The 144179-nt window shown below is 40.9% G+C and overlaps 4 protein-coding genes and 1 pseudogene across 4 annotated transcripts; 3 read left to right on the top strand and 2 right to left on the bottom strand.

Moving 5' to 3' along the window:
- Nucleotides 1-27278: 27278 nt before the first annotated feature.
- Nucleotides 27279-109618, bottom strand: LOC117292605 (caspase recruitment domain-containing protein 9-like). The gene is made up of 9 exons (XM_033774718.1): nucleotides 109605-109618; nucleotides 96947-97145; nucleotides 75958-76113; nucleotides 57682-57872; nucleotides 56744-56848; nucleotides 47051-47233; nucleotides 31539-31718; nucleotides 28810-28935; nucleotides 27279-27788 (listed from the first exon to the last, which is right to left on the bottom strand). Exons 2-9 carry the CDS (start codon nucleotides 97122-97124, stop codon nucleotides 27717-27719), a joined length of 1191 nt encoding a protein of 396 aa, XP_033630609.1. The 5' UTR covers nucleotides 97125-97145; nucleotides 109605-109618; the 3' UTR covers nucleotides 27279-27716.
- On the top strand, nucleotides 68112-72377 carry LOC117292604. Its single transcript, XM_033774717.1, has 4 exons — nucleotides 68112-70871; nucleotides 71152-71475; nucleotides 71620-71723; nucleotides 71928-72377. Exons 1-4 carry the CDS (start codon nucleotides 68534-68536, stop codon nucleotides 72147-72149), a joined length of 2988 nt encoding a protein of 995 aa, XP_033630608.1. The 5' UTR covers nucleotides 68112-68533; the 3' UTR covers nucleotides 72150-72377.
- A 2329-nt stretch (nucleotides 109619-111947) lies between the features above and the next one.
- On the bottom strand, nucleotides 111948-112382 carry LOC117292338. Its single transcript, XM_033774362.1, has one exon. It carries the CDS (start codon nucleotides 112380-112382, stop codon nucleotides 111948-111950), a length of 435 nt encoding a protein of 144 aa, XP_033630253.1.
- A 7004-nt stretch (nucleotides 112383-119386) lies between these two features.
- Nucleotides 119387-120214, top strand: LOC117292337. Its single transcript, XM_033774360.1, has one exon. The coding sequence runs from the start codon at nucleotides 119444-119446 to the stop codon at nucleotides 120212-120214; it is 771 nt and encodes a 256-aa protein (XP_033630251.1). The 5' UTR covers nucleotides 119387-119443.
- Nucleotides 120215-125010: 4796 nt separating this feature from the next.
- LOC117292336 lies at nucleotides 125011-127751 on the top strand (annotated as a pseudogene).
- The last annotated feature ends 16428 nt before the right edge of the window (nucleotides 127752-144179 follow it).

Raw genomic sequence — 144179 nt, 5'->3', positions numbered from 1 at the left:
GAAAAGCTCATTAAAGCTTCAAATAAGCATAAATTAACACGTGATGACGTCACAGTCTTAAAATTGTGTTTTTCGTAAGTCTAATAAATTTCATGATGGTATGTAACTTATCCCAATCCAATGCCTTTTACAAAAAACCTATTGAAGGTACACACCGGCTGAATTGGGCTATAAAATAGACTAACATATAAATTCAGCGGTCTTCCAGGAATGAAGAAGAACAGTCCGACAAAAAACCTAGTTTTACTTCCAGCCGTCAAATAGTAACTTACCAAACCAAATTTAATTTTTTTTAAACAAAATTATTAACGAGTAATTGATGAAACAGATCATGTATTAAAACTATCAGTACAAAATGACAGTTGATCATGACTGCTTGGATTCCTATGTCAGCCAATATGAGAGTACAGTCAGTGACATTTTGGATAAATACGCACCTTGGAAAACGAGATCAGTCAAGGTCCGAACTGAAGTCTCCTGGTTCAATGATGATATTCGTACAGCGAGAAAGATCTGTCGTCAACTGGAGCGGAAGTGGCAGTAAAATTGCAAATTGGCAATACAACGACAAAAATATCGCAACCAATGTAGTAGTTAGGAATTTGATCAACCAGGCAAAGATCATCCATTATTCATGTCAAGTACAAGAATCCTCAGGAGATCAAAAGAAGCTCTTCAAGATAATTGGTAAATTGTTGCTCAAACCCAAAACCCCTGTCCTTCCATCCACCTACAATAACCAGGACTTAGCAAATGAGTTCCAGAAATTCTTTGTCACCAAGATTTCAGACATCCGCTCATCATTTTCATCAGTCCCTTACATCGTGCCGCAGACATTGCCACATCTTCAACCAGAGTGTAGACTATCTGTGTTTGAGCCTGCCACTGTTGCTGAGATTCAAAGGGTTATTATGAAATCTCCTTCAAAATCCTGTGAGCTGGATCCAGTATCAACATCCATGATAAAGCAAAACATTGATATATTTGTACCCTACATCACTGAGCTTGTAAACGAATCTCTCAGTTCCGGTTGTTTCCCCCGATAGCCTCAAAGTTTCCTACATCAGGCCGCTCATCAAGAAACCAAACCTGGACAGGGAGATATTCAAAAACTACAGACCGGTTGCAAACTTAAAATATCTTGGAAAAGTCATCGAACGAGTAGTGTCATCACGTATTTCTGATCACATTCATACTTTCAACCTGTACGACATGTTCCAGTCAGCATACAATCCTTTCCATGGGACCGAGGCTGCACTAGTCCATGTGAGCAACGATATTCTCTCTTCTATGGACAATGGTAACCTTACAGCACTAGTCCTGCTAGACTTGAGTGCTGCTTTTGACACTGTTGATCATAACATCCTTCTCTCTCGGCTCCAGAATCACCTTGGCATAGAGGACACAGCCCTAGCATGGTGCAAATAGTATCTCCACAATAGAACTCAGAATGTATGTATTGGCACTGCGATATCCGATCCTGTTGTTTTGAACTACTCTGTGCCACAGGGGTCGGTACTCGGCCCGCAGTGGTTTACGCTGTACACTTTACCGATTCGTGACATCATCCTCAAATTTAATCTGAATTACCATGTGTACGCAGACGACACTCAGCTATACATCACGTTTAAATCTTCTCAAGAAAACACCAATGCATCTATTGCAAGACTTGAGAAATGCACCCAAGAGATTCGATGTTGGACACAACAAAACTTCCTGAAGTTAAATGATGATAAGACAGAGTTCCTTTTATTTGGGTCACGTCAACAGTTAACTAAGGTTTCAGTGCCATACATCTCCATCGGTGATGCTCGGATAGCTCCCTCGCTGAAAGCTCGGAACTTGGGGGTTATTTTTGATTCATCGATGACACTTCAGCCACACATCAACAATATTGTTCGTTTATCATCATATCACATCAGGAATATAGGTAAGATCCGCAAGTACTTGGACAAAAGTGCCACTGAAAAGGTCATTCACGCATTTGTTACTTCTTGTTTTGACAACGGCAATGCTCTTCTCTACAGTCTTCCTAACAACCAGATTTCCCGACTTCAACGGCTCCAAAATACTGCTGCCCGCATTGTGACACTGTCTAGAAAATCCTGTTCTATCATCACCCCCATTCTGAAACAACTACACTGGCTCCCTATCTCTCAACGAATCATCTTCAAGCTGATGCTAATTGTCCACAAAGCTCTAAATGGCAAGGCTCCCCACTATATTTCTGAACTGCTTCAATTTTACACTCCATCAAGGAATCTTATTATTATTATTATTATTATTAAAATGTAAATAATGGTGAAAACAATTACGTAAGATTAGCATTAAAAAAGTCTGTGTAACGAAAGCTTGGGACATATTACGTACCGCACATGCCGTGTCTCGTGGGGGCTGGAGGTGTGTCGCGCCTGGGTGCTATGAACTCCCAGCTGGCGGGTCTCGTCGTGAGCTTGGGAGGGGTTGGGTGCCAGACATCAAAGTACATATTTGTCATCGTGGGCTTGTCAGTTGGTACAACTCCTGTCGAATCTGTTATTTCTTATGATTACAATGTTCCAATATTATGCTCCGTTTTGTAATTAAAAAAGATTGGTGATGTCAAAATGTAGGAATACCGCATTTTGTTATATACAATACAATACAACACAATAATCTTTATTATTTTCCAAAAAGGGTAATTCAAATGCTCACACACAGTAAAAACATTGACACATTAAAAACATTAAAAAACAGACAATGGCTATATATACAATTACAAGAAAAAACCACTAAAAAGCAATAAGAAAATACTGGAGACTGGGCGATAAATTTATAACAAAATAAAATATTGACAGTGTTATTGTGTGAGTAAAAGGATAACAAAAAACGGAGCCCCCGAACGTAAAAAGAACAGGTGAATAAGAATTTTGTATTAAAGGTTGAAAGAAAAAAAATGATAAAACAAAATTCCTTCAAAGCATAATTTTGTCCAAAAAATATTATTTTTTAATTCTGTGAGTGAGGTGCTATTTTTGAGATTGTTGAGGTATTATTTGGTTACGTTCCAAGCTACGCAGCTACGCTTACATTCCTTCAAGTTACACTATAATATCAAAAAGTACGTTTTCAAGCCTGAGTCAAGCTACGCTTACGTTTACGTTCCAAGATACCCATCTACACTTACCTTCCAAGATATGCTTACGTTCCAAGCTACGCTTACATTCCAAGTTTTGCTAACGTTCCTTCAAGTTATGCTATAATTACAAAAGGTACGCTTTCAATCCTGAGTCAAGTTACACTTACGTTCCATACGCAGCTACATTTTTGTTCCAAGATACCTAGCTATGCTTACGTTCCAAGATATGCTTACGTTCCAGAAGATTTAGGTAACGTTCTAAGCTACACAGCTACGCTTACATTACAAGATACTCTAACGTTTCTTCAAGTTACGCTTTAGCAACAAAAGATACGCTTTCAATCCTGAGTCAAGTTACGCTTACGTTCCATATGCAGCTGTGTTTACGCTCCAAGATACCCAGCTACGCTTACGTTCCAAGATTTGGTTACATTCCAAGCTACGCAGCTACTCAGCTACACTTATACAATCCAAGATAAGTTTAGTTTCCAGTTACGTTATAATCAAACGGTACACTTTCAATCCCGAGTCAAGCTACATCTAGGCTTACGTTTGAAGATTTGCAGCTACATGTACGCTTACGCTTCAAAATACATTCTCACAAGGACGCTTTCGAATCCCTCAAGATTCCCTTCCCCCCCCTCCCCCGAGACTAAAAATCTTTCACTGTGAATAACAGGGCCCATTGATCAGTTTCATGTTTAGCTTAAAAACTGCTTACAAAATTGCTTTACTATTCAAAAATTTAGTCGGGCACCAGCCAAAAGTTCACAACATTTAAAACTTAATTAAAATTTTGCTGGTAATCAGTTTCTGCAATGCTATTGAGTGTAAGCAAATTTGTGGGCCACTACATAGGTACTACGAGTATGAAATTGGGTCCGTGCACATCGGGAGCATGTAACGCCACGATCGCATTCCAAACTGCATCATGGCTATGCAGAAGTATAGGCCTAATTTATTTGTGCCCTGCAGGAATGCTTTATTACTTGTCACTGTCCCATCATATTCTGGGTTATTTGTCTTCTTTGTGACGATCTTTGAATGTACGTTAGCACGAAGGTCTACCTCCATCGTCGAAGGATTTGCCTTATCTGTATATTTATGCTGGTTGTTTATGATACATGGATAGATTGGATCCTTATGCTGCGTCATAGTAAAACGTTGCTATATACAAAGCACCAGTCTACTTACCACATTGTGCAACAATGTCAAGAAGATTTGACAGTTGCAACGGCTGGAAACACGTATACGCTGGCCTTTTACCACTTTGTTTTTATACAAAGTCATTTTCCGCTAATTCTGTGGCATTTTGATGATTTTTGTTTACAGCAACCATCTGTAAAACATTATTTATGAATCTACACCCCTAAATTGTGTAAACAGTGAGCCGGTGTGCCCCTTTAAAACGTACGTTTGTTTAAACGAAAACCCTGAACCATCATAGGAATCTAATGTAGGCCTACTGGTTGTGTAAAAAAACAAATGGAGTACATGTATGTACAAAGTGATAGGTCCAGAACGCGGTTAGAAAACCAATTAAATGTTGCCAGCTTCATGACAACATTATAGACACCCCTCAAGAAGTCCCCAACCCATGAAGATGAACATTGTATTGCATTAACCATTGATGCTATGAAAGTGACTGCATCCACTTTATGAAGTATCACGTTGTACCCATCCATGACTCCAAGATTTTTAATTTATCGTTTATTATAGACGTACTTTGATTGCTTTTAATGGACTGAAACATCTCTTATAAGAATCACTTAATTTTTCAACACAGAATGTGAAATTTTGAAAATGAACAGATAAACTATTTTGAAGTTATTGTCATATATTGCGTTATTGACTTGTAAAACGTTTCCATTTTTAGCGCTATATGTTTTGTACACAGAAAATAAAACGCGCAAGCATATGACATCATGATGACATGACTGAACATTTTAAGCCTGGAACAGCATCTACAATACAAGACAAGTCCATTACCCCCAAAATAATTGGGATCGGATGTTTAATTCTTGAGATATGATTGTTATAATATTGCCTAATTAAATATTCATACGGCTGTCACGTGAATAATTAATCAAGAATGTTAAGCTAAATAAAATTTAAAATTAGGTCAGGCCATCAGCTTCAATATGGAATATGATTTGACTCTTTCTGATAATTCTCATTAGACATTTGGCAATTCGAAAAGTCAAGTGTTGTTCCAATAGGTTTTTAGGGAAAGAAAAAATAATAATAATAAAACAAAACAAAAATCTGGATGATTACAACAGCTGCCGTCAATAACGAAAATAATGTTACTGCACCAATCCTGTTGGACTGCAAGCATTTGAGCAATTCCACAGTCAGTCGCATTACACTTTTCAGTATCATTTCTCGATCTTGGTGCTGGAAGTTTTATGTGAGATATACTTTCCACTAAGTTTATAGACTGATTTGTACTTGACACCCAAGGCTTTAATTTGATAATATTACAAATGTTGTGGGCTTTGTGCTCTGGATGTTATAACGTTGTAAAAAGTGGTCAGTCGCATTACACAAAAAGGACATGGTAAAAAAAACACTTGTCACAACTCAAAAATTTCTTGTATCAAAAAGCTTGCAAAAGTGTTACTATATGTAACACAACTCTTAAAAATGAGTATCCAACAGGATACTTATAAATGGTCAGCAACTTGAACTTTTAGGTATAAATGGCAAAACCATAGTCAGTCGCATTACGGTCAGTTGCATTACAGTTTTCCAGACAATGTAGCCACGCCTACATGGGGCCCAAGCCGAGTTCTTATTTGGCAAAATTAGGTTCATTCCCTGTCAACAACTAAAAGTAACTTGGTTTCATATGTTAGCTATAACTTCTAAGTGGTAAGAAAGATTTTTTTGGTGTCATATCCATGTTCGCTTGGAATTGCTCATTTTCATGTTTTACCATGAATGACAATAATGGGAGAAAGGGCAAAAAGTTTTGGTTGAAGGAAAAAGAACGTCCTTTTTGGCCACACTTAAAAACAGACAATAAGAAAGAGTACACAGAAGGAATAATTAACATTATTAACAACCTACAATAGCATAGCTTACCATCCTAGCTAAAAAAACAGTTTTTGAGGTACACATTAGTAAAGCAACTGGGAGTTGAGAAACCCCTTCTACCTATTACCAACAACAAGCACAAATTTAATACATCTGACCAAACCATTCCAGGAGATTGTCAAGTTAAACTAACCTACATGTACCCACCGCATTTACCCTCACTGACCTTATAGAAAGTTGGGGTTGTTGGAACTGGCTATCAATTGGGGGCTGCCAACACAACCATTATACACACACTTGGTAGGCCTAAAAATAAGGGAATCAATGTGTGGTGAAGAGGTTTTCAACTAGTGGTTTAATCCCAACGAGGCCTGGTTCTTGATAATTTTACCCGAGACAAAGTCGAGGTAAATTTTAAAGAACCAGGCCTCGGCGGGTTTAAACCACTAGTTGAAAACCGATTCAACACACTTTGATTCCCATACCTAAATACCTTTCACAACTTTCAGTCCCAACTTGGTAGGTAATCACGACAACATCCTCCTATCACTCACCAACTGCTTACACGACTTCCAAAGATGGATGCTGGACAACTTCCTAAAGTTCAATCCTTCTAAAACGAAGTTCATAATCATCTCCTCTCCACAACTCCGCAACAAAGTTCCCATCCAACACATTCAGATTGGTGATACCCTGGTCAAACCCAGCACAGCCCTATGGAACGCCAAAGAGGCATTTAATCATCGGTGATGGTCGTTTGCAACCGGTGATCAAATTTGTCATAGGTGGTGGTCCTATGCGATCCGAGATCAACTTTAGCAATCGGTGATAAAACATGATCGGTGGTCCAATTTAGCGATCGGTCATGCATATTCACGAACGGTAGGGATCGGTGATGGCTTTTTGCAATCGGTCAACTTTAGTGAACGGTGGTGGTTTTTTGCAATCGGTCAACTTTAAGGATCGGTGCTGGCTTTTTGCAATCGGTCAACTTTTGCAACCGGTGATGGAATTTTTGGATATCCGAATTTTGCGTCCGGTCGGTGCAGGCCTACTTCAAAACCTATGATTGTGTAGATTGTGGATATTAATTGTTGTTATTTTCTAGTTCACACCACCGTGGAGGAATAAATTACACTCACCAGCGGGTTGACTGACTTGCCAAACATTTTTAGAAGAGTACCATTTTATAACTATGTAAGGGGGAACGCAACAAACATCAAATTAATAAGCTCTTTCTAAAAAAAAAAAAATAATAATAACAAATCGGTAGGAGAGGGTGTGGGTTAGGGTATCTTTAGGCCTTTTCACACGAGAAAATTAAGGGGGGGCTCTTTGATATGCTAGTATGCAGCTCATGAATATGTATATCCTTCGTCAGACATCAGACAACACAGGATGTGAAGTAAATGAATTATTCATTTTGACGTCCAATCACGCACTTCTCTTATCACAACCTTTGGACCCTATCATGCTCACTGAGCGTCCGTGGTGGTGGTGTGATGTAAACATGTCTCGTCTTTCGCGGGCAATATGGTAATGAGTTGACCATGGGAACTCTTCGCTTATTATAGTAATGAGGTCAGTAACACATTTTACGCCAAGTATCACCGATGACGCCAAAGAGGCAAATAATAATCGGTGATGGTATTTTGCGTCCGGTGCAAGCCTATTTCAAAACCTATGTTTGCAGATTACGCCACTCACCAGTCTGTTTGACTGACTTGCCATACATTCATAGAAGAGTCCCATTGTTTAACTATGTCAGGGGGACGCAACAAACATCAAATTAGCTAGCTCTTTCTAAAATGTAAAATAACAACGGGGTAGGAGAGGGTGCGGAAGGGGATCCATGTCCCAATTGGTTGTCGTCCTCCAGAAATGGTGTGGGAATACAAATATTTTAAATGTTTTTTGAACAACTAATACGATTCTGTACCGATAATTTTTCTGAATTTCATGATTGCTCTATGAAATTATGACAAAATACTCTCATTTTGTTTGACAAGTGACCCTACTCAGATTTCTCACATATTCGCTTTTGTTTGGCCATGGTTGGTGTGTCTTTGTGTGCATATAGTTCAGAGAATGAAATTTTGCCCCTTTTTTCAAAGGAGAAGTTAGCTTTGTTTAGAGGAGAAGTTTAAACTTTAGATTTACAGATTGAGTTTGGAAAAGGAAATCACTAGTTCTTTTATGAGTATTTGAACTGGAGATTTCCAAATTCTAGAAGATATAGACATACAGATGATCAATGAAGTGAGACCAGTCACACAAGTTGTCCCCACGCCTTTGGGTATTGTGAATTTATTGTTTCCCATAGCCACTGCACTAAAGCTTAGTTCTTATTAAAACGTGGTACGGTTTAACAATTTTATAATGATATGCAGCCAGGTGGTTAAAGATACCTATACTACAGTACAGTACATGGACACAGGAAGACACCTGCTGGGGACGTCCAGAGATGGGTGTTGATTGGGACATTCCTCCATGATTGGGAGATAAACTATGAGATAAACTGGTCAAGTGAATGATTATTCAGTGAAGTACAGTCCCCCATGAGAGTGTCATACCACGTCAGAGCTTTGGCGATTTTCTCGAGTTGTCAATGCTATTGAAATAGGTTTAACGTAAACTTTTTAAAAAATTTTGTAATGATTATGTTATCAATGGCTCAAACAGTCAGAGACCACACCGATAACATGTTTTCCTTTTCCAAACACCTCCACCCCCCTGACACTGGATTTGGTTGAGAATTTCTCGCTCCTGTATTATTTCCGCTTTAGTACTTATAACACCTGTTTCGCCTTGCGCCCCCCCCCCCCCCCCCTAAATTAAGAACTTTATACAGTACGTTTTTCGCTTTGGATTCAATTAATACATGCCTCTCCGTTCAAAAGGAAATATTTGTATAATACTTTACCTAGCCTTTTATAAAATGTGTTGAGTGCGTCCCGGTTTTACTATATCTGTGCTTGTCCTTAAAAAACAACATTCATATGATGCACATAAAAATTATGTTTTTTTCGATCAAAAATGGTTTTTGTGTGATCATAATGTTCTCACCTCCGGGTCTGTTTACACGGGGCTACTTGTATGATTTCAGATTTCCCCTTACACACAAAACTATCGGTTAAAAGACTCTTGTTCAAAAACATTTCCCTTCACTGAATATAACTATTTGTATTTCCCCGGCATACACCATTTCCGGAAGATGACAACCAATTGTGGGACATACATGTAGATCCACTTGCCCACCCTCTCCTACCCCTTTGTTATTATTATTATTTTTTAGAAAGAGCTAATTAATTTGATGTTTGTTGCGTTCCCCCTTATAGTTATAAAATGGTACTCTTCTAAAAATGTTTGGCAAGTCAGTCAACCCGCTGGTGAGTGTAATTTATTCCTCCATGGTGGTGTGAACTAGAAAATAACAACAATCTACACAATCATAGATTTTGAAGTAGGCCTGCACCGACCGGACGCAAAATTCGGATATCCCAAAATTCCATCACCGGTTGCAAAAGTTTACCGATTGCAAAAAGCCACCACCGATCCCTAAAGTTGACCGATTGCAGAAAGCCAGCACCGATCCCTAAAGTTGACCGATTGCAAAAAGCCAGCACCGATCCCTAAAGTTGACCGATTGCAAAAAGCCAGCACCGATCCTTAAAGTTGACCGATTGCAAAAAGCCATCACCGATCACTAAAGTTGACCACCGATTGCAAAAAGCCATCACCGATCACTTAAGTTGACCACCGATCGCAAAAAGCCATCACCGATCACTAAAGTTGACCACCGATTGCAAAAAGCCATCACCAGTCGTGAATATGCATGACCGATCGCTATATACCATCACCGATCATGAATATGCATGACCGATCGCTAAAATGGACCATCGATCGTGTTTTATCACCGATTGCTAAAGTTGATCACCGATTGCATAGGACCACCACCTATGACAAATTTTATCACCGGTTGCAAAAGACCATCACCGATGATTAAATGCCTCTTTGGCGTTCCATACAGCCCTCATCGAAATTCTTGAAGAAAAACCTGTTTTTATCCTGCTAGAAACAGGTTTTTTTCTGTTTATTAGAAAATGCATCAAAGTTGAGGACTGTTTTACATCTGTTTTTATCATTGAAACCTGTTTTGTCTCTGTTTTGTTCTTGACATACATGTAGAGTAATTTAAGAGTAATTGACTGTTTTTTACTGGTTTTTTTCTGGACATAAAGTATTTTGAAGAACGGTTTCACTGTTTCTTTGCTGTTTTGGGGGACTTCAAATATTTTGACGAGTGTTGACACTGTTTCATTTCTGTTTTGGGGGACTTGGAATATTTTCAGGAGTGGAAACTGTTTCTTTACTGTTTTGGGGGAACATCATACTGTTGTGCAGTCATGGTTACACACTGGTACCAACGCACCCACACTTGCACACAATGGATTATATGTATTAGTTTAACTTGTCATATGTACTTTCTGCATTACGGTTTCATATAATTTTGTAACTAATGGATTTTGTTTTCTTTTTCTTTTCTATCCTTGTGTATTTTGTCTTGTTAAATAAAAAATTGTCTGCCTGCCTCGTGTGTTGGTCCGGCCAATTCCAACTGTAAATACAGCCAATTTTGAACCCACTGTGTGTATTATTATTCAGATTCAGTTATTTTAATAATACCACAACCCTCCCTCGCCACACATATCAAGTTAAATTTAATTAATGGAAGCAAACTTTTCCTATGAAGTATGAAGCCTACCATGGGTAAAGACACAGAGAGCTTTCTGACAGTGATCAGAATTAGATGAACATGACAAATATATTTTATGGTAAGCTGTTATCCATTGTGTGTATGATGAATGGAGGTCTATGATGTTTATCATGTTGGTGTGATCAAACCTACTGTTGTACAGTTATTTTCCTCATGGAGTCTAACTTTTAATGGATGGATTATCCCATATTGTAACACCAGGTGAAAGGTGGTAGATAAATCAACTACAGAAGAAGTTGGTTTAATTGATATTAATGCGTTTTTGTTATATGTGGAGTTATAGTGCTTTATTAATTTCAACATGATTTACAGTTTTGTGAAGGATTATAGTCGAGCCCTGATAAGAAGAGCACAAAGAGGTCCTGCTTATACATGTAACAAGCAAAATGTGAGGTCCAAAGTCTTTGTTTTCCTTTGTTTTCATTACTGTTAATTGAACAAGGTATACTTGTTTGTTTGAATTCGGTGAGGGGATGTACGAAATCTTGGCATGCTCTTTGACCAGTGCATGAACCTAGAAAAACATGTTTCTCGTGTCTGCCAATCTTCCTACATACACCTGAGACGCATTGCTAAGATCAGACGTCTTCTTTCCATGAAGGCAGCAGAGCAACTCATCCATGCGTTAATCACTTCCAGACCGGACTTCTGTAACAGTCTGCTTGCTGGCCTTCCACAGAGCACGTTGCAGCGTCTCCAATCTGTTCAGAACACTGCAGCACGTCTCTTGACTGGAAACAAAATGCATCACCAATCCTCTAATCTACATTGGCTTCCCATCAACAACGCATCAAATTCAAAATAATCATTCTCACTTTCAAGGCACTCCAAGGTTCAGCCCCACTCTATATTCAAAACCTGTTGACTCCCCGTACTACAAGACCGGGTCTTAAAACCGTTGTACACTTTCGGTACAGAGAACAAAAGTTCACAGATTTACAAATAACTTACAGGGTTTACAGAAGGTAATGGTGAAAGACTTCTCTTGAAATATTATTCCATGAAATGCTTTACTTTTGAGAACAATATCAATTCGCGATATCGAGAATTACGGATTTATTTCAAACAACATGTCGACACGGCGAAACGTGCGGAAACAAAGGTGGGTTTTCCCGTTAATTTCTCCCGACTCCGATGACCGATTAAGCCTAAATTTTCATAGGTTTGTTATTTTACATATAAGTTGTGATACACGAAGTGTGGGCCTTGGACAATACTGTTTACTGAAAGTGTCCAATGGCTTTAAGCCCGTTTCTCACGACAAAGTCAAACTAGGGTCCTTGGTCTCCGGTGCCAGTTGTCTTGACCAAGGACGTTGGTCAAACTCAAACAGGACCTTTCACACGGCGTAGAAACCAATGTCCCGTGTCTCAGAACATTCGTCTTTTGTGGTGCTAAAGTTCAACATTGTTTATTGTCCATTTCACTATTATCCTCATCGCCAACGTATGTACCTGTACCAATCATTTTCCTGCACTGTCGTGAATCGGCAGCACCTAAAAAAAGATTTTGTTTTGGACGAAGAATGAACGTGTAGTTGTGTTGCTCGAAACATTCACTCATGCTCCGACCACCAAATTCCAATGACAGAAAAGGTAACAATCGATAATAAACTGGGGAGTGCAGATTTGTACCGATGAATGTTGTCATAAATCCGACACACATTTTGTTGCCCATTCTTAAGTTTTTTTTTAAAATTCGTGTCGTTCTATGCTCGATCATGAAACTTATCGAACAAATGTAGGCCCACTCCTAGAACTATGCTGGAGTTTTATTTTAAAAACATCTAACAATTTTAGGGAAAATCAAATTTTCGAGAGTGAACTTTTTAAAACACATCTCAAAGATCTCATGCTGAACATTGAAAACTTGCTCTCTTGATGGAGTCGTGCACACACATTCTCAAAAACACTGTCAAAGGTTTAATGTTATCATATAACGGGGTTGAACATCTTGATTTCCTTGCACCATGTGTTTCTTCTTACGTGCATGCGCGGTAACAACAATAATAATAAACAACGCTTATAAAGCGCCTTACATCCATGACTGGACCACAAGGCGCTGTACACATTAAAATAGCTGCAAACAAGAGCAAAAATTACCAAAGAGCATAAACGATTTCTAAAAATATAAACCACAAAAATGGACCAGCCAATAATTAAAACCACAAACCGCGAAATTTAATGGAAAAGCACTGCTATAAAAAGGTTAGTTAAACTTACAATACTTTAAAAAGGTGTCCATAGGAAACACACTTACAATTATATCATACATGTAGGTCAATCCCGCAAAGAGTCAGTACCAGTCCCTTTAAGACTAGTCCCAAGAGATATTAAAAGGTATGGCCAGTCTTAAAAATTAAGACGAGTAACTTGTCCTAACTTGAAAAAAAGACTAGCCCGAGCTCTCCAAGAAATCCACCCCCAGGAGAAACAATGTACTTAGTCATTTGAAACAACACACCAAAAAATTATAAAGATATGAAGATAACTCACAAAAGAAAGCATGTAGCTCCAGCCACCAGGGTCCTTCGTTCGCAAGCAATGTTCATTCACACAGCACACACGGACGATCATGGTATAATTTTCACAACGTTGTGTTTTTAAGACGGTGGTCTGGACCTTGGTCTTAAAAAGACCAGGGACCCATGCCATTAAAGCAGAGATACCTTTGTGGATTGAACAATGTTGTGTTCTTAAGACCAAGGACCCCCTGCTTATTTTCCTTGTGTGAAAAGGCCTTAAGATTCACTAGCAACACATGCTCCTTGTTTCCCGGTCTCGTCTTGCCAGCTACAGGGACAGGGGTTCTTCCGTTACAGCACCCAGGCCCTGGAATTCACTCCCTGAAAACCTCAACGAAAATACATACATGTAACATCTCCATCTTTCAGCAGCAACTCAAGACACACCTGTTCACACTTGCTTGCCCTAACACTTGAGAATTCCCTCCTTTCCATCTGGACCGGCGCCTTTGAATGGTTTTATACCAGATTTAGTGCGCCTTACATGTATAAATGCTGTGTTAATATTATTATTATTATTATTATTATTATTATTATTATTATTATTATTATTATTATTATTATTATTATTATTATTATTATTATTATTATTATTATTATTATTATTATTATTATATACATTGATTTGCTACTTTAATTGTAATACAGCATGACCCAGAAACACAGCAATGACTTTGGAACACTGCACTATGCAGCACAGGGAAAACAACAACTGAATGCTTGCAATAATTCCCTGTGTGTAAGCTGGGAACATGCAAGTACAATGAAGGTTGCGCTGAGTATATAGGCTGAGTTTAAGGCCTTTAATCCTTTTTGGTGATAAAAGGAATTGTTTTAACAATAGCGTGTGCTTTGCATTGGGGCATCAGACATGAGGACATAGCATGAAGCTGAATCCAATGCCAAAGCCGCGGTTTTGAAAGGGGTCTTAATTTCCTTTTCGAAAAACAATCTGATTGTTTTTCATTAGTGACACAATCTTTCAATCCATTCAGCGTTAACTTGGATTCCGTTTATAAGCTTCAGCTTCCTGGGTAATGCCTCCATGTATTAGTTTTATTGTATCTATTGTTTTGTTTTCTTATTAAGTGATTACCCGAGGCCCAACTAGTCGAGTAATAAATTTCACTAGTCGCCTGGGAGACTCCCTCGCAAGATGTTTTTGTAAACTGAACAAAACTGATATTTCTGTTTATTTTATTTTAATACACCAAGGTACTTGCCCCAGTAATTTTTAGTTAGTATTTTGAAGTGGTCACTCTAGTTTTACAACTTGTCGTGTGTGCAGAAACGCAGTAAAATTTGTTTGTTATTTTATGTAAGAAGCTGAAAGGGACTTTAAAATAAATGTTTTGTTAAAGTTAACAAAATAAAGAGAAGATTTGTCATCTGATTTATTATTAAGGGAATAACAGTGCGAGGACCCAATTTCACTTCGTGGTAATGACCGGGTTGGTGGCTGGCACTATTAACGGACCGAGCCGGAGGCGAGGTCTGTTGACAGCGCCAGCCAACAACCAAGGTCATTACCACGCCGTGAAGACCGGGTTTGAACACTGTTTTCCCATTAACAAATACCTTTTTCAGTGAATTCAACAGCTAAAATTTTCCAAATTTTGTGACTTTCCTCTGTGTGAAGGGCCCAAGGTTCGCAGTAACGGGTGCAGTACACGGGCAACTGAGCGTTCGCTGCCGTTGCAAATAGGTCTACATGTGGCCGGTCCATCCGGCTGAAGAGTAGTTGGGCAATCGCTAGGAGCAGTGACCATTCTGTTGGGACGATCCTTCCCCGGGACAGCGCATTGGACAAACCTGGCGCCACATTTTCCTCCTGGAGCCACCATCAGAGATGGGGATGAATATGGCAAGGTATCGGGATCATGTGACCCAACTTGTTCCGCTTCGGTCAGTAGAAAGCTAACAAGTGTAGTTGCAGGGGCCGTATGCGGAGTCTGCAAAATCCTACCAGGTCTACATGTACAAGCAAGGGCTGTGGTCGACGTGCTCTGTAGAAAAAGTTGAACACATTGCCGCAAGTTCGCCACTCATTCGTGAGATGGTAGGGTTTAGCGATCCCCTTCTGGAGGTCAATTTCGGCCCCGAGAAAAATTGGACGCTGAGTTGGCATCGGCCGAGATTTTTTCTTGTTGACGACAAACCCGAGGGAGGTCGTTAGATCTAGCGTCATGGACATGGCTGATCGAGCCTCCGCCTTGGATTGGCCCACATTGAGCCAGTCGTCTAGATACATGAATGTGGTAATCTCTTGTCTGTGAAGATGTGCCCCCAGTGCTTTCACAATTCTTGTGAACACTCTGGGGGCTGTTGAAAGACCGAAGGGGAGGACAGTAAACTCGTAAGTGATGTCCTTGTAACGGAATCGAAGGAACTTGTAATGGTCTGGGAGGACGGTACATGGAGGTAAGCGGCCTGTAGGTCCAATGACGCAGCCCATGATGGAATCGGTAGCGAGTCTAGGACTACCCGCAGTGTGTCCATCCTGAAGCGTTTTGGTTTGATGAATCTGTTGAGCGGTTTTAGATTCAGAATCAGTCGCCAGACATCGGTGCCCTTCTTCAGTGTCAGAAAGAAACTGGACATGAACCCTGTGAGTTCTTGTTATCTGGGTACTGTGCGAATAGTGTTCTTTGAGTGCCTCGCGTTTCTCGAGAACGGAGGGCACTAAATCTGGCGAGAAAGGGACCCCGACGGGGGGTTGCTTGTGAACCCCAAAGCGTAACCTACGCTTATTGTTCGAAGCGCCCACTCGTCGGGGATAAAATCCGCCCAGGACCCTTGGAAGAGTTGGAGGTGGCCCACCATGGGTCCGTCTACGGGAGGCCGCCTTAAGACGGCCAAGTCACTTACGCCATCCTCCCGGAAACTGGGAGAATGGTGTCTTGTTTGCTTGTAAGGCCTGCTGTTGTTGTCCTTGTCCAATACTCGGTGTCGAAGCGGGGACACCGTCTGCGGTAGGCCGAGTTGATTTCTGCGTAGCCATCCCTGGTCTGCGCCAGGTTTAGGCCTGGGGCCCCTAGTGCCTCGAAAGACGGGCCCTGGTGGCTAAATCCTGGTGGAGCAATTGAACCGGACCCAGACATCGCCGCCAGCGATGCTGTGATCCACCGGATTGCTTCCATGAAAACGGCCAGGCTGACGGCAGCCTCGGCCGAGTTGAATTTTCCACACATGATATGGGTGAGTCACCGGAGGAAGGATAAAAAGATGGCTGTTTCTTTTGTCCCCCCCCCCCCCCCCTGTGCGGGTCTGGTCAGGGATAAATCCTCTGCCCTTGTGCCCAAAAGCCCGCCTGAAATTACAGGTGGCGGGCTTGCCCGAGCCTGCTTGCCGCAATTTCCTTTTATCGAACCAGCTTTGGACTTCTTACCCCTGGTCAATTTTGCCTTGGCTCTCGCCCCACTGGTCGACGCCGGAACGGAGGACTCGCTTGAGCCCCCCGACATGTCCTGTGGGTCCAAGTCAGTGTTGGCAGTACCACCAACTCGGCCCCCACTAGAGAGGGCAACACGTCTCTCCATATCTCAATCAAAAACCACTGCCAAAAAACAAAAAACGGGCTCTAGGGAACTTAAAAAAACAGAGTAAGCCAGTAAAAAAAAAAAACTCTACTTCTTATAAGCAAAAATATCGTAAAACTCTGAAACTTAACACTTTAAATTTGGAGCAGAAAAAACACGTCTACTCCCGTCGGTGCTCAGAGAAAACCGGCAAGATAACATGGCGGCCACACCACGGGGCAGTATGGGACAAGAGAGGGCGCTATTATGTGTGTATGTAAAACTCTTAGCAAATCAAACCTGTCGGTTAGGGAACATGCAATATAGTGGCTCTACGGGTAAGTGAGTGAAATAGACTTGAGCTTTTGATGGTTCCCATCTCTTTCGTGCGTTAAACACATTCTGATCTTTGAGACCAGTGACTCTTTTAAATTCAATAATGGTCTCATCACCGCCTTCACTGGGGTCAAAGGAGGCAACTGATTGGATGATATCTGTTCTTTGTGCATTAAAACGCGAGCATGAGCTTAGCGTCCATGTAGCATGTCGCTGTAAACTAGACCATATACATATGGATAAATGAGTTTATATATGGGCACCTGTTACACGCGCGCACTCAAAATTGATACATTTTCAGCGCGCCTACGCGCAAGTGCGCGAAGTTGCAATGACACTAACATGGATAAAAATAAGCATGCGATACAGTGCATCGCGCAGGGTTTACACAATGTATGCTGATTTAGAGGCCACTTATTCGCTTTTTTCCAAACACTCCCACACGGGTTTTGACCAATCAGACACTTGAAACCGTCCAAGGTATTTATTAATGTGTATTGTATATTGAATATATTTAATTTGGAGCTGACCAAACTTTCCAGCTTTAGTTGAAATTTCACAGTAAATAAATAGAGAGAAGGCCAGGGTAAGGAATTGAACATTCATTGGAAAAGTAAAGAAAACAATAGAGTTTTGAAAGACTTTTTAATTGTATTTTAATACAAAGAAGGATTTCTTTTTAAAAACACAAACATACTTGGATTCATAGCATTGGATTGGAAGGCCATCATTATTTTCCCTCAAAATAGCAATATACCATTGTGTTTATGCCAGTGTTGGTTTCTGAGACATAAAGACACAGATCAGATAATAACTGGAGCTTAACGGGGCCAAACACCATACTAACGAATAATAGTCGGGCACCGTTTTGTTGTCAACACAAGCCCCCGTGATTGCATGACATGAGCAAGGAATCGTGCCAAACCATGGGTGCTTTGCGTTTTGTTACGTAGAAGCTGGTTAGTCAGTTGGCACGCTTGATGCACATTCTGACCAATCACGTTTGGGCCCACATTAGACCAACGAGTAATGGCAGATTTTTTTTGACGGATACTTAGGGTGCCCCCGTCTGTTTCGAGTGGATTCAGAAACAACGACAGAAGCAGTTGAGTACATGAATAATGTACCTAAAGGTTTGTCTGCATGATTTTGTTAAATGCTACAAAAGGGACTTTTTCAGAGACCGTTATTTTTGTACAAGGGTGATCATTTTTAGTCTGACCAATTTTTAGTCTGAGACCAATTTCAGAACTGACTCCGCGGCAGTACAGTTAATTACGATCCTATAAGCTAAAGTAGTAGTCCAGTCTAATTTCTATACCATCCGCCCTGGTAATAGTTAAAAAGCAGGACAGTTCTTTTAAGAACTGAGAAGTCTCCCGAACCTCCGATTATCTACTCCTTGGTGGAGGAGTATTTATCGTAGCCAAGGACACCCCCAGCTAACATGCATACGTTGGGCCAACGTCGGTGAACGTCGGCAAAGTCGTCATCAAAAAACGAACGTTGAACAGACATTGGGAAGGTCGGAGTCAGTTTTTAACCGTTGTGCGAACGTTTGTAAACAGTATGAAATACAACAGTCAGAATTGCAATGTTGCCACAACTTAGTTATGATAGGGGCAACATAACGTCAGCTAATAAAGATTGTGCCAACGTCGGGAAATGTTATGCAGTGAAACATGTCGTTTTTCAACGTTTGCTCAACGTAGTTATAATACGGGCAACCTAACGTCTGCATCTATAAGTTGTGCCAACGTGGGGAAATGTTGTGCAGTATAACAGGTCAATTTCCAACGTTGGTTCAACGTAGTTATATTACGAGCAACCTAACGTCTGCATCCTTAGGTTATGCCAACGTCGGGAATTGTTGTGCGGTATAACAGGTCAATATCCAACGTTGGCATAACGTAGTTATTATGTGGGCAACCTAACATCTGCTTCCTACGGTTGTGCCAATGTCAGGAAACGTTGTACAGTCTAAAGGGCCACTTTCCCATCAAGATAATATTCATACATTGGCCCAACGTTGAAATAAATGCAACTTTGTGGGCATGATTTAGAAGTGTGTATTAACAATACTTAAAATAAATTTGATGAGTTTAAGAATTTCCAAAGCAAGTTTGTGTACTTTTGTGGATAATTTGTCTGTAAGAAAATATGAACACTAAAAATACTTTAAAAAAAACATTTGAATTTAGAAGTTAACATTTTTAATTAATAAAGGTGTAAAACCATGATTGGAAAATCTGTGAATTCTTAACTATATAAATACAAGACATGCCGTGCACAAGGGTGTATGGGCTAGTATAAGTTGTAGTTACAATGTATGTAGTTATTAGTATCATTTATTTGTAAATAACATAAGTGATTAGTGTTAATTAACATACACTAATTACTTGAATTAATTACACAGGGCATGCCGTTAATTGCATTAAAAGATAATTAATCTCTAAATTATTCCTAAATTGGCCCAACACTGTAAACAAACGTCAATAACGACGTCAGCTGCCGACGTTGGGCCAATTAAAAAATATCATGTTGTCCCAACGTTTAGCTAAAACGTCTAACGGACGTTGGGCGTGCAGACGTCGGCAAACAAGTTGCCGAAGTCGGAATGGGGTTGGGCTAAGTCGGCCCAACGTTGGCCCAACGTCCTCGATGTTGCCCCAACTGAAAAAACAATGTCAACACAACGTCACTTGCCAACGGTTGCCCTACAAAAAATGTGTACGTTTGCCAATGTTGGGCCGACTTATACATGTTAGCTGGGTCTCATCGCCTCACCAGAAAAAAATAACTGTGAATCAATCTGGATTAGCATACATGTAAAAGGACTTAGCCCCGTATTCATCGGTGCATTTTATAGACCCCCATCTTCAGATAATTATTATTATTATTATTAAGGCAACAATATAACGGAAAAAAAAACCATGACAGAAACGAAAACGCTACAAAACATTATGAGTAAACAACAAAGCCAAATAAATGAAAAATACATAAATAAGTTAATTAATTAAACAACAATCAGTCAATCAATAAATAATTCAAAAAATAATTAAATGAATAAATAAACAATTAAACAAGTAAGTAAACAAACAAGCGAGAAATAAAATAAAATGAAACTAGACATTAGGTGTTTGTGAACAAACACAAAGCTGTTCCGTGTTCTTTTGCTTGGATTATGTGCTAAAATGACCAAGGAGTCTATAACTGAAAACAAGTTTGAACATGTTGAATAGTGTCTTGAGTTATGGTGCCACTTCCGGTTGACCTGGAAGTAGAGGTCGACATGGGGTAACGGTAACCTAAGGCTAATCTCCAATGCCAAAGGAGTCTCTAACTGAAAAGAGTTTGAAATTCGATATTGTCCCACTTTGGGTTGACCCGGAAGTAGAGGTCAAGTTGAGGTCGCGTTTTTTGGCAATTTATCTCCAATCCCCAAGGAGTTTATAACTACCAACAGTCTAAAAAACGGCCGTGTACTTCTTGAGATATGGTCCCACTTCCGGTTGACCCGGAAGTAGAGGTCAATTGAGGTCACGGTTTTTCAAAGTTTATTTTTAACGCCTTAGGGGTCTCAAACTGAAAAAAGTTTGAAAATCGGTTGTACAGTACTTGAGATATGGTCCCACTTCCGGTTGACCTGGAAGTAGAGGTCAACTTGAGGTCACGGTTTTTCAAAATTAATCTAATCTCCAATCCCCAAGGAGTCTATAACTACAAACAGTCTGTTAAATGGCCGTGTACTTCTTGAGATATGGTGCTACAAAGATTTCCCAATTAAATATGCAAATATGGGTCACGTGGTTAACTAATTACGTATTTTAACATTTTTTGGGTCGGTGGTTTGATGTTTGATCTAGTACAAGTTGATTTCACAGAACTCTTAACCACCAAACTCTGCGCTTATGATCACCATTTTTCGCTTACTGTGTTTTTAAACATCATCATGTCATGCATGCACACAGGTTATGTTGGGCTAACAATTGAGAAAAAGAAAAGGCAACACTATCGATATAAAGATAAGAATCAAACTTAAATATTACAAAAAGAAATATATGTTTAGTTTTGGGGGATAAAAAAAAAATTCAGACGGAGATTCGAACTCGTAATTCTCAGATGTGTAGTCGCGACTGATGACCACTAGGCTAGAAGGGCACGATGCAAAAATGGTGGGTTTTTACATGTGTGCATCAACTGAGGGGATTATCATCCGGCGAAATAATTCTCGTTTCATGATTTTGCGACCATTGTCACTAAATATGAACTGCTAACGCCTATAACTATTAAGTAGGGTTGAAATGTAGTATTAGATGCCTTTAGGGTTTTTTGACGACGACGTCGATGTCTACAAAAACCCCTATCTAATTATGCACGTTCATTTTAACTAGGACAAATTTAATGCACGTTCTAACGAAAATCCTAAACCTCCGTGCATTGTGCGTGTACACAGTAATGGGTGCAGAACGCGGGTAGGAAACAAAATAGTATAGACTCCTCTCAAGAAGTCAACAACTCATAGAGGTAACATACTGTGTTGTATTACCAAAGAGAATATTTCACAATAACATGAAAGTGACTGCATCAAGTTTACAAATTAAAAATTCAAATGAAGACCATGTGGTTAATTAATTAAGAATGTTAACACTTTTTTATTAGAGTAAAGCTTATGTTCTAAGCTTCAATTTGATATATGATTTAACTCTTTTATCCTCATACTTTAGGAGACGGGGCCTGAACAAAAACGCTATACAAACGCTGTGGGGTTTTAGGCGGAAACAAAGAATTTAATAATAATAATAATAATAAAAATAATAAAAATCTCGACGAAAACAATACCTGTTCCGACGGTAGGTCGGAACAGCTAATAATAATAATAATAATAATAATAAAAATCTCGACGAAAACAATAGCTGTTCTGACTGGATCGGAACAGCTTATAAGTAAAATGATATAAATAAATAAATAACCAGAAAAGGACGTAAAAAAATAAATAGATAAATAAGGAAATCAAAAAAGAGGGGGGGGGGCGGTAAAAAAAAAAATTAAAAAATAAAATAAATTAAAACTGAAAAAACTGGTAACGAGAGGGCAAATAGAAAGAACATTGAAAAATGAGTCTATGAGGGGAGCATGCAAATATAAGAAGTTAATCTGGGAGAGGATACAAGAAATCTACTAAACAAAAGGACCAAACGAGTCAGGGACAACAAAAGTAAACCAAATTACTGATGCTCGGAAGCATGTTGTCCCACACATAGTAAGACAGAAAAACTGGAAACAATAAACTAGATAATAAAACGAGGGAAAGGAAGAAGATCAAGTCCCCATACATGCATGCTCCTGAGAGATTAAATTAAAAAAAATATTAGACAGGATTTAAACAGACGACTTTAAGTTGGCGGAGAAATGTCGGCAGAGGACAAATTACAGCATCCCGGATGTGTTGTGGAATGGTATCCCACAGTCTCGGGAAACGACGGGGCGGAGAGTGAAGTAATGAGTCTGTACGAGCAGGCAGGTGGCAGAAAGTGAGCGTGTTAAGATGGCGAGGATTGATGACAATGTTGTTTTCAAGGGATTCGCAAACTGAAATACTGTATAAAACCTTAAAAGCAAAAGAACATAATAAGTAATTACGCCTATTGGTAAGGGTGTGCCAGTTAAGCCGCTGTAATCTGTTCTCGTACAACATTTCTCCTCGTCTTGGTCCTAGAGCGAGACGAGTAGCTATACGTTGGATCCGCTCGAGCTTTTGTTGCTGAGCTGAGATAATGATTTGTAATTAGTCCAGTCAGCTGAGAGGCGAGATCTACGAGCCAAGTTGATGAGTTAATGTTTCTTGTTAATACGTTTCTTTAAATCCGTGGTGATCCAGGGCCAGCACCGAGATCTGCGTTTTGTGACCGTGGGGATTGAATCTTTGATTGCAGCACCAATCAAGTCCAGGAAATTGTCAGCTGACTGGTTGATGTCACTTGAGTCGATGAAGGCGGACCAGGGAACAAGGTGAATTAATTGCCGGAGATGGGGAAAGTCACCATGTGTTTTTTGCAGGAATGATCGTAATACTGCTGGACATGGGGGTGGATGAGTAGAACGAAATATGTCCTTGACTGCGAAATGATCAGAGTTAACGGGATTGGGAAAGGTTGAAACAGATAAGACATGGTCAGGACGGTTGGTGAAAAGTAGATCAATGATCGAACCTTGGTTTGCACTATTTGAGTTGGGTCTCGGAACTGACATCACAAGCTGGTCCAAGTTGAAATCAGAAGCATTGTCAAGAAGTCGAGTTCGATGAGGAGATGGTGTATGGCAGGTGGAGAGGTCAACATTAAAATCACCAACGATGAAGGCAGCCATCATAGTCGTTATCAACGTTGATGGATTCAATGGCCTCTCTGAACTTGGTCCAGAAGGATGATGGGGAAGATGGTGGCCAGTAGAGGAGTCTGAGGAGCCAAGATTCGGTGCCCAGTTTCAATGATACCCAAAGAAGCTCAAGGTCATTGTGCTCATGGGTTAACAGTCTGGTAGGTGACAACGACATTTTCACAGCTGCTAAGATACCACCACCACGGCGTCCTTGGCAATGGTCTCTACGTATGATGATGTAGTCATTAGGTAAGCAGAGTATTCCGTCAGTATCAGATGGTGTTAGCGTTTCAGTAAAAAACATGATATCAGGCAAAGTAGTACTTAAAAACACTTCAAGCTCAGGGCCTTTGTTCCGAATACTGCGTGTATTGCAAAGAAGGCATGATATGTTTTTAGTACTGTCTTGGGTTGAGCCGGGGCCAGGATTTGGGTTTATGTCCTCGCAAGTGAGTAAGGGTACAGAAAAAAGTTGATGTTGAGTTCTTGTAGTATAATATGCGAGCCTTGGAGAATCCTTTGATGAGAAACCCATGTTTGCTTTTGGTTGCTGGGTTTGCGATGTCGGCAAAGGTGGTCCCAGAAAATGGTAAACATACACTGAATATGGCTATGATCAGCCATGACGACAGCAACAAGTGCATTCTGGGACCAGTTAAAGAACTTCCGCAGACAAGTAGTGAAAATCAGGAAGGCACACAAGTCCTACATCCATGACGCCATAGGTGATAGTCTCAAATCAAACAACACAAAACCCTTCTGGAACTTTATCAAAGCTAAACAAGAATAGTGTGTTGACAACACAAATGGCCGCTGAGATAGGAGTTGCTACACCAAGTCCTTTTTGAGTTATTGTTTTAGCCAAAATTGCCTTAATATTTATCTGAGGGGGTCCAAAAACAATAGGCGTCTAGGGGATCCCATGACCAATCCACAAACCATGTTTGGAGTTAATACGCCAAGTCCTTCTGTAGATATTGCTCGGACAACATTTCTTTTGTTTTAGCCATAATGAGCTGAATATTTATCTGAGGGAGTCCAAAAACAATAGACTTCTGGTAGATCTCGTGACTAATCCACAAACGAAGTTTGGAGTTGATACGCCAAGTCATTCTTGAGATATCGTCGGACAACATTTCTTTTGTTTCAGCCATAATGAGCTTAACATCCCCAAACTAGGCAGAAGTGACGTACCAGACATTCCGGAGTTAGTCAAATCCACAGAAGGAGTAGAGAAATTACTCAAAGACCTTAAGAGCCACAAAGCCACCGACGCCAAAACTATTGAAATTGCATTCTTCATTACGATTCTTTTTGTTTAACTAAAAAAGCATCAGAAATCAGACCATTAAAAAGTACGAGATCGTAACCGTTGATCATTCTGGTCTACTTTACACACACCATGCACACACGTTGTTAACATGGTTAAGCGAAGGGCATTATTCGCGGCACGTTTTTAAAATTTTTTGTTCACCCAAATTGCATTTTCTCCCTCTCTTTTACCAACAATAATACACAAACTAGCTTACCTAATGTATGATCTATAAGAACACATACAATGTTTTTTCATCTCGGACAGGTCTAAAATAAAATCTGTCAACATTCTGTCGGCGAAAACAAAATGGCTGACATTTTGTTTGTGGTGGGAGAACGGTCACGTCCATAGACTTGTTCCCAAGTCTTTGATCATGCTGAAACAGCGCCCTCTTGTGGATACACTCCTGTCATTAGCCTACAATGTGGCTGATGCAGAAAATCAACTGCAGTGGAATCAAGTCTATCACGTCATGTGCATTGATACTGCAGTCACAGTGCAACCTTTTTACTGTAACACTACACTAGCGGGATGCAGCGCGGCAACTGTGACATCACAAAGGACGTCTGCACTCTATCCCAAAGTTATACACGCTCGCGCTTTGACTGTGACGTCACAAACAACACATATCCCCAACCCACGGGTACCCCTAAATTGACCCCAGGACGCATCATTTTAGCAGGGTGCGGGCACCACTTAACGTGAAAACAACAAGGTGGCGCCCATGCGATTAAAGCGCTTTTATAATACAGAAGTTTTTTTTCATCGATCAGCAGTATACAAAATTATCCACAATTTTTTTAAGTATTTTTTTTTTTAAATTGTCAGTTCAAATGAACATTTTAGGAAGTCAGCAGTGCAATTTATCTAAAATTTTGTCCCTGGGTATTAAACAACCTTTTATCTAATTAAAAAAACATGAAACAGAATTTTTTGTGCCTAAAACGGAATTAATGTTTTTGCCAAACGGAATTTGCACTTATCTGAAACGGAAAATCACTGGCCCTACTTAGGTCGGCGACGCATGGCAAACCCTAGGATGCGTCGCTACTTGCGATGAGTTTCGTGAAATCGGGGGCTGGCCTATATCAAAGATACTATAAAAGGAAGATAGGACACTAGCGCTGTTTTACACGCAGCCGTTGTAACGCGATGACTCGGCACAATTGGAACGTGGGGAAGGGCGCCATCACTCGGTGGGCAAGTAAAACGAAGCAGGCGACGTTCAGCGCAGTATAGAAATAAATAGGAGGGTCATGGCAAATGTTGGCAATTTGCGTTAAAACAATAAGATATCTTAGATTTAAAAGGGCGTTTCTTAAAGATTTAAACGGGTGTTTCTTAATGATTTTAAAGTGTGTTTATTAGGGATTTAAAAGGTTTTTTCTTAAGAATGCAAAAGGGTGTTTCTTAGGTTTTTAAAAGGGTGTTTCTTGGATTTAAAAGAGTGTTTCTTGGTTGATAGGGTTTTTCTGCACAATTGTCTACAAGTGGTAATCTTTGATTCAAATTAATCTTATTTTATTGTTGTCCCTGCCTTTATACCACTTTTATTTGAGGTAGTTTTCAAAAAGCTTTTAATTTCATAGTAAATGTGGTGAGATGAGGATACTGAATACTTGGATCTTTTAATTAAACCAACAAAGTGCAAAAGTATGACATTGTATCCTGTGTATCAATCATTTTTAATAATCACTTGCAAGTTGGTTACAGACAATAACAAGGTTCAATTAATGACCAGCTGGGACCAAATCCATGGCTCTGGGCTTATGTAGATTTCTACGCAGTAAGCAGAGCCATGCAATTCGACCCAGATTCACAACTCTGTTTGTAAACAATCAATACATGAATTAGTAGGTATACAAATATCACATTTAATGATGATTAGGGTTAGCATGGGTTGCTACATTAAACAGCCCACTCCAAATTATGTCTTTGTTCCGCTTTTTTACCAATCTTTGTAACATATTATATTATATATTAATTTAATTAATGTTTATATAATTTAATAAACATATATTAATAAATATGTTAAGTCATTATTACTTTCTTTTAATCAACAGAGCCACTCTGCTCAGCACCCTTCTTGATCCCAAATGAGATCGAACAAATGAACAAATGAATGGTTTGATACATAAAAAGCCCCCTCCAAATTATGTATTTTGTCCCGCTTGCCCCCCCCACCCCCATCCCCGCCCACACGCACACACACACTACTAGCCTTGTCAGTCATTATCGATTCCAGATCACAGGAATTACAGATGAGAAATTTTTACCAACTTTCTACTCTTCCTTTTCACTTTCTTTTCACTGTCCACAAGTTTCTTGTTAAACAAGCTCTTGTTATGCATGCAACCTAAGTCTCACAAAAGAAATGAGATGAACGATGTTACCCTTTCACTACTGCACAAATCAAGATGAAGGTTATTATTGGTCAAACCAATATGGATTCTTTCTACAATCCTTTTGCCGATGGCATTGATGTGGAAATAATCATTAAAACATTTCCAGTAAGCAGGTTCAACAAAACAATACCTGTTTTACTCTTAGATCTTTTTATGGAGACATGTCTGCTGGGTAGTTTCCGCTTCAAAGTCACCTTCTTTGGTGGATTTGGTATGTTGAAAATTGTAGGGACCGCATTCCAAACCAGTCTACCAGTACACAGTATCTGGGATGGCTCAAAATGCATTGAGCAGATTCTACAATTATTGTACAAGTATTTGGGTGACTTGTTCCGCCGATGTGATCTTCTTGTAGACTGAACCCATCGGTCTGATCTGTGGTACCACGAATGAAAAAAACAAAAGCATCATAATAAATCCATGTGATCTGTGCAGATTTTAATACTAGAGGCCAAATTAAAAACAAACACCTCCATCTTGATTGATTATTGAGTTGACCTGGTTTATCAAAACATTACAAATAAATTATTCAAGACTACCATCACATTCACAAATTTATAATAATGTTATTAGTCAATTACAAAATAAAAACTTAAATGGCTGGAATAAATACAGAACACTGCTACACAGCTACTCCATTCTACACTCTGGGGTCATGAACGTTTGTTTCCTGATCATTAAAAAACGATGTAATTGTAGAGTAGTAATAATAATAATATAATAATTAATCATGCCTTTCTGTGTAAACAATAACATTTTGCAGAAAACAACTCCAGCCAATCATTGCCAATTTCTGCCTGGACGATGTTGATGTTAATGTCATTATTACATCAAAATGTTCTGCCATAAAGTTCGCCTTACCTTTCTTTGCTTTTTGGAAATCTGCAATAGTGAAGATTACTATTCCGTTGTGAATTGTTCACACAATTTACGGCAGAGCACCATAGTGACATGTTTGCTGTGCTGAGCTAGCGCCTATTGGTTGCAAGTTTTCCATAGCCATAGTGCAGTGTATAGCACAGAGCCGACTTTGGTTTTACTTGCCCGACAATAGCGGGCGCCCTTCCATTTGCGTTTCACGTTTGCGCACTCAGTGTCCTATCTTCCTTTTATAGTATCTTTGCCTATATACAATGCAACAGACAAGTTGCTACTACTTTGTCATGTTCATGTTCTCTCATGTCTTCTCAAACTAGAAGACTAAACTATGTGGAAGTAAAGATAATATCCAAATATTCCCATAAATGATCTTGTAGCCTAAGAGTTAACTGAACTTTATTCCAAACAGTTGTTTGTGATAAAACAGAATGATATATATTTTTTCATAAAGAGCTTATGAAAATCTGTTTTTTCTAAAACTCTACATCAACTGTAAATGTCACAAGTCTTCTCTCACCCTTAGTCGTTCTTGCTTGACTTTGTTAAGCTCATGCCACGTGATGTTGTAGTGTTTCTTGAATGTCTCAGCCAAAGCCTCTGCACTTAACCTTTTCTCCAAGAGCTCCTCATTTTCAGATTTACACTGAATAACAAAACATTTTTAGATAATGTTTACAATAATATGTTATTAACTTACATGAAGGTATTAAAAACTATGCAAATCTTAATATATAATTTAAACAATGTCGTATATGTATCTCATCAAAGGCTCTCTCAGTTTTCATCTAAAGGTTGTGAAAGTTGTATGAAGCTTGAGCATGCACGATGACGTACAGAGAATTGTTCTCACCTATGAATCAACCACACTATAAGAGATGTTAAATTTGCATCTGTGGGATAAAGAATATTAATTTTGGTTTTTACCCATACACCGATGTGTGTTAGCACTGTATACTAAGTACTTTCCCGAGTCCTGTGAAAAAATATCACAGGCATGTTACTCGGGTGGGATTCGAACGCACGACCCTTGCAATTCTAGAGCAGGTCTTACCAAGGATTCGAACCCATGACCCTTGCAATTCTAAAACAGTGTCTTACCAACTAGAAAACCTTGGTAGTCTAGTCCTATTGGTGGAGAGCTCGTCACGTGGGGTGTTTAAACCAGCTGGAGCTGTTAATAAACGGCTGGCTTCCGCGTGTTGGTGCCAATATTATCACGCGGAGCGCCCAATTCATAGCTAGTAGTTACAGCGCATAATCTGGTTTTAAGCGTGCGCAAAGTTTTTGAAAAAAATACTTCAAACCTTGAATTTTCAATTGTCAAAGTGTCTACAACTGTATTTTTTGAACGTTTTTTTAACAAAAGGGCATTTACATGTATTAATGGGAGTAAAAGAGTAGTTACTTGTTCTTAAAAGTCCGCAATGCAGCATCACGTTGGTGGAAACAAAGTAATTGCAGATACTGAGAAAGGCGCATTGACGCTTTTCAGCTGTTCTGACTTATCTATCATTTTGGTAAGAACTATCAGGTGTTTGGGCACTCCACACTGAATATTTGCTTTTGTTAAAGAAGTACTTGAGCAAATTTTGTTGACGGGAATGCTATTTAAACTTATTTATACTGTGCTTTACCATTTAAGTGTAATTTTGATATTGTTTTGTTTCAAGTCAGAACATCTTTGCATAAAGGAGGTAGGACCATTTAAGGTTTCCATTGTTTTATAGCTCATTTAACCAGTAATAAAATCTTTGATATTTATTTATTTTTCATATGATCTACATTTAAGAAGCAATATTTGATTTAAGTTTCAAATCGGTACATCAATGCAATATAGAGTTATGGCCTTTTAAGGTTTTCATTGTTTCAGCTCATTCAACTGGAGCCAGTGTAAGTGACGAGTGTTATCTTTTCATATGCAACTTTATATAAGAAGCAATATTTAATTTTAGTGTGAAGTCGGTACGTCATGGAAATAAGGAGTTATGGCTATTCAAGTTTTCTATTGTTTTCAATGCTACACAGTGTGTAGCCCTATTTAACCTCGACTTCCAGTTCAAACCAGAAGCTAATATTTTTAGTGGAAACAATCATAAACCCCTGAAACAGGTATAATGACGTCAACAATTATTTCCTCACTTACAAACACCTAGTAAAAAAAAAATAATACCTAGTTTCTATTATTGTTGTTATTCTTTGTCTCACCAAACCCTACTGACTTAACACATAACAATTACTATACATTTCAGAATGGTCTGTGAACGTCCTCTTTTGGTTGTAGTGAGTCAACCAGTTGATGTATCATGCCCAGAGGACACTCCTTGTGTCAAGTTAATTAACATTAACAAAATTGTTGCTTTGTAGACATCCATGTAATGTGCGTATGGCGATAGATCATTCTCAGCTGCTGCTCCTAAACTTTGGAATGAGCTCCTGTTGTCCATAAGATCTGCTAAGTCATTAGATGTTTTTAAAACTTTGCAAAAGACCCATCTTTTTATCTGTTATTAAAACCTGTTTCCCTGACTGTGTATAGTTTCTGTGTAATTTTCAGCATTTACATGTAGGTATTTTAACCCTACTTTTAATATTGATAATTTTAACTTTTTAGTGTAAAGAGTAATTTTTCAGATCCTTTAGTTGTTTGTATTATTTTCAATGGTTTCATTTAATTTACATGACAGGTAACAGCTTGTCTGGCCTAATTTTATAATTATTTGTTTTGTGATTTAATTGGGGAATGTAGGCCTATAAGTTTTTGTTTTCTTGTTATGCTTCTATTTGCTGTTAAGCGCTGTGAGGAATGCCAATTCATATTGCGCTATATAAACTAAACTCAGTGTAACAAACTATTTACTTTACAAAAGTGGGCTGTTCGAATCATTTCTAATGCTGGTTATCTTGATCATTCAGCTCCACTTTTTGAACAACTTAAACTTCTAAAATTAAATGATCTTTATCGCCTTAAAGTCACCTGGAAATAGAATTGTTTTTCTTTCAAACATTAGAGTATATGCTTACGAACAATAAAACAATTTTTTTAGTAATTGTTTGTCACGATTTACATGTATATTTTGAAAAAATATATAAAGTTGTTTAGGGGTGACTCCGCCTACCCCTTTTGTGGCGTCAATTGAGGCAGACTTTGCCTGCAATGCGTATAGCATTATTATTATCATTATCATCATCATTATCATTATTATTATTATTATTATTATTATTATAAGATAAGATTTATTGATGTACCTTTTCAAATTCTGTGTCACGACAATGCAGCTCATTCCGTGCTTTAAGAAGGCTACCTTCGGATTCTTCACATTTCTCCTTGTAGTTCTGTAGTTCTTCCCGTAATATGTTTAGTGTAGCTTGGGTATACTGATCAACATGAAAGTCCTCAGCAGTTACATCTATAGCACTTACAACATCCTTATAATGTTAGAAACAAATGTAATAGTTAACACTATTTAAATCACTTTCTAATCACATAAATACAGAACCTGTTTTCATTTATTTTTGTCTTCTTAATCTGTAAAATCTCTACAAAAGATATTGGTGTATTTGGCTGACAAAAAAAAACACTTTTGTAACCTTTCAAGAGTTATAAGTTGTGTTTTAGTCCAGAGTAGCAGACAGGACAGGCCTATTCGATAGTGGGTCCGACATACATAGTATACACAGTTAACAGATCCTTGGTGCAGAGTAGCAGACAGGACAGGCCTATTCGATAGTGGGTCCGACATACATAGTATACACAGTTAACAGATCCTTGGTCCAGAGTAGCAGACAGGACAGGCCTATTCGATAGTGGGTCCGACATACATAGTATACACAGTTAACAGATCCTTGGTGCAGAGTAGCAGACAGGACAGGCCTATTCGATAGTGGGTCCGACATACATAGTATACACAGTTAACAGATCCTTGGTGCAGAGTAGCAGACAGGACAGGCCTATTCGATAGTGGGTCCGACATACATACAGTACCGATTGAAAATAACTAGACGCCGTGCGATAAATTTAGCGCGCAAACGGGCGTGGAGGTTGGCGCAATAACATGTCTTGAAAAAAAGTCAAATAGCCGTCGGTATATTAACGCGTGACTCACGCGTGGAGTGCCACGCGCTAAACTTGCAAAACCCACGCGACATTTTGCGTGATTACTAGAGAATGAATAGTGCTCTGATGTCGCTCAATTCCCATGATTATCCCCATAATGAAGGTTGCTTTGATGGAGTGTAATTCACCGTTATTACTAAGATTGAAGGATGCTTTGATGTTGCGTGATTCACCAGCGCCATACATGTGTAGTTGATTATTTTGGGTGTTTAAATAATGGTCTTTTAAAATGAAGTTGGCGATCTGATTATGAAAAAAATAGGCTCAATGTGTATTTTCATTGTTGTGAAATTAAATGCCAGGCGCTGTCGGCATCTTGTGTCTGTAATTAGGTGTCGGCATCTTGTGTCTGTAATTAGGTGTCGGCATCTTGTGTCTGTGATTAGGTGTCGGCAACTTGTGTCTGTGATTGGAAGTTGGCATTGCTTGAGTTGTGATTGGTTATAAGACAAGACAATGTTCAACTTGGTTCAACCTTTGAGAAGTCTGCGTCGTCGCCATATTTTCTTTGGTCCAATACCATCTGCGCGCCGCCCACGCGTGGAGCGCCATGCGCTAAACTGGCAGTACCCACGCGACATTTTGCGTGATTTCCCGAGAATGTACGTGCTTTGATGATGCCTGATTTACCGGCGCCATACATGTACATGTACATAGTTGATTACTTTGTAACGTCGGCATCTTGTGTCTGTGATTAGGTGTCGGCATCTTGTGTCTGTGATTAGGTGTCGGCATCTTGTGTCTGTGATTAGGTGTCGGCAACTTGTGTCTGTGATTGGAAGTTTGCATTATTTTGCTTGAGTTGTGATTGGTTAAAGTCCAGACAATGTTCTTGAACCTATTAGAAGTCTGGGTCCCCATTTTCTTTGGTCCAAGACCACCAACGACGTGGCCCACACGCGTGGAGCGCCACGCGCTAAACTTGCACTACCCACGCGACATTTTGCGTGATAACCCGAGAATGTATGGTGCTTTGATGATGTGTGATTCACCGGTGCTTTGATGATTCACCGGCGTCAATTTTTTTTGTTTTGTGCTTATATATTATTCTTTTGAAATGGATTGGGATTGTCATTATATAAAAAAAAACATATACTCCAGGCAGGTGTATCCTGGCTGTAGTATTATTTGTTGTAAAATTAAATGCCAGTCGGTGTCGGCAACTAGTTGTGTGTGTGATTGAGGTGTGATTACGCCTGGGCAATTTCAGCCACGGTTCAACCGTTAAGAAGTTTGCGTCCGTATTTTCTGTGAGTATGATTGACACTCTTATCGAGATCCAATCATGTCTTATCTTAACATCCCCCCCCCCCCAGTTTGTTTCCCTCAAAAGACAAGCCGCTGGGTTGCGCGGTGTCTCTGTGGTTTTCTTTGGGTTCGGTGGTCCCCTGGCCAAATGCCAGTTGAAATGACATTGGGAATTTAACAGCCAATAGGAAAGTTGTGTTTTACAATATGACCAGTCTTGATTTGTGTATAGGTATCGCCTCCAGTAATGACTTAGACTACGTTTGTTGACGATAAAACTACTTTAGTGATGGTACCCAACCCTTCCTCTTCGGTACGGTAGATTAGTACGGTAGACTAATACAATATAATATTAATACAATATTATCAATGTTATCAATATTATCAATATTATCAATATTAACAATTTGTTTAAGAGTCGGTTTTAAAAGTACCTATTTTTAATTAACAATCGATGTTTATTTTGAGCATAACAAAATGTACTTTTCACAAAGGAAACTATTTGACGCTTGAAATGTTGTTTGTCTTTTGTTACTGAAATCATAGACTAAAACTATCCAAAGATCGTTGCCAATTTGCTTCTGAAATTACTCTGGCAATCATACTAACTCTCCCTCTTCGGTACCATAGAACACATTAACACTTGACAAATATATTTTGTTTTATTCAAAGTAACGCCTTAAAAGTTACTTGTGTTGTAATAATCACGGGCAGTTATATATTTATAACAGATTTATTCGACATGATTGAGTTTTTCTCCCGAAAATCTGATCTGTGTCCAACTTGTTATTTTTGAGTAATAATATTAATGCCAAAAAAAAGCGGAACGCCATCACAAGTTATTACCCAACTATTAAACTGTTAAAATATTAACATTTAGTTCGGCACAGGCAAGCGTATACATATTTAAATGGGCAACTGTAAGTGACTTTGCGGTGACGTTTTTCAAGCATCAGGACATTTTTATTAGTTGGTTAATTTTATTGCGGATCGCGGCGATGTTTTTTTCTTGGAAAAAAACACAAAAAGTAGTAGTTGTGTTCGCCCGGTGGCGAACATACAACATTTTTAGTTTACAATAATATATAATTTATTTCAATTTTGTTTCATCACACCTGCTCCCCCGCTCCCCCCCCCCCCCCCCAGCAACGTAAACAATTTTAAGGTATGGATATACGTTGACCTCATTTTTATTTAGGTGAAGGCAAACGGATTACTGTGAATCTCCCATAAAGTGTATTGAAGAAATTAAAATACGGCTACGTTTGTGGATGATAAAATTACTCTAGAGTGTCGTACATATACCCAACCCTTCCTCTTCGGTACGCAGATTAGTACACATGACAATAATATTAACAATTTGTTTTTGAGTCGGTTTTAAAGATACTTGTTTTTAATAACCATCGCCGTTTATTGATAAAAATGTACGTATCACAAAGGAATTATTTTGCGCTTATGTCTTTGGTTAATGAAGGACTAGAAAACTATCCAAAGATCGTTGTCAATTTGCTTCTGAAAATACTCTAGCGACCGTATGTCCGTAACTCTCCCTCTTCGGAACCGCGTGGATCAACATCTGACCGTAAATTTATTTTGTTCAAAGTAAGTCTTTAAAGTTAAGTGTATTATAATTAACCTCGGGCGATATTTTTTCATTAAAGATTTATTTGACATATTTTCGTTCTGGTGCCGTCTTTGGTTTTAAAACCACACTAAAATAATATTGAAACAAATCGAAATCCATATTTTTCGTGTCCGCCCGCCCGGCGACGAATATTAATAATTTACACTTTTGGTCAAGTTATCTTAACATCATGAATAATTGAAGTCGATTTTGTTTTCTTATATCCACACCCCCTCTTTACAAAAATACAAATTTTCAGCTATGGATAATATACGAATAAGGATTGAACTTTTGATGATGTTGACCTCATTTTTATTTAAGTGAAGCCAAACGGATTACTGTGAATCTCCCATGTATATTACATTTATAATGATATCCGTTTGTGGATGATAACATTACTGTAGCGATCGTACCCATTACAACCCTTTCAATAGATTAATTATGACAATCAATGTGATATTTTTTTTGTAACCATCGATGTTTATTTTGATCATAAAAATGCACTAATCAAAATGGATATTTGACGCTGGAGTTTAGTCTTTGGTTACTGAAGGACTAAAACTATCCAAAGATCGTTTCAAATTTGGTTTAAAAATTACCCAGGCTAGCGATCGTACAGTGTACGTCCGTAACTCTCCCTCTTCGGTTCCGTGGATTAAAGCTTGACCGTAAATATTAACAAGTAAAAAAAAAAATCAAAGTCGTATTTTTTATTTAGTCTCCGGCAGTTATTTTAATCAAAGGTTCCTGCTACCATTACAACGTAAGTTTAGTATTGCGGTTTTTAAAAGTCATATACCAAACGTATACACTATGCGGATATGCACACTGCTTGTAGAATTAGTTTGCTCTCTACACAAAAAGGAGAGCAAAATAATCGATAATGAAAGCTGACTGTACTGTGTGGATAATATAATACGCGCATGTTTAAAAGACTGTCAAGTTTTAAAACAGAATCTGCCAGGTGAAGTAATACATTGTAACAAACCACAGCCAGCGTATCATACGCAAACGCTCTGTATAAAGTTAAATCCTCAGTGTGCGGGGGGGGGGGGGGGGGGGGGGGGATACAGCTCTATATTTAGCTCTCTCTATATGTGTGGGGTAACACTGTGTGTATTTTAATTTCCATGGCCCGATCTATAAACCTACACAAATTTCGCATTGCAGGCGAATAGGCAAAGCGCTTAAAAAAAACCAAAAAAACAATTGACACGGCTGATGGGCAACAACTTTTAGATTCTTATTACTTACAACACAACGATTTCTCGTGCATTACTCTTAAAATTCAAGTTTTTTTTGCTTTTTACTCGAATCTACAAAAACAAAAATTCAATCAAAATAGCAACATCAAAACATTGTTTTAAATTATTAAACCAACGAGCAGTTACTGTTGAGCAACTCGGGCAAAAGTACTATGAAAATAGGCGAAAACATTTATATATACATTTTTAAAACCCATACAAACAACCAAGCCAGCACCCCATAATGTACCCATCTATCGTTCAAAAGGTATATATATGTATAATTTTAAAAAAACGGACACAATTAAATAAAGCTGTTAGGCGAGAAAACACTGCTTAGCTAAATTCTTTGCTGTATAAAAGCAAAAAATGAGTTGGGCACAAGTTGCAACGATGTCAATTTTATGGAATTTTGGCTGGTACACTGTGTCTGCTAAGCAATTGTTTTTCTGTGCTTAGCATATTTCCGTGATTATGGGCTTTATGAATTTGAACCCTCTTTGAAGAAGAATAACTGACAGACAGGCTTCAACTTCGCGCTTGAAGGGGCACAGCAATTTTCCTTAGGTCTTCTTACGTTCTTATGCACTTCTTTTGGGGAAAATAAGTTTGTATTGGAACCTGGCAGCACTGCAATTTTAAGGCCTGCGACTTTCCTTAACAAGATTGTAATAAGAATGATATGAAAATAGCAATATTCAGAATGATGTGTACAGCTCAACTTGTTCCCTCTTCATTAACGCAGGACTTATTTGGCTTAGAAGTTTTTTTCCAGTACTTTACGTTTCGAGGAAAGCATATCTGCCATTTAATACATGTTTAATAAATACTGTGGCTAAAAAATACTGGGGGTGATTGACAGCTCCAATGTTCAACGATTCCTCTGTGGTGCCGCTCGGCTGGTTGAATTGTTGTGGCCTTTGATTGCGGGACATTCTGTTGATGGTAATTGAATCCGACTGGGGGACAGATTGTGCATTTGCAAAGATTCGAGCGCTTCCTAGAAACAGCGTTGCCATAGGGCACCAAACTGGGTTTCAACATTGTGTCCGGATTAAAATTAATAATCGACATTCAAGTATTTCATGCCCAAAAATACAAATGTACTGGCTTTTAAGAAAAGTTTCTTTGAAGGTGATACAAATTATACAGCAACATTTTTTTTTTGGGGGGGGGGATTTACTTGGTTATTTTTTAGTTTTTTATTAGCCACAAATCGCTGAAATTGAATGCACGTCATGAAAGCGCGAGGGATTGGCAAAAGGAACATGTTTTGAACGTGAAATGGTAGTACAAACATCCTATTATGTATATAAAATGTTGAACATGATTAAGGACGATTCAATTTTCTTCCTCGGATGGGACGTAAAGTGAGGGTCCCTCACCTATACGTCTCAAACAAACCCCTTACCACATACTTTTGACGAGTTTGCTTCCTTTTCCAGAGTGTATTAACAAGTTGAAATTTTTGACAATTCATGCAAACCATTGCTGTTCATTGTTAATAATTTATATGAGAATAGTTACTTCAAATTTCAATAAAATATTTGAAAATGTATAGAATGGTAGTGGTTGTCCATTGATGTCCGTCCCTCACGCATAAGAATGACCCAGCTCTCAAAGTGTTTTGAGAATCTACGTCTAGATTGTACAACAGTGTGCACGTACGTAGCGCCTATGTACAATGTATGCTGTATGTAGTGAAAAAGTGCTACTGAACTAACGTAACAAAATGGATGTTTTCCTACGCACACAATGTATAGGGTTATTTTCATCTCAAAAAAATCGATAATGAAATCTAGTTGTGTGTGTGTATAATGTGTGGATCCGGATAACGTGTGCACATTGTACGTATGCTGTCTGTGTAGTAAAGGTCTGTGCAGTAAATAATGACGGCGTATTCGAATCTGCCAGCTAGTGTTGAATCAAAACGCCAGCGAGTACATTTTTCAGTTAACCCTTTAATTAAAATATCTTCTTTAATCAGGGCCATTGAAAAAAGCAGAGACAATAATTTATTCCACAAACAGTAAAAACAGTTGAGAGATTAATAGTCTCCACCAGTCTGAGCGTTTCGAACATTGTTTCGGTATTGTCTTCAACTGACATAACTTAAATCAAACTTTCGTTTCAATCATTTTTCTCCTAAATGCTAAGAGCTATATAGGAATTGAGATTATTTTGATAATTGAATTAGGGCCTTTCAGGAAATTATTCTCCATTAACTTGCCAGTTTCCCCCGAAATTAATCCCCAAAGAATGGTTGGTACGTCTTCAAAAAGTCCCCTCTATATTTTTCCCAAGTGATTGACACTTTTTCGCGTTCAAACCTGGGGGTGGGTAACAAGGTCCATCTTCATAGAAACACGATTCCTTTGTGATGCCGCTGGAGTTCAGCATTCCTTTATTGTTAGCCTTCAAACAAATCTGCCGATTCCATCAAAATAAAGACGTAATTGGTTGATTCTGTTGATCGGACTTCTTTCATTTGGGGCCTACCGCTTTCTTTATGAAATAATTGCCGTGGCAAGGCCCAAAAGCTTTGGAAAGGTTCTTACGCCGCCTAGCAACAGTGTTGTCATGGTCAGAGGTCGGTGCCTACAAGAGCACGGCCACTCTGCAATAGTCTCGTACCGACTGGCTTTCGTTTCATTGCATACTGTTTTGTTCAAGTATGTGTGGATCGCAAAACAATTTGACAGGTTAGTTTTTACCCTGGCTTAACGTGTATGTGGAACTCAGATATTGTTTACCTAACCTTAGTTATTTGATGTGACGCATGAGGTTGTATTGTTAAAATTACCTTTGTGTTTTAAATGATCATTCTACCATAATTTGTCAAGAATATTGCAGAATTGAACAAATTTGATGGTGTTTTTTTTTTCTTCTTGGCAGCTTCAACTTTTTAACCCAAACTGATTTTCGTGTAGCATAAATAATTATTAAACAATCCGAGGACATATCTGGGTTTTTTTATTCAACATATTGTCCATGCCTCATGCCTAAGGCTGAATTTGTGAGGTTTTTCCATGCTCATCCGTATCCGTAAGCTCTAAAACAATGATAATTCGAACATAAGTATTTTTCAGAATTGTTTTTATTTATGAACCAGGAAACCTTCAATAAAACTTCGTTCGAAAATTAAACTAATTATTTAATTAAAATTTAATCTTTAATCATGGCAATTGAATTTCTTCCGCAAATAATAAGAGTTGAGAGTTTAATAGTCTACGCCAGTCTGAGCGTTTCGAACACTGTTTCGGTATTGTATTCAAATGACATAACTTTAACAGAACTTTCCTTTCAATAATTTGTCGTTTAAATGCTAAGACCTATGGGAATTGGGATTATTTTGATATTTGAATTAGGGCCTTTTAGGAAGTTGTTCTCCATTAACTTTTCAATTTTTCTAAATATTAATCCCCAAAGAACGTCTTGAAAAAGCTTAGTCTTCAAAGAAAAATGATTCCTATGTGATGCCGCTGCAGTTGGAATTTCGTGATTGTTAAGCCTTCAAATAAATCTGCACATTCCGTAAAGATAAACGACGTATTTGATTGATTCTGTGCTTCTGAATTCTGACATTTGTGGTTACGCGCTTGCTTGCTGAAATAATTCCCGCGGCAAGGCCCATAAGCATTGGAAAGTTTCTTACCAACAGTGTTGCCATGGTCAGAGGATGGTGCATGAGCACGGCCACTTTAAGGAGTAGTGACCGACCGTCAACTTGCTTTCTTTTCAATGTGCGGCAAACAATTTGGCAGCCAAGGTTTTACTCCACCTATTTCTATACGTGTGTACGGGTTGTTATTTACCTTGCAGTTGAAAACAAAACGAAAAAATCCCCGAAATCACGTGGTTGAACATTTTTGCCTGCCTCCCTAAAACAATGGGGATTTTTCCTGAATTTAGTTACTTTTCATCATTTTTTTTATTGGCATTTGTTTAATGATTTTCTTTTTACTTATGGTAACAAGAGTTATATTTATATTCAAAGTTGAAAACCAACGCTTCTTTTCAAAACCACCCAAACTCATTAGAGAGAGTTATCACATGGTGTTACCGCAAACCTTTCTATATCGTTTTTCCACCATGCACAAGTTTCAAATCCTACTTAAATTCAAATTATTTGGATGTTATAAAAGTTTTGTATTGGTTCGACTACCTTGACTAGATTATATGAGTCCAATCTTACTAAACATGAATTTAATTTGAACGGCATCTGGAAAATGACATTCTACTTCAAGGAGTTTTTTATCCCGACATAATTGATCTCATGATGTTGTCATCTTATGTATACGTTTTGCAGCATCAGAGCAAGAAAATAAAACGTATCAAGGAGGCGATATCCTTCTCTCAGGCTGTCGACTTTGTAATCCTAAATTATTTCTGTAAGACGACATCCTACTTTTGAAGAACTATGTTAAATCAAGTTTATGTTTCCTTTTTATAGCACATAATTGAAAAAAACTCACAGGGCGAAACCCCCCACTATAAATTTATCCCGACCAAAAAAATGCACCCCTTCAGTAAGATGAGTGACAGCTCCATTGTTCAACGGTTCCTTTGAGATACCGCTGGTAAAACATTTAAGAAGCTTTGCTTAAAAAGTGTGGTTTGGGGGGGATCCGACTTTCCCATTGATGGGATTTAATCCACTGGGGACAGTGGCAAAAGAGGACACCTACACTTCCTATGTGATGCCGCTAGCTTTTTATACTTGTTTCTGAAACTAGATCGTCCAATAAAACCGACTGTCTCCTTCCAAATAAAGACGTAGTCGTTGCCTATTGGGTTAGTTTAAGGCAGTAGGTTTATACAAAAGTAACTGTATAGAACTTTTGTGCATTGGTTCATTTGGAATGGGCTGTCTATAAGCAACAATTCCTTTGTGATGCCGCAGGAGTTTCAAACTTCTTTTCAGTAAATAGTTCTTCAAATCAAACCGGCTTTTTCCTTCCAAATAAAGCTGTAATAGGCTGTAAACTGTGGTTGCTTTCAGCTGAGAACAACAATGAATCACATCTCAAGCATTCACGCAACCATGCAAGGAGAATGGTCCAGCATTTTTCGCGTGGAGATTGTCGCGAAAGAGTACCGCCTACGCGCGACTAATTGCCGACGGCTGTTTACGCATTTTGTTGTCTGGCGCGATAAAACCCACGCGTTAGGCGGCGCAACAGTCTATCGCGCCAAGGCATTTCTATCGCGCTAAATTTATCGCACAGCGTCTAGTTATTTTCAATCGGTACTGTAGTATACACAGTTAACAGATCCTTGGTCCAGAGTAGCAGACAGGACAGGCCTATTCGATAGTGGGTCCGACATACATAGTATACACAGTTAACAGATCCTTGGTCCAGAGTAGCAGACAGGACAGGCCTATTCGATAGTGGGTCCGACATACATAGTATACACAGTTAACAGATCCTTGACAGAAATAAAACACCATTTAAGCTGGTATAAAAAGAAAAGTCTACAATTAAAACTCTGACACATGTAGTTCACTTGGGAATACCACTTCAAATTACTCTGTATATAAATACCCAACAATTTAAAACAATCAGTTTGATTAATTTGAGAATCTAAAATGTTGAAGGTGGGAAGATCAGTTTTGTTACGTTAAAAAAAAATGTTCATGTACTGGCATTTGGCGGGATTAAGTTTCATTTTAAGATCAGGAACAAAATTATTGATTATTACTAAAAAGGCAATGGGCCCAATATTTGTTCCTTGGGGAACTCCAGCATGCAATCTCTCCCAAGCAGAAATATCACCCTTATATCTAATTGCCTGAAGATGATCTGATAAAAATCCACATAGCCAAGGAATTAAGGAAGTTCTAACCCCAAGATTCATAAATTGATTAATAATTATATTGTGGTCAACTCTATCAAATGCCTCACTGAAATCGATGGCTATCAACACAGCAGAATTATTTGGTTTATCAAGAACACAATGTATATCGTCCAGGAGTTTGACCAAACAGTGGGATGTAGAGGATCCTTTCAAAGAACCAAATTTAAATTTGTCAATGAAAGACTGTATGTCACTAAGGATCCATTCCACAACAAACTCTTTGAACACTTTGGAGAAAATACAAGTATGTGAGATGGGGCGCAGACTATCAATGGTTAGATGGTTAGTCTTAGGGACCTGTACAACAAAAGCCTTTTTATCAAATTTCAGGAACTACACCATTTCAGGCAAACTCTTTTATGCGTGGCGGAAGGCAGTCTGGCCCTCCAGATTTACCTAACTTGGCCTTTTTTAACTTGTTAAAAACCATTTGAGGTGTTACAGCGGGACCGATGACACACACGGTTAAAGTAAGCAGGTAAATTATCAAGGTCTAGGGTAGGAACATCAACTGCAATGGAGGTAAATTGTTTGTTTATTTTGTTAGCACTCTCTACAGTTGAGGTACCAGGTAGAGTAACACCTTGCTAACACTTAACACCTGTCATTTTCTCTATTTGTTTGTGCCACTGCCTAGAGTTACTAACTCTAAGCTTTAAAACACTAGAGAGGAAAAATGCAGACCTGGCTATCTTGATATTAAGTCTAATGAACTGATGATTAAGAAGTAATTTCCATATATTTAATTTACCACAGTTAAAAGCCCTTTGTCGTTGAATAATAAGAGTTTTAATCTCAGGAGTCATCCACGGCTTATCACTGTTATGAATAGTGACAGTACGAGTAGGAAAGTACTTATCCAAGGCATTCTGCAGAGATTGGAAAAATTCTTCTACTTTAGTACTTGTTGTTTGGGCTGAAATAACAACATTCCAGTCGAAACTTGTGATCCACTGTCCAAACTCTTCCACTTACACTTACACTTACAATTTGATGAGAAATGGTAGGCTATGCCTTTAAATACCCCATATCTTTCCAATGTCTGTCTAGCTAGCATTTGTTGATTTTGCTCCAATCACATACTTTGGGAGTTTGTTCCATTGATTTATGACTCTCTGCGAAAAGTAGTCAGATCTGCTTCAAAGTGTGTCCTCTTGTATCTGTCTGCGCTAGTTGGAAGAAGCGGCCTGCTTGTGTCCTTTCAAATCCTTTCAGAATTTTGAATGTCTCAATTAGATCTCCTCGTTCTCTTCTCTGCTCTAGGCTGTACAAGTTGAGCGCATATAATCGGTCTTGGTACGTCAAGTGCTTGATTTGAGGCACAAGTTTGGTGGCTCTTTTTTGTACTTTTTCCAATAAGCGGATGTCCTTTTTCAAACTCGGGTTCCATGCCTGGCGCAATATTCAAGATGAGGTCTGATGTATGTTTTGTACAAGATCGTGAAGCTGTCTATGGTGATGTATTTGAAGGTTCTTGTTATCACTCGCAGGCTGTTCATGGCTTTCTGTGCAGCTTTGGTGCATTGGATGCTTGACTTGCAGTCCTTAGTAATAAAAACACCCAAGTACTTCTCCATGTCAATCTTCTGTAGGTTTATGTCATTCATTTTGTACACTCCATTCAAATTGCTGGAACCGAAATGCATAGTTTTGCATTTATCTGCATTGAAGCGTAACAGCCATTTCTCGGACCACTTTTGAAGTGCTGATAAATCCTCTTGGAGCTTGGACAAATCTTGAGTGGTGTTGACAGTAGTGAAGATTTTAGTGTCATCTGCAAACATCTGCATACTAGATTTGACATGATTGGGTAGGTCGTTGATGTATAGGATAAATAACAGAGGACCCAAGACTGATCCCTGAGGGACACCGCCCACAACATCTGCCTTAGCGGAGGATGAATTTCTGACCGAAACTGTCTGTGTTCTTCCTATTAAAAACCCCTTTATCCAGGCTAAAACTTTCTCTTCACATCCGTACGCCTTTAGCTTATTGAGGAGTCTCAGGTGTGGGACGGAGTCGAAGGCTTTGGCGTAATCTAAAAACATGACATCTTCAGCGTTTCCATGATCTAAGTCACAAGTGATCTCTTCAAATGTCTCCAGAAGATTGGTCAAGCATGATTTTCCTTTCATGAAGCCGTGTTGTTTCTCCGACAGAGCGTTGTTGTCTTCGATGTGCTTAAGTAATCTGTTCTTTATGATTGTTTCCATTATTTTGCATGGGATGCAAGTTAGGATGACTGGCAGTAATTTCCTGGTTTAGACTTGGAGCCCTTTTTGAAGATGGGGATGACTCTTGCTGTTTTCCAGTCATCAGGTAGGGTACCAGAGTCCAATGGCTTCCTGAAAATGATAAACAGGGGTAGTAATAATTCCTAGCTGCATTCCTTGAGGACCCTGAGATGAAGTTTGTCAGGTCCTGGACTCTTGTCGGTACTCAATTTGTTTAGTTCTTTGGCAACATCTTCGCTAGTAAACTCAACATCTTTCAAATCGTTCGATATTTGATTGTCTAATTTTGGCGTGTCTCCTTGTGGCTCCTTTGTAAAAACAGACTGAAAAAATTTACTTAGCTCCTCTGCTGCTTCTAGATCTGTTTCAGTTAAATTCCTGTCTTCTTTTCTGAGCTGTGATATACCAACTTTAACTTTCTGTTTCTGTCTCACATAATTGTAGAATGGCTTTGGTTTGGTTTTGAATTCCTTCATTAACAGTTCTTCATGCTTGGCCTGGGCTTCACGTACAGTCTTTCTTGTCAAATTACTGTTTCTTGTACTCTTCATAGTCTTTGTATTGCTTTGATTTCCTGTATCTTCTGTACAGGTTGTATTTTGTCTTTTTCAACTTCTTGACTTTAGCACACATCCACGGTGGTTTCATTTTCTTGTTAGTTTTTTTCCTTGGAATGTAGTCTTCAATAGCCTTGTCATAAACTCACGTTTATCCGAGTCTCTGAGAGGTCGAACAGTCCAGCGTTAGATGGCATCAGGCTTGCCACAGGACTGTGCTATGGTCACTCAAACCGATGGGGTTATCTGGGGACTGTTGTAGTGACTCTTTAAATTAGTAAGAATCTTGTCGAGAATGGCTTGTCCTCTTGTAGGAGCATTAACAACCTGGACCAAACCAGTAAACCGACTGATGGTATCAGTGTCGAGTTTGTTAAAGTCACCAAGGATGGCTATACCAGACGATCGGTATTTTATTTGAAGCGTTTCCATTGTTGTAACAAGGTGTTCAATATTAGGTAAGTCTTCGTATGGTGATGCTGGTGGATGATAAAGTACGGCAACTAAAAGCCCTGGAACTGTTCTTGGTAAATGTGTGGTGGGTCGCGTCCAAATCCATTGGACCTCAAAGTTCATCCGGTAAGTTAATGTTCTGCAGATTTATTGTTTGTGTGCTCTCCCGTAAATAGAGGGCAACACCCCCTCCTCTCTGGTGTTTCCTTGGTCTGCTATACAATTTCAAGCCAGGGATGTCAAAAAGGCTGGTGTCAATGTTAGCTAGAAACCAGGTTTCGGAGAGTGTTGCAATGTCTATTTTATTAATATTCAGGATCGTTGACAATTCATCAGTCCTCTTAACAAGTGATCTGGCATTTAAAAGGACAAATGATGGAAGTGTGCTGGATTGGCTGGCTGTTGACTTCTGGTTTACAGTTTTAACAGAAATGAGATTGTTGAGGTTCCGTTGTAGAGGGCAGGACGGTATAACCCGAGGCCGTCGTGTATTGTGTGAAGGCATATTGGTGCTTCACTCCACCACGCTTACCACGTTTAGTCCTTTTTTCTTGCTCTTACAGACCTTCAAAGACTTCAAAAAGTTCCATACATTGCTTGGTACTTTACATGTCCGGGCTTGGCTTAAGATTTCTGAACATGAATATTTTTGCTGGTGATACAGTGGTTCATTCGGTGGCAGACTAGGGTGTGGTTGCAGCCATCTTTGGTGTGTCCCAAGTCACAGCTTTGAGTTGACTGTACAGAGTCAAAATGCTGGGTACCAGCGAGGCTGTTGATTGTCTCAATAAAGCAGATTAAAGGCTCAGGACAATATTGGTAATTGTCAAAGACCACTCTTGTCACATAATGTGTCTCAACATATGCATACATTGAGGTCGCGAAATCAAATTCGTGGAAAACTACTTCTTTCTCGAAAACTTTGTTACTTCAGAGGGAGCCGTTTCTCTCAATGTTTTATACTATCAACAGCTCCCCATTACTCGTTACCAAGTAAGGTTTTATGCTAATAATTATTTTGAGTAATTAGGCCTACCAATAGTGTCCACTGCCTTTAAGATCAGTAAGTTGTCTTATGTGTCAATTTGTTTGGTCACACAGTAACAAACAAATTCTAATTTTGGCACATTTGATTTGTGACTGTGTCTCATTCTCATTAATGTGGCAAAGTCCAGCAACATGTCATCATGGCACATTTGGTATCATTTTAAAGAAGAACAATTCAGCTTTCTATTGATATGCAACATAATATAAGAGGGTAATAAATAATGAAAATATACATAATTAAAAAGTTTCCTAACTACTAGTGATCAGTAAATTGAGGACAGGAAGATGTATGAATTATGACACTTCTGAAAATGTGAAATGCAGGTGTAGTGATCCTGTAAAATACTGACTTTGGCATTAAAAAATAAAAGTACTTACTTCTTGTCTCTTTGCCTGTTTTAATTTTTCTTCCATTGTTGACATTCGCTGAAGCATCTCTTCCCTCGCTACTTTAAGTTGTTGTTTGTCTAGACATGATTTGTGCCATATTTGGCGCCTCATTTCTGCATGATTCTGAGCATCTTGTAATCGTCTCTCCAGTTCATTAACTTCTTTCCTTTTCTGTTATTTGCCAAAAATCAAGTGTGATAACAAAGTTTGAAAATACATGGAAAAAGCTAATGACAGTCTATGGTCCCAAGGAAAGGCAATGTGTCAAATTTGAAGACAAATGATATACTAATCAAGGAAAAGAGATGGTACAACACTGGCTAAATTCAAATTCTGAGCAGTCCAAAAAAGATCCAACCAAAATCTCAAATCAAAAGGCATTTCACTCAAGGCAGAGTAACCATATTATTACAGGTGAAAGTTATTAAAAGATATTTCTAAATCATGACTAGTCCATGCACTAGTCACTTCGATGAACGTAAACAGGGAGCTAAGTCACTGCTATCCTGCTGCCCCCAATAAATAATAATAATGTTGGGCAAGATGGACTTTTTGCCAATTCATCGAGGAAAGAAAAAGCCATCGGTAAAGATTAGGCAAAGCACCCTCTAGTGTTCGCTGTCTCTTGCAAAAAAAACCCCGAAATAACATAGACAACATTCCTTGGGAAACGTTGGAAAAACATACATGTGATATGCTGTGAGCTTGTTGTGTGACAAAACTTTGAAAAGATAGCAGAAAAATAAAAAAATAAACAGAACGATTTTTTTATCATCGTGATCACAAAATTACAATCCATAATGTAAAAGGCAGTGGACACTATTGGTGATTGTCAAAGACTAGCCTTCACAGTGTATCTCAAGATATGCCTACAATAACAAACCTGTGAAGATTTGAGCTCAATAGGTCATGGAACTTGCGAGATAATAATGAAAGAAAAAAACACACCATTGTCAAACGAAGTTGTGTGCGTTTAGATGGTTGATTTCAAGACCTCAAGTTCTACACCTGAGGTCTTGAAATCAAATTCGTGGAAAATTACTTCTTTCTCAAAAACTATGGCACTTCAGAGGGGGCCGTTTCTCACAGTGTTTTCTACCATCAACCTCTCCCCATTACTCGTCACCAAGAAAGGTAGTATGCTAATAACTATTTTGAGTAATTACCAATAGTGTCCACTGCATTTAAAGGCAATTGTTCTTGTATCATCACAGTGTTGATGTACCAGCAGTGAATGGGATCTGGCAAGTCTGCGTTAGTTATCATGTTGCCTTTGTACAGTCATGCGCCTTATTTGTTGGACGTTTGATATTTGTTGGACAAGAGCACAAGCGAACTCCTTGTTCGCTTTCAAGACAGCTTGTGCTTCGGTTGTCTAGGAATGAGACACAGATCAGGAGACTGTCGTCAGAGTAGACCTGTACTCTCGGAAACGATGGCGTAGAGTCAAACACCTGGCAAATGAGTTCTGGTCCTGTTGGCAAAAAGGAATTTCTGCACACTCTGCAAATGCGCCAATAATGGACCAAAGAACGGCCAGAACTACAAGTAGGGAACATAGTCATAGTCATGAAGAACAATCTACCTCACAACCAGTGGCAGCTTGGCCGAGTCTCTCAACTTGGGTGGCATCGTTGGCTTGTGCGTAAAGTGCTCGCCTCTCACCAAGGTGACCCCGGTTCAATTCCCGGCCAGGGCCATATGTGAGTTGAGTTGTGCCTTGGTTCTCTGCTATGACAGTTTTCCAGACCATCCAGTTTTCCTCCCTTTGGAAAAAATCCAACACTTTCGAATCATGGCTGAGCTCCGAGCGTGGTCATAGTGGGTTGATGTGGCTGGCATCCAAAGGCGCCCTTGCATGCCCACTTCTCGAACTTGTTGTAGCTGCGTCCTTCGTAATTTGGCTCCTAGCTGCGAGTAAGGATGATTAGCTGCTCAAACCATTTATTTATTATTTAAGTCTTTCCCAGTGCCGACAATCATGTTCGAAAAGTGAAGCTTGCTATTGCTGACTCCACTCTAGATGCCAAGGGCAAGCGTACCCATCCTACTAGATATGTTGTACAACCAATTCCGAAGCTTGTACTACTTCTCGAGAATCAGGAGACCCAGGGAATCCCCACTCAAGAATCAAGTTCACCATAGAAGCAGGAACATTTCGGAAAGATACCCTTTCTTGATGTTCTCATCACCAGAAACCCAGACGCACAGCGTTTACCAGAAACCCACCCACACCGACCGTTACCTGCATCAGCGGTACTTCCATCACCCAGCTATTGAGTCCCCAGTCTACCGTGCGCTTGTTCAACATGCTTACACCATTTGTGACCCAGACAGCCTCCAGCACGAGTTACAACACATCACCGCTTCACTGCAGCGGAACTGATACAACCCGGGAGCAAGTAAAGACAAGCAAGCCAGTCCCCTGACCCCGACCAGAGGGTCCTTTACCCAAGGTCAAACACACCCACCAACAATTAGTTTACCAAACCTACATTGTAGGTCCCCCTCTCATTGCCTCCAACGCATCTTCAAGCAGACAGGAATCAAGGTGTATCACCCCGTGCTCCAAAGAAACTCCATCACTCTCTCTAATCGCACAAGGACAAAAAGGATCCTTCCACCCGTGCAGGAGTCTACCGCATTCTATGTGAATATGGTAAGGTTTACGTCAGGGAAACCGGATGTAACCTTCCCACTAGACATAAGGAACACCGAGCACACGGAAGGAGGGGAGTCTTCGACAAATCAGCAATCGTCAAACATTCCCACATCACCAACCATCAAGTTGACTGGGAAGCAGCAGAAATCATCGCTCTGATCCAGACATGGCACCCAAGACGCATCAGAGATCCATAAGCGTGACACCGTATACCAAGATATCGACTTCCACATTAGTGACATCTGGCTCCCCTCATCCCGACCAATGGATCTTCTATATCCATGTTCACTCCCTAGTCATATACCCCTTAACTTAGTCTCCCCCTTGGTCACCCACCACTTTAGACTGCTTTGTGTCGTCTAAACCCTCAGTCCCACACCATTATTTATTTAGACTAGTTTTGTTCTTCAATACCCTCGGTCCCCTAGGCCCCACACCCTCACTCTCCCGTGTTTGAACCAATTGACACAGTTCAGTGAGCACACACTCCCCACACACTAGCCCAAGGCTCCAGAGTAGGATCCAGTTTTACCATGCGTCACCGAGCTCCATTTCCTGCCTCTATAGACCTTATGCACATGACGTCATTTCAGTAGGGCGGCCTCACCTAGAGATCAAAAGGAGGTTGTTCATTGGCCAATCCTGTGCGCAGCGCTTACCAATCTGTGCGTTTCGATTGTTTCGTCACCGTTTTTCCACTAAGATGGCCGCTGGATGACGTCAATGCATAAGGTCCATTCCCCACCTCCTTCTATCACCGAGCTAATCTGCATCCACAGTACTTAAGCAGCATGCAGCATATTAGAGTCCAGCTTTCTCCAGAAGACGATCAGAGCATACTGATTGAAGCGTCTAGTTTAATAAAAAAAAAAACATTTTTTTTCAGAACCACCCCAACTCATTTAGAGATAGTCATTACATGGTGTTACCGCAAACCTATCCATAAAACAAGATCACTCTATTCTGGACAGTTGCTGTTACATTGTTTAGTTTTGCTTGTATATGATACTATACATGTACATGAACCTTTGTTGTACTTGTGGCATTATGGAAAAGGCTATATATAAAGCATGAGCTCAGCAAGTGTTGCTAGTCTTTGTTGCTTGCAGCAACAGTTGTTGGAATTACCAGTGACATTTGAGAGCTTGTGGATGATTTATTGGTTTATGATATTGGGTAGCATAGCAGGAGGTGGCCGATTGGCAGTGCTGGTCTGGTGTACTGGTGAATATTGGGTAGCATAGCAGGAGGTGGCCGATGGGCAATGCTGGTCTGGTGTACTGGTGAATATTGGGTAGCATAGCAGGAGGTGGCCGATGGGCAGTGCTGGTCTGGTGTACTGGTGAATATTGGGTAGCATAGCAGGTGGTGGCCGATGGGCAGTGCTGGTCTGGTGTACTGGTGAATATTGGGTAGCATAGCAGGAGGTGGCCGATGGGCAATGCTGGTCTGGTGTACTGGTGAATATTGGGTAGCATAGCAGGAGGTGGCCGATTGGCAGTGCTGGTCTGGTGTACTGGTGAATATTGGGTAGCATAGCAGGAGGTGGCCGATGGGCAATGCTGGTCTGGTGTACTGGTGAATATTGGGTAGCATAGCAGGTGGTGGCCGATGGGCAGTGCTGGTCTGGTGTACTGGTGAATATTGGGTAGCATAGCAGGTGGTGGCCGATGGGCAGTGCTGGTCTGGTGTACTGGTGAATATTGGGTAGCATAGCAGGTGGTGGCCGATGGGCAGTGCTGGTCTGGTGTACTGGTGAATATTGGGTAGCATAGCAGGAGGTGGCCGATGGGCAATGCTGGTCTGGTGTACTGGTGAATATTGGGTAGCATAGCAGGAGGTGGCCGATTGGCAGTGCTGGTCTGGTGTACTGGTGAATATTGGGTAGCATAGCAGGAGGTGGCCGATGGGCAATGCTGGTCTGGTGTACTGGTGAATATTGGGTAGCATAGCAGGAGGTGGCCGATGGGCAGTGCTGGTCTGGTGTACTGGTGAATATTGGGTAGCATAGCAGGTGGTGGCCGATGGGCAGTGCTGGTCTGGTGTACTGGTGAATATTGGGTAGCATAGCAGGAGGTGGCCGATGGGCAGTGCTGGTCTGGTGTACTGGTGAATATTGGGTAGCATAGCAGGTGGTGGCCGATGGGCAGTGCTGGTCTGGTGTCCTGGTGAATATTGGGTAGCATAGCAGGAGGTGGCCGATTGGCAGTGCTGGTCTGGTGTACTGGTGAATATTGGGTAGCATAGCAGGAGGTGGCCGATGGGCAATGCTGGTCTGGTGTACTGGTGAATATTGGGTAGCATAGCAGGAGGTGGCCGATGGGCAGTGCTGGTCTGGTGTACTGGTGAATATTGGGTAGCATAGCAGGTGGTGGCCGATGGGCAGTGCTGGTCTGGTGTACTGGTGAATATTGGGTAGCATAGCAGGTGGTGGCCGATGGGCAGTGCTGGTCTGGTGTACTGGTGAATATTGGGTAGCATAGCAGGTGGTGGCCGATGGGCAGTGCTGGTCTGGTGTACTGGTGAATATTGGGTAGCATAGCAGGTGGTGGCCGATGGGCAGTGCTGGTCTGGTGTACTGGTGAATATTGGGTAGCATAGCAGGAGGTGGCCGATGGGCAGTGCTGGTCTGGTGTACTGGTGAATATTGGGTAGCATAGCAGGTGGTGGCCGATGGGCAGTGCTGGTCTGGTGTACTGGTGAATATTGGGTAGCATAGCAGGTGGTGGCCGATGGGCAGTGCTGGTCTGGTGTACTGGTGAATATTGGGTAGCATAGCAGGTGGTGGCCGATGGGCAGTGCTGGTCTGGTGTACTGGTGAATATTGGGTAGCATAGCAGGAGGTGGCCGATGGGCAGTGCTGGTCTGGTGTACATGTATATCACAAGCCCTACTTCTGATTGCATGACACCATGCATTTGGTCCAGTGCCACTACTGTTCCCCCTCAAAGTGTTATCGGCTTAAGCAAGCTGTAACCTGTCTTGGTTCTCACATTTTTCAGATGTTTATGTGACCAGGATGTAGTAAGAGTCAATAAGAAGGATATCGAGGAAAAAATAGCTTATTTATTGATCTGGAAAATAGGAGAGGAGAGAGTCCGTTATGTGGTGTTGTCTCTCGTGAATATAATTTGAAAGTGAGTGAAATTTTGAACGTGAAGCTTATGAGGGCGCAAGTGTAAACAGGTTGATTTGCATCAATAAATGTTTCTAAAACGAACTGATCAGGCGGAAGGATAAAAAGTAAGGTAAGTAATGCGTTCACAAAAGAAAATAGAAAATAGTTCATTTTAAGGAAAAATTAAGAAAACTCCGTGGGGTGTCTTTATAACCGTCACTTCAATTTGAAGTATTTGAAATCAATAATGAGAAACCTCCCCCCCCCCCCACAGTAGTGTGGATGGGGTCTACGAACGAATACTTACCGGTAGAGTCGAATTACTAATTTGCGTATTCCCTATGCCGCGAGGCAAAAATGCTAAGACTTTCACACACAATAGCGCCCTCCACCGTCCTACCCATAACGCCCCGCGACATGCCCGTCACGGAGTCGTCCTCTTTTCGATGAGCCCTACTAAATGTAAGCACCCAAGGACCGAGTATGTGGGGAAGGAGGGAGGGATACTCTACCGGTAAGTATTCGTTCGTAGACCCCATCCACACTACTGTGGGGGGGAGTCTACTTCACTCTACTTATCGGTAGAGTCGAATTACTAATTTGCATAGACTCGCACCGAGGAAAAGGCGATGGGTAAACACGGTGCTACTGCATGTCTTAAGGGGGGCGTAGGACCCCGGTGTGCCCAAAATTCAGAGAATGCTTCGCGGCCGTTAGGCCCGATAGTGGTCCATGCCCAAAAACATACAGGGGGTGTCATCCCACGGGTGAGCAAAACATTATAAGTATTGTTAGCACTGTATTACTGTGGAAAAACTCACCTAAACACGTGACTGACGAGGTGGAGCTTGTTCTGGCTTTGCAGCTTGGCTGGCCGCCTGCAACACCGCTCTACCCGCTCTCCCATCCACCTGTAGAAAGTCCTTCAGGTAGCAGTCAGAGAACGTGGACGGGCTCTTCCAGGAGGCCGCCCTTGTTATGTCACTCATGGAGACCCCTTTAAAGAAAGCCCATGAGGCCGACACTCCCCGTACCTCGTGGGCATGAACTGGACCATCGGTCGCTGGCCATCCGCCCGGCACTGAGCGGATGGCTGAAACTATCCAATGCGCGATTGTATCGCGGGATGCTGGTCGGAATGGTGGAACCGTGGACACGAACAGCGGGTTCCCACCGGATGTGCCCCGCCGCCACTGTAAGGGAGTGGAACTCGCTACGTCGGCGAGACGTAGCGACCGCCACCAAAAAGGCCACTTTGACCGTTAGATGTAGCAACGTGGCCCCACTCAGTGGTTCGAACGGGGGTTTTGTTAGTGCTGACAGCACGCTAAAGAGGTCCCAGGATGGGACCAGTTTGCTCACAGGGGGACGGGTGACAAACATCCCCTTAGTCAGCTGCCCAATCGCTGGCCGACCGGTAATTTTTCACCGTGGCCGTTGCCAGTCCGCTATCAAAAAGATATAGGAGGAAATCCACGACTTCCTCTACAGAAGTATCGGCGGGATGAATAGCTCGCCGCCTATACCATTTAAAGAAATGGCGTATTCGGCAGTCATAAACTCTTCGGGTCGAGGCCCTTCGGGACTGGGCGGCAACTTCCGCAGCCCGTCTCGAAAGGCCCGCTGCTCTGAGGGATCTTGTGACAGCACCCAGCACGTCAGGTGCAGGTCCCTCGGAGTTGGATGAACCACTCCGGACCCGAGCTGGTATATGAGGTCCGGGCGTTGTGGGAAAACCACCGGCCTGTGCACCAGGAGCCTGACCAGCCGAGGGAACCAGGGCTGCCGGGGCCGTCAAGAGAACTTTGCAATGATCCTGCTCGACCTTTGCCAGCATCAGTGGAATGAGGGAGATGGGCGGGTAGGCGTATGCCAACAGCCCCTCCCATCACATAGTCAGAGCGTCGATCCGCCATGCCCAGGGTCTGGACCCCTGGCGCAGTAGATCGGTAGTTGATTGTTGGTCCGAGAGGCGGACAGATCCACATGAGGTCGGTCGATAAGCAGGAAGAGCGACTGGGCCACACAGGGGCGGAGGGACCACTCTGTCGGGACGATCCAGCCCCGGGAGAGAGCATCAGTCGTGACATTCTCTTTCCCCGGGATGTACACCACTGACAGGGCGATCCCCTGCTGTATGCACCAATGGATTAGGTCCCAGGCTAGTGCACACAGCCGGGTCGACCGGGTGCCCCCCTGGTGATTGATATACGCTACCACTGTAGTGTTGTCGGGACGCACCAGGACGGCCTGCCCCATTCGGATACACTCCCTGATTGTTCACACAAAGGTAGGGCTGTGCCTAACAAATCATGGTGCTCTGCATCCCGATCAGATACAAAGGATCCCGAGGGGTGTATGCTAATCCCCGTCTGGGATTGTGGACGTGCACCCGTGCGTGACCGCACATCACCCTGATCCATCACACCCCATGCAACTTCCTGCGTGGTGACCGTGGGACGGTGGCTGGGAGGGGAGGCCAGTGGCCGGCTGGCCGTGCATGGTACGCCGCCTCAATCCTGGCGCACCCAGCCATGACCGGACTGGTCGGGCTGGGTGTACGGTCCCGCAAACTGGGAAAAATTTCTGAACCTCGCGCCGGCCGGATATTGAGGCCGCTAAGGTCTGGAAAGCCATGAGGAATTCGTCTCGGGATAGCGGCTCACTACCCCGATGATGTTTCCTATGGCTGTCAGGTGAGGAGTCGTCAGACGACCGAAGATGACGGTCTTTTCTGGTCCTCTGCCGCTTATTCGATACCCGCTCACGGGACGAATCCGAGGCTCTCTATGAGGAAACCTGAGTGACAGGGATGCCCGAGCAACGGGTGAAACCAAAAGACGAGGGCGGGCCCTGTGAGTGGGGTATCCCGGGGGAGTCCCAGGTACCCGACTCCACATCCATAATCCTTCTCCCCATGGCCAGCGCCCCACAGCCTATGGCGTGGGCGGGTGCCTTGTGGGTCTTCAAACCTCGCAAAAGGCCGTCACCAACCGTCGTGGGGGAATCCACGGTGTCGGTGCGGGCCGGGTATTCTGAGCCGTGTGGAGGGGGGATGCCGTGCGGAGGGGGGATGCCCTCCGGCTTCAGAGACCCCGAGGCGGTGCTGGGAGAGGGGGCGGTGCGCTCCAGACCAGAGCCACCTTTTCACTCTTCCTCTCTTGGTCGCTGCCCCGGCACCGGCTTTCTTGGCCTTGCCGGGAAGCTTGACCTTCGACTGGGTCGACCCACGCACACTGACCGAGGAGGGGGAGCGGGAAGCAACCTCTCTTTGATCGGTGGGTCCTCTGGCCGACGCAACCGACAGAGGCTGCGTAGGCCGGCTGGAGGACTGCAAGCCGGGCGACGGAGTCCCCCCCGAGAGCTCCGACTGTCCCGGGGAAACGGACGTAACCCCAGCAGTGACAGTCGAAGCCCTCCCCAGTTTCTTTACCCCACTCATTATTTTCTCAACAAAATCAAACTATAGTTTATTTCACAACTCACTACAACAACAGCAACTAAAACTCTACAATTTTTCTAGTCTTTTTAAGCACTCTTAGCGAGGATAAGGTTTAGACAACGGTTGAACTGTTGGAACAGATTTAAAACACAACCTCACCCACTCGCGGCTCAGAGAAAAGAGGACGACTCCGTGACGGGCATGTCGCACGGCATTATGGGTAGGACGGTGGAGGGCGCTATTGTGTGTGAAAGTCTTAGCATTTTTGCCTCGCGGCATAGGGAATATGCAAATTAGTAATTCGACTCTACCGGTAAGTAGAGTGAAGTAGACCTGTAAATTTCCATTTGTTACCACTTTTCCATCACAGGGCCATACCTACATGTACCATCACCTTGAACTTCCATCAGGAGAACAAGAAATAACATCCATAACCTTTTGTCATCACCCCCATCTTACCTGTGCTAAGTTACGCTCAGCCTGTTCCTTTTCCTCTTTATGGAGAAGTGAATTTCCGAGCAAGGTTGTACTCTGCATTTCCAAGTGTTTTACTTTGTTACGTTCCTACAAAAAAGAATTTTAACACATTTCTGAGGTGCTGTCATTGTTGTCTATGTCTGAGGTGCTGTCATTGTTGTCTATGTCTGAGGTGCTGTCATTGTTGTCCATGTCTGAGGTGCTGTCATTGTTGTCTATGTCTGAGGTGCTGTCATTGTTGTCTATGTCTGAAGTGCTGTCATTGTTGTCCATGTCTGAGGTGCTGTCATTGTTGTTTATGCCTGAGGTGCTGTCATTGTTGTCTATGTCTGAGGTGCTTTCATTGTTGTCTATGACTAAGGTGATGTCATTGTTGTCCATGCCTGATGTGTTGTCATTGTTGTCCATGTCTGAGGTGCTTTCATTGTTGTCCATGTCTCAGTTGTTGTCATTGTTGTCTATGACTAAGGTGATGTCATTGTTGTCCATGTCTCAGTTATTGTCATTGTTGTCCATGTCTGAGGTGCTGTCATTGTTGTCCATGTCTGAGGTGCTGTCATTGTTGTCCACGTCTCAGTTGCTGTCATTGTTGTCCATGTCTTAGGTGCTGTCATTAAGGTCCATGTCTGAGTTGCTGTCTTTGTCAGTTTGTTGTCCATGTCTCAGTTGTTGTCATTGTTGTAGATTTCTGAATTGCTGTCATTGTTGTCCATGTCTAAGTTGTTGTCAATGTATGAGGTGCTGTCATTGTTCTCCATGTCTGATTCAAGTGTGGGCTGAAATTTTATGATGGTCAGGTGTGGATTGAATCTTTGAGATCACAGTCAGGTGTAGGCTAAATCTTTGAAGAATTTAATAGAGTGTTTGTATAGTACATACAGGAATACAACGGTCAGAGTCTCTCTGATCCCATAACTCACCTTCCGATATAATTTTTCGATTTGTTCACATCGTTCAGCTTTCACATTTGCTGTTTTAAGCCTTTGATTGAGGCTCTCAATTGCTTGTTTGTGTTCATTTTTCAACTGTTGGCTGAATCCCAATTCTCTCTGTAAGTCTTCAACCTCTTGATATAGATCCTCAATCTCATTGGCAAACCTAAGTCGCGGTGCTGCGGTTAAAAAAACACAAAGTACACTTCAAGTGATGTCAAGACTTGAGTAAAATACGCAATGATTTTGTTGCGATGATAGCAAAAAGCTCTCATACAATACACTTTCTCCGACAGTCTTGCAAAACTACTGCTCTCACAAAGACAGAAAAGGGTAGTCGAGAGCCAGAATTTTGGTAAAGCAGTAGAATCATGTAAGAAGCGTCATGATATTGCTGCAGCATTCATTTTAAAGGCACCCCAAAAATAGGCAAATGCATTGCAATTCAGCAGCTAAGATGCTGGGAAAAACATAAGTTTGGTGAAACAGATATCTAGCACTTTTGTTGTCATTGCAACATGTTGTAATTTGAGCTCATTAATGACCATGGATTAATTCAAACGCGGTGCAGACTTCTTTCAGAACGCGGTCGTTCATAAATTGTCACGTGGCCGTCCGACGATGGATTAAGCGCTCCAGTGATTTTTAAATTCCCGTATTGTTGAACTCTATTGTTGGTGCGTTTTGTTGTTCAGATTGCATGGACAAGGCAGCTCTTAAGTGAGCCACACAGAGGTGAATGATTAGTGTTTGCTGTCTAGCTCAGGTATACCATGGAGGAAGAAAACAGATACCAGACAATAGGTTGGAGATATTTTCGATGTACGGCCACCCTTCGAGTTTGCCAAAGCCAATATGCTACTGCTATATAAAAAGGTGAACTGGTGATTATTCTTAAATTTGAAATCACACCTAACTTATTTTGTATCTACATGTTTATTGTAACTGTTGCATGTGGACTTAGGTTAACAGGTATTATTATACTTACAAGATTCGCTCCAAAAACTAACGAAAAATGCTGACCGGCCCGCAATCACACAAAACACAATGTAATTACACAGTACGAAAAACATACTATCCAGCACCACACAGAGACAGTGTTTTCAATTTACAGGCCTGTAGTCTTGTTACTTTGTGCGCAACAAACAATGCAAGAAACATTGAATGCTAGAGGGCTTTCTTGAACAATGCCATAGCAGGGAGAGTGATGCCATCTGTTTGTAAAAATTAAGCGATAGCTTACAAAATCAGTTACAAACACCTTGATATTAAAGGCAGTGGACACTATTGGTAAATGACAAAGAATAGCCTTCACAGTTGGTGTATCTCAACATATGCATAAAATAAAAAACCTGTGAAAATTTGAGCTCAATCGGTCATCGAAGTTGCGAGATAATAATGAAAGAAAAAAACATCCATGTCACACGAAGTTGTGTGCGTTTAGATGATTGATTTCGAGACCTCAAGTTCTAAATCTGAGGTCTCAAAATCAAATGTTTTATACCATCAACCTCTTCCCATTACTCGTCACCAAGAAAGGTTTTATGCTAAAAAATATTTTGAGTAATTACCAATAGTGTCCACTGCCTTTAAAGCTTCGACGTCTCTGCTCGGGAGAACATGGTATATTTTAGGATCCTGAAAATTGCAATAGTAACCATCGTTGGTGCGCGAGCTAGAACCATACAACATTGTCATCACTGGTGGGCATGCACGTTAATGTATGTGGAGCAGTTCCTTGGATATTTTTAGCGTGTTTACAAAAAAACTATAGATTGTGTTGGTTTCATTGTTCAAACATGCAACATTTCAGAAACCCTGGATGAACAAAAAGAGTATAATTTTCCTGTTTAATGTAAGATGCTTTACCTCCTGATTTTGTTTTGTTCTGTTGTATTTTGGGGTTTATTAAGTAAAACATTTTTTTTAAAGGATGAGGGCGGGGACGTCCAGCTGGTGTTTTCTTTTTTTTTTGCCTTTGGTTTGGAGAACAAAAAACCAGAAGGTGATTGTTGAATTGAGAAGCAAAGAGATCTATGTGTGGCCTGTCTAGGAAGTTGCAGATCTGTTTGACCACAGGTCGATGAAGGGACAATGGGGATTGCTCTCCCTCGTAAAAAGGCATCCATTATGAAGTTTTCCTCCCAGAGAGGTGACTCGCTTGTAGAGAGACTTGACGGGGAATGCACCAAGTGTGTAGGCTCCAGGTCAGCATGCATAGGGAAGAGGAGTGAGTCCCTCCCTGACGGTGGAGTGCCAGGAGATGGATGTGAAGGTACTGTTCTGAGGAAGACCAATGCACCGCTAGGGAAAGGACTCCGAAGCATCTGTGGTCAATACAAGGTTACTGAAGGAAAGAGGCGGGAAAAAACTGCAGTTGAAGAGGTCGCATCCTGCACCATGAACCCCAGGAGGCGAAACCAAGCACGAAGCCAATTGCGAGCTGGTAGTGTTGCTGATGAGAGGAAGAGTTGAACACCTTCCTCCAACGCCTTCCTCCCAGACTCTTCATCGCTCTAGTGAAGGAGAGGCTCTGCCAGTATAGTCATGTTGAGGGAGGCACTGAAGAGCATCGGATTCTAAATGGGACTTAGGGAAGACTTGTCCTGGTTGATGATGAAGCCCAATTTAGAGGTTAGCTGGATAGTTTTTGACAAGGCTTGTAGAGTGGCTGTTGGTGAAGGGCCCATGATGAGCCAGTCGTCCAGATACATACGTAAAAGCTAATTGTTGTCATAGTAGCGCTGCTGCTATCACTTTGGTAATCTTGGTTAAGTTCCGTGGTGCAGTGGAAAGGCTGAAGGAAAGACACTGGAACTTGAGTTGCAAGAAATTCTGATGGTCTCTGTGGAAAGGGATATAAAGATAGGCATCCTTCAGATCTAGGGTCGCAGCCCACCAGCCATGGAGAAGGGATTGCAGGACAGTGGCCAGAGTTTCCATCCGAAAGTGTTTGTGTCTGATGAAAGCATTAAGGGGTCAGAGATTGATAATAGGAAGCCACACGCCAGATTGTTTTGAACTGAGAAAGAGAGTTGAAGTGAAGCCCATCGTGGATCTGTGAGGGAGAGAGACTAAGGCTTTCTTTTCCTTGAGAGACACAATTTCTTTTTCTAAGGAACAGCAGCGAGACAGATCAGAGGGAGCCATAGTGGGTAGACAGAGACAGTTTAGTAGCTGTGGAGGGGAGCTTGTAAATTCCAGGAGATAACCCGAGGACACAGTCTGTAGAACCCATGGGTCTGTGGTGATTTGGAACCAGTTGCAGTCAACCCCCTTCGGGTCAGGAGGCTGATGGGATGAGCATATGACAGGATATCTATATGTAGTAATAGACCTTTGGCTCCGTGTGACCCTTGCGGCTTAAAGGTGCGAGAAGAATTATATGAGGACTGTCGGTGAAAAGGCATCGTAAATAAATGTTTTCCTCTGTCTTAAGTCGATTAGCCTCTTTGAGCATAGCATGACTTCCTCGAATGTGTTGTCAAGCAGGTTGTTCCAAAGGAGAGGAAGATCTTGGACATAGCGCTGACAGTGGAAGGCACTATCACAAGACAAAGAATGTTAGCATGGCCTCTGGAATAGTTGCGTTTATCGTACTGGCTGGTATAACAGTGAGGTAAATGGTCAGCCTTTTATAAGGCCCCGTTCGCCATGATATGACATATCCAGAGTGTAGTATGCAGGAAAGTTGCTCGAAGGCGAACACGAATAATGCATCGGCGACCCATACAGACAGAGATCATTAGGGTAGTACACCCAAGACTGAGCGCCGCACAGTGGGCCAGGTCAAGGTCAAACTGCGCCAAAATAGGCAACTGGTGATTATTTCAACAATCAATACCTACAGTTTTTTGGGGTTCCTAATGGTGCAGGGGTATCTCTTTATAAATAGCCGATTTGTGTGTGTCTGTGTATGTTATTGGATCTCCTCCCTGGATACCGCATCAAACCTCTCCAAATTTACACGAAAGAAAGACGCTGACTTCGTTTTGACACTCATCTTTTTTCGTACAAAATCCGTTGAAAATTGACAGATTTATGAGCAAAAAACCACCAAAATTGGTGGGGTTTTGAGCACCGTTTTAAATGTTGCTATGGGCAGCGCGCGCGTACAATGCAAGCGCGCACAGTTCAGTGGCTGTGCGCCCATAGCCTCATTTTGGATAAGAATTATGATGTCATGCATAAGTATTAAGAGAGGCGTATATGGGACGGGATCATGAAGAACGGAGGCAGGCTTTAGAGCATGTGGGATGGGGAGAGGGAAGGAAGGGGGGGCGGCAGGGGAACTGCGCTTTTTATTTATCAAAATAATAATAATAACATGCATTTTTATAGCGCTTAATACCAGGTTTCTAAGCGCTGAACAAGAAGTGTATGATAACAAAAAATGACAATTAAAAGTGGGATGAAATAGCAGAAACTGAACAGACTAGATGGATTTAAATAAAAAGTGTGTTTTTAGAGCGGTTTTAAATGAGTCCAGTTTATGGGACGGGATCATGCAGAACGGAGGCAGGCTTAAGAGCACGTGGGATGGGGAGAGGGAAGGGGAAGGGGGGCGGGGAAACAGCACCTTTTATTTAACTGTTAATATGGGACGGGATCATGGAGAACAGAGTCAGACATTAGAGCACGTGGGACGGGGAGAGGAAGTAGGGGAACGGGGGAACGGGACCGTTTATTTAACTGGGACCTGGAGAGGAATGGGCAGGGGGAGGGGGGAACGGCAGCTTTTATTTAACTGTTGCTATGGGACGGGATCATGGAGAACGGAGTCAGACATTAGAGCACGTGGGTCGGGGAGAGAGAAGGTGAAGGGGAAGGGGGACAGGGAAACGGCACCTTACATTTAACTTTTGCTATGGGACGGGATCATGGAGAATCTATTTCCTTCATTAGAGCATGTGGGACGGGGAGAGGCAGGGGGACGGGGGAATGGCACCTTTATAGCACGTGGGACGGGGAGAGGGAGGGGCATTGGGACGGAGGAACGGCACCTTTTATTTAACTGTTATGGGACGGGATCATGGAGAACGGAGGCAGGCTTTAGAGCACGCGGGAAGGGGAGAGGGAAGGGGAGAGGGAAGGGGACGGGGGAACGGCACCTTTTATTAAACTTTTGCTATGGGACGGGATGATGGAGATCGGAGGCGGGCTTTAGAGCACGTGGGACAGGGAGAGGCAGGGGACGGGGGAACGGCACCTATCACGCAGCTCCATTTGTTCAGGACACATGCATCCGTCCTCAAGCAAACTGAATAGAACACGCCTTACATTAAAAGTTTACACATGGGGACATTCATTTTTATTTTAAAACTCGCGACATCTACACCTCTTTGGTTACCCCCTACCCCCTCCACAAACACACAACTTTTTTGGTAGTAAAACATGCCTTAAAAGTTTACGCATTTTGGACATTCATTACACATGGGTCATTCCATTTATTCGGGGGCCAGCTGTGAATTCGTGGGTATGCAGCTTGTATAGTCCAATTTTTAGTCTGAACAGTAACACACAGAATTTTCATAATGATATTATTAATAAACATGTATTAGGGTACTCCACCAAATAATAATAATTAATTATTTTTGGGGGGATTCTGCTCTTTGAGGCGAAATTATCTGAGGTGTCCCCTGATTTTGTACAATTTTGCTTTGACATAGCACAAATGTCCTTTGATTTAAGTGCTGTAAAATGTCCATGTAATGTTTGCATTTAATTGCTTGTGTTTTTAAAGAAAGAACAAGGTAAAAGATCAATTCCTGAGAGTTATCATTATTCTTATATCCATGTATTTGTGTTAAGTCGGTGAATCAAAAAATTTTCACAACGTAAACTTTCGTGTCCCAAACATTTACGTACACAACTCTATTTTCAATGATGTGTAATTTATAAGTAATGATGCCAAAAGGCAAATCCACTTGTTCTTAACATTTATAAACATCAACCAATTAATTGGTATATTTATAAAACAAATGTAGCTTTACATGTCACAAATCTTACAACTTTGTGGAAAAATGCGAACATTCGTGTCCCAACGATTTATTTACGATGTGAAAATTAGCCAGCGCACTCGAGCCACATCGGTAATTTTTCGACTGAACGAACTACGTCATTCAAGGTCCCGGATGTGCTGCTAGACAACGAGCATGCAATTTTCAGTCGCCATTTTCCACGCTACAATCGAAGGTGGAAAACAACTGTGTGTCCCATCATTTACGTTGTTGTGGCATTTACGTTGGGATTTGCCATTGACCAACAAATTTGTGGGTAAGTTCGTTTTACTTGATCTTATGTATCATTTTATTATAGCTATCGATGCTCTGAACTTGTTAAAGAATGTCAAAATAAGACACGAGGTCGTATAATCATGCAACAAATCTAAAATGGGGCATCTCATCGAGTTCGGGAAACGAAATTTATTGTGTCCCGATTTACGCTGTGAGGGGTAGTAGCCCAACTGTAGTTGTAATCGTGTTATGAATTAATAGTTGACACGCTTAAATGTTAACGGAATAATATATATATTTGTATGAAGTGACTGGTTGAAAATAGCCGGAGAATAGTGAGGTATTGTTTGCGTAATGTTTATTTCTACCAGTAATAAAACACAGCGTAAACAACTGTAGAGAGACACCAACATGATCAGTGTCCTGATTTACGTAGTGGTGGTTGTTGCCAAACACGGCTTTTTGGTCTTGTTATGAATTAGTATTTGACACGTTGATATTTGTATTGAGAATTTTACATTAGTATATAAGCGAATGGTGATTAAATTCGTGACAAATTCTTGTTGAATATTTATGTTTAACAAATTGAATAGCACATCGTAAATGTCTGTCAAAGGGACGCTGCAGCTTTCGTGTGTTGTTTACGATGTATTTGAGCGCATTCAACGGATTTGCGCAACGAGTTTGACAAACTTGTGCGCAATTTGCAGTTTACGCTTTGCAAATTTAGAATAATATATTACGCTTTGCAAAATGTGCAGCTCAATCTGCCGATTAGGCAAAAGCGCGCGCAATCTGTGGATTGCGCTCTGTAGATTCGGGCATTCCGACTGACCTTTTAAAAACAAATCTAATTTTTTACTCTTCTACATTTGGCAAAAACAAACTATCTTCTCCCTCAACCGATCACAATTATAGGTATTGTGCCCTTTAATTATTATTTTTTCTTCCAATGGTATAGGCCCCTGATATTGATAGTGATAAAGATTCCTTAAAAAAATTTTTTTTTTTTTTTTTTTTTTCACAACAATTGTTTTTTTGCCCTTTCAACCAACCAACCTGTGGCGGTTTCAGATTTCCGCCGTTTTCAGTTTTCCGGGTGACGTAGCCGGAAATTTCGATACGTTGCTAACACGGTTTTAGCTTTCCGGCGTGTTCAGTTTTCCGGGTGACGTAGCCAGGCAAAAATACTGCCGCGAGTACCCTTGCGCCCTCTGTTGCTCTCTCAGTGACCCCCAAGTTGTTCTATTACTATTCTTTTCTGTTTAGTCACATTCTCTTGCCCTATCTTTACATGTATTCATGCGTACAACTTTAAGCAGGTCACACTGCTTGTATAAAAAACAAAGCCCATTTCTCATTTTAAAATTATATAAAGTTTTGTTTTGCATGTGTTACTTTACGGCTACCCTACATGCGAATTTGGCCCAGAAGCAAACATTTATAAATACCCAGCCTTTAAAGAAATAAACAGAGAAAACACTCCAACAAATGGCAAATCACGAGTTTGGTGTATCTATACAATTTAGAATAAAATAAAAAATAAATAAATAACTAAATAAATCAAATAAAAAACGGTAATAAATAAATAAACTAAACCAGAATAAAAATGTTTTTCACAGGTTTATTTATGATTTATTACTCACACATAAGAACACATCTGTAATTACACAGTATTGACTTATAATTGTAGATACAATGTATGTACTTTTTCAAAATGTCCACAGATTTACATTAAACTTACAGGGTTTGAAGATAATGATAGTGGAAAGCTTCCCTTCAAATCTTACTTGCTGAGGTGCTGTAGTTTTTGAGAAATGAGTAAAACAATGTCATGAAAATTCGTTTGTAAATGATTAAAATAATTTTCGTCTCATGAGACGAAAATTATTTTCATGACATTGTTTTACTCATTTCCCAAAAACTACAGCACCTCAGCACATAGTATTTTCAGGGAAGCTTTCTACTATCATAATCTTCAAACTGTGTAAGTTTAATGTAAATCTGTGGACATTGTGTTTTTTGTTAGGAAAAAGTACATATACCCCTTAAGGAAGCAAAGTTTTTTAGAAAACAATTACTCGATGAGATCTATAACAATATGTATAATAACTTTATAGATTGAAAAATCCACGAATATAATACAAATACAGTACATGTATATACCATAAAACCAACCCGTAAAAATTTCATTTCAAAATGTGGTGGCAGCATTCTTGATATAATTGCCGAAAATCTGGAGCAATTATCAACGCAGAAAGAATAACCTGCAACTAGAATACACAGTTTCTGACAGAAACACTTCTCATGAACTTTGTCTGATAAAAACTGATATCTTTTCTTTATGTTTTTCTGTGGCTCTTTTGGTTATGCAGTGACCATCAAGAGTATGACTGTCTTATTAGGAGAAATTGAATTAAACCCAGGCCAAATCATTCCTAATCACCGCAACACTTGGGATACACCAAGTGACAATTACCCAACCTGTCCAGTGCCTTTAAGTGACACAAATCGTGCACCAACATAACCTCGAAATTGTCGTACATGGCAGTGGCGCAGTACACAGGGAGGGATGCCATTTAGAAGCTGCTCTGCAAACTGTAAATAAACATAAACAACCATGTAAAAATGGAGATAAGTCTTTGGGCAGGTTCTCCAAGCTAGCTCTTTATTTATCTCTTACATTCTGACAAATTTTGCTGGCTAAGGGTAAAAGTTTTTATTTTGTTTAATAGAACAAAATCTGACACAAGTGGTGAAAATATATCGGTTTTAAACAAAATTAATGGAGAAGAAGAAAAGAAATTCACCCCCCTTCCCATTTGCCATTGCGATGACCGTAAACAGCAAGCGGCTGCTAGTGACCGATAGCACCTCATCATCCATCCCTCTTTCCCATCATTTCAATACATACACCAGCCTCTAACCCCAACTCCTCCCTTCCACTGTCACATCTTACTCATTACCTAACCCGCCCACTATTTATTTTGTATAGTATAAACACTCCCCTCAATTTTCGTCTTTTCTTTTCCATTATGACATCTTCCCTTACGTAACCAGTATATACAACACAACAGTAACCCTCACCATGGACCTCCATCTCCCCCTCTCCCTGACTACTTCTCCCTCCCCTTTGTTCATCTTTTTCCCTCCCCTTTCTCCTGATACTTGCTCTTCCCCTTCCCCCTCTAATAACATTTCTTACATGTAATCATATTCCCCGATGTATGCATGGTATGCATATAAATAACAAAATACACTTTTTGGTTGGTAAACTAAAAATACAATGTCGTTACAAGAAAATGCCTATACGAATCCTATACACTACTCTAGTACTGTAGTACTACAGAGTACATGTACAGTCAGTAACTAGCATAATAGTACCATGGAAATAGAGCATTGCTCTATAAAGTACAAGTTCCCAAACTACACACCACAGGGTTAAACTGCGTGGTGGTACATGAGGTAAACAAGCAGTAACACTACCGCACGGAACATACCAACCCCAAGGCGGATTATTAATTATTCTATTGAGTACTTACTGGTCTGATCATACGTGTACCGTTTCGATTGGCAACGTACTAGCCTCTTCTGGTTTTCTGAAGCTCCTTCAGTATAAATACCGCTGGTTAAATATAGGATTATTTGCCTGGTTTTTACCCCAAAGTCTCCGAGACGATCCACGCGATCTCCGCTTGATGTACTCACGGACGACGCCATGACAGCTACAAAACCGGAGAGTATCACGGACGGATTACTCAATACGGCACGTAAAATGGACTACTTTTGCTCGCTGTGCGCAGACATCGCATGACGTAATGCTACCGTATTTGGTCACCCGGAAAACTGAAAACGGCGGAAGTCTGAAACCGCCACACCGGGCCCAATTTCATGGCTCTGCTTACTGTAAGCAAAGAATCGGCGCTTACGGAAGCAGGGAATTCTGCGCTTACGTCAAGCATATTTCACAGGTAAGCGGGGAATTTTTGCTTGTGTGAATGTGTACTCCACATTACTAATACTAAGCAATCTTCGCTTACACAGCTAGCGCAATAAATTGGTGCTTGCACAGTAAGCGGAGAATGGTGATCGCAAGCGCAGAATTCAGCGACAAGCAGAGCCATGAATTTGGGCCCTGATTTAAAGTTTGTTTTCCAAGCTTTAACAGTAGACAATTTTGTTTATTGTTAGGGCTAATGTAAAATAACAGATGATAAAAATCATAATCCATGGGAAAACAATTAGTTTGAAGTTTGTAATTTATTATTTATAATAAAACATTCCAATTTACATTTGTTGTTGTAGGGTTAGTTTGCCTTTAAAGCTTACTCCAAGATGCATCCATTCACTTTGCGGATTCGGGGAAAGAAGCAAAAAGCAGATAAAGATGACTCCACAACCTCTTCAAAGGAAAAAAAGAAGAAGAAAATGCCTCTACCATACACATTGCGGATTAGGTGCCTGAATTGAACCCTGGATGAGGGTGCCTGAATCGAACCCTGGATGAGGGTGCCTCCACAAGCACTGCTCCGCTACCTTCAAAGGGAAAAACACAAAATTGGAGAGACCATGCAAAACAAAGCCAACCTGAGAAGTACGAGAAGATGAAGAAGAATGCTAAGATGTACAGTAGTTACTACCGTCTATCCTGTGCCACTGCCGAGGAAAAGCTGAAAAAGAGAAATCTAAGTAAAGAAGAAAGAGAAGAGGCTGAGATGTGGTATGAAAGAAAACAACGTTGCAATGAGGGATCAAGGAAAAGGATGGCAAAGATGAATGCAGGAAAAAGAGCTGATGAGAAGAAAGGCAAAGCTAAAAAAGCCATGACAAGAAGAGAATATGATAAAAAAAAAAATTATGAAACTGAGAGGAAGCAAAAATATCGTGCTAAGAAAAGTACGGCAGAGACGGCCAAGATTAACGAGCAAAGACGAGAAAAATATGCAATTGTGAGAGAAATGAAGGTTCAAGGAATGGAAAGAAAGATGAAAGAGATGGAACAGAAGTTGAAAGATCAGGAGGACCAGTTGCGAGCAAAAGAGAGAGAGTTGCTCGAACGGACCACAATGCTGCAGAACAGAAATAATGATTTAGGCGAAGACGCTATTGACATACGGTCAAATGATGCCAGGCGAAAGAGCCTTCAACGCGCCAGAGGAGCTATGCCACAACGGAGGTCGCATTTTGTTTCCACAACAATTGACCTTGTAGAGAAAGCTTCACCAAGGAAAACTGCCGCACTAAAAAAGGCGGGAATAACAGGCAGAAATCCATTACATGATGGAGTGATGAAAGCCCTTGGCGATGTCTTTTCAGGACCAAGAAATTCTCCACAACGGAAGCATATTGCCATGTCTCTCAGTGCCCTAAAAAATGTCAAGCAACAAAGGAAGGCTGCAAGACATTTTGGTTGTAGCCGCAAACTTCTGCAAAGAGCAAGGAAACAATCAGCCGGCCGAAAAGGTATCCCATCGGAAAGGGTTAAACTCATCGGAAATTTCTACCAAGCCAACTCAAATCCTTTGCCTGATAAAAAATTTGTAAGCAAAAAAACCTACAAACCAAGACATCTAATGGAATCAACAGTTGCAGATTTGTACCATAAATACAAGAAAATGCATCCAGATCAGCCAGTAAGTGCAGGGATCTTCTACAGTCTCAGACCCAAAAATGTAAAAACTAAAGCACAAGCGAAGTATGTTGGCTGTCTCTGTGAGTACTGTGAAAATATAAATCTCAAAATAGAAGCAGTCAACAGCATCCACAAGGGAACCTTCAAAGATGGATATGACGTTATCAGAACAACGATGTGCCCCAAGCCACCAGGGTGTGACTTTAACCATCCCTCATGTATCACAAGAAAATGTACGAAATGTGGTGTTGATAAAATGGATCAAAGACTTCATCCTATACTTGCAGACCCTAACAAAAGCATCAAGTGGAAACGATGGACCATGGTGACAACAACGTGTTTCACCAAAAAGGGAACGAAACAAGTAAAAAAAAGAAAGCCTATCGAAATGAAGGGAACTGCCATGGATTTGGTAACAGAACTCAAGACTGAGATTCACCCATTCAGCGAGCACTTATTCAACAAAGACTGGCAGAATAATCAACAAAAAAATCTGCTCAACAACATACATATGGACGAGGTGTTGGGGGTGTACGATTTTGCAGAGAATTTCAAATGCGAACACCAACGGGAAGTACAAAGCGCCTACTACGCCCAAGATTCAGCAACAGTACACCCTGTTGTCACCTATTATTCCTGTCCAAAATGTCTGAAATCAGTAAGGGAAAGTATCATTATCATCAGCGATGATTTGAACCACGACTACCACCTGGTTAATACTTTTCATAGAAAAGTTACAAACCATTTGACTGCAACAAGAGGCTTGATGATTACAAAGTTTTACCGGTTTTCAGATGGTTGTAGTTGTCAATATAAGAGCAAGGGGCCCATTTCGGATATCAGCTACGGAAGAGAAGATTTTGGGCACACGATCCACCACAACTATTCAGGCACAAGACATGGCAAAGGTGCCAGCGATGGGGAAAGCGGAGTGGTGAAGAGAAAAGCAGCGGAAGCCGTCAAAGCTGGAACTGCCATCATCAGCACCCCAAAGCAATTGTATGATTATCTTGAAGGCAATGTAACAAAAGATGCTACCGAGGACCAGTGCTGCACTTCATTTAGGAGATCTGTTCTTTTTGTAAAGCATGAAGAAGTTTTGCGAAAGCGGCAAGACAGGGCAATAAGAACAGTCCCGGGAACAAGGAAGTTCCATAGTATCAAGAGTGTGAAGGGAGGACGAGTTGCTACCCGGAATCTCTCCTGTTTCTGCGATTCGTGTCTTGGAGTACATGGTGGCACTGGCAGATGTGTAAATGCAGCATATGTACATCCTTGGAAGGAGGTTAAACTTAAGAACGGAAAAACAGGTAAATGAACTTTGTTATGCTACATTTTGATCAAAAATTTGTTTATTGTGCAAGCACGACTGAACAAGGTGAAAACCCTTAAATTAGTTAATGGAAATGTTTGCATGCAGTCACTTAATTATTTAAATTTACTTTTTGGGAGTTTGACAAAATGAAATATAGTAAAATATAACTTCAAAAATAATACCTTAAAAGGTAAATAAAAATAAACAACACCAGAAACTTATCTTATTGTAATTGTTTTTTATTCCAATCTTTTTCATTTCTGCCCACCCCACAGGAGAAGAAGATACTGCCCTCCACGCAAGTGAAGAAGATACTGCCCTCCACTCAGGAGAAGAAGATTCTGCCCACCCCACAGGAGAAGAAGATACTGCCCACCCCACAAGCATGACGGGAGAAGAAGATACTGCCCTCCACTCAGGAGAAGAAGATTCTGCCCACCCAACAGGAGAAGAAGATACTGCCCACCCCACAAGCATGACGGGAGAAGAAGATACTGCCCTCCACACAGGAGAAGATTCTGCCCTCCACACAGGAGAAGAAGATTCTGCCCTCCCCACAGAAGAAGTTGTAGCACATCCACATGATGATAATATCAAAGGTAGGGGTGATATTTTGAACAGATACCTTTAAAAAACAGTAATGAAGAGGTGAATGATAATTTGGTTGTGTCAACCACTTTTCAAAGCAAAAGCCTTGTTTCCTATGATTGTTTTGTAATTTTTGTTCTTTTCTCTTTTAACAGATGGAGCCAATTTGTTAACAACCATTGGTGCACAAGATTTTGTTGCAGTAAGGGTAACTAGTACTGGAAGAAGAGCAAGATCAGATGAATTACATGTAGCACAGGTAATTATTTTCTTACTATCTACACAATAAACTTAATTATTAAAAGGGAGAATAGAAACTGCCTATCGGATTGAAAAATCTCAAGTCTAGTTGATTAATACATGTTGATAAGCTACATGTATATACTAAGGTAACAAAGTGGCACTCTTACATGTATAATGTAATTCATTTTGTACCATTTCCTTTGTTTTTTCCGAAGTGCAGGTAGCATCTGTACCTGAAGATGGGTCATACAGTCTCTCGTACATGGTCAAAGCAAAGGGTAGCAACCAATACACCTGGTCGCAGGGTGACGAAGTATTTTTTCTGCAGCCCATCACCGACATCGTTGCAAAGCTTGATGCACCAGAGCCTGTTGCTGTCGGGTCACGCTTGTTTTTTAAATTTAACTTGAAAGGTGCTGAAGAACTTTTCAGTGCAAAGTAAAACAAGACAAAAATTACATTGTTGAATAGGCCGCTTTCCTGTTCTATTATGAGACCATTTGTGTCCGGGCCTTCTGTGAATTGCAGGTTATCAACTCCTTTAATTTCAAAGAAATTTCTTCAGCTTGGTGATCCAATTTTGAATCATCAGTCTCAAAATTTGAAAGAGTAATTCCAAATTAAACAATTAAAAAAAGAGTTAATCAAAATTCAACTAAACAAAGTGTTAGTCGCAGGAATCCTTAGAAAAACCAACTGGAGATTCAATGTAATGTTTAAAACTTGATGTTAGTTAAATCTTTATATTAGTTCAAACTTGATGTTAGTAAATGCATTGTGACGAAGAACAATTAGGCGGTGTTGTGAAAGCATGTTTTGTTTTTAATGAAGTTAACTTAAATTTAACTTGTGCAAACACAAATTGTTCATGATCATTGATCATAAGTTAGAAAAGTTGAGACAAATTTAAGTTTCTATAAAGCAACTTGATTTGAGAACCACATTCTGCTCCAATGATAATATGAAGTGTGTATTAAAACTAAACAATTCTGTAAACTAAAACCCAAATTCAGACCAAAATATTACATACATGTACTATCTCAAAGAAACTGCATGCATTAAGCCCGTTGTGTATTTGTAACACAACAATACAGAAACAAACATTACAGAAACTGGCTCTTTGTTCAACGTGTAAATGGTTTGCCAAAACATGTTGGTGTCCCATTTACACGTGGAACCTTTCATGCATGTATTGGTACTGTGAGCATGAAATTGTGCTACTAACCATCTCAAATATTTCTGTGCATACATGTCCAAGCAGATTTTGTTTTATCACAGGAAACACATTCACTCACTGAAACTTGGTCTTTGTTCCTCGTGTAAGCGGGACACAAAGATTTTAGTGTCCCATTTACACGTGGAACTTCACTTTGGGGGGTGATTTTGTGGCCATTTACATTATGCAATCAGTTAATTGCTTTTAGAATGGTTTGAATACATTCTATTCCAGAAATTAGAATGCACTTTATGTAGCAAGATTTAGTTTTGGGGCTGAACACAATTTGTGGAACCAAGATTGCCCACAATGTGTTACAAATGTAAAAATATGTAAAAATGTGGTCGTCCGATTATGCTTTTTGTCAAAATGAACCGTTACCAAATGTCATTTAATGTTAAAAGGGGTCAAAGTAAAGTGTCAATTTGGTGTAACTCTGATTTATTTCAATATTTGTTACCTTTATATAGACTATTAAATGTTGGTGTCCCGTTTACACGGGGAATTTGCCAGATGCATTCTCATTTGAACTGTTCTTGTTCGGTCAATATTCTTTTAAACTTTAAAATTCAAACGGTTTCTAATAATTTACATGCTACACCATTATTAGGCGACTTGTTTTAAAAGATTTAACTATCTTGAAATTTTGGCCACCATGTCACAAGTTGGCACCCAAATAAATGGAACAACCCACATGACAAATTATATTTAAGCTTTGGTTAACATAATTAATTTGACTGACAAATAACACAAAACGGGAAAAACAGGACGATAAAATAATGATCAGGACGCAGGATGAAAACAAAATTACGGGGCTGGGGAAATAACACTGGAAAGGAAAACAGAAAAAGGACTAATAAATGATACGGGACAGGAACAAAAATAAACTGAACTAGAAAAAATAAATGGTATTGTGACGTCACTCTTTGCTTAGCAATTAAGATTGATACAAAGTTAAGATCAATCTAAGTGCTTTGTGAAACTGAAAAAGCGCAGAAATCTAGCGGGACCCGCGCATAGCGGGGGTTTCCCGCTAGTGTTATATAAAAGAATTAATGAAAAAAAAATCTTTAAAATACAGTTTATTACTTTCTTTAGACACAAAATGGTGAAAAAGTGCGGCAAAACCGTTGAACTTAATAGGTATTTTAACTTCAGATAGTTGAATCTCAAATATACCGAGTGCCGATGACGGCCAGCCAAATACCACACCACCATTGCCGAAATGTTGCTAAATGTAGCGTAAAACTGCAAAGTTTGTTTACTTTCACAAGCAAATTTTGCTTGATGTGCACCTTTACCTCCGTCACCCATCCAATTTGATTGTATAGTGCATCACTGGACTTAAATGCGCTCATCAGAGTAACGGTATCTTATTATATCTGGCTACGACACTGATGAGAAAAGTTCAATGTTTGGAGACCAGTCGGCAGTTTTGAATTCATATGGATCTTTGTTGTTTTAACAATTGTTGTTTTAACGAATTAAAACTCGTTAGTATTTTCTCACAGTATCGATCGGCGTTGACTTGCATTATCCGGAGTTAACATTATGTGCTTGAAGTAATTCATTGTCTTACCAAATAAAACACTGAAAGAAAACCTTCACCAAATATTTTGTCTATCGGAGAAACGGTTAAAACGTGCATCTGCTGTTGCGAGCAGAGGTCACGCAACCTCTCTATTATGAACCACTATTTGCCGGGGCCGGGTCAATGTACACGGTTTTCTGGCTTAGCCCGAAGGAAAGGTCGTTCCAGTAGTAGGAGGAAACTACAATATTTTCTGAAGGAAGACTTCTTACATGAATTTGGGGTGATGTAGTATTCACAATGAGAGTCGGCTCTAGTTTCCCGCCCAAGTGTAGGAACTGACGTGATTTTATCTAGCAAAAAAGTAAAGATTCCCAATGAACCAACATCCAGTAAGTACAGATTCCGCAACAGTTATCCAGTGAACAGAGACAACAACAGCAGAAGGCGGATGAACATTGAAGTCCAAGGGAGGCAATGAATTGCCACAGGAATGGCAATTTTTTCTGCTGTAACCTATATTTTTCTTAGATTTTTGTGTTGAAAATAAGGTCTTTACGCGTGCAGTGTGTATCACTACGAGCAAACCTAAAAGCGTGTATACATCGCGCCCTGTAATAAGACGAAGAATTCCTACAGGATACTGATGGGAGCTGCAGTGTGTGTGGGTGGCGTCAAAGCCTTTGTTTTTGTGTCAGTGAATTGCTTGGAGGTGACGTATTTTCTGTAATAGAATAGTGGTGGTGAAGGTGACATGACCTCTTGGTGTGGCTGGTTAATATGTAACAGCTGCAAGTCAACAACTCAGTCATTACCACTTAACTGTAGTGAAGATTGGATCCTCACAAACTTTACATGATATTGTTTTTCCAAAGCAAAACTTTAAAAAGCAGGTCTTTGTACAGAAACACCCGACTTGAAATAAATGAACTTGAAGGCTTTTAGCACGGGCACAATGCTTTGATCATTACAGCTGCGAGCGCCTTTAATATTCAAAGCTTGTAGGACTAAGGAAGATGACTGTAACATGGGTCCAGATTATACAAAGTATATTTAATTACCAGTGTAGGCTGGTCTTGAACCACGCACACTGCAAAAGTGGATTCAAGAGTTTCAGATGGGGGGGGGGGGGGGGGGGGGCGCCAATTTCTGAGGTGATACTTTTCAGTATTGTTTTTAGTAAGAATGCAGAAACAAACTAGGCACCAGACATTTCTTTTTGTTCCTCTAAAAATATTATTCTAAATTGAGTGTGAGTGACTGCTGAAAAGTAGACAAGAAATACACGTACAAGTATTGTAGAGACTAGGTTGTACGATAATGGGAGATTTTGGGACGCTAGGAGGCAGCAGATTTACCAGGTAAATTTCCATTGTTTACATAGTTTTGAGCGTGCCCACAAGACCAAGAACAATGGATTTTACCTGGTAAGTCTGCTGCCACCAAGCGTCCAAAAGGCTCCCATTCACATTCTGAAAAGAAGCACTTAAGATAAAAACACACCTGTAGTGTATGAGCCACTTATTGGTTCCCTGACGGGGGCTTCCGGTTCCTGACCTGTAAGTCTTCTGTATACATTTGGATGTGTTTCAACCAAGCATTCTAAGAACACATTGTAGCCATCACGACCTTTCCTCTGAAGGTTATCCAGGAAGCAACCTTGAGGGAAAAAAACAACTTGTTTTAGTAATGGTTTCACAGGACCAAAAGTGGCCATCTGTTCATCTGCTATCAGATATTTAGCTAAAAGACAGATTTAACGCTGTTGTCATATGAATTTTTCCACCTTCTAGTTTTCTGCCACCCGAAAATGATATTGAATGTTTTGGGAAAATGCATTTTCCATTTTTCTGCTACCAGGAAAGCAAATTTTACTTTCCCTCTATGTTGGCTGACGAAAAGTGGCCACCTGCGTTTTCGCTATCAGATTAGAAAAACAAGTATATTGAGCGATTTTGACCGTTTCCTTTTCTCCTTTTCTGCCTTCTGAAAAGTAGATTTTACTCTAGTGCCCGAAAATTTGCCACCTGCTTTTTTGTTGTTGAGAAAAATAGAAAAATTGATGAAATTTTGAAACGATGAAAGCAGATTTTAAGATTTCATGCTCCTTCCCTTTGCTTATACGCATGATCAATAGTTTAACTCTATTGGACGACATAATAATAACACTGACACAATAAATTTGATTTTAAGTATTTTATGTAAATCATGCAGCAAGTCTCACGCATTAGCCGTGAGACTCATGCATTTGGGCTCTGTCTCACGCTCACACGCACAACAACCATTTTCTCAAGCATTGGGGCCAAACCGGGGAAACAATTTTTTTTTTAAATAATGACAATGATTGCCAAATCGCGCTCGTGTGTACAAAAAACTCAATCTACAATGTTTGCACAATCTTCAGATTGCACGCAGTTTATCAGAATCATCAACTTGAGCTGCCCATAGAATTATATATAAGAACCTATAACTTTATGGAGCTGCCGTATAAACAGAGCGCAAATTTACAGCTTTTGCTCTCCCAGCAGGTTCGGCTAAAATTTGGCAGAGCGACAAACGCTTATTGCTCAACAGTTTATCCCGATTCGTTTTGCAAATTCATTAAATGCCTCCACTAGCGAAGACACAACAGGCAGAAGAAGTGAGCGGAGGATTTTGGGCATCATTTTGTGGTCGATTTTTTTTTTTTGGGGGGGGGGGGAAGGAAATAATCTGACACAATCGTACCTCCACATTAACCATCAACATCTCCTGTGTACCTCATGTGAGTTTTAATTATTCTGAAGAGGTTTTTGATGCATTTTAGAACACTTCTTTGTCCACAATTAAATTTCTGCAATTGTTTTTATTAAAAAAAAAAAAAAAAAGTTTGAAAGGCCTTCTAAAACTGGCACACGCATAGCTGGCCTCTGGACTTAGCATCTCTGATCATTGGTAGCGACCGCCTTGACCAAAGAGTTATACCCATACAGTCTGGATCATTATGTTTTATATGCATGTATAGTAAGTAGCATAGTAATAAAGTTAGTAATAAATTAGCCACACTTCTGCTCTACTGTAGAGCATATGTAGTTTTTATTGTTTAAATGACACACAGGAGTACCCGCTGTATGCATCACATGACTTATATGCGGGTTACTAAAAATGAATGAACCGTGTCGTGATTCATTCATTTGAGTGCATTGATGCATGTCAGTATAAAAGCAGCGTCCTTAGCAACAGAATCCAATTCAGGCCGCTGCTTACTCTGCTGTAGTGTTAGTGTCGCATTTCGGCAACAGCGTATTTTATATACGATATTAAGTTGCAATGTCAACTGATAAAGATCAACCCGCGTTCAAGAGAAACGATTTGATAAACTCAAAGAATACTTCAATCATAAATTGGAAAGCATTCAAACTTCCAGCAAAGACACAGCTGAGCAAGTTAACATTAAGGAACTCACAAATCAATTGGAGGCAAAAGTAGTGACAAGACCCGTGATGTGAACTCGGCACAATTCGAAATCTGCAGACAAGTCGGAATCGCCCACGATAGAATCAAGGCTGCTTTCGAGAAGAGCAACATTCCAGCAGTCATTGAGGCACTTAAAGGAGCCGAAGGCATCATTGCAGAAAGAAGGAGAACAATCAAAATTGCAGACTGTAGCAATTGGCTAGCTGGGCCGATGTACAAGAGCTAGACAAGACGGGGAATGATAGAACGCCAGAAAAGGCCAAAAGAATAATAGTAGATGAGGAAGCCGCATTAAAAGCATCGATAAAAGAAGAAAGAAATTTAACCAATCTCCAGATAACCCCGAGTATGGCAATGGTACTGCTGCTGATTGGTTTCTTTTTCGAGGTAAAAGAAGGGACATAACACCCACCTTTTGATCTTTGTAAATTCATATGCAGTTTAACAACGGCCCACTCCCATGATTTAATAAATTCTGAAACTAAATAATGTTTTCAAGGTGTGTTTATTGTGTGTCCTACAATAAAGTGAAACTGTTTTTCATGCGTATGAGCGCAGCGAAGGAGCATGAAAATGTAGTTTTTATTGTTTGAATGACACAGTACCCGGCGTATGCGTCACATGACTTATACGCGGGTTACTCAAAATGAATGAACCGTGTCGTGATTCATTCATTTGAGTGCATTGATGCATGTCAGTATAAAAGCAGCGCCCTTAGCAACAGAATCCAATTCAGGCCGCTGCTTACTCTGCTGTAGTGTTAGTGTCGCATTTCGGCAACAGCGTATTTTATATACGATATTAAGTTCCACATTATGAAACATATTATGTTTTCCTTTTTCTTCTGTTGGTTTTTTCAATTCTTTGTTGACAGGCATGCCGGACGCTGACGTCTGCTACAACTGCAGAATGCAAGGACACTGGTCCAGAGAGTGACCACTCCATATCGATTAGACCAAGACCTAGAGCCAGAGCTGCCCACTCACTCGGCTACACCACAGCAGCCCTAAGTCAGCATTAAAGAGGCAAACATGTATGACAAGTTTGTATATGTATTTAGAGGTACGATGTGACTATTAATCTTGTAAAATAACGTTCTTGAAATCTGATAAATTTATGGTCAAAGAAAGACACGCACAATTTTGGTACTAATTTTGTTCATCTCAATTGATCATGTCTGTGTTATAAATGGTTATAGTATATCGTTTATGCCGCCCCTTGGTCCTTCCGAATTAATCAGCGTTAAATGAGAAAGTTTTCGAAATAGTTTTTATCGTGGAATTGATTTCATCTCAAATAATCGTAGAGAAAACAGGGCCCTCTTTCATTGCGGGTCCCTTATCAGTAGCTTATCAATCAACTGGTAAGAAACGATTGATTGTAGATTTAAGCAGATTTAACAAATTCGTTCAAAAATCTTTAAACTAGACGATTGGAAGGTTGCAAATTCTTTCACAAGATTCTCTAGTGTTCTATTTCAACTAAGTCTGATGTTTATTTGCTTGGCGACCATCCTCTGTTTTTTGCCGATTTTGTGGTCTAATACTTAACTTGGACTAAGGAAAGTATTATATACGGAAGGCCCGAATACATTTAAGAGACAAACTTGTTTGACAAGTTTGTAGATGTTTTTTGAGGTACGATGTGACTATTAATCAAAAGATAAAGATCTCGAAATCTGATAAATTTATGGACAAAGGAAGACACAAAAAATGTTGGTACTAATTTTGTTCATCTCAATTGATCATGTCTGTGATTATGAATGGTTATAAAATCTCATTTTTGAAATGCCACCCATTGGTTCTTCCAAATTAACAATTCAGCGTTAAATGAGAAAGTTTTCGAAATAGTTTTTATCATGGAATTGTTTAATCTCAAACAATCGTAGAGAAAACAAAGCTCCTTTCATTGCGGGTCCCTTATCAGTAGCTTATCAATCAACTGGTAAGAAACGATTAATTCTAGATTTAAGCAGACTGAACAAATTCGTTGACTTCAAAATTGGAAAATAAGGTTGCAATTTCTTTTGCAAGTTTCTCTAATGTTCTATTAGTCGTAATATATTTCGACTAAAGTCTGGGTACCCTATTATTATATCGAAATTTCACCAACAGAAATCTTGATACCTGCATGCTGTTCTTGATCATATGATCCATGTTAATGTGTAAAAGCTGGAATTTTTATTTCCTTGGTGGCCATCCTCTGTTTTTTGCCGATTTTGTGATCTAGTTACTTAACTGGGATTTAGGAATGTAGTATATGAAAGGCCCGAATGCATTTAAGAGGCAAACTTGTTTGACAAGTTTGTAGATTTATTTGAGGTACGATGTTATTATTAATCATGTAAGATAACGGTCTTGAAATCTGATAAATTTATGGTCAAAGAAAGACATGCACAAATTTGGTACTAATTTTGTTCATCTCTATAGATCATGTCTGTGATTCTGACTGGTTATATCTCGTTTTGGAAATGCCGCCCCTTGGTACTTCCGAATTAACACCAATAGTTTTTATCATGGAATTGGATTCATCTCAAATAATCGTAGAGAAAACAGAGCCCTCTTTTATTGTGGGTCCCTTATCAGTAGCTTATCAAGCAACTGGTAAGAAACGATTGATTATAGATTTAAGCAGACTGAACAAATTCGTTCAGAAAGTTCAAACTAGATGATTGTAAAATAAGGTTGCAATTTCTTTCCCAAGATTCTCTATAATTCGACTAAGTCTGGTTACCACCATATCGAAATTTCATCTAATGATGCAAAGTAATTTTTCATGGTTGTACCACCAGTAGTCTTATGCTGTTCTCGATCATATGATACATAAGAATGCGTAAAAGCTGACATTTTTATTTCCTTGGTGGCTATCCTCTGTTCTTTGCCGATTTTGTGGTCTAGTTACTGAACTTGGATTAAGGAAGGTATTATATGAGTCGCCCGAATGGTTTACATGTAGAACAACAAAGAAATAAGTATTCCTTACTATAGGGTCTTCAGTTTTCAATGATTTAGTTTCGTGCTATACAAATAGATTGTACATGTTTTTCTTACTGTATAACCTTTAAGATAAGTTACTCTCAACCCTTTTGGTCAAACTTCCCAAAATGTCTTACTAAAGTGAAGAAACAAATTTTCAACTAAGCTGTATTAGCCAAGACCCCTCGCAAAATAAATAGCACTTGTATAACTGTAGAAATCGTTTTCAATTATTTGAAAGAATTAAAAATTTGATATAAAACTTTCGATTTAAAGCTAAATCGTAGCAGCTTATCTTGTTCACAAGAAAAACAGTGCCAAACTATTAAACCCTCGTAGCCTCTGCCATAAAATAGATACATCAGTTCTGTATTCACCATCGGTACCAAATATTATACACAACAACAGTCAACTCCACAATCTCCCAATGCAAAAAGAACCAATTTCTCTTGACCAGTATAAACAAAGTAGTTGACAAATTTGGGGGTCCGATTAGCCTTTTGTATCTCAGAATTGCATGTTATGTTTCATTGGAATTGCCATCACTTTTTTAGACATGAAATGACACAACTTTAGAGCCAGCCACATTTCTGAATTGCCAAAAAGAAATGGGCAATCCATTCTTTATCCCCATATCAAAAATGGACATCTTCAGATATGGTTCAATAACAGTCAATTAGGAGTGCTGATAATATTACTCTCCGGTTTGCATCCCAAAGTTATACCTTTCAAATGCAAAAATTACAAATGGGAGAAGATGTATTTGTGTCTACGGCACTCCCTCATCGTGCAAAACAGCAAGCTTGTGTACCTCAGATCAGAAAATAGTTACACTAAACTCGGATGCTTGTATTCTTACGAACCATTAAGAATAAGTATTGGAGTTACTGTAAGTTGAAAATAATTGTATAACATTACACTTTAACTAGTTTTATCTTCAAAACTGATACGTCATACAGTTTTTGATTATAGAGTGAAATTAAAATGTATCAGCTAGGTACGATTATAGTTAATATAAAACTAGAAATCCAAAAGAAATCAAGAGAGTTTTCAAAGGTACATAAAACACACTTTTACCCAATGCAATGATATATTATATAGAATAATCGGTATAATTATCAAAAGTTAAACAATCCGATACAGGAGGATTATAAGGAACCATAGTATGAATTGTTTGGAATGAACTAGGGGTGCGTTCAGACACGTTAATAAAGTTGTTAAACTCATGGTTCAACTCGATCAAGTTCAACTCTGTGTGTCTGAACGGATCTAAAGTTAGTCCGAATTGAGTTCAACCCACAAAAGATAACCGTCCAGGGAGGGGGTTTATCTTTAGACCGCTTCGGGTTTATCTTTTAACACTGTGTGAGGGCAGAATAAAAAAGACTACGGTTTAACTCACAACAGACGACCCATTGACCTCCGTAATCATTACGTAAACACACGGTGACCAATGAACAGGACAATAAACAGGATGTTAGAGTAACAGGGTCGCTTTACACATGATCAAGAAAACTTGATTTGATCATTATTATTATTATAATTATTATTATTAAATAAAGTTAAACAATCCGATACAGGAGGCTTATAAGGAACCATAATATGAATTGTTTGGAATGAACTATAATGCGAAGTTTAATTTGAGAGAGATCCCAGTAGAAACCCGGAAGGCTTAAAGAGCCATGATTCAGATGAATCAAGAGAGTTGTCAAAGGATACAAAAGAACACTTTAAAAATGACATAGAAAACTTGATTTAATCATTATTAATATTATAATTATTATTATTAAATAAAGTTAAACAATCCGATACAGGAGGCTTATAAGGAACCATAATATGAATTGTTTGGAATGAACTATAATGCGAAGTTTAATTTGAGAGAGATCCCAGTAGAAACCCGGAAGGCTTAAAGAGCCATGATTCAGATGAATCAGTGAGAAACGGTGACATGTACTATTAAACTACTAACTTATTAATAATAAACTGTTATACTAATTGTCTACAACTACACTGTATTCTAATGTTTAGTACGAACTACACTATGCAGTTTAACAACGGCCCAGTCCCCCACCCCACAGTAGTGTGGGTGGGTCTACGAGCAAATACTTACCTGTAGAGCGAATACTACAATTGCATTGTTCCCTATGCCGGAAGGCAAAAAGCCAAGAGTTTTACACACAATAGCGCCCTCAAGAGTCCTATCCCCGACGCCCTGTGACATGCGCAACACGTCGGCGTCCTCTTTTTCGTCAAGCGATACGCGCCTAAGTACTCAAGAAACCACTCGTATAGTGGGGTAGGAGGGAGGGTGCTCTACAGGTAAGTATGCGCTCGTAGACCCACCCACACTACTGTGGGGTGGGGGTCTACTTCACTCTACTTACCTGTAGAGCGAATACTACAATTGCATAGACTCGCACCGAGTAGGCGGTGGGTATACGCAGGCTATCGTATGTCTACAGGGGCGTAGGACACGGGGCGTGCCTAAGAACCCCAATGGAGGGCCATAGCCCGCCCGCCGGTAGGCGGGCGCCAAGGGGCCATAAACGGGCTACTTAACAGAGGGCCGGACCAGGATTAACAGGTCGGTCCAGGCGCGTGGAACCGCGAGAACGACGCGTGCGGCCCTGGGGGCCCGTGAATTCTGCGCAAGACCTTAGGGGGGTATCGCCATTATGGGGTAATAGGTACACCTCGTTAAATGTCCAATGCACATAGGTAATATATAAATTATTACATGTATAAGAGAGGAAAGTGGACTCACCAGTTAGCGTTTCTGGGAAGCTTGACTGGCCGTCTTCAGCACTTCTCTCCCGGTTCTGCCGTCTGCCTAGAGGACATCCTTCAGGTAGAGATCGCTGAAGGTGTTAGGACACTTCCAGCAGGCCGCCTTGGTGATATCTGCTAAGGGAACCCCTTTAAAGAAGGCCCAAGAGGCGGATACCCCCCTAACATCATGCGCCCGAATCGTATTCTCGGTCGCCGGCCAGCCGCCCGGCACGGAGCGGATGGCAGTCACGATCCATCGTGAGATGGTGCATTGTGACGCCGGCGGAAAGGGCGGTGTTGTCGTCACGAACAGCTTTTTATGGTCCGTACGAAGCGACTTTGTACGATTCAAGTACCACAGTTTGTCCTTCGCCTCTGATGAAAAGGACTTGAAGTCCGGGACAAAAATGTCCGGGGGCGTGAAGGAACTTGACTGGTTCTTGGTTAAAAAGCCGGTCGTGGGGACCAGGCGGACTCCGCCTGGTTCCCATCGGATATGTCCGGTCTCTACCGACAGGGCATGCAGCTCACTGCGCCGTCGCGAAGTAGCAACGGCCAGGAGAAACGCCAACTTGACTGAGAGCTGTAGTAGTGTGGAGCAATCCATAGGCTCGTAGGGAGGCCCTGCTAAGGTTGACAGAACGTCGAACAGGTCCCAAGACGGGACGAGTTTGCGTTCTGGGGGACGGGTGACAAACATCCCCTTGATCAACTGGCTAAGGGCCCCGTTGTCTGAGACAGAGGAACCGTCTGGGAATCCGGGGTGGATCGCGGCGACGGCTGACCTGTTATTTCTGACCGTACCGGTCGTCAGGCCGCTATCTAGGAGATACACCAGGAAATCCCCCACCTCCCCTACAGAAGGTTTGGTAGGATGGAGGGATTCCCGGCCACACTATTTAAAGAAATGGCGTAGTCGGCTGTTGTATACCTTCCTGGTGGAGGCCCGTCGTGACTGGGCTGCGATTGTTGCAGCCCGTTGCGAAAGGCCTGCTGAGTGGAGGGATCGCGTGACAGCACCCAGCACGTCAGGTGAAGATCCCCCGGAGCCGAATGGACCATCCCCGAACTGGGCTGGTACAGGAGATCCGTAGGATCACCGGACGGTGGACCAGTAACCTGATGAGTCGTGGGAACCACGGTTGGCGGGGCAAGAACGGGGCTATGAGAAGGACCCGGCAATCCTCTTGCTCGATCTTGGTCAGAACCCGAGAGACGAGTGAGATGGGTGGGAACGCATAGGCAAGTAGGCCGTCCCATTTTACTGATAGAGCGTTGATCTTCCATGCGTTGGGGTCTGGGCCCCTTGCGCAGTAGATCGGCAACTGGTGGTTCGTGCCCCGCTGGCTGGCCTGGGATCGATGGGGCGGGCTCCGTAGTGGAGTCTCGCTTACCAACTTGTCCCTTCTTGGGTGTCGTCCCGGTACTAAGCAATTTTTTGGCCTTACCGGGGCGTTTCCCCTTCTGTCGGGCGGATCCCGGCGGAGACGGCGAGACCGTAAGGTCCCCCGCTCGGCCGGTTACAGATCCGTCAGCCCCGGCAGCCGGCGATGGCTGAGGGGGCTGACTTGGAGATTGCTTTGGCGGCGACGTAATGTCACCGCCGCAATCCCCCGAGGACTCGGGCTCTCTCGGAGGGATGTAGGTCCCCCCTACGTCGACAAGCCCTGTCCTCCCCGATTTCTTATAACTCATAATTAAATCTCACGCTAGAATTTCTCAACAACTCTACAAGAAATTCTCAACAACTTACAGACTATCCTACTATCGGATATCTGCTAAACTACACTCTTATTAGCTAAAAGGGGCAAAGAAAACTACCGCAATACGGACAATCACGTACTTACGTCCGCTGTCTTTGCCGGCTAAGAGAAAAAGAGGACGCTGACATGTTGCGCATGTCACAGGGCGTCGGGGATAGGACTCTTGAGGGCGCTATTGTGTGTAAAACTCTTAGCTTTTTGCCTGCCGGCATAGGGAACAATGCAATTGTAGTATTCGCTCTACAGGTAAGTAGAGTGAAGTAGACCCATGATTTAATAAATTCTGAAACTAAATAATGTTTTCAAGGTGTGTTTATTGTGTGTCCTACAATAAAGTGAAACTGTTTTTCATGCGTATGAGCGCAGCGAAGGAGCATACAATGCCCTTTATGCACTCGGACACTTCGGTCCATCTCGGTACTTCGTACCTTCCATCTTTTCCTTTTGTATTTTAATCTGTATACTTCTTAGATTATTACATTTTAAACGCTGCCCTTCAGGCTCATCATAAATTGTTCAGATTTTGTTCTTTTACTTTATCATAAAATTAAAGCCATTCTAATGATAAACTCTCTTTTATTCTTTACCAAACATAGCATTTTTAGCCTGCTGATCAAAATAGTAAAATTTATAATTAAATTCATGCTGAGAATATTAACTTTTTTTGCACTCTTGTATGTTTAAAGTACTTTAGACAATTCCAAGCTCGGTGTGAAATTCCCCCCCCCCCCCCACAGTAGTGTGGGTAGGGTCTACGAACGAATACTTACCTGTAGAGCAAATTACTACAATTGCATATTCCCTATGCGCCGCTAGGTAACACTAAGACTTTTTTACAACAAGTGCAACAGCGCCCTCCATCGCCCAGTGCACACCGGCGCGAACGCCATGCGCAATCGCCTCTTTCTCGGAAACTCATACGTACAAGTATACAAGAATCAAGTATAATGGGGCAGGCGGGAGGGATGCTCTACAGGTAAGTATTCGTTCGTAGACCCTACCCACACTACTGTGGGGGGGGGGGGAGTCTACGTCACTCTACTTACCTGTAGAGCAAATTACTACAATTGCATAGACTAGCACCGTTTTGGAAGGCGGTGGGTATACGCAGGACTATTGCACATCATACAATTATTATGGCGTCATGGCAACGAGGCGCGACCGGAAGGAGGCACCAGCTGTTGCAAGAATAAGAAACGCAAAATATGGGGGCCACATTGTCCGCACACGACCCGGGGGGTGTCGTCCCAATAGGACAAGGAAAAAACATTATCAATGTTAAACAGTGGCACAAATATATGGCATACAGACAAGAACTCACCGAGGGTGAAGACTTGATGCGAAGAGGACTAGCGGGAGGATGACCCACGGGAGGCCGACTGCAACACCGCACGGCCTGCCTGGCCGTCAGTCTGGAGTACGTCCTTCAGGTAGCACTGTGAGAAGGTTGTAGAACTCTTCCAACAGGCTGCCTTGGTTATCTCCTCTATTGGTATACCTTTAAAAAATGCCCAAGAGGACGACACCCCGCATACGTCGTGGGCGTGAACATTGCCCTCGGCCGCCGGCCATCCGCCCGGAACGGAGCGGATGGCGGTAACAATCCAGCGAGCTATAGTATCGCGCGTTACCGGTTGATGAGGGGTTGTCGAGGCCAAGAATAGTTGGTGATGGCCAGAGCGGATAGGCTTGGTGCGGCTTATGTACCATTTAAGCACCCGGACAGGGCACAAAAGCCTGTCAGCCGCAACCGCAGAGAAGGATTTTAAGTCCGGAACGAAAATGTCCGGAGGCTGAAAAGAATCAGACTGATTCTTCGTCAGAAAACCTGCGGAAGGAACCAGCCGGACACCACCGGGTTCCCAACGAATGTGACCCGGTGCCAATGTCAGGGCGTGGAGCTCGCTACGTCTGCGCGACGTAGCAGCCGCCAACAGAAAGGAAACCTTTATCGACAACTGCAGCAAAGGAGTGTTGCTGAGGGGTTCGAATGGGGGACCTGCTAGAGTGGAGAGAACACTCTTGAGGTCCCAAGACGGGACAAGTTTGCGTACCGGAGGCCGGGATACAAACATGCCCCTTGCCAGCTGACAGATCGCTCGATTGGAAGAAATCGAGGAGCCATCAGGAAAGCCCTCATGAATGGCTGCGATGGCCGACCGGAAATTTTTGACCGTGGCGGTCGCTAGCCCACTCTCGTACAGGTAGAGAAGAAAATCCCCTACGTCCCTCAGAGAAGCACTGGGGGGACGTATAGATCGCCGTCTACACCATTTAAAGAAATGGCGTAGTCGGCAATCGTAGACCTTACGAGTGGAGGCACGCCTCGACTGGGCGGCAAGCTCTGCAGCCCGGCGTGAAAGGCCTGCTGTGCGGAGCGACTGGGTGATAACACCCAGCACGTCAGGTGGAGTTCCCTCGGGGCCGGATGAATCATCCCGGAACTGGGTTGATAAAAGAGATCCGGACGTTGAGGCAGGACCACCGGGCGGTGGACCAGGAGCCTCACGAGTCGAGGGAACCACGAGTCGAGGGAACCACGGCTGACGCGGCCAGAACGGGGCTATGAGGAGCACCCGGCAGTGGGCGGTCTCTATCTTGGTCAACACCCGGGGGATGAGTGAGAATGGCGGAAAGGCGAAAAGCAATACGTTGGCAGCTGATTGTTTGCCCGTGAGGCAAACAAGTCTACGTGGGGTCGATCGATCAGCCGGAAGAGGGTCTGTGCCACCTGAGGGAGCAAGGACCACTCTGTCGGGGCAATCCAGCCCCTGGAGAGGGCATCGGCTGTCACATTCTCTTCCCTCGGGATGTGGACTGCCGACAGAGCAACGCCCTGGCGGATGCACCAGTGAAGGAGCTCCCAAGTCAGGGCGCACAACTGCGCCGACCGGGTGCCTCCTTGGCGGTTGACATAAGCCACGACCGTGGTATTGTCGCACCGCACGAGCACCGCGCGTCCCGACACCGCAGTCTGAAAATGCCGAAGGGCATTGAAGACCGCCATCAACTCTAGGACATTGATGTGGGACGAGCGGTGTTCCGGGCCCCACTGTCCCGCGATCTGGCGCGGGTGGAGGGTCGCCCCCCAGCCCTGCTGTGACGCATCGGTGACAATGGTCACCGAAGGCTGAGGGGGGCGGAACACGCGCCCCTGAGTGAGATGGGCCTCGTCCAGCCACCACCGCAAGTGCGGGATCAGCCAGGGCGTAGTGGGTACCGGCAGGTGGATAGGGTGGTGTCGAGGGCGGTAAAAAGACAGCAGATGGAGCTGAATTGGCCGCATCCGGAGTCGACAAAAATCCACCAAGTCCACCATGCTGGCCATAAGGCCAAGGAGCCTGAGCCAAGCCCTTGCCGGAGCCACAGCCGCTGGGAGAAAGAGGGACACGCACTGAAGAAGATTCAGTACGCGGTCCTCCGTAGGGTGGGCTAGTCCCCTCGGTGGGCGGAGATCGAGAGCCGCTCCGAAGAAGGTAGGGGTCTGCGAGGGTATCGGGTTCGACTTTTCGGTGTTCACTAGGAACCCGAGATCGGAAGTGAGGCGCCAGGTGAGCCTGAGTGTCGCATCCGTCGCCGCCCGCGATGGCCCCACTACCAGCCAGTCGTCGAGGTACATGAATATCATGACCCCGCGCCTCCGTAGAGCAGCCCCGATTGTCTTCACTACCCGGGTGAACACTATGGGCGAAGTGGACAACCCGAAACCAGGGTCGCAAACTCGTACATGACGCTGTTGTACATAAAGCGTAGGAATTTGCGATCCTCGGGCCTGATGGGCACGTGGAGGTACGCGTCCCTCAGGTCCAAGCTCGCCCCCCAGGCGGGTGTGGCGATAGATTCGAGAACGGTCCGCAGCGTCTCCATACGGAAGCGCTGCGGACGTATGAATCTGTTGAGGGGTTTCAGGTTTAAGATGGGGCGCCACTCGCCCACCTCCTTCTTGGGAACCAGGAAGAAGGTGGACATGAAACCCGTCCGCGCCCCTTGCATAGGAGCGGCGTAAATTGCTCGTTTCTGGAGGAGGGAGGAAATCTCCCCCTCGAGAGCCAACCGCTTTCCCATGTCGGACGGAATCGGCGTGGGCCGAATTATAATGTCCGACGGGGGGTCCCCGTGAACTCGAGCGCGTAGCCGTACTCGAGTGTCTCGAGGACCCACCGGTCGGAGACAACCTGTCCCCAGGACCCCAGAAATTTCTGAAGGCGGCCCCCCACAGGTCCGTCGGTGGGAGGCAAGCGAGTCACTTGCGCCATGCCCCCGGGAATCGGGGGTTTGGCGCGTGAAAACCCCGCCCCGATTGAGGGCGCTGGTGTCCCATCTGGGTCGGCGCGGCTCGGACACTAGATTGAGTGTCGGCCCTGCTGCGAAACCCACCACGGGCGGGCCGCTGAGGTTGACGCCGTGGGATGGTATAGGAGGCTTGCTTCTTCGCCTTGGCCTTGGGCGCAGCCGGTTTCTTCAAATTAATCTTATCCGCCGCCTTGATGCGCTTGGCCTCAGCTTCCATGGATTCTTGGAACTGGCCCGCAAAAAGGTCCGGACCTGTGAGCGGCAAGGCGTCAAGACGCTTGCGCGCTCCCACTGAAGGAAGGAACAGTGCGTCCAACACGTTCGCCCGTCGGGAAGACGTAGCCAGGGCGGAAATACGTGAGAACTGGTCCAGGATGGTCCTCAAGCCATCATCAAGGCAGTGCAGGGCAGCGACCACGAGATTGGCGGGAACCGCCGAGTCGCCGTCAGCGCCCAAGGCCAAATACTCGGAAAGGAGTAACAAGAAAGAAGTGGACCGCATCCCAAAATGGGAGGCTGAGTCCAACTTCTTAGCCACTTCCTCCAATTTCCCACGGGCCTTATCGGCGAAGGGACGTTTGGAGGAAGTAGACCCCGGTCGGCAGTGAGTTTATCCGATACCGAATCTGGGAGAACGGGCGTTGCAAAATACTTATCGAAATCCCCTTGGGGAAAACGATAGTAAGCTTCAGTGCGTGAAGCATGCGCCCGCCATTTCCCTGCCTGCATAACTGCATCCATACGATCCGTGCAAACACGATCCAGGGGCAGAGTCGGAAATGTATTCTGGGCCGATGGAGCTGGACCCGACCTCTTCTTGAAAGACTGTCGTTCAGAAGGAGGGGGGTCGGCCACGGCCGGCAGGTTCAGCGCTCGGATCATGTCCCGCTGAACGAGCCCCAACTCAGTCTCACGAATTGACAACCGCTGCATAGCGGACAACTCGTCCTCTTCCGGGGACGAGTCATCCCCAGGGGGACGACTCGTCCCGGGCGAGTGCCCAGTACTATCATCATGGCCCATAGCTGAACCCGAATCAGAAAATTCTGACGTCCTGGCGGTCACAGGTGGCCCCACAGGGGCCAGGGATGTGTCGGCACCGGTACCGAGCGGTGGCACGGCGGAGACGCCGGGGCCCTGCTCACGGTATGAGGGATACCGCTACCCGAGGCCACCCACTGGTGGTCGAACGGGACCGGTGTGTCGACCCGGGCCGGAAAACCCGGCGGGGCTGACACGCCATGAAGGGCCGACAAAACGGGCGGAGCCACTGGGCCATGGCCCTGCTCCAACCTGACCGCCAGGGTGGCGGTCAACGCTTGAAAGGCCTCCATGAAGTCGGCCCGTGAAAGCGAGTCACCGCGGTGACGTTTGCCCCTGTAGGAGGAATCACTGGAGCTCGAAGAGCGCCGTGACCTTTTCCCCTTTTTGACCTTTTTCCCTCGGCGGGAAGAAAGGGATGGGGTGGCCTCAGATGTCCCTTCAGACAAGGGTTGTGTCACGGGGACCCCAGAGCAACGGGTAAAACCCGAGGATGAGGACGGACACACCAAGCGCGGGATACCGGGGGAACCCCAGTTCGCCGGCTCGGCATTGGCAATCTGCCTACCGACCGCCAGAGCGCCCAGCCCGATGGCATGAGCGGCCGGGTTACGGTCGGCAAACCCAACCCCGTCCCCCACCACGGCCACCGAGGGAGAGTCGGTGGGGCTGGATGGGGAGTGGCGTACTGAGACACGCGGAGGGGGGACCCCCTCCGTCCGCAGTAGGCCAGTGCTTGGAAGGCCCCGGAACGGGGTTTCCTTTGCCTGCCTTATTCTTCTTGGAAACGGCCCGGGTAGCAGGAATTTTTGTTTTCTTGCTTGTGCCCGGGCGATTACCCTTAGACAGGTTGGACCCCTGGATGCTGACCGACGAGGGGGAACGGGAAATGTTCCCCCCGAAGTCAGCGGGGTCCACGACCGACGCAGCACGCAGGGGCTGTGAAGGTTGGGAGGACTGCGCCGACGACGGACCGTCAACGGCGTAGCCCCCCGAGGAGTCGAGCTGTCCCGGGGAAAGGGAAGTATCCCCGGTAGCGACAGTGCGACCCCTCCCTGCCTTTCTAGAACTCATTTTATCAACTAAGAAAATTAATAAAGACGACACACACACTCTACAAACACGTCTTTATCAAAGTAACAATAATAAAATAACACAGTGTATTTTATATCTCAAAGAGACTCGGTTTAACGGAAAGTAACAATTTTCTAGGGAGCCTAAAAAATTAACGTGTCACCTGTTCGGAGCTAAGAGAGAAAGAGGACGATTGCGCATGGCGTTCGCGCCGATATACACTGGGCGATGGAGGGCGCTGTTGCACTTGTTGTAAAAAAGTCTTAGTGTTACCTAGCGGCGCATAGGGAATATGCAATTGTAGTAATTTGCTCTACAGGTAAGTAGAGTGACGTAGATCTCTTTTTTCATTATATACTTTTCGCACTTTGGGTCTTCCATCGACCATGTTCCATAAGCAATTCTACAGATTCTACAACTCTATTCAATTCTATACCTTTATTGGCCAACCAGTTGCTCCCCCCGATCTCATGGAGCTCATATTTTGGGGATTGTCTATCCCAAACAGCTAGGAGCAATTTTCTGCAGTAAAGTCTCGTGAAACATAATTATACGATTTGGTATTTTGGAGTGATATGAAAAACCAAAGACCAAATTACATTTTGGCATGTATCTATATACAAGAACATTACTGGTGAATATCCGTCATTATAATCAAAAATATTGGCAGTAGAACCCTCTCCAAAACAATATGTTATAGACCATGGAATGTGAATTTTCTATACCCACGACATCACCAATTTCTTTATATGGCTGGTTTTGAGTTGAACCATTTCATCATGCCTAAATAACAGCATAATTTCGAGTGAAACATAGCAAGCTGTACATATCAGTTTTTCCATATTTACTTTGTATTTAGATCCTGCATACTTCCTAGATTAATTTAAAACATTGCCCTTCAGGCTCATCCAATAAGTCGTTTCAGATCTTGTCCCTTTACTAAAGCCATTGTCATGAAAAACTCTCTTTTATTCTTTACAAAACATAGCGCTTTAGCCTTTGGATCATAAAAGTGAAATTGATCATTATTAAACTCATGCTGAGAATATGATCTTTCTTTGCACTGTTGGTTAAAGTTTAAAGTACTTCATTCGCAAATTGTTTTATATGGCTGGTTTTGAGTTTTCAATATTTAGCATTTTGTATTTATAACTATATACTTCTTAGATTAATACATCTCTAAGACATTGCCCTTCAGGCTCGTCTAATAGGTCGTTTCAGATCTTTTCATTTCACTTAATCACAAATTGAAGCCATTCTCATGCCAAACTCTCCTATAATCTTTACAAAGCATAGCGCTTTAGGCCTTCTGCATGGTCATAATATAGTGAAGTTATATCACCAGCCCCGTTCATTTTTTTTTCACGCCATTTTATTTGCCGTTCCCCCCTCTCCCTGTCCCTCTGTTTGCCTGAGTCCATCGCCTCCGTGCCTCCACTTCCACACGATCCCGTGCATTGGCATTGTTCTTTGCAATCCACTGTTTGCCCATAGCTAAAGTGGATCTTTCCCTATCTCGTTTATACCCTGATCTAATATTTTCCAGTTTTGCGCGGGTCCCTGTTTTCCCAGTCTAGTTTATACCCGGTTCTAATATTTGCACTGTTTGCGGCACATAACTCCCCGTTCCGCGCTGGTCCTGCCAGTGGTTCTCCGTTTTTTGTACTTTTCCCTGGTGATCGATCTCATGGCGCCATTTTTTCCAAGCATGCCTAGCTCAATCATAACCCCTGGAATTGGCAAATTTAAATGTGCTATATGCTAGCACATTTAAATGACTGATGAATGAGCATTGAATCTTTTGTCTTTCGTCTTAAAGAATGTTTTGGTTTTTGTTTTAAAAAAAACGTGTTCGTGTCATAAAAAACGCGGGCATGATCAACATGCAAATATCTTAAAGTCACCTGGAAGTGGTATTTTGTCAAAATAAAGCTCTTGTCACTAAAATATGTGTTTTGATGAGTGGAATATGAATAAACAACTAACTAAGGTTTACATAAATTAGTTTCCATGTCATTTACAAATTGGAAAAAAAGCCGATCCGAGAGGGCGCTGTTCGTGACGTCAATAGAGGCGCGATGAATCGCATGCAGTGCCAACACAGCATAGTGACGCTTGGCGCAAGCTAAAAACATGCCCTCAAAGTTGAAACAATACCTGATTTTTTTCATGTTAGGCAAATGCTCCTTTGGGTTCGTTACGTCTTTCAGGTACCTTCTTCGACTTCCCCACTAGCTAGAAAAATTATTGGGCTGGTGTCATGTTTAAGAAAAAAACTTTTCTCTTCATGTCAAAATGTGTAGTGTATTCCGGATTCTCGAAGCACGACGGCTCGCAGTGTTTGCCGCACAGCGCTGGAAAAGACGTCGGACCGGACAACTTGGCAAACTGACACCATCTTTAGTTGTTTTGCTGCATCCAGCAGCAATACACCTGGTTGACATTGCCGGAAAAATGCAAGAAAAAAACTTTTTCAAACGTACAAACTCACGTCCAGGACTTGAATGTACTTGCACGACGTGTGTTCGATGTTCGATCGAGGCAAAGTCTTCCTCGATTGACGTCACAAAAGGGGTAGGCAGAGTCACCCCCCACACAACTTTATTTAATTTGTTAAACATATAAATCGTCAAAAACAATTACTCAAAAAATTATTTTATTGTTCAGGAACATATACTCTAATGTTTGAAGGGAAAAAAAATCTATTTCCAGATGCCTTTAAAACTACGCGCGCACGCACTTGACATCAAATGCATAACCAACTTCATAAGCCAATCAGCGTTGTTTCTTAGTACATCCCTCCCAGGGGTTAGTGATGAGAGGTATCGATATGGCCAGGCCTGGATATGGTACGCTGCCCATGGTAGTAAGGCTGGCAAATTGTAAAATGGTACAAAGGAAAGAGAATTGACATGTGAAAAATAAAATCAGATAAAATCAAAGCAAGGATGACTGGCGACCGCGATCGACTGCACCAAAAATTCACCAAAACAAATGTTTGAATTTTTGATTATTTTGTCCACATGAGGTAGAAATAGAATACAAGATAAACTTTCTGACGTAAGAATGGAGGAAGAAATTAACAAAAACAACACCTGTAGTGTAAGCGGTGCAGAGTCATGCGTTTTCAACGTACATTTTCCTTTCGGTTAGTTGGTCTGTTCTACAGTCGTCAATATTTCATAATATTTCCTCAGCCACAAGCTATTTTGACAATCCATACATCATAATAGAAAGGGCTTTGCAAACTTCACAAAAATGGATATGTGACCTTTTCTTGACTTTTTGATCTGTCTATATCGGAAGTGACTGTAAAATGTTTTTAAAGGCGTTAATTAATGGCTTTTAGGTTGAAATGTGCAGTACACCTTTTGATGGAATACAATCACATAATACAAGTCTGGCAAAGGTCTGGTTAAAATAAATAATACCAATGATATTACCAAAAAGAAGTGCGCCCTCTAGCGGGAAATTAAAATAACACTTTTACATGCTTGTGTCAGAGTTTATGACAATTGTTTCAAAATAATAATTGGTATACAGAATCTCATTCATAAGAGCAATTTATCTTTGGGCGTCTTCATGTGTGACGTGGTATTGCTTTAAAGGTGTACTTTACAAAGCTGTGTGTCTGCCAAACCAAAAGTTCAACTGAGGTGAAACTAGGTGTATTGTTATGTTAGTCAAGGAAATCGATTTCTTGAACTCAAAGTGATGTCATCATGACGTCATCATGTTGTTTTGACAATTTTTGCAATTTTGATCATTTATTACACTCGAATACAAAGCAACGTGCAATATTTGTTTTTTACAACAGGCTTTTACTCCTGGAAACCGAACATGAGTTTGTTCACAAACTCTCAATGTCTAGTTTATATTGCTTTTCTAAAGTTGTCTGCAGTCTTGATCATAGTTGAGGCATGTCAGTGTTGGCAAATGGTTGGTAAATTGATATTCATAAATACCTCAGACAGTTTTGCTATTCCTATTGGTGGAGAGCGCGTCACGTGGGGGTGTATAAAGCTTCGATAACAAGATGGCTTCCGCGTGTCGGGCGCGCAAGATTATCACACGGAACGCAATTCATAGCTATAGTAACAGCGCGTACACACAACCCACACGCATTGAACAGATTCTTCACAAAGTTTTTGAAAAAATATATTTCAAACCAAAAATTTTCAATTGTTAAAGTGTCAATAATTGTATTTGTTAACGCCTTTTAATCAAAAAGGCATTTATGAATGGGAATAAACGGGTAGCTTCTAGTTCTGTCACGGCCGTTTAAAACCTTGCAAGGTGGAGTTGCCGTGTGATAAAGGCCTGAGCAGAACATGGCAATTCGACCCTGCCTGTTTTAAATGGCTGTGAAAGAACTAGAAGCTTCCCTTTTATTCCCTTTATGATGAGAGAAAATTACTTGTTAATCCTTGAGACTGCAAGGCTGCCATACCAGCCTCATTTGAAGTAGCAAATGTTAATAAGGGAATCAATGTGTGGTGAAGAGGTTTTAAACAAGTGGTTTAATCCCAACACGGCCTGGTTCTTAATAATTTTACCGAGACGAAGTCGAGGTAAATAATTATAAAGAACCAGGCCTCGGCGGGTTAAAACTACTAGTTGAAAACCGAATCAACACACTTTGATTCCCATTCATAAATACCTTTTCGGTCAAAAAAATCGTCACTTTTTGGTCAATAAGTAAAATAAATGAAAAAATTATAATTGTTAAATAATTTCTTTCAACACAACACCTCTCTGGCTATGAAATGGTAAAGCCCTCCGCCGCCCTCGGGTAAACAACTCCTTATAAGGGAATGCTGTGCGCATCGCGCGTATCGCGTGATGTGGCACAACTGTTTCAGCCGCTGCTCTCGACCAATAGGAATGAAGAAACTGTCTTATAAGAACAGGTGCAAGGTCGCGTGTCACGCACATGAATTAACACTTTGTAACACTCATAAACCTTTGGTCATAAACAAAGGTTTATACACACCCACGTGACGCACTCTCCACCAATAGGAATAGCGAAACTGTCTGAGGTACTTATGAATTATAAATTAATTACAAGTACATTTAGCAAATTCCAAATAATAATGGCAAATAAATAATTAAAGGGCTTACTTGCTTTTCGGATAGAAGTTGGATTCAGTGTGTCGTTCATTATCTCCTCATATTCATCTTTGGAGAAAACACCATAGCTTCGCATTTTATCCAACAGACGTCTGACATGAATTTGGTTGCATAGAGCCTCCCAATGACTTTCTAACTCATGCACAATATCAGTGTCAGCTTGCTCCATTCTTAATACTTCAAAATGTTACTGCAAAAAAACATTTTTACGATGTTAGTTTGCTTTGTCAGTTTGTGGGTATATTTTGTGTTTTTTGGCAAGGAGAGATGATCCGTGCATGCGCAGAGGCATGATGCACAGACAAATCAGCCATTCCGTGGTATTTGCGCTTCATAGTGAAAAATTTAAAATGGTTATTGTTGAAGTTTTTACATTTATTTTGGAACAAGAACACCTAGTGCTTCTTCTTCTAAAAAGACTTTATAAAAATATTCTTTATTGTTTTTGCGACAGCCTTGGGAGTAAAGGGTAAAAAGTGTACACAAAAGTCTGAAAAATCCTTGAAATTCAGGTTTTGAAAAAAAAATCATGAAGCAATAGGTGTTCAGATTTAATCATTATGTATAAACAACAAAGAGTCATTAGTAAGGACCGCCAAAATTAAATATGCCTTTTTGAACTATTAACTTTTGAAAAATGGGAGTTAATTTTTACCCTCGTTTTACTGTCACGCGAGTCACAAAAACAATGATTATAGTATTTTTTCTATTATAGACCCATAACATTTTTTTTCTTCTCTCTCATAATAGTGGTCTTTTCAAAGGGTCTTTCAAGAATTAATTAGTTTTTTTTACTTAGGCCTTCTACCTAAAAAAAAAAAAAACACCCTCGAGTTTGTCACGCGAGTCACGGCAAATGCACTTAATGCACATGGTTAGCAAAAGCTACCAAAGTATTCTGGGGATGATGTCTATGGAATGTTACCAAAGCACCCCCAGCCCACTGGAACATACTACTATGCCCAATTTTTTGTTAGAACAAGGAATTATTAGTGTACAATTATAACTTGGCACACTGTCAGCAGATCATGTTGAACTACATGTACACTGCATACTGCACTGTACAATGTGCTCACATCTAAATAATTTACCTGCATTATTTAAATAATACAAGGAATGATAAACTTAAAACAAGAACAAACAAAATATTTGATGAAACTGGATATTTTAAGACAGTATTCTTAAGTTAGATTTGGAGGGGGGCATCAATAAAGAAATTACTTATCAGAATTTACATGTACTCAGCCTAACACAGTCTAATGCCATTAGAACTTCACACAAAAATTTGTGGTTTCTTAACCACTCTGCCAAGCATAGTGAGAAAAAAGCCCTTTACCCAATCACAAAACAATATAATAATTTCTAGTAAGGGTTCTCTCTATAGGTTTGCGTGGTTCTGAAAAGAACTGGTGGTTTAACAACTCAACGTTTCGACCAGACAGTGTTGTTAAACCACCAATTCTTTTCAGAACCACCCCAACATTACCATGTTTAAGTCAAAGCCTGTTCAGATTATTTTTCCTTTAAATGTTGCTTCAGGTGTTTCTTCCTTTTATGAAAAGATTCAATTTCAAGTTCTGAGTGTTCTGAATGAAATAAAATGTTCTTGTTATGCAGTATCCTGTTTAGTTATTGTATATTTTCTCACTTGTCACGCGAGTCACAAACTTCTGTCACGCGAGTCACGTTGCATTTAACAAATTTTCTATTTTATTAAAACTTTTTATTTTGTACTTTTTATTGTATAATATAGTGCTTCTCTTGTACTTAAAAAAAAAGTGATCTGGAACTAAAAAGTTCCTCTGAGTTCTCACGACTGGGCAATGGCATACAGGGATGCAACACCTTTCATTTTTTGGCAGTCACGCGAGTCACATTTTTGGAACTCCTATAAAAACATGATACCTACACAATTTGTTTTCCTTTTTTATTTTTTGTTATAGGGCTCTTCACTGAGTTTATATAAATTGAGTTACATGAGAGCCATGTGTTATATTTTGGAGTATAGATCTTTCAAAAGTTGAAAAACCAGTGAGATTGTCACGCGAGTCACAATGGAATGGCTGAATTGATTAATTTAAGGAAACTGGTACACAACCAACGCAATTGGAAGCATAGGGGCCTTAAGCTCAACACCAACAATATAGTTCTATATGGTGCTGTTCATTTTTAAAATATTTAACATGTTTAAGATTTTTTAACCAGTTAAATATGTGTACGAGATCAGAAGCCACACAAAAATTTAATAGCCAAAGGAATTGCCCATGAGTAGAAAGTTTCTAAATTAACAGCAAAAGAAAAAAGTACATCAGCGCTTTAGGTTTAGAATTGGGCGTGTGATGGGCTAAAGTAGCAGCTTGGTGAAGTTTGTCAAATTGCGTTTTGGACGCTCTTTTCCCTTAATTTAGGCCCTAAGTAAAAGTGTTTTTCATCAGCAAATTTCATAAATTACTAATTTGAGGATCTGTTATTAAACAAACACTTTGTGTATTGTTAGGCATTCTTGTTCAAGAAGACCTGAAGTGGAATATGCAGGTTGGAGTACGTGTGCAAAATTCAACAGGAAACTTTAATTTCTTCGCATGCTCAGAAGTTGAATTACTCCCACTGACTGACCTCATTACAATATATTTACAGTATGTCAGGCCCACTCTGGAATAATGTCTCCCCTGTGTGGTTTTGTGGTTTGACAAAATCGTGCCTTGAGAGGCTGCAGAGAAAAGCTTTTGGCATTTTTCCATTGACATCGTCAATTCTAAACCATACAGTGAAATCTGCCAGACACTTCAAATTCGACCTGACATTGCCAGGCTTGAAAAACGACAGCCTTAATTTGGGGAACGCTTTGTTGAACTCCAACATTCACACAGTGGTTGGCTTCCTCAGAGGAGAAATAATAACTTCTGAAATTCTGACCAGTTGTCTGCTATCAAATGCCGCACTAACCGCTACAAGACAGGCACTATTTAATTCCTGGTTAACCTCATCAACAAGCAATAGCTTGTTTTATTCCTCTTGTCAGAAGTCAACCACTGGGAATTTCGGCTTTAAATCATATCTTCATTCAATTTAATTTTTTATTTTTTTACTGTCCTGGATTTTTTTAAATTATTTTTTATTGTTGTTCATACATGTATATGTAATGCTTTCCAGATCTGGTTGGGGACTGTTCTGTGATTTTTATGTTTTTTGTGCAATTCTTGGTCTTTTGCCCTGCTATTTTTGGGGGGTCTTGTATCCTTTGTGCATGTTAATGTACTTCTGCTTTTTAATTGTTTAAACTACCTTTTTACTGCATTAACTGCCAAATTGTAAACTTAAGACTGCAATTCATTTTTTTATGCCAGTGTTTTCAATGAAAATTGGTGAATAAATTAAACTGTCATTGATCAGAAGACTGAAGCAAAATATTGGAAATCTACTAAGGTAAACAAAAGCCCTGGGCCTGATGGTATTTGTGGAAGAACTCTTCAGTATTGTGCGAAGGAGCTCAGTGGTGTCTTCAGACATCTTTTTCAAACTTCTGTTAACACTTTTCCCGCCATTTGGAAAACCTCTACATTAATTCCCATACCGAAGAGAGACACGCCTGTTATGTTTTATGTTATACCGCCCTCTTGTGTTGGTAACTATAGGCAGTTGCCATGCGGGAAGCCATCTTGTATTACATGTGATTCTTGAGAGTTAGAGAACATGACCCAATGATTCTACAACAGAAATGTGTCTTTGTCTCTATTTATAAACTATAAATAATAATAATAATAATTCATGGACACTTAATAAAGCGCCGGTATGAAAATGAGTTTTCATTTCATCATTTCATTTATTAATTTCACAGGCAAAAATTCAAGCACAGACAATAAGAACAGTAAGAAAACAAAAACAAGAACATACAATACAATAACAAAAAAAGCAGCACCCCTGAAGGATGTTTAAAAAGTAAACTAAATTACTATCGAGTTAATCTCCTGATGCCACAATTTACGAAGAGACAAAAAGGGACATTACAGATGGACATTATTAAAACATGGCATACAGTATAAAAATATAGAACTATACAAGCAGTTAAAACTATAAAAGCACTAATGGGCATTAACAATACAAAATCGTTACAAGATAGATTCTAGTTAATTATGCAAAAGGCACTATAAATTTGAGAAATAAAAAACAGCAGCAAGGTATTTGAATGAACAAGGCAACTAGAAAGTTAAACTGTTTTGGTCAAGGGGACCTCCTCGCCAGGGACTAATAAATGATTCCTGATTGAATTGGTGAAGGAGGATAAACTATGGATAATTGTATCTTTAATGCAGGCCGATAGTTCGTCCCATAATCTAGGGAATCTGTGAAAAAGAGAATGATGGGCAGCATTGGAACGAGCCCGATGATGGACAAATTTCGATATGTCTAGAATTAATGGGAATTAGAGTGTCCGTGTCAATGTCAAATTTGTTATATAAACATTTAATAACAAACGTAATTGAAAGGAAATGAACCCTATTGAATAAAAGAGGCAGACCCAGCTTGACACACCTGTCAGAATATTCAATTTCATTTACAGAATCAATTAAAACCCTTCTCGGCAGACCCAAACAAAAACGGGTGAATCGCCTCTGTACCTTCTCTAGCATTTTTTGCTGAGTCAAAAGAACAGGGCACCAGACTGGAGCTGCGTATTCAAGTATGGGTCTGCTAATTGAGCGAAAGTAAAGTCAGAATGTAAGGGTTTCTAGTTTTAACTACTCATAAATCCGTTGGGTCTAGTGGCTTAGGAACTGACTTTATTAACATGTGTTTTCCAGCTTAAGTCCCCAGAGATAATAACACCCAAGTATTTGTAACTATCCACATTTTCCAAAGTGTTTTCAGCAATTTTATACAGTGGTTTAGCAGGGTTTCTAGACCTGGTCACAGTCATTAATTTACACTTATTTGGATTTAAAGACATACAGTTTAGATTACACCAAGTGTTTATGTGCTGCAGGTCATCCTGGAGTGCCACTTCATCATCTTGATTTTTAATGACTCTGTACAAGACAGTGTCATCTGCATACTGACACAGATTAAATTGAATGCAAAATGGTAAATAAAAAGCAAAGATATTGAAAAGAATAGGTGCTAGAACAGCACCCTGTGGCACGCCAGAATGAACTGCAGCCCAGTCAGATGATGAACCCATAAACTGAACCCGCTGTAATCTGTTTGAAAGATAAGACTTAAACCAGTGCAACATTGAGCCACAAATACCATATTTATGTAATTTGTTCAAAAGAACTGTGTGACTCACGCGATCAAAAGCTTTTGACCAATCAAGAAATATAGCATCAATGCGGGGCGGTTTTGAAACATCAAGAGCATTGGCCCAGCTATGATAAAGAGTTGTCAATTGAGTAACGCAAGATCTTTTAGGCAAGAAACCGTGTTGTGTAGGTGAGATTATCCCCCCTCTATACATGTGATTAATGAGATGTTTACAGATAATCCTCTCAAGAATTTTACCAACAACAGAACATAGTGAGATGGGTCTATAATTCGACATAACATGAGCGTCCCCAGTTTTGAACAAAGGGACAACATTTGCCAGTTTCCACTCATGCGGAACTACACCTGTGGCAAGCGACAAGTTAATAAAATTCGCTAGTGGCTGGGCTAAACTCCCTCAAGCTAGATTCAACAACATAGGAGATATATCGTCTGGCCCACAGGATTTGTGCATGTTAAGTTCTGAAAGGAGTTTTTTAACTCAGCTGGGGTTGTGGAATTGTTGCAAAGACGAAAATCGGAATTAACATGATCACAGGATATGTCAATGATATTGATAGAGTCACAGCTAAAATTACTTTGAAACATGAGATTGAAATTCTGAGCAATATTAACTGGATCATTGATGACACCATTATCAGTTTGAAAACTTGTAATCTTACTCTTACGGCGTTGAGTACTAACAAAGGACCAGAACTGTTTGGGATTATTTGAACAGTTCGTAGCCATGTCATTGATAAAAGCACAATACGATTGTCTTTTGGTGTCAGAAGTAGAGTTACTTCGCCTGATCTACAGTCCGGTACATTGCCTAATCAGGGAACAATTTGTTTGTCTCAAGATCAGGCAACATGCTCCCAAAACATATTTTGCTTGTAATTTTTCAGTCATTATTACCTTTTTTGAAATTTAATTACTTAGAGTGACACTTATGAAATTAAAATAAAATAAAATTTCTTACATGTTACTAATTTTACATACTTTTTTTTCAACAAAGAAAAATTCAAATTCTCATAGCTTTTGTCTACAATGCCTAACCGCTTTTGTCAAAAATACAAAATTGACACATTATCGTTATGTATCGTTATGAAAAGTTATGGACCATTCAAAATTGCATGTCAAAACAACCAGATGGGTTAACACAAACGTTTCCTAAAAAGGAAACACAGTCACTTCACATCTTGGATGTTGCCTGTTTTGGAAACATTGTAAAGTGGCTCCAATTTTGGAGACGCACAAATTGTTCCCTGTTCAGGAAACTATTTCCCCGTCTCCAATTCTGAAGACACTACAATTGTTTCCATATCTGGGGTCATCTTATTGTTTCCATTTATGGAAACATGTGTGCCATGAATCCTGTTTAGGAAACACATTTTTTCTCGAGCAACAATTTTGAATATTGTGTGATTTGGGAAGAAATTTTAAAGAATTTTGTTATTAAAACTTATTTATAGGGCCTAAAGTTTTGACTTCAAAGTAAGTGTGACAAGTAGAATAATTTACATCCGGGTACTTGTAACTTATTCATACTCACCTTTTCAAATATACCGATTAGTGCGCCCTCATCGGCCGCAAGACGTCAGAGGGCCACTCTTTCCTTTGACGTTTTTACATCATATATATTTTCTCCGTCTTTAAACACAGGTATTTACCATTCTATTTTCCATTTATTCTCCCCTAGATTTCACATAAATTCCTCTTGTATAAATTACTTGTTGAGTTTAGCTTACTTTATAACATAATTCTTTTTGACAAGAGAACGGTTTTCTAGAGTTAATTTACTTAGTGTTTAGTCGGGAAAAGAAACTCCCGTCATAGATATATTTCTTTCTGATTTCTAAATCTCCTTTCTTAGATTTTGTTTCTAGCGATCTAAAGTAATGCCGTACTTGTTTTCTGCTTTAACGATGTAAATATTGCCGATTTTGTTGAGTTATCCTCTAATTTTGGTTCAATTCCAAGATGGCGGACGCCATTAAACTTTTGGCGGGAACTTTAATTTGATTATTTAGTTTGCCTTAGTTCATACTTTTCTATTTGCCAGCTAGTCCCAATCTTTGGCAAATCGTTTATTATAGATTAGTCTTTATCCAAGTTCATGGTTTATTTAATTGATTTGTTTATTCTAAAATACATAATTGCTAGGCTGGAAAACAGCAACCCGCTAGCGTCTTTTAAGAGTTTCCTAATTAGTTGTAAATAGTATTTGTGACTTGTAAGTTTTATTCTTAATGTTCTATTTAAATTATGTTTATTTAATTAGACTCTTTCCTTTGGCGTCGAAGACGTAACATCATATATATTTTCTCCATCTTTAAAGACAGATGTAAATAAAAGTCTGGACCAGTGAAGATTGTGTCCCGCAGGATCATTTATTAAAGCCGGTCACATAAGGATGGCACACTGATTTTTGTGATGTGGTGTTATCATACCAGGGGCTACACATGAAAAACTAGAAATGATAGTTTTTTAGAAAGCGTAACATATTTTCCTAAGAACTGTATAAAGTCGACTGACTTAAAACATTTAACAAAAGTAGTTCTCAAATAGAGGAAAATTTTTCCAGGGAATTTCTTGTGTTGAACCGATGTGAATCGCCTTTTACTACATTACAAACATGTAGCAAGCAAGCTGGTAGAAATTTAGGTTGCACAGTTTATGAAAATAGATTTCTATCCTGGAAACAATTCGATTGGAGGACTGGAAAAAGGGGCACTTTTTGTGTTTGCATGGCAATCTATTGGTTAATGGTTTGTGTAGAGCAGAAATCAGACCTCAAACTATTTGAAGCACAAACAATACCTTCTATCAGGAGCAGAATTTGTTGTTTGCTAAAGTTTCGTTGTTATTGACGTTGTAAGTCATTTTTTTTTTGGTTTTTTTTCCTTAATTTTTTTTTTTTTTTTTTTTTACAATTTTTTTTTTTTTTTTTCCATTTTGACCCTTCAGTCCAATGATAATTCATACGACTGCTGTTCTTGGTTGAATTTTCAAGTTGTTGTCTTGTTTACTTACTGTAGCTGGATCACTGCAGTAAGTTGATAGCTGTGGTTTTTAGCAGATGTGTTAGATTACTCGCAACTGGCCAATGGTGTAGAATGGTGTGTGCGACTGGTTCAAGCATGGTTCAATAATCATACCTCCATGGTTCAACCTTGGTTATACATGTAAACAAACTGACCCCTTTTTGCCACCTTAGTGGAGAATAATGGCTTTGACAAGATAAGCCAATTAGCCTTTGCAATCTACACCCAAGTTATCAGACTTCATGTAAATGTTTGCCCTACATGAAATACTTTCACCTCAGGCTGACCATTGCAACAACTGTGATGTTAGATTACAGAACTTTTAATTTACTGTTGAATGCTCTCTGCAATTGCCTTCAAAAAGGTATCTCCTGTTGCTTAGTTTTGGGTGATGGGGTTCACAGGAATTTCACAGCAAGCTTACATTGCCCATGGAGGATTGCCCAAGAAAGACCACACTTGTGAAACAGTAACAGTCCGTGCGCAGAGTGCGAGATAATTAGCATATTTTCCAGGTTTCATTTGCAGTCGCGCGGCGCACTCGGACCCTTCGAGATTTCGCATGACAGCGCGAGAACTCGGAGACGATGTGCAAAATTGGCTACAGGTCCCAGCAAGAGGGCAGTGTTGGGTCAAGCATGGAATGGTAAGTTTCTTGAACATTTTCCTCGTAAAACAAACCCATTTTTACCGGATTTTCGAGACCAATGCATGTGAATCTTCGTCTGAAATGTGGTTAAAGTTTGACACTTTTTGTTGATAAGCTTTACACTTAGGGTGCCCCCGACTGTTTCGAGCACGATTGAGACAAACAGAGTCCATATTCTTATAGACGAAGGATTGTTCTTTCGTTTGGTACCACATACACTTCTGCAGGTTTGGTTGATATTCTTTTTCAGTGCCAAAAATGTGCAAAAATCATTGTTTGTGCCGCTTCGTTTTAGCTTAGTGACGTCACCAGTGTTGTGTACTGTTCGTACGGCGCTCTTTTTTATCATGTTTGTTGACGAACGTTGTGAAAAAAAAAATTTAATAATAATATCAAAAATTGTTTCCATCAATAATAACAAAACATAGTTGTTTGATGCAGGAATTGGAATATGGAATTGTTATGGGTTTTCTTCGTGGTGGTACTGTATTATTGAGACTCTGTGTAATGTGTAATGTAGAGTAAGAGTACAGTTGTAGGTCTTCTATTTCTATGATTCAAATCCAAGTTCTATTTTACATGTATATTACTAATAATTCAAAATAGAATATTTTTTTAGTTACCTGAAAGTATATTCAATACTTGTTGACACGTTGTTGAGAAAATAAATAATACAATAATTATTGATTGAGTTTCAATTTGATCATGTGGTCAATACCTTTTGCTAGTTCATACTGGGTTAAAGGCAGTGGACACTATTGGTAATAACTCAAAATAATTATCATCATAAAACCTTAATTGGTGACGAGTAATGGAGAGAGGTTGATGGTATAAAACATTGTGAGAAACGGCTCCCTCTGAAGTGACATAGTTTTCGAGAAAGAACTAATTTTCCACGAATTTGTTTAGAACTTGAGGTCTCGAAATCAAGCATCTGAAAGCGCACAACTTCGATGACCGATTGAGCTCAAATTTTCACAGGTTTGTTATTTTATGCATATTGTTGAGATACCCCATGTGTGAAGACTAGTCTTTGACAATTACCAATAGTGTCTACTGTCTATCATATTGATTTAAATCATATTGATTTAAGACAGTCTTGGTTAACTCTTAATCAAAAAGGGAATGGTCAAACATGTCTAACTTTAATTTCACACAGCAAAAATATTTCACTGGGGGATTGCAATTGATTGGTACTAACTGTAGTCCATGTCAGTTTTCTGCTCTGGAAAGTGTTTCTGAAACATTTTGGTCTTCTTGGGCATGTTTTTAACTCTATTTGCTTTCTTTGTATTCCTTTTACACTCCCAGCTCTCTGAAAATCTTCCACGGTTTAAAGTGACGGGGAGACTCGAGCCTGGACGACTACATAGGGCGACTACTGTTGAAGTCGGGACTGTTGATTGCTTTAGTCGAGTTGCAACTAACATTTTTCAACTACTCGTTTATCGTGCCACCGCATAGTCGTAACTACATGTACCTGCTTGTGAACCAAAAGCACTCCGCACTAAATGCTAAAACCAAGTTTATTACACGGATCTCAGACAAACGTATACAATTTTACTAACAACATACATGCACACGTACTTGTCCACATTATGTTTACTCGTGTTACTACTACATACAAGTGCCATATGGCGCGTTTGGCGTGATCGCTAAATTAGTGGAATGTTTGTCTGACAGCGGGGTATTTTAAGCAAAAGTGATGTCATAAGTGCAGCGTGCTATTGTATGGTTGTTTTAACAACTGCGCATGCTTTGCATATATGCCCCGTGGGGTGTCAGACATGACAGAGCCTGAAGCCGAATCCAATGCCGAAGACGCGGTTTTGAAAAGGGTCTTATTTTACTTTACGGAACACAATCTGATTGTTTTTCACCAGTTACACAATCTTTCAATTCATTCAGCGTTAACTTTAATATATTGCGCCTGTGCCAAACAATATGCCGTAAGGCGCATCTTGGGCATCGAAAGCTAGTGTAAAAGTTGCGACTCCCAGGCCCGACTAGTCCAGTAATACATTTCACTAGTCGCCTGGGAGACTCCCTCACAAGATATTTTTGTAAACTGAACAAAACTGATATTTCTGTTTATTTTATTTTAATATACCAAGGTACTTTCCCCAGTAATTTTTAATTTGTATTTTGCAGTGGTCACTCAAGTTTTTTCAACGTGTCGTGTGTGCAGAAACGCAATATAATGTCGTTGTTATTTTATGTAATCAGCTGAAAGGGACTTTCAAATAAATGTTTTGTAATATTAATTAACAAAGTTAAAAGAAGATTTGTCATCTGGTTTATTTTTGTGTGTTGTATATTGAATATATTTAATTTGGAGTTGACCAAACTTTCCAGCTTTTAGTTGAGATTTCACAGTTAATAAATAGGGAGAGCCAGGGTCAGGAATTGAACATTTCATTGGTTAAAAGAAAACAACAAATGGCTAATGAGTTTTTAAAGACTTTTTAATTTTATTTTAATCAATATTTTTTATTAATATAATACAAAGAAGGATTTCTTTTTAAAACGCAAATATACTTGGATTCATAGGATCGGATTGGAAGGCCATCATATTTTGGCACAGAATAGCAATTATCCGTTGCGTTTATTCCAGTTTTGGTTTCGTAGACGTAAAGATACAGAGCAGATAATAACTGAAGCTAAACCCGGCCAAACACCATACTAACGAAAAATAGTAAGGCACCGCTTTGTTGTCAAAACAAGCCCCCGTGATTGCATGACATGAGCAAGAAATCGTGCCAAACAAAAGGTGCCTTGCGTTTTGTTACGTAGAAGCTGATTAGTCAGTTGGCATGCCTGATGCACGTTCTGACCAATCACGTTCGGGCTCACATTATACCATTGAGTAATGGCAGATTTTTTTTACCGAGAAAGTTTGCGATGACGGTGACGGATACTTAGGGTGCCCCAGACTGTTTCGAGTGGATTCAGAAACAACGACAGTAGCGGTTGAGTAGATGAATAATGTACCTGAACACACATGATTAAGGTTTGTCTGCACGATTTCGTTAAATGCTACAAAAAATACTTTTTCGGAGACCGTTATTTTTGTACAATGATAATCGTTTTTATAGTCCGAAATTTCTTATTTCTGAACAATTAAAAATTCACCTATGGTTTTTGTCATTACAATTAAGCATTCCTCATTCATACTGTCACGTTGTTATATTTTTACATGGCTGGGTTTTCACGATATGATTTTTTTGAAAATGGGCCCTCCAAGCTCATTATGCAAAACTGCGACTGTCTTGCATACGCTGCAAATGAAAGACGGTGCGCACTGTGACTGGTAAACAATGAATAATTCAATTACTGAACACCACAGGCACTCAAGTGACCTTCAGACCATGACCCAACTAGGGACACTCACTCAGTGACTGGTACACACACATACCATGGAGCAACTGCCACATCCACCTTAAAAACCAAAATGAATATTATTCTTTATCCCTGCTGCAAATTTAACATGTTTAAAATCGTTTGCAGTACTTCTAGTCATGGTGGTCTAGTCGGTATATAACACTACTCTAGAATTGCAAGGGTCGTGGGTTGTAATCCCACCCGAGTACATGTAATATGCCTGTGAGATTTTTCACAGAACTAAGGTTCTGAGTCTACAATTACTGAGTATAATACTACAGTGCTAACACACATCGCTGTATATGGGTAAAAACCAAAATGATAGACGTACATGTACCTACTCGCCCATACTCGTGGTGTCTGATAGTGCTAATCGCTAGCTTTATCAGCCAAAGTTGGGAGGGCGTTCCATGTTTATTAGTTGTTTTACGGATCGCAGCAAAGTTCGGAAGCCAGCTATGCGTGAGACTTTCCAACACCCCACCACCCTAAAAAAAAAAAATCCTATTTTGTTAACTCGGATAACTGGATAACTTGGAACTTAGGGGTTATTTTTGATTCATCAATGACACTTCAGCCACACATCAACAACATTGTTCGTTTATCATCATATCACATCAGGAATATAGGTAAGATTCGCAAGTACTTGGACAAAAGTGCCACTGAAAAGGTCATTCACGCATTTGTTACTTCTCGTCTTGACAACGGCAATGCTCTTCTCTACAGTCTTCCTAACAACCAGATTTCCAGACTTCAAGGACTCCAAAATACTGCTGCCCGACTTGTGACACTGTCTAGAAAATCCTGTTCTATCACCCCCATTCTGAAACAACTACACTGGCTCCCTATCTCTCAACGAATTATCTTCAAGCTGATGCTCATTGATCACAAAGCTCTTAATGGCAAGGCTCCCCACTATATTTCTGAACTGCTTCAAGTTTACACTCCATCAAGGAATCTTCGATCAAGTTCTATGCTTCTCCTCATTGAACCCAAGTCTCGACACTCATGGGGTGACAGGTCTTTTTCTTCAGCCGCGCCACGCATCTGGAACTCTCTACCACTTAATCTTCGATCTTGTCTTTGTACTGCAAAATTCAAGTCTCTTCTCAAAACTTATCTTTTGTAACAGGTTTTCAATGACTAATTTTGTTGTGTCTGTTTTTCTTTGTGTTGTGTTTTGTTTTTGTTTTGTTTTTGGTTTTACTGTGCCTTGAACACCCAGCAGGGTGGATATGTGCGCATTACAAGTCTTATTATTATTATTATTATTATTATAAATGCCCGAGAAAAAAATCTTCGTCCGGGGAAAACAAAATCTTATTTTTGGCATATAATTACTTATGGAAAAAAAAGAGTTTCAAAATGCATTAAAAACCTCTTCGATCAGTTTGCTGGTTGATGTGGAGGTACAATTGTGTTAGATTATTTCGCCCTAAAAGATAAACTTTAGGCTAAAATGATGTCCCAATTAAATCCTCCGCTCACGACTTCTGCCTGTTGAGACTGCGCTCATGGAGCACAATTAAGGAATTTGTTAAAAATCAGGACAAACTTGTGCGTAATTCACGTTTTGCCCTCTGCCGAATTGCCAAATTGTCGGCTGAATCTTCGGAGAGAGCAAAAAGCGTGCGCAAACTTCAAGTTTGCGCTTTGTTTGCATGCCAGCTCAAGTTGATAATTCTGAAAACTGCGTGCAATCTGAAGATTGTGCATTATCTTTTTTTTTTTTTTTTTCCCGGTCTGGCCCCAATGCGTGAGAAAATGGTTGCGGTGCGTGAGAGCATGAGACAGACCCCTAGTGCGCGAGTCTCACGCGTTTCAATTGTTTTTGTTTAGTGGCAAAGTGATCACCTACTTATTTGAAAGTTTTTCCGAAATTGCAACTTATAAATTATAATCAATTTTTAATGACGGACAAAGTGACAGAAATTTCAAAGAAATCAGAATAGAAATTTCATGTGGTAGAGACTGTAAGTGTCAGGTAGCAAGACATTTTTGTTTAACTACCACCGAGCTGATTATATTTATAATCTTGGTAAAAGTTGTGTTGAATACAGGCAGTGTGATCATGTGACCCACACAAAATATCCATCATGCCCATTATTAGCTTCATCCCTGTGTTTTAATAAATAATAATAATAACCTTACTTATAAAGCACTTTTTACAAAAGCGATAACGAAATACAAAAGCAACAAAACAAAAGATAAACTACATGCTTTTCAGACAAAACAATGCAATTAACAATGATACAATCTAGAGTAACTTAGGATAGAGGTGGGTTTTTAATTGGGGTTTGAAGGAACTCAGGGAATTGGCTAAACGAACAGATTGAGGGAGACGATTCCAGCATTTTAGCCCAGTTGCAGCAAAAGCTCTAGATCCTACATTGGTACGTGATCGTGGGGCATTCAATACCACAGCTGAAGTGGATCTTAAATTAAACAGAGACTGGCGGGTGTGGAGAAGGTTGCCCAGATAAGTTGGAGCTTGGTTAGAGAGTGATTTATATGCGAGTACTGCGTTCTTATATTCAATCCGTTGCAAAACTGGTAGCCAATGCAGGGTCTGGATGAGAGGTGATGTATGCGTGTATTTCGGTTTCATGTAGATAAGACGGGCGGCTTGATTTTGAAGGAGCTGTAGCGAGTGCAAGTTCTTTGTTGATGTTCCTTAGAGAAGGCTATTGCAATAGTCCAACCTTGAAAGAACTAGTGCTCGAATTGCTGCATGTGTACAACTAGCATCAAGGTACTTCCTGATCAAAGTCAGGTTACGGAGGTGAAATTTAACAGTTCTTGAAATGTTTGCCACCTGAGCATCATGAAGAAGACGATCATCAAAGATGACACCAAGGATACGAAGGGATTGTGAGGGTTCAAGAACAACATCACCAAGTGTCAACTTGACATCAGTGAGCTTCCGATGATGTGCTTGCGATGCGACTACCAGGAATTCGGTTTTGTCTTGGTTGAGTTTAAGTTTATTGACAGTCATCCAGGTTTGAATGTCTCTGACCACATGTATCAGCTTGGAGAGTGCACCTTGGATAGAGTCTTGAGAGCCTGGATCACATGTGAGATATATTTGTATGTCGTCAGCATACATGTGATAGTTAATATTGTGTTCTTGGAAGATATTGGCAATCGGTTGCAGGTACAAAGTGAACAGCAGGGGCCCTAGGACTGACCCCTGTGGGACTCCATACTCAAGTTTAACCTAGGGAGAATCTGAATTGTCAATTGCAACGGAGCATGTCCTGTTCTGAAGATAGGACACGAACCACTGTAAGGCGAATCCGGAGAGTCCAAAATGAGTGTGAAGTCTTTCCGTTAGAATGGCATGGTCCAGTGTATCAAACACTGCTGATAGGTCAAGGGACAACAGGAATGTAGCTTTCTTGTCGTCCAAGGCGCGTGATATGTCATTCTGTAAAGATAGTAGAGCTGTTTCAGTGCTGTAGTTCTTTTTATATGCAGACTGTCTCGGGTTATCAAGATGATTCAGATCGATATACTCGTGCAGTTGATGAACAACAACTTTCTCCAAGACCTTAGCGAGAAAGCGAATATTGGAGATTGGCCTGTAGTTACAAAGGCTGTCTTTGTTCAATGATTGTTTCTTGAGAACAGGTGTAACCGTTGCTTGACCAAGACAGGAAGGGAAAGTACCACTTTCCAGCAAGGAGTTGACGGTCTCTAGGATGATGGGCATGAGTACAGGAATGTGTTTCTTTAACAGCCACGTCGGTAGAGGATCAAGGGAGCAGGTTTTATCAGGTAGTTTCCTAATGACATCTTCAAGGTTGCTGAATGTTACCCGATTGAATGATGAAAGCTTGGTGTTTGGTTTCGCGGAAACTAGACCAAGAACAGATGCGTGGACATTGAGATCATCGATGCACTTCCTTATATTCCTCACTTTATCAGTAAAGAAGGAACAGAAAGCAGAAGCAAGTTCCACAGATGATTCAGCGTTGGGCAGCACACGTTTGTTCTTGTTCAAGAGTTCGTTAACTGCTTTAAACATGTCCTTCGGTGAAGAGCGCTCGAAGATGTCATGATAGTAGGCCTGTTTAGAATCAGATACAGCCGATGCCACTTAAGTCTTTGCTTCATGATAGGGTAGTGAAAGGTTAGGCCACCTGTACATTGTTTATTCTGCCTGACCACAGAGCTCCATTATATAACCTATGTATTACTAACAGTCACTGCCCCCCTGTAGTAAGGTATGGTTATGATGGTCCCTGAAACCAAATCCCTGAATAATATTACCAGTGCCACACATGCCAGAGCAACACCAGCTGAATTTCAAATCAACTTACATGGCATGTACTGTACATGTCCTCTAGAATGCACTTTACCAACACAGTTTTTAAGTCTTAAATATTCAGAATGATCCAAGTCGGAGAACAAAGGCCTAAATCTGGCACTTCTTTTTAACAAACCAACAAACAAACAAACATAACCAACAATAATTAGGGAAAATGATTCGTTTCAATGGAAATGTTTCAGTCTTAAAATGTAGTCGTTTTTTAAATTGCTAGTGCAAAATTCCTGAGGAAAGCCACCCTTTTGTTTTCACTAGAGTTAGTGTGACCCTAAAAATGACAAATTTTGTTTGGAAAGGAAGAGAAAAATCCTCCATGAAGCCAGCCTGCAGAGAAATGTTGTGAATAGGGAAGACAGTGTAGCCACGAAGACACTGATTGTTTTGTTTTTCCAGGACATACATGTAGGTGCACCAAACATCTTTGTTAATGCAAAGAGGTAGTTAAGGTATCGGCGCAATCATTGGAAAATGAGGAGCACTTTTATGGGACAGGCAACTCTAAAACAGTTGGAGTCGTGTTTTTGTTTTTAAACGAAAATTGTGACTGAACAGAGAGGGAAGGGCGTTAGATGGGTGGTATGGGGGGAAGAGAGTGAGTGTGGTGAGGAACAACATACATCTTCCATGAAGTTTACCATATACAACGTATGCCTAGAAACATTCCAAAAATGTTGTATTTTCTCATAATGTGTGATATGTCATATCTGCCAGCATGTTTTTATGTATGAGAAGTACAAGGCATTAGTTCTTATGCAACGATTTGTTGATATGACTTTGGAGGTCAGATGGTTGGGTTAAAGGGACACGTTGCCTTGGATCGGATGAGTTGGCAGTATAAAAAGCATGTGTAACCGTTTGTGTATAAAATGCAAATGGTTGGAAAGATGTTTTAAAAGTAGAATACAACGATCCACACACATTTGCCTCAAAATTGTGTGGTTTTCCTTTTGCTTTGCGAACTAACACGGTCGACCTTTATTAGAGTCATAAATGGCCGACCATATGAAAACCACGCAGTTTCGAGGCATATTTGTGTGGATCATTGTATTTAACCTTTAGAACATCTTTCCAACCATGCATTTTATAGCAAACGGTAACGCTTTTCAAAGACCAACTCGACCAGTCCAAGGCAGCGTGATCTTGTCTGCTCAAACAGTCACTGGCCAACTAATGTTGAGTAAACTTGTGTGCAGGAAATTGTTTCCCACAGTGGCTAAAAAGAGGCTGGGAGAAAATGTGTATGTAAACGATGGACAAATGGCAAAAGAAGTTTAACCATGCCTGGACCGCTTCTAATTGTTTTATAATAAGATATCATTCAAGACCTCTGTATGGGAATTGGGGTGTCCATAGGCTATGGTCATATACCGACTTTTTAGTACAAGAAAAAAAAGGTGTGTTTTTTTGCCTACGGAGAGATTTGTCCAAGTTTAAGTATTGTTAAATACATGAAAATAACAGCTATAAGTATCTTCCAAAACAAAAAGCATTACAATAAAAATAAGTTGTAAGATATAGAAAAACCAAATGCTATTCAATCCTCAGAGTATCACTTTAAACTTAGCAACTACTAAAACCTGACTGCCACTTTAAAGGCAGTGGACACTATTGGTAATTATTCAAAATATTTATTAGCATAAAAGCTTACTTGGTAACGAGTAATGGGGAGAGGTTGGTACAGTAGTATAAAACATTGTGAGAAACGGCTCCCTCTGAGGTGGAGTAGTTTTCGAGAAAGAAGTAAATTTCTCTGAATTTGATTTCGAGACCTCAGATTTAGAATTTGACGTCTCGAAATCAAGAATCTGAAAGCACACAACTTCGTGTGACAGAAGGGAGGTTTTTCTTTCATTAATATCTCGCAATTTCGACGACCGATTGAGCTCAAATTTTCACAGGTTTGTTATTTTATGCATATGTTGAGATACACCAAGTGAGAAGACTGGCCTTTAACAATTACCGATAGTGTCCACTGTCTTTAAAGCAAACTAAATTAAGAACACAATCCCAGTCAGCTGCAATGTCAACTGGAAAGTAAACACTTGCCAACTCTACTGTTTTATGAACCAAGGCATAGGCCTAAACAGTAACAACCAAGCTTCCTGTTCCCACATACACATGTAGCATAGTGCACAAGTGAGAGATGATAATTAAGACTAGCGATGAAAATCCTTTTCACAAATATTTCGAAATGTAATGTGGGTGGGGGTGTTATACGCCTCTCTTAATATTTATGCATGACGTCATAATTCTAACCCCAAATGAGGCTATGGCGCACATCCGCCACTACTTGCAGTGGCTGCGCCCACAGCCTCGTTTTGGGTTAGATTGACGACGTACCTTAGCACACATATTAAGAGAGATGTATTCGGAGGGACAGAGGTTTTAATAACTTTGTATAATTGGATTGGGCCAAAGCCAAAACTATCGTTCGTGCGACAGGACGGAATTTGATGTAGTCTTTTCAGTGCAATTAATAATGTGTTACATTAGAAGACAATTTATTGTATTTATGTAAACAAGTAACCACTTGACCCAAGCAAGCACCCAGCAAAAATCAAACTGTCTTCAGTGTGTTACCATAGTAACACAAATTCTTCAGCGAGACAGAACGGATCGATAAAAACATGTATTTTAAACATTCAAACATCTTTTTCATTTTTATCAAAATTAATGCACCCAATTAGATTGTTTTATTTTATAATCAAGTATACCCTCAAATACTCTAACCTACAGAAATAGAATAGTTTTTGCATGTTTCTTTCTTTCAATTACTGGAGGACTAATTATGATATTAATGCGACAGGACGGAAATGTGACAGGACGGAATTTCGTCCACATGGTTTTAATCAATTATAGCTAACCATTATAAAAATGGGTCTAATTAAATGTTTTTAATCCATTTTAAGCCAGTGTATAAATAACCATATAAAAACAAAGCATACAATGGGAAACTGACTAGATAATTTTGTCCTGTCGCACTTGTTTTCCGTCTTGTCGCACCTATTCCGTCCTGTCGCACTTGTTTTTGTCCTGTTATGAACACTACGGATTGCCTCATTAAGCTACTTGGAGGAACACACTTGTCATTGATAGTTTAGAAGAATTCATACAAATAATTACAAAATTAAGCATTTGAATATTAATAGGTTAAAAAATGCGACAGGACGAGTTATTACCTTTAGATTTGCATATTCGCATAAATTAACAAAATTATTTTAATTATTTGGTTTAGATATATGTGCTCCATGAACAGCTAGTCTATATACAAAAATAACAAAACAGATAAATCTGTTAATTAAGTTATTATAGTTTTAATTAATCATTCCGTCCTGTCGCACTCTAAGCGCTTGTTTCTCATTTAAATCACTTCATAATTAGCATTGTAGGAGACTATATCTCATTTTCTTTTTTTAATCCTGAAACTTTAGATATTACTCTACATAGCTACATACTTATTTCACCCAAAAGAAATACTTGAAAATTTAGAGCTCAGGATGACCACTTTTGGCTTTGGCCCGATTGGGAACTGTATTTAAAATGATTGAGGATGTTTTAGCTTTAAAGATTCATATAACATTCATAAGATTTCTATACTTTTATTATTTGAGTTGTTTTCTTTGATTCTTTTTTATGGTCCTTTTCTTTGTGTCTCAAGAAAAAAAAAAAATCAGTGTTTTGCCATTTGTTTCTCTTCATCCATGCCCTTTAAACTTATTTTATGTATACTTATTTCGACTTGTTTGTTTGTTGATGTTTTGGTCTATAGTTTTGGTAAATCCCAATAAGGGAGCGACTTATTGATATAATGAATGTTTCTTGAAATCGATGTTAAAGGTTAGTTGAGGATGTACATGTAATGTTGTAGACCCATATTATTATTATTATTATTATTTTTTTTTTTTGGGGGGGGTGTTTGTCTCTTCATTTCGTTCTTTTAGATTTGTAAATTGTTGATTAGTGTAACAAAAATGGTAGTCTACAGGGGTGTGGGTGTCCCAAGATAGTTGTTCAACTGTGTGTTCCCTTGTTGGTCTAATTATTACGCTAAAGATTGAAATAAGATTGAAGTTAAAATATGAAGTACATTATAAACAAGGATGAGGTTATGTCAATTACCTATCCTGGATGAAGACAAAGTAAACGCATTATCCGCATAAATGGATTATTTTGTCCTGACTTTTGAGCATAGTTTTCATTCAATGGGCTATGTCAGTGTATTAATTTTATTATCTCAACTGCACTGAGTATTTCCCCGCTAAGCCAAATAATAAGGGTAATTACCTAGTGGACTAAAAATATAACACACTGTTAAAATTACACGGTATTTTCTTGTACAGAGCGCATTGGGTATAATTCACGTGCACGCAAGTGTCTTCACATTGGCGACCAATCAGGAGGTCTTTGCTGTGGAAGAGCCAATCAGACCATAGAGCAACTATGATAAGACCAAAACATTTTATTAACCTTATGAATTTGGCATCAGTGGTATTTTGGTTCCCTTCTCAACAAATCATAGGTGTCTCCATGACCAAATCCATAGTCACCGTCAATAAACGCGCCGAGTTACTCGACCAAAGGCTCGTAAGAGACTGGTATAATATCGTCCTCAACAATAATCATTGGTACTAAATAGCAGAGGAGAAATCGGACTAAAAAGGCTTGAATAGTCACAGCCAATATCCGCAGAGTTTATCCGACTGAAAGGGAAGAAAGTAAACACCTTATAAAAAAAACGCACTGGTTGGCCGTCCGCAGGTTCAATCATGTTCACAGATGGTAGCGAAAAAGTTTAACGTTATATCTGCAAAAACTGCATTGAATGATTGGTTGCTTTCGTTGAATTATTCTTTGCTTTATTTCCAATAACGCTACGATTTTAGAATCTTGGGCCCTTTACTTGTGCATCGCGATTTATGGAGCGGCAAGTCCCACGATACATATCGTTAAGTTGTTACAGCACTAAAAAAAGCGAGTTTCCGGAACATGCTGAATTATGCAGAATTATGGAATAGTCTTCCGGACACCATAAAACAAGCTCAAACAGTGAATTTATTTAAGACAAAGTTAAAAACACATTTATTTTTGCAATAGCCTTCAGTACTTCTTTCTGTATCAACTAAATTTTGCTTTTGTATTTACTTCACATCTCTATTTACTTCTCTTTTGTTTTCTTCTCAAAGCGCATAGGGACTTCTCTGTGATTGTGATATGCGCTCTACAAAAATGGTTCATTATGCTGGGTGTGCCACGTGGACTTTTGAAGACTTTCTCTGTTTGATAAAATTTAGAGCCTAAATTTGGGGTGGCTGTCAGAAAGTCTCCGCATCAGGACAGTTTTTGTTATAGCGCCCTCTCTTGAATCAAAATCTCCAATGTTTCCATGATCATACCAATCGCCATTTTACAAGTCCAAATCCAAATTAATCACGTTAATTCCTCAAGTAATTCCTAAATATCCAGGTTAATCCAATCATCGAATAACTTCTATTAATCACCAAAGTCCTGTGCGTGCATCTTAATCGTGAGTACTGTTTTAATTATTGCAAAGGTTGATTTTAAGGGAAGTTGGTTTTCCATGTAATTCACGTTTAGATTTGTTTACATCCACATTGTTGCAATGCATATAAATGTACATGTAGGCCCATATCATAGTGTATAATGTATAACGATGATTACTTATACCAGCCCAATATGTATAATTGATTGGGGTTAATTTCTGCTTTCTCTATAGAACCACGGGTATATGATCACCAATAAACCACTACAATCAAAGTACAAGTACACCTTCTTTTCATGGTCCTTCGAGCCCGTATTTGAACCAGCGACCTACGGCTATGGCTACGAATGAAATGGAGACCGAGAACATTAACCCGACAACCCCTCTCGATGATACCCATGCAGTTACCATTGGCGATGTTACTATTCCAGTTGCAACTCCAGCTACCAGTACACATCCAGTCCCAGTTACTGTCACCATCGTCGAGACCTCACCTTCCTCTACCGGGGTTTGCAGCACAGCTACAGCTGCAGCAGTTGGACTACAGACAAGTGCTGTTACCGTCCAATCCCGTTCTCGGTCCTCTCGTGACAGACGTATGCCGGCCCACTTTCAGGACTTTGTTATTGACCACCATCCTTCAACTTCCGGCAGAACAGATGAACATAGCGTTGTAACCACACAAACATCTCGTTCACAGAGGAGTTCTCACTCATCGAACTCACTCTACAGCGGACAGTCCCGTCACAGTAAATCTTCCTTCAAGTCAATACTGAGTGACTCCCAATCAGCGAAACTCAAACAGCAACGCAAACAGGCTAAACTGGAAGAGATGAAATGCCAGATTGAGGAAGATCAATCAGCAGATGAAGAGTTACAAAGGCTAGACGATGAGGCCTATGCCACACGGATACACGCAGACGAGGAAGCCCTCGCGGCTCGTAGACGTGCCAAAGAAATTGAGCGAAATGCTTTTCGTCAGTGCGAGTCTCTGAACACACGACTATCAAGACAAAGAAGATTGCGAGAAGTGGAACAACAGCTAAATGAAGCACGACTGATCACAGCCATGGTCAACAGTGATCCAGAACCAGAGATAGAGAAATAGCATCAAACTGTGACCCCATCTTCCATCAACCAAACAACATTGTCTGACTCACCAACCCAGGGTCAAACAATAACAGTCAGTGCTGAGAATACTCACATAGCCAACTTGAGTGATGTCCCTACATACAGCAATACTGCAGCTCATAAGTACACGTAGTTGATGTCACCACTCCGTCTGTTTATTCTCCATCTAAAGGAAAACCACCGTCCATGCAGCTGGCAGTTACCAATCCGTACCCTATAACTGCACTCGATAACCTGATCGACGTTCATCCCCACTTAACCGAGCCGTACAAGTACCAGGTTTTGCTGGGTAAACTCAGCTGGAACAACAAGAGGTTAGCCGAAGCTTTCATCCATGAAGCCAAGCCATACACTGCAGCTCTGCAAGCCTTGAAAGAAAGGTACGGTCAACCACGGCAGTTGATACAGAGTGAAATCAACTCCATCCTGAGTATGCCCCCTGTGAAGTACAACGACAATGACGCCTTTGATAACTTTTCCCTCTCCGTGCATTCATTGGTAGGGATGCTTAAATCTCTGGAGGGAGAGAATGGCTATGAACTAAAGTGCGGTTCTCATGTCGACCGACTCCTAAGCAAACTTCCATCAAGCTACAGAGATAGATTTGTGGAGCACTGCATTAGTAGAGACATAATTAAGGTAGACTCCAACAACACCTATACCCTACTCCACTTTGCAAACTGATGCAAATGAAGTCCCGAGCGAGGCGAATTGTCAGTCAGGCTACTGCTATCCAGAAGAGTGACAACCCTTCCACCGATAAGAAGGATAAACACTTTCAGAAGAGGAATGCTCCTGCAACAGCAGTATTCGTCACAAACGAAACACCAACGATGCCCCCATCGACGAACACCACTTACTCTGGACAGAAGGGCCCAAACAGACCCAAAGCCTACTGTCCCAAGTGTAACGAGACAACACACTACCTCAACAGCTGTACAGAGTTTAAACAGTTGACAACCGAACAGATCATCAACTTGATCAAGGAAAGGAATCGGTGCTGGCGGTGTGGGCGTTCCCACAAGCCAGAAAACTGCACCCTGAAGAAACCTTGTAACATCTGCAAAGAACAGCACCTGACTGCCCTCCATGCTGCCATCCAGAGCGGAGCTAGTAAGGTTTATGTCACAGAAGCAGTAACGCAAGCCCTCTTCATCGACCAACCCTCCCGACCACATCATATTATGCTAAAGGTGGTAAAAGTTCTGCTTCACGGACCAGGAGGGATGATGGAGACCTATGCCATCCTTGACGACGGTTCAATGAGAACCATGATCCTGATGCCAGCTGTTCAAGCGTTGAAGCTTTCTGGGGTAGAAGACAACATACTCCTGGCTACAGTGCGCAGTGAGCCATTCCTATGTGCAGGAAAATCAGTTAACCTGCAAGTGTCACCCAGGGACAACTCTGACGTCAGATATCCCATCAATGGTGCCTTTGCTGCCAACAACTTGTGCCTCTCTGAGTACTCGTATCCTGTTGAAGCCCTCAAGAAACGATGGTCACACCTTCGTCAGATACCCTTGCCTCCGATCAAAAAGGCTTGCCCACTAATCCTGATTGGTTCAGACTATGTTGATCTCATTCACCCGACACAACCAGTTCGATTTGGCCCCAGAGGAGCACCATTAGCCGTATGCACAAAACTTGGTTGGTCTCTACAGGGTCCAGCCAATCTCCTTCAAAGCCAATCAGAAGAGCAACAGTGCTTATTCACGACAACCCTTCAGCCACCCACAGATCTGCTTAAAAATGTTGAACGACTCTGGCAAGCAGACATCCTACCCTACTCTGAAAAGCAAGTCACTCGCTCGAAGCAAGATAAGCAAGCCATAGCGACACTTGAAGAAAAAACCATCAGAATTGAGATTGACGGAGTTCAGCGCTAGGCCACTCCTCTACTTCGCACCAAAGACGACAACAAATTCAGAGCTACTGAGGAAGCCGTCATGCAAAACCTGAAGCGGAACGAAAGACGCCTCCAAAAACACCCAGATAAAGCTGAAATTCACAACAAGCATATCCAAACCCTTGTCGACACAGGCTTTGTGAAAATCATCAGCAACGAAGAAGCTCTGAAAACTGAAGAGTCCTGGTATATTCCGCACCACGTAGTTGAGTGCAGGGATATGATACACAACACATTTCGTTTTATGAAAAGTGGCCCTTGATTGCTTCAATATATTACAGTTCCTAGTTATAGAAATTCACTAAACAAGGTGAATGTTAAAGTTTATAACCTAAGTAACCTAAATGTACCTTAAAAAAAGAAGCATTTTTGTGAGTTTTTATTTTTTACGAAATTAAGCAGGCAAATATAAGGCCCCCGAAACGGAATGTCCGTGTTACATCCGCGGCAATGATTTTTTGAAAACTGGTATTCTACAACGTTATAAGAAATTTTTAAACAAAAATCAGCCACAAGCCCTTTATATTTACCCATGAAGTTATTTATGACCAAAAAAAATTGCCTTGTAATGTTGGTTATTTTTGTCATGAAATCAAACTTATCGTTTTCGTACATAACTCTTCGTGTCCACCGCGTGTGCAGTGTACATTTCTTCACAAAATATCAACGTCATGGAGGGTCTCAAATTTTGTTTTCACGGCGGCTTTAATTTCCGTGTCCGTTCGTTATGTACGCATGCAATTGTGTCAGGCAAGCCCTACGTCACCAGAATGACCCGTGGTGCAAATTTCTAGCACGCTAGAGGTTCATCTCACATGTTGCATAGGCCAAGGTTGGTTGCCACTGGTTGCGTTTATTGACACATCACGCACTTGCTTCGTGTCCGCTTTCTGGACACTGGTTATGTACGGAAGTTTCAGGATGGAGGTAAGTTTTCTCGCTACATACCACCCAAATTTCTTCAAGATTTCTTGAAAACCGTAATTAATTTTAACTTTAAAACGTAGCAACAAAGGTGAATAACGTTTTTTTGACTAGCATGAACAATTTGGGGTGTTCAATCACATTAGTTTTTAGCAAAATTGTAGTTTTTTAGCAGAAAGTCATAAAGTTTTCGCACTAATTTTTCTAAACATGGCGCCCGATTCTCGTGTCTTAGTTATGTACGAGATACGATGCAGATTTCTTTTTAATTATTGGCTTCAGCGTTAAAGATTACCTTTTCTTTTCTTTTAATAGTTAAATCACATTCTGTTTACTTGACATGCTTGATGTCATAGTTTTTTAAATGGATTTTGATGGGTTTTTAAGTTAATTTCTAGCGTACATTACTCGGACACCGAAGCAGGAAAAACTGCCGTAAACTGTTGTCGCGTCTTCGTTATGTACGAGATACGATGCATCAATTTTTGTATTTATTGGCTTCAGCGTTAAAGATTACCTTTCTTTTCTTTTAATTATTAAATCACATTCTGTTTACTTGACATGCTTGAAGTCATAATTTTTTTAATGGTTTTTGATGGGTTTTTAAGTTGATTTCTAACGTACATTACTCGGACACCGAAGCAGGAAAAACTGCCGCAAACTGTTGTCGCGTCTTCGTTATGTACGAGATGCGATGCATCAATTTTTGTATTTATTGGCTTCAGCGTTAAAGATTACCTTTTCTTTTCTTTTAATTATTAAATCACATTCTGTTTACTTGACATGCTTGAAGTCATAATTTTTTAAATGGTTTTTGATGGGTTTTTAAGTTGATTTCTAACGTACATTACTCGGACACCAAAGCAGGAAAAACTGCCGCAAACTGTTGTCGCGTCTTCGTTATGTACGAGATGCGATGCATCAATTTTTGTATTTATTGGCTTCAGCGTTAAAGATTACCTTTTCTTTTCTTTTAATTATTAAATCACATTCTGTTTACTTGACATGCTTGAAGTCATAATTTTTTTAATGGTTTTTGATGGGTTTTTAAGTTGTTTTCTAACGTACATTACTCGGACACCAAAGCAGGAAAAACTGCCGCAAACTGTTGTCGCGTCTTCGTTATGTACGAAATACGATGCAGCGATTTTTTTAATTTATTGTCTTCAGCGTTAAAGATTACCTTTTCTTTTCTTTTAATTATTAAATCACATTCTGTTTACTTGACATGCTTGATGTCATAATTTTGTTAATGGTTTTTGATGGGTTTTTTAGTTAATTTCTAGCGTACATCACTTGGACACCGAAGCAGGGAAAACTCAGAAGATGTTTTTTATTTAGACTTTTCGTGGTGGGTGGGGGGGGGGGGGTTATGGGCCTGCCTGTAGTTTAGGTGCCCTTTTTCTAGTATTTCGTAAATATAGCAATTGCTCTTTTGCCAGTTTTACCTGTTATTCAAATGTTAAAAAATTGAAAGGTGGTTTGAAACATAGGTATCCCGTGGAAAAACATCTGCACAATTTAAAATAAGCTTTATTAATTTTGCTTTAAATATTTTTAACTTATTTTCCAGCAGTCCAGAATGGAACTTTGAGCACGAAACAAGAGCGTCCCTAGTTTTCCACGAATTAAACTCATGCAGCCATCACAAAAGAAATCAGCAAAAGAATACTCCAAGGAATACAGAGAAAGAATAAAACAAAACAAAGATCTTCACAGGGTCAGCAAAGATCATGAGAAGTTACGCATTCAAGAATATCGTTTTCGGCAATCAGAAGAGTCCAAGATACGTTGTCGGGAACTGCAACGAGTGAGACAGCAGAAATATCGAAATCGGCAAAAAAACAAGCCTTCTCAACAAAAGCACAAGACACGAAAATCGTGTGAAAAGCAGATGACCGTCCGTGTGGAGAGAACAGAAAAGAGAGCAACGAGAAAGAATGAGCCACCAAAAAAAAGCGGCAATAAACAAAAAGAGACGAGAAAAATACAAATTAAAAAAAGACAAAGCTAATCCAGACACATCAGTAAACAAAAATACACCAGCCAGCCTCAATGATAATTCTGCAGCAAGCTCGCATGACGAAACACCTGCATCTGATGAATTTCTGCAGACAAGAACTTCAAAAGAACGAGTGGCTAAATTTAGATGCAAAGAGAAAGTTCATAAATGTCTACCAGCTGATCGTAACCTGAAAGCTTCAGTCATTTCTGCCAGCATCAGTGCACAAACACCTAAGTCGAAGAGGTTACTTCAACAGAAACTCTCAATCTTGAGTCCAGCAGTAAAGAAAAAGCTATTCGTTGTGAAAGCAATCACAGAATTCATTGAAGGTACAATGGCAAGATTAAGAAAAGCTAGGAGATCGAAAGATATGCGATTAAAGAGGCTAATGATCAAAGCACTTATGGCTAAGAAAAAAATTAGGAAAGTGCTACGCCATGTTGGAGTTGGCTGGAAGCTATCCAACAGTGCCATCAGCTCTAGTCATGAGTTGGGTTGGGAGGAAAAACGGAAGAAGAGAAAAGATGCTTTGTCAGAAGAAGCAGTAAGAAGTGTGACAGATTTCTACAGCCGTGAAGATGTCAGTCACAACATCCCAAATGCAAGAGGGGCTATGGTAGGAAATGATGGTGTGGTTGGCAGAAAGGTATTGGCGTCAACTCTCAGTGCAACCTATAAGCAGTACCAGGAAATGCATCCCAACATCAAAGTTGGCTTCTCAACATTTAAGAAGATTCGTCCAAAGCACATCGTCCCATACACTCAACACAAATTCAGGGAATGCCTATGTGAGTACTGTGTTAACGTCGACCTTGGACTGAAAGCATTGAATACTTTTGGATCTTCAAAAGGTCAAGCCAACATTAACATCACTGATAAGTATTGTGCTTCTCAGTTAACTTTGTGTCCTAAAGTAGACAACCAGTACAAGAAAAACTGCCTTGATCGAAATTGCCCACAATGTGGAGTTCACAGACTGAAATTGCATCTTGTGCCTCTTCGTGATGAATACTTCGCAGAACCGATTCAATGGCATCAGTGGGAAAAGGCAGCAGTTTTGACAGGTACAATGACCAGAATGATGAAAATCCAAAAAGAAGGCTCTTTCATGAAATTTGTTGAATATCTGCAAGGAGAGTTGAAGCCGTTTTCGTGCCATCTCTTTAACGCAAAATGGCAGTATGAACAATATAAGCTGATAACATCAGATATTCCAAACGATACCGTTATTTTCTGCATGGACTATGCAGAAAACTACACTTGCAAAGCCCAAGATGCTCCTCAAGGCTACCACTGGACAAATGTCCAGTGCACAATCAACTCAATTGTGGCAACTTACAACTGCTTAGAATGCCCCTCATCAACCATTACTGATTCTATCATCTTCATCAGTGATGACTTGACTCACGATCAACATGCTGTTTGTTGGCCGCGCCATTGAGATGTTGGTGAAAGATGGTGTTCGCGTGACAAAACTCATCCAGTTTTCTGATGGCTGTGCGTGTCAGTATAAGAGCAAAACTAACTTTGCAGATGTCTCGCACTCAAAGGAAGATTTCAGCATAGCGAGTGAGAAGCACTTCCTTGGAAGCCGACATGGCAAGGGACCGTGTGATCGCGAAATAGGTGTTTTAAAGAAGACAATCACTATGGCTGTAGCTTCCGGTCAGGTGCATGTTGGAACACCGATGGAGTGTTACACTGCTTGTAAAGAAAGACTGTCAATTCCAAAAGACAAAGGACACGTCCACACCAAGAGGCGCTTTGTTTACATCGAGAAAAACGATATCAACAGGGTACGCCCAGACCGGAGCCAGGTCCAATCGGTGAAGGGTACAAGAAAAACACACTGTGTTATTGGTATCAAGCCGTACACTATAAGAGTTCAGGAGCGAAGCTGCTTCGGCAAAGCTTGTCAGGATGATAGCTCATCCTGTCCAAACAAGGACATCACAGGGCCTTGGACAACCGTTACAATAAAGAAGGCACCACCCCCAACCAAAGAAATTGTATCAGTAGCTCTTCCCCTCGACACTGATGACCCACAGGCCCCTGACAATGACACAGAGGAGACATCGGCATCCCTCATCCCCCCTCCAGACATAAATCAGCTTGAGCTGCAGCCCCCAACTCAGAAGACAACCCCTTCAGCCACATCACTTTCCCCTGATAATCCAGGCACTAGTGGAGTACATGTGCAACCAATAACAGCTGGAAAATACGGGGACTATGTGCTGGTCAAGTTCAAGGCTGAAAGTCGTCGAGAAAACACCAAATACTTTACTGGTCTGGTGAGTAATCGGAAAAAACATATCATATTATATCATATTTGGAAACTCCATATTTTATACCATTATGAAGAGATGAGGTCTTGCAGCTCAAATACTACCTTCTAGGTATCGGTATGAGAATCATAAGATGTAAGTCTCGTCTGTAGTAGTTGATACTAATTATTGTCTTTTGAAATTGTTGTGTAATCACAGTTCCTATTCATTAATCTTTCAGATTCAAGATGTTGATTCTATTCGCGAAGAAGCAGAGGTGCGGTTCTTGAAGGCTACTGGAGGGATTTACACTTGGCCCAGAGTGGACGACGTTGCTTGGGTGCCACACCAAAGCCTCATCAAAATTCTGGAACCACCCATGATCAATTCTAGGGGTCATATTTTGCCATAATATCATTTACCCAAACTCGGAAGCCTTGCTCGGATTCAAATGTTTGAGTGAAAAATTACCTCTTTCTCAGTATTAAGATAAAATTTGGGTCATCAATTACAGTGGCGGCAGAAGACCTGCTAATCTGGGCGGGGGGGGGGGGGCTTAAATTTAGGGGGGGCAAACAAAAATTTATAATGTAATTTTGTACTGCACAAAACCATTGACTTACCACTTTGTCAGACTTACACCAGCGTTATTCTTGAGTGGGGTATTTCCTGGCAAATCTGGGAACATCTGGGACATTTACGTCAATATCAACTTCAATCCTGGGGTGTTTGTGTTTGGGTTCAGGATTATCATCCCTAGATTCAGAATCAGATCTGTGCCTATCATCATGGGATGGAGGTTGTTTGAATTTCTTGCAAAACTTTCTAATATTTATTTTAACTAACTGTTTTACCAGCGTGTTTAAGCGCAACAACTAGCAGTAGGCATAATTACAGCACTCCTCAATCCATTTGAACATCAAGTTTATGTTGTGTGCACTGTATAAGCCTACATGTACAATTCACTCCAGAAATAAGATTTTGTACTATGTGAATTTGACGTGCGAACTGCGTGTACAATGGCTGCTTGCGGTTTTGGGCAGACAATGCATTTCTATTTACAGCAAGCTTCCAAGCTTGTACAGATTAATAAATCCACATTATTAACATTGCCGGAGATGGAAAGTGTATTGGGCTTTTTTGATGGTGCCAGCTCATTATGATGGATGAAATTGAGATTATTATTTACAGCGCTAAATAACAACATTGTAACAAAATGGGTGCAATGGTTTGGAATTAAACTCAATTTCCGCCATCGGGGAAAAAACTGGGGGAGGGCAAAAAAAATAACTGGGGGGGGGGGGGGGTGGGGGGGGGGTGCGGAAGCGTTGCCACTGATCAATTAAAACTATTAAATTACTATAACTATTAAAAACAGGTCCTACCTATTCAAATGATTTACAATTATGTTGTCACTAGCCACCAATTAATCGTTAAGACCAATTAATTTTCCCCTCAAATCTATTAACATTTTTGGTGTCCATGTTATGTACGTTTACTTGTCACAGTTCACCTTGCCTAAGAATAACTACAACTAAATCAGTGGGGTTTTACAATTAGTACAAAAACAGGTTCTAACTATTCAAATGTTTTTAAAACAATGATGTCACTAGCAGGTAAAGACCAATTAATTTTCCCAACAAATGTATACAGTTTTTGGTGTCCATGTTATGTACGCTTAATTGGCATGCTTCATCCTGCCTAAAAATATTACAAGTAAATCAGTGTTTTTTTTTACAATGTCTTCTTATATTTATAGGCCAGTGCAACATTGTAAGAAACATTTTGAACTTGTCATGCAAAATTTTACAAGCGAAAATAATACGATTAGTGTTAACTTTTTTGTACATAACGGTGTCCACCTCAACACAACTCGTTTTGGGGGGTTTAAAATTTAGTTTTGGGTTTTTTTCTATGTCATATTGCAATGATTTTGACACACTTCAAGGACAACTTTGAGGTTCCTGAAAATTCCCTGTTTAATGAGAAATATGCTTTTGAAAGGACACCAAGTTATGTACAGAAGATTCTTTGTCTGGCTCACTTTACATGCAGGTATTTCTCTTCTTTTGTAATGCCTTGCTCCGGCAGCTACTTTTTATGTTTCTATGGACTGTATTAAACATCCTGACAGGGTAAATTGTGTTGATATCTGTTGTCTATTTTTGGTCCCTTTTGTAACAGTAATGTGTCATGTATCATATCCCTGCACTTGAGCACAATGGAAAACACCGCTTGGTATTCAACTGCTCTTATGAGTACGAAGGCAAGATCCTCAACAATTATCTACTACCAGGGCCAACACAAGGTGCTTCACTGCTGGTGTATTCCTGCGATTCCGCCAACACCCTGTTGCCATATCTGGGGATATTCAGGCAATGTTCCATCAAGTGAGACTACTCCCTGAAGACAAACCTCTCCTTCGATTTGTATGGCGTAAGATGAACCGAGACGTTGAGCCACATATCTACGAATGGCAAGTTTTACCATTTGGCACCACATGCAGCCCATGCTGTGCCACATTTGCACTACGCAAACACGTCAGCGATGACAAGGATGTCTGCAGTGCAGTTGACCAGGCATTCTACGTCGACAATTGCCTTGACAGTAAACCTACCATATCCGAAGCAAAGGAGCTCGTTATGAAGGTGCGAAAGCTACTCTCAACTGGTGGTTTCAACATCAGACAATGGGCCAGCAACATCCCTTCAGTAGTTGATGAACTTCCATCTAATGCCAGATCTGAAGGCTACGAGCTCTGGTTAGCCTTTGGTCAGAACGACTTGTCCGAAGGCACCCTTGGACTTCGATGGCAATGTTCAACAGACAAACTCAGTTATAAACACAGATCAACTGAGTACTCGACGCTCAACCTACGAACTATCTACAAGATTCTTGCTAGCCAGTATGATCCAATTGGCTACATTTCTCCCTTCACAGCCATGCTAAGGTGCTAGTGCAAGACCTTTGGAAGACAAAACGAGACTGGGACGACCCTCTGGAACCAGGAAAGATCCGTGATCAGTGGCTCACTTGGGAGGAGGAGCTCTCCGACCTTCCTCTGGTAAACTGCCGAGATGTTACACCCCGCCTGATGTCAACACAGTGACTTCCAATAGAGAACTACATGTTTTCTGTGACGCATCTGAATGAGTATACGGATCAGTTGACTACCTCCGCACTGAAGATGACAAGGGGAACGTCAGCGTCAGTTTTCTCATGTCTCGGTCCAGAGTGGCACCGAAAAGACAACTATCGATGCCACGACTTGAGTTATCAGCAGCTCTCACCGGTGCACAACTAGCCGATCTCCTTCGTAAGGAACTTACCCTAGAGATCAACAAGGTCACCCTATGGAGCGATTCGACCACGGTCCTGCAGTGATTGAAGTCAGAATCATGCCGATATAAGGTCTTCGTTGGTACTCGTGTCACCGAAATACAGACCCTTACAGATGTGCAGGACTGGCGCTAGGTGGACACCCAAAACAACCCTGCCGATGACATTACCAGGGGTAAGTCACTCAAAGAACTGAGTGAAGAATCCCGATGGAAGACAGGCCCACTCTATCTTCGTCAACCTCCTTCTCAGTGGCCGAAAAGTCCAATCACTGACCCTACAGAGGATGCAACAGAGCTTAAGAAAGTAACCTTCTGTGGTAAGACTGCCACTGTAGAAAACCCATTGCAGCCCGATCTCCATTAGTACAACAGCTGGGACGCTCTGGTAGAGGCTTTTTAACTATCCCTTCACGGAGTGGCCAAACCTGGAGAGGACACAACTCGAAAGCTTCCCTGAAGAGCTGTCTGCCTTAAAGGCCAAACGAGGAATACCGTCCGGGAGCAAGCTCTCACAGTTGGACCCAGCCTATGACGAAACCGCAAAGCTCATCAGAGTTGGAGGACGACTACGTAGGGCAGAAATCCTCTCCGATGCTGTTAAATACCCAATCGTCCTTGATCCTCATCACCACATCACCAAGCTGATAATACGTGACTATGACGAGAAGCTTCTTCACTATGGTCCTTAACGTATTCTAGCTGAATTAAGACGCAAGTTTTGGATACTACGGGGAAGGGAGGCAATTCGTCATCATCAGCATCAATGCTTTCAATGCCGCAAATGGCGCCCAAAACCTGAAGTACCAAAGATGGGTGATCTTCCTCCGTCCCGCCCCGTCTATTTAAGCCAGCCTTCTACTCTACCGGCGTTGACTGTTTCGGTCTGATGCATGTCAAGATTGGTCGCCGCTCCGAGAAAAGGTGGGGGGTGATCTTCAAGTGTATGACGACCAGAGCTATTCATATAGATCTCTTAGAAGGCCTGGACACCGATGCCTTCTTGATGTCCTTTCGGCGCTTCATTTCCAGACGAGGGAAGCCCTATGAGTTGCTATCTGATTGCGGAACCAATTTCAAGGGAGCTGAAACTGAATTACAGGAAGCATTCCACGCCATGAAACCTGACCTTGCTGCACAACTAGGCGACCAGAAAGTGAGATTCAAGTTTAATCCACCCAGTGCACCTCACTTCGGCGGAGTGTGGGAGCGAGAGATCAAGAGCATTAAAGACGGTCTCAAGGTTGTAATCAAGGACCAATCAGTCACCGAAGCCGTACTCCGCACCGTCCTGATAGAAATTGAAGGCATCCTCAATTCCAAGCCATTGGGCTACATCTCATCTGATGTTGCAGACATCAATCCCATAACTCCGAATATCCTACTGATGGGACGCCATGACCAGTCACTTCCACAAGTAGTATACCCTGTCGACGAGCTGATAAGACGACGCCGATGGCGCCACAGCCAAGTACTAGCGGACCAGTTCTGGTCACATTTCCTGAAATACTACCTGCCAAGCCTCCAACTTCGCCCAAAATGGCAAAAGGACTGCCGTAACCTCACCTGTGGCGATGTTGTCATGATTGCCAACCCTCAGCAGCCTAGAGCTCATTGGCTAGTTGGTAGAGTCATCGAGACACTTCCTGGAGTTGATGATCGCATCCGAGCGGCCAGAGTTAAAGTCACTGATCGCGAATACACCAGACCGTTGCGCGTCTGATACGCCTACCTGAGATCACCGTTAGTGAAGACCCCTAGAGATGGACACCTATCGTGGACTTTTGAAGACTTTCTCTGTTTGATAAAATTTAGAGCCTAAATTTGGGGTGGCTGTCAGAAAGTCTCCGCATCAGGACAGTTTTTGTTATGGCGCCCTCTCTTGAATCAAAATCTCCAATGTTTCCATGATCATACCAATCGCCATTTTACAAGTCCAAATCCAAATTAATCACGTTAATTCCTCAAATAATTCTTAAATATCCAGGTTAATCCAATCATCGAATCACTTCTATTAATCACCAAAGTCCCGTGCGTGCATGTTAATCGTGAGTACTGTTTTAATTATTGCAAAGGTTGATTTTAAGGGAAGTTGGTTTTCCATGTAATTCACGTTTAGATTTGTTTACATCCACATTGTTGCAATGCATATAAATGTACATGTAGGCCCATATCATAGCGTATAATGTATAACGATGATTACTGTTACCAGCCCAATATGTATAATTGATTGGGGTTAATTTCTGCTTTCTCTATAGAACCACGGGTATATGATCACCAATAAACCACTACAATCAAAGTTCAAGTACACCTTCTTTTCAGGGTGACATATGGTCGCCTGCGAAACATCAATCTGAGTTACTTCATTCATTCAATGCAAATTCGTGAGATTTGTTTCGGTTTTGTCCTGGCACCCAGCCTCTGCGACCCCCTGCGCGGCAATAAATGAACCACTCGGGAGAACCATGCTTAGCACAACGCGAAAGTAACCCGACCAAAAAGGGCGGATCGAATGCCGGGTGGGCGGGCAAGGGGCAATGGGTGAACCAATCCGGAGAACCATCTGCGAAACACTGTCCAATGAGTCGCCTGTCAGAAAGATTTCTAGGAAGTCTAGTAACAACATCGATCAGTGGTTGACACACAGTCGCCGCCCAAACTTCCTCCAATCAGACGACTCGTAAGTGGGAGTTCGGGTCAGGGTTTTGTAGACTTGCAACCCGACGTCTGAAACGACACAACCGTGTTGAATTCCACAACGATGTTGTTGAATTCGACAAGGATGCCATGCCACTGGACCTTCTAATTTCAATCCAAGATGGCGCGGGTTACGCTTTTAATAGAATAGATAAGAAAACTGGTTGTAAGAGAATCTCAGTGGGGGTCTAGTGAATCTCACCACATGCACATACAGTACAGTCCTTGCCCTATGGTACAGTGTACACACAAACAATGATGCCTGGGGCAAACTCTACTCTGGCCCACACTAGTTAGGACATTAAAAAGTATGAGAAACAGATAATATAAACATTAAATGAACCTAAAAGCAACAAATAATCCAAACTTCAACTTCAGTCGTGAAATGAAAAGTTACAAAGTTGTTTGATGCACCCATGTCCTGGGAAAAACGCAATCAAGAACTGTCTTTCTGGCTACACCACGTACACTGACTTCCCTATTCACAAAATTTCTCTGCAGGCTACATTTCGCTCTTCCTTTTCAACACAATTAATTGCATCTCAACATCTTACAATGGATCCGGTTCACGAACCCACCTGCCCTCCTACTCATTGTAAATCGTTCAGTAAGTTGAGACCATGGACCTCAATTTAAACTCGCTTCTGACTGGGAAGAAGTTGGCGGCCTCTTAAGCGCTCAACGCCAGCCCGACAAGCTTATAAAAATGCCCTTTAAAAAGAGAGCAAACAATGTGAAGAAAATGCACACAATATAACCATGCATAACAATAATAAAAACAAAGACATTTGTAAAGCGCCTAAAGCAAAAGCCTCTAAGCGCATAAAGAGAACAATAAAGTATGATAGTGAAAGATACATTACAAGTAAAAGCAGATCACAAATAAAATAAGCAGCTTCAAAAAAATGAGTTTTTAACAGAGATTTAAATCAGTGTAAAGAACTAGCCTGGCAAATATGCACAGGAAGACTATTCTAAAGACAAGGAGCAGCGTAAGAAAATGATCTTCGACCATAAAAAGTGGAAGAAGCTCTTGTACTTGTGGTAAGGAATGACTTGAGAAAGAACGTTAAAGTTCCAGTAGGGGAATAGTGGTGAACAAGTTCAGAATAAGCAGGAGATTGACATGTTTGAGCTTTGAAAGTTAAACAAAAATATATATAAATTGTACGAAACTTAACTGGGAGCCAATGCAAATATTAGTATTGGTATGGGGAGAGCGAGGCAAGCAAGAAACAAGGCGAGCAGCAGTGTTGTGTACTGGTTGAATTTTAATTGTGACGAAAGCGAGAACAAGATGAGGGTAGTAGCTTCATCCAGGTAGCGGCGAGTCTTCTTCATCACTTAATTTATTTAAATCTAAGTTAAAAACCCATTTGTTTACTTCACCCATTTAATTCATTCTTGCTCTGTTTGTGTATTTGTTTTTTCATTTTTTTCTCTGCATTTTTTGTATACCTTGTAATGCGCAGTAGAGTATGTATATGAGTAATATAAATTTCCGTTTTGTTATCTTTATTATATTCCTGATAGCCATGAGAGCTCCTTGGCAAACATTTTCAGTCCATAATTACATAACATAATTCCCCACCCCACAGTAGTGTGGGTGGGTCTTCGAGCGAATACTTACCTGTAGAGCGAATACTACAATTGCATTGTTCCCTATGCCGGCAGGCAAAAAGCTAAGAGTTTTACACACAATAGCGCCCTCAAGAGTCCTATCCCCGACGCCCTGTGACATGCGCACCACGTCGGCATCCTCTTTTCCGTCAAGCGTTACGCGCCTAAGTACTCAAGAAACCACTCGTATAGTGGGGTAGGAGGGAGGGTGCTCTACAGGTAAGTATGCGCTCGTAGACCCACCCACACTACTGTGGGGTTAGGGTCTACTTCACTCTACTTACCTGTAGAGCGAATACTACAATTGCATAGACCAGTGTTGTAGGTCTCGAGACCGGTCTCGAGACCAGTTCTGCCGGTCTCGTGTCTCGGTCTCGGTCTCGCCACCCTGTGGTCTCGGTCTTGGTCTCGGTCTCGGTCTCGGACCCTTCCGGTCTCGAATATTTAGCTGGTCTCGCTTCGAGACCGCCTTTTCTTACCATTAATGCAACACAGGAAATAATTTGTTAATAGTTTTTCATCGGGTCCGTTGAAATCATGTTGGGGTGCAAGCTATACACAGGACGTGTTCTTTCCTAACGATTAGTATGTCACTGGAAACTCTACGAACCGTAATGGGAGAGATTGGGAACATCGTGTATTAACGAATAACTCATACCCAGTGCAACCTTATTAGAGTTTTCAGTGCTGTATACAATGTACTACACGTTAGGAAAGAACACGCTCTGTGTATTACGCACTATGTACATGTACATGTACACGTACAATCACAAACATTGGATTACGGGAATCGCCGCTTGACAAAAATTGCGTTTCTGAAAATAATAAACAAAACAATACTTTTAGATCACATTTTCTTCAAATACAACAAGATCCCTGAGCCAGTGAACGGAGAAAAAAATCGCGGCCGATGTATGATGGAAACCAGACCAATGTTATGCATGTGTTTTAGAAGCTGCCCGCGTGCCTTCGGTATTTTTAGCTGTTCCGATCCAGTCGGAACAGCTATTGTTTTCGTCGAGATTTTTATTAGCTGTTCCGATCCAGTCGGAACAGCTATTGTTTTCGTCGAGATTTTTATTATTTTTATTATTATTAGCTGTTCCGACCGTCCGTCGGAACAGGTATTGTTTTCGTCTAGATTTTTATTGTTTTTATTAGCTGTTCCGAACTTTCAGTCGGAACAGCTATTATTTTCGTCCAGATTATTATTTTGTTTTATTATTATTATTATTATTCTTTGTTTCTACCAAAAACCCATTGACTTAACACATGAACTTTCTTAATAACATAATATTAATTTACCATTATAAGAAACAAGTAAATGATATACCACATGAAAGCCTATGATTTGACTTACTTTTTAAATGTCGTTTGATTAAAATTCTTAATTAATTATTCACGTTACAGGGGTGTGAATATTTAATTAGCCAATTTTGTGACAGTCATATCTCAAGAAGTATTCATCCGATCCTGAAACTTTTTTCAGCTATACACTAGTCAGGTCCTGTTAATGTGATTTCCGACATAAAATTCTGGACGACGTCACCATGACGTCATGTAATGCACGTTTTGTGTCTGTGCACAAACACAATGTCTCTTGAAGTGTAAACAAACCCAGCTTTCCAAAACATAATTTATTCGATTAAAATTAAATTACATGTTGTACACTTCCCAAAATTGCTTTAGATTAAGATATATGTTATTGATGGTCATTTTAAAAGCATCAGAACTTATAGAAACAGTGTAATTATTTTAAAAAACCTGTATTTCCGGGGAAGTTTTTTCAAAGATCATGGGTACGGCGTAAAACTTGATTTGAATAGTCAAAATTGTAAAACTGTTAACTTGACCAAGTCCTTATACCATTTTCGACCGGTGTTATTGCGTTTTTTTGTTCAATATACATAGATTTCTTACGGTAACCGACTAGCACAAGTCTAAACTTGTTCCCAAAATTTGACAAGCCTGAGCATGGTGCGTCGTGGACCGGGTTCATTTCAGCCGACGAGCGTGGACGACGAAAACAGACCGCCCGGGATTTGGAATTATTTACGGGTAAAGTCACCTTGTTCGCGCCGGGGACCATTTGCCTAAACTAATTCCAGTATTTCGCGTTACGTTCGGAAATTAGACCATGACAAACAAAAACTCTTTGACAGGAATACAAAAGCAGAGATTTTATTATGCTGACGTTTCTCTGGTGGTTGAGTGGCTCAGTTTTATAGAGCTGCTTATAATAAACAGGCAAAACATTTTGCTTTACAAAATTGCAGAAATTGAGCAGAATACCTGGATTCACAACTTGAACATGAGGCATGGTTAAGCTGCTTTTTGTGTTTAAAAATCTATTATGTAGTTTGGTCCTGGGCCAATGGCTTTTAAAGGAAAGAATCGCAGCACTTACGTAATCAGGGAACTGTGCTTACGCTAAGCGTATTTTACAGCTTAGCAGGGAATGTGTTCTTCACGTCACAATTCGCATAAAAAATTTTGCTACAGTTGACTAATTGTGCTCAACTCCTGCGAAACTTTCACTGCGAACACAGTGACTTAAAAATTTGATTTGCATTCGCAGGAAAAACCGTGCTTTACTTGTGACAAAAGTAGGCAGGGGCGACTAGTGTGCTTTAGTGTTAAAGTCGCGACTACAAATTATTATTTGAGTCGCGACTACTGTTTTTCTCTACTCCGTTATAATCGTGTCCACACATCGACTACAAAATTTGTCCCGACTACCTGTTTGGTGAACCAGTTGTGTTGCTTACTACTATTCGCAACATAATTAATATTGCCCTTGCGGCATAGCGGCACAAATCTTGAGAATCTGTACTTTATCTCGACAAGTGTCGTAGTTAGGTTTGAAGTGCGACTAGTCGAGTAGTAAATTTCACTAGTCACACCCATTCGCAACATAATTAAAAATTTGTCCCGACTACCTGTTTGGTGAACCAGTTGTGTTGCTTATATTCGCAACATAATTTATATTGCCCTTGCGGCATAGCGGCACAAATCTTGAGAATCCGTACTTTATCTCGACAAGTGTCGTAGTTAGGTTTGAAGTGCGACTAGTCGAGTAGTAAATTTCACTAGTCACACCCATTCGCAACATAATTAATATTGCCCTTGCGGCACATAGCGGCACAAATCTTGAGAATCCGTATTTTATCTCGACAAGTGTCGTAGGCAGGTTTGAGGTGCGACTAGTCGAGTAGTAAATTTCACTAGTCACACCCATTCGCAACATAATTAATATTGCCCTTGCGGCACATAGCGGCACAAATCTTGAGAATCCGTATTTTATCTCGACAAGTGTCGTAGTTAGGTTTGAGGTTCGACTAGTCGAGTCATGATGGGAACTTGCTTAATGAAAAAGATTCAGTGCTCTGCAGAAGCATTGAATTCTGCGCTTACGTCAAGCGAAATAGACTGCTTATAGCAGGGATTTCTTTTGTTTGTGTGCTTCCAAGTTCGCACATTATTTTCCAAGCTTGCACATCACAGTAAAGCGGAAAATGGTGATCGTAAGCGCAGACTTTGGTGGTCATGAGAACCATGTAATTTTGCCCTGTTAGTAGGTTTGGTAAGGCCTACACTTCAAACATGTAAAGTCAAAAAAGATTGTTAGTACATGAGGGGAAATCTTGTGAATCTGGTCCAATTTGACTCTGCTTCACCGCGTAAGCAAAGAATTGACACATCAGAAGCGCGGATATTATCGCTTACTTAAAGCATATTTCACAGCTTAGCAGGGATATTTTTGCTTGTGCGCGGGGAAACTTATCATATGTAATCTTTGCTTTGAACTAATTGTAAAGATATTTCAGCGCCTGCACAGTAAGAGGAGAATGGTGGTTGTATAATAAATGGGCAGAGTTTGGTTGAAGCAGACAGAGCCATAAAACTGGGCCGTGTTCTACAGGGGAAATTATAGCTTGACATTTTGTGACAGTTTTGGTCTCTGCGACGTACACATACAAATACAGAGTCAGATACAGAAATTACGGTGCAGAAATCGTGCAATTGAAATGTCTCATAAGAGCGCCCCCTATCGGCAGGAGTAGGAAAATAAAGGAGTATCCTACAAATTAATTATGTGTTTTTAAAGACGTAAAATAATATCAAATGGAAGCTTTAGGATGTTTAGCTTAATTCCTATCATAAAACATATTAAAATTATTTATTAATTAACCACCAGTGACCCTCATATGCATATTAATTAGGAAATCTTTGCAGCATCATCTCAAGAACTTCACGGCCGACTTTTCAACTGTTTGTTTTTAAAGACTCCTTGGGGGTTGGAGATTAATTTGAAAAAACTGTGACCTCAAGTTGACCTCTACTTCCGCGTCAACCGGAAGTGTCACCATATCTCAAGAACTATACAGCAGATTTTCAAAATATTTTCAGTTATAAACTCCTTAGGCATAAAATATTAACTTTAAAAAACCGTGACCTCAAGTTGACCCCTACTTCCTGGTCAACCGGAAGTGGGACCATATCTCAAGAACTATATAAAACAGATTATCAATTTTGGTTCAGTTATAGACTCCTTGGGCATTCAAGGTTAGTTTGAAACAACTTTGACCCCATGTTGACCTAAGTGAACCCATATCTAAAAAAGTACAAAGCTAATGTTCAAACTTCAGTTGTAGACTCTTAGGCAATAAATATTAGCTTTGGAAAACTGTGACCCCAAGTTGACCTCTACTTCTGGGTCAACCGGAAGTGGGACTATATATCAAGATCTACACAACCGATTTTATAGACTCCTTGACATTGCAGATTATGTCATAAGGTTGTAATGTTTGTGAATTTTTGCAACTTCGATACACTTGCGACTTTTGAAAGGAAACGATGTACCTAATTTGATCTTTACTTGAAGCTTGAAATTAAGCAAAATTACCGGAACAGCTCTGTGATTGTTAGTAACAATCACTATCTCTAGTTATTATTATTCTTTGTCTCTCCCTCAATCCCATAGTGTTTGTACACATTTTTGCAGCAGCCTAATCTCCTAAACCATAATACGAAAGAGTGAGTTTATTGTACCAAATTGAAGCTTAGAACATAAGCTTAATTCTTATCGTAAAAAATGTTAAAATTGTTAATTAATAAGCCTTAATTAAGCTTGTGAATATTTAATTAGCAAACCAAGTTAACACCATATCTCAAAAAGTAGACCGCCGATCCTGAAACTTTTTTCAGCTATACACTAGTCAGGTCCTGTTAATGTGATTTCCGACATAAAATTCTGGACGACGTCACCATGACGTCATGTAATGCACGTTTTATGTCTGTGCACAAACACAATGGCTCTTGAAGTGTAAACAAACCCAGCTTTCCGAAACATAATTTATTCGATTAAAATTAAATTACATGTTGTACACTTCCCAAAACTGCTTTAGATTAAGATATATTTTATTGATGGTCATTTTAAAAGCATCAGAACTTATAGAAACAGTGTAATTATTTTTAAAAACCTGTATTTCCGGGGAAATTTTTTCAAAGATCATGGGTACGGCGTAAAACTTGATTTGAATAGTCAAAATTGTAAAACTGTTAACTTGACCAAGTCCTTATCCCATTTTCGACCGGTGTTATTGCGTTTTTTTGTTCAATATACATAGATTTCTTATGGTCACCGACTAGCACAAGTCTAAACTTGTTTCCAAAATTTGTCAAACCTGAGCATGTTGCGTCGTGGACCGGGTTCATTTCAGCCGACGAGCGTGGACGACGAAAATAGACCGCCCGGGATTTGGAGTTACTTACGGGTAAAGTCACCTTGATCGCGCCGGGGACCATTTGCCTAAACTAATTCCAGTATTTCGCATTACGTTCGGAAATTAGACCATGACAAACAAAAACTCTTTGACAGGAATACAAAAGCAGAGATTTTATTATGCTGACGTTTCTCTGGTGGTTGAGTGGCTCAGTTTTATAGAGCTGCTTATAATAAACAGGCAAAACATTTTGCTTTACAAAATTGCAGAAATTGAGCAGAACACCTGGATTCACAACTTGAACATGAGGCATGGTTACATGTACGTTGCTTTTTGTGTTTAAAGGAACGTTACAGAATTTGTAAGAAACAAAAATCGTGAAGATCACAGATTTACATAAAACTTACACGGTCTAATGACGATGATAGTTGAAAACATCCCTTGAAATATTTCTGTATGAAATGTCATATTTGATGAGAAATAAATAATCTAAGTTCGCGTTTGGAGTTTATCGCTCAGTGAGCGTTTTATTCATTTTTGTTTTGGCATCCATGCAATGCAAAATTTGTAATCGGTTTTTCACTATTCTCTCGTGACCCAGATGGCCGATCGATCTCAAACTTCTACAGGTTTGTCAGTCTATGTACATGGTGGATTACATGAAGTGCTTACACTGCCAACAACTGTTTTGTTAGCAAAAACCAATTCTCTAATGTTCCTTTAAAAAGCTACTATGTAGTTTGGTCCTGGGCCAATGGCTTTTAAAGGAAAGAATCGCAGCGCTTACGTAATCAGGGAACTGTGCTTACGCTAAGCGTATTTTTACAGCTTAGCCGGGAATGTGTTCTTCACGTCACAATTCGCATCAAAAAATTTGCTACAGTTGACTAATTGTGCTCAACTCCTGCGAAACTTTCACTGCGAAAACAGTGACTTAAAAATTTGATTTGCATTCGCAGGAAAAACCGTGCTTTACTTGTGACAAAAGTAGGCAGGGGTGACTACTGTGCTTTAGTGTTAAAGTCGCGACTACAAGTTATTATTTGAGTCGCGACTACTGTTTTTCTCTACTCTGTTATAATCGTGTCCACACATCGACTACAAAATTTGTCCCGACTACCTGTTTGGTGAACCAGTTGTGTTGCTTACTACTATTCGCAACATAATTAATATTGCCCTTGCGGCATAGCAGCACAAATCTTGAGAATCTGTACTTTATCTCGACAAGTGTCATAGTTAGGTTTGAAGTGCGACTAGTCGAGTAGTAAATTTCACTAGTCACACCCATTCGCAACATAATTAAAAATTTGTCCCGACTACCTGTTTGGTGAACCAGTTGTGTTGCTTACTACTATTCGCAACATAATTTATATTGCCCTTGCGGCATAACGGCACAAATCTTGAGAATCCGTACTTTATCTCGACAAGTGTCGTGGTTAGGTTTGAAGTGCGACTAGTCGAGTAGTAAAATTCACTAGTCACCCATTCGCAACATAATTAATATTGCCTTTGCGGCACATAGCGGCACAAATCTTGAGAATCCGTATTTTATCTCGGCAAGTGTCGTAGTTAGGTTTGAGGTTCGACTAGTCGAGTCATGATGGGAACTTGCTTAATGAAAACGATTCAGTGCTCTGCAGAAGCATTGAATTCTGCGCTTACGTCAAGCGAAATAGACTGCTTATAGCAGGGATTTCTTTTGTTTGTGTGCTTCCAAGTTCGCACATTATTTTCCAAGCTTGCACATCACCGGCGGAAAATGGGGGTTGGAGATTAATTTGAAAAAACTGTGACCTCAAGTTGACCTCTACTTCCGCGTCAACCGGAAGTGGAACCATATCTCAAGAACTATAGAGCAGATTTTCAATTTTTGTTCAGTTATGGACTCCTTGGGCATTCAAGATTAGATGAACCAACTTTTACCCCAAGTTGACCTTTACTTCCGGGTCAACCGGAAGTGAGCCCATATCTAAAAAAAGTACAAAACTAATGTTCAAACTTCATTTATAGAGTCTTAGGCAATAAATAATTAGCTTTGGAAAACTGTGACCCCAAGTTGACCTCTACTTCTGCGGCAACCGGAAGTGGGGCTATATATCAAGATCTACACAACCGATTTTATAGACTCCTTGGCATTGCAGATTAATCTTTGGTAGCTGTGGGCCCATGTTGACCTTTACTTACGGGTCAACCGGGAAGTAAGACCTTAAATAACAAGAGCTACACAACTTTTTTGAAACCTTCTTTCAGTTATATATTCATTGGGCAATGAAGCACATAATCCAAGCAAAACAACAAGGAACAGCTTCGTGTTTGTTCACAAACACTTAATGTCTAGTTTATTTTAATTTGTTTTCGCCCATCAATTTCGTGAGCTCGAAATTCTGTAATCCCGGTCTTTTTTTTCCCCGATCCTCGCTCATCTTTTGTAGCTTACAAATCCGTAATCCAAGTTATTAAAAAAAAATGGCCTAGACACAATTCCAGCATCCTCTGCACCGGTGGAAAGAGTTTTCAGTAGGGGTGGCACTATCATGCGCCCGCATCGTGCTAGACTGTCAGCAGAAATGTTGGGCATGCTGATGTTTTTAAAGTGCAATGAAAAAGTTCTTTAAATTATGCCACAGATAATCAAGGCATTTTTTTTCTTTTTAAGATGTACATTTTTCAACTGACATAATGTACATTTATAATATTTGTTTCACCCAAATAAAGACTTAATTGAAGAATTTTCACATCGAAAAAATTACATAAATTGCTTTTTCATATTTGTGCTGGGGTGGGGGGTCGGGTCATTCATACAAGTTGATGAGGATCCTAAAATAACGTTACATTCTAAGTGCACATGATTGATGTCTGGACCTAGTTGACAAGATTGAGACTGATTTAGTTTTTCTTTTCGATAGCTTGGAGTTTACAATTGTTTCACATGTTTATTTGAGGATGAATTGTGTACACAATCACCCATACAGTTTAACAACTTTGCTTGACTCTTTTATTGTGTCTATTTTCATTAAGGTCTCGGTCTCGGTCTCGGTCTCGGACTTTTATGGTCTCGGTCTTGGTCTCGACCTTCTGGTCTCGGTCTCGGTCTCGGTCTCGGTCTCGAGCCTTCAGGTCTCGGTCTCGGTCTTGGTCTCGAACTGTTGGGTCTCGACTACAACACTGGCATAGACTCGCACCGAGTAGGCGGTGGGTATACGCAGGCTATCGTATGTCTACAGGGGCGTAGGACACGGGGCGTGCCTAAGAACCCCAATGGAGGGCCCTAGCCCGCCCGCCGGTAAGCGGGCGCCAAGGGGCCAGAGACAGGCTATGCAACAGAGGGCCGGACCATGATTAACAGGTCGGTCCAGGCGCGTGGAACCGCGAGAACGACGCGCGCGGCCCTGGGGGCCCGCGAATCGTTCGCAAGACCTTAGGGGGGTATCGCCATTATGGGGTAAAAACATAATAGGT

Source organism: Asterias rubens, chromosome 7 (genome assembly GCF_902459465.1).
Source record: "Asterias rubens chromosome 7, eAstRub1.3, whole genome shotgun sequence".
Taxonomy (NCBI): Eukaryota; Metazoa; Echinodermata; class Asteroidea; order Forcipulatida; family Asteriidae; genus Asterias; species Asterias rubens.
This window is presented reverse-complemented; position numbering and strand designations above follow the sequence as displayed.

Excerpts from the sequence above, each read along its gene's own strand:
- LOC117292604 (XM_033774717.1), top strand. The coding sequence starts at position 68,534 with ATGAAGAAGAATGCTAAGATGTACAGTAGTTACTACCGTCTATCCTGT. Across the intron at positions 70,872-71,151 it reads ACTTAAGAACGGAAAAACAG|GAGAAGAAGATACTGCCCTC; the intron begins GTAAATGAACTT and ends CCCACCCCACAG. Across the intron at positions 71,724-71,927 it reads ATGAATTACATGTAGCACAG|GTAGCATCTGTACCTGAAGA; the intron begins GTAATTATTTTC and ends TCCGAAGTGCAG.
- LOC117292605 (XM_033774718.1), bottom strand. The coding sequence starts at position 97,124 with ATGGAGCAAGCTGACACTGATATTGTGCATGAGTTAGAAAGTCATTGG. Across the intron at positions 31,719-47,050 it reads AACAGGCAAAGAGACAAGAA|GATGTTGTAAGTGCTATAGA; the intron begins GTAAGTACTTTT and ends TAACATTATAAG. Across the intron at positions 27,789-28,809 it reads TCAAGCAAGAACGACTAAGG|ATCAGACCGATGGGTTCAGT; the intron begins GTGAGAGAAGAC and ends GTGGTACCACAG.
- LOC117292338 (XM_033774362.1), bottom strand. The coding sequence starts at position 112,382 with ATGTATGCTGACGACATACAAATATATCTCACATGTGATCCAGGCTCT.
- LOC117292337 (XM_033774360.1), top strand. The coding sequence starts at position 119,444 with ATGGCTACGAATGAAATGGAGACCGAGAACATTAACCCGACAACCCCT.